General features: G+C 52.4%; 9 protein-coding genes across 44 annotated transcripts; 7 read left to right on the plus strand and 2 right to left on the minus strand.

The window, feature by feature from the left end:
* Positions 1–15,089: 15,089 nt before the first annotated feature.
* ATXN2L (ataxin 2 like) lies at positions 15,090–26,978 on the plus strand. Of its 15 annotated transcripts, none has more exons than XM_057748766.1 (24): positions 15,099–15,888; positions 17,436–17,472; positions 17,694–17,750; positions 17,838–17,909; positions 18,107–18,257; positions 18,658–18,782; positions 19,578–19,669; positions 20,116–20,316; positions 20,987–21,162; positions 21,325–21,435; positions 21,981–22,175; positions 22,264–22,335; positions 22,603–22,673; positions 22,861–23,156; positions 23,236–23,305; positions 23,839–23,985; positions 24,114–24,186; positions 24,280–24,467; positions 24,804–24,933; positions 25,024–25,145; positions 25,310–25,522; positions 25,669–25,858; positions 26,062–26,221; positions 26,488–26,978. In XM_057748766.1, the coding sequence occupies exons 1-23, from the start codon at positions 15,587–15,589 to the stop codon at positions 26,214–26,216; spliced, it is 3,246 nt and encodes a 1,081-aa protein (XP_057604749.1). In that variant the 5' UTR covers positions 15,099–15,586; the 3' UTR covers positions 26,217–26,221; positions 26,488–26,978. The 15 variants fall into 15 exon arrangements, with proteins under 15 accessions (XP_057604761.1, XP_057604749.1, XP_057604760.1 ...); XM_057748765.1 differs by having other exon boundaries at positions 15,100–15,888; positions 26,465–26,978; XM_057748777.1 differs by having other exon boundaries at positions 25,669–25,912; positions 26,062–26,978.
* A 2,244-nt stretch (positions 26,979–29,222) lies between these two features.
* Positions 29,223–32,665, minus strand: TUFM (Tu translation elongation factor, mitochondrial). Its single transcript, XM_057749890.1, has 10 exons — positions 32,509–32,665; positions 32,211–32,405; positions 31,600–31,766; positions 31,256–31,360; positions 31,003–31,167; positions 30,722–30,854; positions 30,533–30,637; positions 30,273–30,424; positions 30,062–30,181; positions 29,223–29,583 (listed from the first exon to the last, which is right to left on the minus strand). Exons 1-10 carry the CDS (start codon positions 32,549–32,551, stop codon positions 29,410–29,412), a joined length of 1,359 nt encoding a protein of 452 aa, XP_057605873.1. The 5' UTR covers positions 32,552–32,665; the 3' UTR covers positions 29,223–29,409.
* A 9,896-nt stretch (positions 32,666–42,561) lies between these two features.
* On the plus strand, positions 42,562–54,655 carry SH2B1 (SH2B adaptor protein 1). Of its 12 annotated transcripts, none has more exons than XM_057749887.1 (10): positions 42,562–42,681; positions 44,677–45,704; positions 45,971–46,072; positions 46,318–46,409; positions 46,518–46,693; positions 48,322–48,525; positions 48,735–48,946; positions 49,081–49,252; positions 49,719–49,818; positions 49,999–50,789. In XM_057749887.1, exons 2-10 carry the CDS (start codon positions 44,766–44,768, stop codon positions 50,015–50,017), a joined length of 2,016 nt encoding a protein of 671 aa, XP_057605870.1. In that variant the 5' UTR covers positions 42,562–42,681; positions 44,677–44,765; the 3' UTR covers positions 50,018–50,789. The 12 variants fall into 12 exon arrangements, 11 of the variants coding, with proteins under 11 accessions (XP_057605870.1, XP_057605864.1, XP_057605866.1 ...); XR_009055551.1 differs by lacking the exon at positions 42,562–42,681 and adding an exon at positions 52,424–54,655 and having other exon boundaries at positions 42,689–45,704; positions 49,999–50,131; XM_057749881.1 differs by lacking the exon at positions 49,719–49,818.
* Positions 54,656–54,819: 164 nt separating this feature from the next.
* On the plus strand, positions 54,820–70,370 carry ATP2A1 (ATPase sarcoplasmic/endoplasmic reticulum Ca2+ transporting 1). The gene is made up of 23 exons (XM_057749875.1): positions 54,820–55,112; positions 55,439–55,456; positions 55,833–55,915; positions 57,315–57,419; positions 58,131–58,269; positions 60,185–60,265; positions 61,164–61,249; positions 61,401–61,698; positions 61,890–62,056; positions 63,996–64,084; positions 64,393–64,495; positions 64,744–64,875; positions 66,155–66,277; positions 66,402–66,620; positions 67,278–67,613; positions 67,828–68,048; positions 68,150–68,352; positions 68,545–68,630; positions 68,718–68,851; positions 68,964–69,081; positions 69,215–69,332; positions 69,615–69,657; positions 70,070–70,370. Exons 1-22 carry the CDS (start codon positions 54,995–54,997, stop codon positions 69,617–69,619), a joined length of 2,982 nt encoding a protein of 993 aa, XP_057605858.1. The 5' UTR covers positions 54,820–54,994; the 3' UTR covers positions 69,620–69,657; positions 70,070–70,370.
* RABEP2 (rabaptin, RAB GTPase binding effector protein 2) lies at positions 70,328–81,867 on the minus strand. Of its 2 annotated transcripts, XM_057749888.1 has the most exons (14): positions 81,148–81,864; positions 80,449–80,658; positions 78,250–78,407; positions 75,813–75,923; positions 75,379–75,726; positions 74,386–74,481; positions 74,197–74,295; positions 73,084–73,239; positions 72,089–72,266; positions 71,922–71,933; positions 71,774–71,829; positions 71,620–71,673; positions 71,411–71,527; positions 70,328–70,980 (listed from the first exon to the last, which is right to left on the minus strand). In XM_057749888.1, the coding sequence occupies exons 1-14, from the start codon at positions 81,206–81,208 to the stop codon at positions 70,879–70,881; spliced, it is 1,758 nt and encodes a 585-aa protein (XP_057605871.1). In that variant the 5' UTR covers positions 81,209–81,864; the 3' UTR covers positions 70,328–70,878. The 2 variants fall into 2 exon arrangements, with proteins under 2 accessions (XP_057605871.1, XP_057605872.1); XM_057749889.1 differs by lacking the exon at positions 71,411–71,527 and having other exon boundaries at positions 81,148–81,867.
* Positions 81,868–86,294: 4,427 nt separating this feature from the next.
* CD19 (CD19 molecule) lies at positions 86,295–93,425 on the plus strand. The gene is made up of 15 exons (XM_057749892.1): positions 86,295–86,405; positions 86,654–86,938; positions 87,259–87,462; positions 87,568–87,861; positions 88,897–89,004; positions 89,585–89,633; positions 89,932–90,020; positions 90,407–90,520; positions 90,643–90,747; positions 90,834–90,902; positions 91,010–91,066; positions 91,161–91,217; positions 91,792–91,884; positions 91,986–92,087; positions 92,198–93,425. Exons 1-14 carry the CDS (start codon positions 86,318–86,320, stop codon positions 92,075–92,077), a joined length of 1,704 nt encoding a protein of 567 aa, XP_057605875.1. The 5' UTR covers positions 86,295–86,317; the 3' UTR covers positions 92,078–92,087; positions 92,198–93,425.
* Positions 93,426–99,013: 5,588 nt separating this feature from the next.
* On the plus strand, positions 99,014–110,123 carry NFATC2IP (nuclear factor of activated T cells 2 interacting protein). The gene is made up of 8 exons (XM_057695316.1): positions 99,014–99,523; positions 100,583–100,655; positions 103,098–103,212; positions 104,569–104,649; positions 104,739–104,925; positions 106,136–106,280; positions 106,396–106,505; positions 107,856–110,123. Exons 1-8 carry the CDS (start codon positions 99,137–99,139, stop codon positions 108,012–108,014), a joined length of 1,257 nt encoding a protein of 418 aa, XP_057551299.1. The 5' UTR covers positions 99,014–99,136; the 3' UTR covers positions 108,015–110,123.
* A 6,719-nt stretch (positions 110,124–116,842) lies between these two features.
* SPNS1 (SPNS lysolipid transporter 1, lysophospholipid) lies at positions 116,843–124,719 on the plus strand. Of its 7 annotated transcripts, none has more exons than XM_057750144.1 (13): positions 116,843–116,924; positions 117,170–117,461; positions 117,560–117,625; positions 119,408–119,544; positions 120,700–120,851; positions 120,948–121,014; positions 121,786–121,931; positions 122,206–122,361; positions 122,665–122,854; positions 123,217–123,282; positions 123,531–123,629; positions 123,925–124,096; positions 124,382–124,719. In XM_057750144.1, exons 2-13 carry the CDS (start codon positions 117,221–117,223, stop codon positions 124,474–124,476), a joined length of 1,587 nt encoding a protein of 528 aa, XP_057606127.1. In that variant the 5' UTR covers positions 116,843–116,924; positions 117,170–117,220; the 3' UTR covers positions 124,477–124,719. The 7 variants fall into 7 exon arrangements, with proteins under 7 accessions (XP_057606127.1, XP_057606129.1, XP_057606130.1 ...); XM_057750146.1 differs by having other exon boundaries at positions 116,844–116,907; XM_057750147.1 differs by having other exon boundaries at positions 116,850–117,169; positions 117,253–117,461.
* Positions 124,720–124,969: 250 nt separating this feature from the next.
* LAT (linker for activation of T cells) lies at positions 124,970–130,803 on the plus strand. Of its 4 annotated transcripts, XM_057750154.1 has the most exons (12): positions 124,970–125,721; positions 125,908–125,935; positions 126,061–126,095; positions 126,359–126,443; positions 126,578–126,642; positions 126,735–126,764; positions 126,849–126,912; positions 126,992–127,086; positions 128,672–128,734; positions 128,931–128,993; positions 129,110–129,184; positions 129,346–130,801. In XM_057750154.1, exons 1-11 carry the CDS (start codon positions 125,619–125,621, stop codon positions 129,175–129,177), a joined length of 699 nt encoding a protein of 232 aa, XP_057606137.1. In that variant the 5' UTR covers positions 124,970–125,618; the 3' UTR covers positions 129,178–129,184; positions 129,346–130,801. The 4 variants fall into 4 exon arrangements, with proteins under 4 accessions (XP_057606137.1, XP_057606135.1, XP_057606136.1 ...); XM_057750152.1 differs by having other exon boundaries at positions 126,735–126,912; positions 129,346–130,803; XM_057750153.1 differs by having other exon boundaries at positions 126,735–126,912; positions 130,151–130,802.
* Positions 130,804–135,376: the final 4,573 nt, after the last annotated feature.

A 135,376-nucleotide genomic window follows, 5' to 3' on the forward strand; every position in this document is an offset into this window, starting at 1 on the left:
ACGCAGGGCTTTGTGGAAGGCATGGGGGTGAGATTCAGTGAATGTCATTCATTTAAACAGTCAGTTTTGGTGCACCTTTTCTGTGCTAGCCCCTGATCTGAGCCTCGTTGTTACATATGAACAAGGCTTTACTCTCAAGAGACCAGGGGAAGGAAGTGCCACCCCTGTGCTCTGGAGAACAGATCTGCAGTCAGAAGAGATGAGAAACTGATTAATTGTCAGGACAGTCCAGACAGTTGTCACAAAGCGAGCCTTTGGTCCGCTCTTCAGGATCCAGGATGCTCTCAGATCCAACCACCAAGACCCTAGATTGCTCAAGTTTGAGTGTAGAAGTGTCTAGTATTTTGTGGCCTTTCAGTCCTGCCTGTGACATCCTTGACCTAGTGTCTGTCTTCACCCTCTGTACCACCTTTATTTCCCCAGGGGGCACTATTTCCTCACAAAACACAGCCCAAGGCCCACTCTGTATATCATAGAAGATACAATGCAAAAGAAAGCTTGTGTTTATACTAATGGCAGCCAAAATAAACTTCAAGAAAAAATGTTTTCAGAGACAAAGAAAAACATTTTGTAATGATAAAAGGATACCATTGTGAAGATACAAATATAACATATAAGTACCTAATATTAGAGCCCTGTGAAGCAAAAACTGACAGAATTGAAGAGAGATAGACAGTTCAACAATAATAGTTGATGACTTCAATACCTCACTTTCAATAATGCATACAATAACTAAAGAGAAGATTGAGAGAAATAGAAGACTTGAACAATGCATAACCAACTAGACCTAACAGGCATCTATAGAACACTACCCAACAACAGCCCAATAAACATTCTTTTCAAGTATACTTGGAACATTCTTCTTGATGGAACATATATTAGACCCTGAAACAAACTTCAATACAGTTAAAAAGACTGAAATTACACAAGTGTGTTCTCCACCCATAAAGGGATTAAATTAGAGATCAAGAACAGAAGGAAATTTGGGAAATTCACAAGTATGTGGAAATTAAAGACCACACTTCTAAAAAGATCGATGAGGGACTTCCCTGGTGGCACAGTGGTTAAGAATCAGCCCGCCAATGCAGGGGACATGGGTTTGAGCCCTGGTCCAGGAAGATCCCACATGGCACGGAGCAACTAAGCCCATGCACCACAACTACTGAGCCCATGTGCCACAACTACTGAAGCCCACATGCCTAGAGCCCACGCTTAGCAACAAGGGAAGCCACGGGCACCACAATGAAGAGTAGCCCCCGCTTGCCACAACTAGAGAAAGCCCGTGCACAGCAACAAAGACCCAACACAGCCTAAAAATAAATATAATTAATTTAAAAAGTCAATGAGTCAAAGAAGAAATTACAAAGGAAATTTAAAAGTACTTTGAGATGAATGAAAAATACAACATACCAAAACTTAGGGAAATCATCTAAGTCAGTACTTGGAAAGTTATAGCTGTAAATATCTATATTAAAAAAAGAAAGATCTTAAAGATTTAAGAAAGATATTAAATCAACAACCTAAACTTCTACCTTAAGAAACTAGAGGAAAAAAAGAAACTAGAGAGAATTCCCTGGCGGTCTAATGGTTAGGACTCTGTGCCTTCACTGCTGAGGGCACAGGTTCAACCCCTGGTTGGGGAACTAAGATCCCACAAGCCACATCATTGCAAAAACAAAAACAAAAAAAACCTAGAAAAAGAAGAGCAACCTAGATCCAAGGCAAGCAGAGGAAGAAAATGATAAAGAAAAGAAATAAATGAAGCAAAATAGAAAAACACTAGAGAAGAATCAATGAAACTGAAATTTGATTCTTTGAAAAGTCCACAAAATTGAAAAATCTTTAGATGGATTCACCAAGAAAAAAAAAAAAAGAGGACTCAAATTATAAAACAAGAACAAAAGAAGAGACCACTACCAACAGATGGGAATAAAAGTATTATAAGGGAATGTTATAAACAGTTGTATGCCAACAAGTTTAGGTAGCTTTAGACGAAATGGACAGATTCATAGAAGAACACAAACTACCAAAACTAACTGAAGAAGAAATATAAAATCTAAGTAGATCTATAACACTTAAAGACATTGAATTAGTAATCAAACTTCCCACAAGGAAGAGCGCAGGCCAAATGACATCACTATGAATTCTACCAAACATTTAAAGAAGAATTGATATGAATCCTTCACAAGCTCTTCCAAAAATTAAAAGAGGAGAGAGGAAGATGGTGAAATAGGAAACACCAGGAATCCATCTCCCCCCAACCTAGATAGCAATTGTACTGGCAGAATCTGTCTAATGTAACTATTTTGCAACTCTGGAGTCTGTAGAAGGCTTGCAATTCCAGGGGAAGGCTTGGAGGGTAAATTGCATTTAATTGTGTTGAATTTCAGCTCTTAGTGTGACAACTACTACCCATCCCCCACTATCCAGCCCTTTGGCAGGCAGCAGTGCTCACGTTCCTGGAGCAACTTGCATGCAGCTTGGGAGCGAGGTTGGGCAATAAGGACCCTGTCCTTCAAATATAGGGGCCTGTGTTCTCATCACTGATTGCTGTTTCTGATAATGGAGGTGCACACACAGAGACAGGCAGCCTTTGGTGTGTGTGTGTGTGCATGTGTGCGTGTGCACACCAGCCCCCTCCCTCTGACTGAAGTGACTTCAAGGGATTTCAGTGTCGGGTACCTTTTTTTTTCCCTTTTCCTTTTTTTATTTTCCTCTTTTGGGAGCCAGACATTAAAGACTAGGACATTTGAAATCAATCACATATACAGGGGAAATCATCAGAGAGCCATCATGCATGTCCAGAGAGGATGCAGGCTTAGAAAAGACCTGAAGAGACCTTAAGTTTACACCTCAGTCTGATCCTTAGCACAGAAACATCCTATAGCAATAAAAAAAACAAAAACAAAACCAGCCAATTCTAGGAAAGGAGGAGAATCTGATTTCCAGTTACCACATTATTAGATTCAAATTCAAAGGCCCAATTTTCAACAACAACCACAAATCACCAGGCATATGAAGAAATAGGATAGTATGGCCCATTCATAGTGGAAAAGAAACCAGTAGAAACTGTCCCTGAGAAAAACCAGATGGAAGACCTACTAGACAAAAACTTTAAAACAACTGTCTTAAAAATGCTCAGAAAACTAAAAAAAAGGACATGGAGAAAGTAAAGAAAATGATGTATGAACAAAATGGAAATGTCAATAAAGAGATAAATCTAAAAAGAAACCAAAAAGAAATTCTGGAGCTGAGAAGTACATAACTGAGATTTACAGACACTGTATAAGAATGTAATTTTGTGACATCTATAACAGAGGGGTGAGGATAGAAATAAAGGAGGAGAGTTTTGCACTTTATTAAAGTTAAGCTGGTATAGGTCAGAATGAGTGTTTTAACTTCAGAATTTTAAACATGATCACCATGGTAAGCACAAAGAATGGCTATAGAATGTACACAAAAGGAAATGAGAGGATATTAAAATTACACAAAATCAACTAAACACAGAAGAAGACAGTAATGCGGAAAATGAGGGACCAAAAAATGCTAGAAGATATAAAAAAACAAATAACAAAATGATAGGAACAAGTCCCTCCTTATCAGTAATTACTTTAAGTTTAAATGGATTAAACTCTCTAATCAGAAGACAGAGATTGGCAGAATAGATAGGAAAAATGATCTTACAATATGTGGTCTACAAAAGACTCACTTTGGATTCAAAGACACAACTAGATTAAAATGATTGAAAAAGATATTCCATGCAAATAGTAATTAAAAGAAAGCAGGGATGGCTATACTAATATCAGATGAAATAGACTTTATATCACAAATGGATAAAAGAGACAAGGAAGGATATTATATATTAATAAAAGTTTTAATACAGAAAAATAAGTGAATTATAAACATTTACACACCTAATAACAGATCATCAAAATATATGAAGCAAAATCTGATAGAATTGAAGGAAAAATAGATAATTCTACAATAATAGTTGGATACTTCAATACCCCACTCTCAATAATGGATAAAGAAGCAGACAAAATATAAGTAAGGATGCAGGGGGTTTGAACAACGCAATAATCCAACTAGATCACACACACACAACATTCTGCTCAGAAACAGGATATACATTCTTCTCAAGTGCACATGGCACATTCTCCAGGACAGACCAATGTTATGCCACAAATTAAATCTCAATAGATTTTTTATTAATTATTATTATTTTTTGGCTGTGGTGGGTCTTTGTTGCTGCACACAAGCTTTCTCTAGTTGTGGTGAGCGGGGCCTACTCTGTTGCAGCACTCGGGCTTCTCACTGCAGTGACTTCTCTTGTTGCAAAGCACAGGCTCTAGGTGCGCGGGCTTCAGTAGTTGCAGTGCGTGGGCTCAGTAGTTGTGGCGCACAGGCTTAGTTGCTCCATGGCATGTGGAATCTTCTGGGACCAGGGATTCAACCCATGACCCCTGCATTGGCAGGCGGATTCCTAACCACTGCGCCATCAGGGAAGTCCCTAAGCCTTTGCATTTATGTTCAAAAGGTTTTTGACTCTTGTTCGAAGACGATTCAAAGGGATAAAGGCTGTCTTTTAAATAAATGACGCTGGGGAAAATGGATATCCATATGCAAAATAATGAAATTGCATTCTTACCTTGTACCATATAAAAAGTTAACTCAAAATAATTCAAAGGGAACTTGCTTGAAAACTCTGCGATAAGCTCGCCTGGGCCAGATTCCTTGGAAGGGGCTATTCATCCTCCTTAAAAGCACCACAACGTTACCTGTTGCCATTAGATCCATAACAAGGCCTCCAGAGGATTTAGGTGCACATGATTACCCAGGAGGAAATAATTTACACAGCAAAAGAATTGCAAGACTTTGCTAATACATATTAGCAGAAACCTGGGTATTTGTGTAGAATTACACAAACGGTGTTAGACCAAGTAGAGCAAAGTATAACACTGGGTTGGGTTGAACTCATTGATATGGGTACACTTGCCAGGGACTCTGCATTTACTGTGTTGGTTCATATAGCTGCAGGTGGCTCTAACAGTTTACCTATTAAGTTGACTGAAACGTGACCTTAACAGTGGCCTACCTTCAGTGAAACTGAGCTGCCAGAACTTTCCTGCCATGATGTAGAGTAGGGAATCCAAAGGCTTAGAGAGAGAGGAATTTTGAAGTAGATTTATCAAATGCAATTAAAATATTCACCGCCTAACTACAGTTCACGCGAAGGCCTGGAAGATATTTCCTTCACGAAGGCATTGAAAAATACATTAGTGAGGAAAACACCTGCATTTTTTTTTTTTTTTTTTTGGCTGTGCTGCGTGGCATGTGGGATCTTAGTTCCCCAACCAGGGATGGAACCCACACACCCTTCAGTGGAAGCACAGAGTCTTAACCACTGTACTGCCAGGAAAGTCCCAACACCTGCATTATTGAAAAGCTCCATTTTGCTCTGTGTTTGTGTAAGCCAGGTATTACCGTGGAGGATGCCACCATTGAGATGGGGTCCCTGATTTCAGTGGGGATAATGGGAACCTGAAGGAGCAGAGGCCAAATGACAGGATATTACCACCAGAGACAAGACGGATGCACTTGCTGTCAACAGCAGCAGGATATACCATTCATTGGAATGCCTTGGCCCTCAGCAATCTTTGGCAGTGGCTAATTGGTTACCATGTTCCTAAGAACAAATACATGAGAAGCCTAGTAAAACTTTGCTTGGTCTGTATAATAGGGGGAAAAAATCCTGCTCTGGTAGCCAAAAACCTAACTTGAGTCACCACAGTGGAGAGCCCTGGTTTCTCTCCCAGTTTCCAGACCTAAGTCAGCATAGATCCAGAACCCTTTGATTGAAGGGGAGGTTGGGTGTCCTCGAGAAAGGAACTGTGGCCCATTTACTAGAGCGACTGGAGAAGAAAATACCCAGACCTTTTGAGGATTACTAGATACTGGCTATGTCATTTTTTTTAAGAACTTTTATTGAGATACAGTTAACATACAATAAACTGCATATATTTAGAGTGTACAATTTGGTATCCCAGGTTTCCAATTCATTCCCCCCCCCAACCCTCCCCGCTTTCCCCACTTGGTGTCCATATGCTTGTTCTCTACATCTGTGTCTCTATTTCTGCCTTGCAAACTGGTTGATTTGTACCATTTTTCTATAGTCCACATATATGTGTTAATATACGATATTTGTTTTTCTCTTTCTGACTCATTTCACTCTGTATGACAATCTCTAGGTCCATCCATGTCTCTGCAAGTGTCCCAGTTTCATTGCTTTTTATAGCTGAGTAATATTCCATTGATACTGGCTATGTATTGCTGCTAATTCCTGGGGATCCAAATGCCACTGTGAGTCACCAATCAAAGTGGGGGCTTAAGGTGGGCAGGCAATAGATTGAGTCTTAGCTCAAGCCCAGCTCACAGAGGGCTCAGCTGATCCACAGTCCCACCCTGCAGGTATTTCTAAGTCCCTGAGAGTATAACTGGAATAGACATTGACAGCAACAGGAAGGATCCCCACAATGGCTCCCCAACTGTGGAGTGAGAATATTATGGCCAGAAGGGCTAAGTGGACTTCCCCAGCGGTCCAGTGGTTAAGATTCCAATGCATCGTTTGCGGGTTCGATCCCCGGTGGGGGAACTAAGATCCTACACACCATGAGGTGAAGAGGAAAAAAAAAAAACACACATTATAAAATTAAAAAAAAAAAGAAGAAGAAGAGTTAAGTATGAGGGCCAAGGGCTAATTATGGTATCACTTGAGAGACCACACCCTGAAAGGATGGGGTTCTGTTTTATAAGGTGGAGCATATACTTTTAATCAGAGACCATTACATGGTCCTTTTCGCCTACAGCCGGAATGCATGGGCCTGAGAATCAAGGGGTGGAAATGAATCTTGTTCTTCTCACTGTTATAGTTGATTACCCACTTGTAGAAGTGTTGCTTCTCGTCTTGGCAATTTTGAGTTCTGCTGATTTGGAGGTCTTAGTCCTTAAGGGAGGCATTTTTCCACTAGTGCACACAAAGATGATTCCACTGAATTGGAAGATGAGACTTCCACTGGGCTATTTTGGACTTTTATGCCACTGAACCAATTGGCAGAAAAAGGGGGTTACTCTACTGACTGGAGTAATTGACACTTATGACCAAGGGCAACTGGGTTGCTGATACACAGCAGGGGTGAGAATGGTGTGTCTGAAACCCAAGGGTTCTCTGGGGTACCTCTTACTACTTCCATGCCCAATAATAAAGGTTAATGGAAAGCTACCACAACTGAAAGAAGGCAGGACAGTTGAGGACCCTTAAGGAATGAAGCTTTGCATCACTCCACCAGGTAAAAATCCCAGCTATCTGAGATGCTGGCTGAGTGCTGGGGAAAGATGGCTTGGGTCCTTAAGCAAGGAACCATAGTTATCAATTACAGCCTCATGACCCATTACAGAAATGACAATGGTAGAAGCTTGCTTTATTTTCTCTTCCCTTAATATATTCATGTGTTTATTTGTATAGACTAGCCATTTTTTTTTCTCTCTCCTCATTTTTATTTTTTATACAAGTTGTTGGGGGTTAACTATACAATTAATGTTTAGGTAGTAGAATATTCTGGAGGATCGTGACTGAATTTGGTGAGTAATTCATAAAACCAGCCATTTATACAATGATGGTTCCCTCCCTTTAGGGAACAGGAAAGAACTTCACTTGTATGAAGGATAGCTGTATCTTATAAGGTGGAAACATTGTGGTATGGGTGTTCTAATGTGTAAAAAAAAAAAAAAAAAAAAAACGGTGCATACAAAAGCTGAGTAGCCAAAGAGATGGCTGTTATGACAGTTATCAATTTATTGCCTCTCAGCTTCAGATCCACCCTTCATTGCCCTGGTTGTGCTGGGCACATAATAGATACTCCATTAGTGCCGATGAATAAGTGAATGAATGAGAGAGCGGAATGGATCAGAAGGTTACTGCTGAAGGAACTTCCCTGGCGGTTCAGTGGTTAGGACTCTACACTTCCACTTCAGGGGGCCCAGGTTCAATCCCTGGTCAGGGAACTAAGATCCTGCAAGCTGCATAGCATGGCTAAAAGCAAAAACAAAAACAAACAAAAAAGTACTGCTGGAAATAAGAACTCTAAGTCAGGGGCTTCCCTGGTAGCACAATGGTTAAGAATCTACCTGCCAGGGCTTCCTAGGTGGCGCAGTGGTTGAGAATCCGCCTGCTGATGCAGGGGACATGGGTTTGATCCCTGCTCCAGGAAGATCCCACATGCCGCGGAGCAACTAAGCCCATGCGCCACAACTACTGAGCCTGAGCTTTAGAGCCCGTGAGCCACAACTATTGAGCCCACGTACTGCAACTACTGAAGCCCATGCACCTAGAGCCCTTGCTCCGCCACAAGAGAAGCCACGGCAATGAGGAGCCCGCGCAGCACAACGAAGAGTAGCCCCCACTCACCGCAACTAAAAAGAAAGCCCGCACACAGCAAAAAAGACCCAACACAGCCAATAAAATAAATTAATTAATTAAAAAAAAAAAAGAATTGACCTGCCAATGCAGGGGACATGGGGTCGATCCCTGCTCCGGGAAGATCCGACATGCCGCGGAGCAACTAAGTCTGTGCTCCGCAACTACTGAAGCCCATGAGCCTAGAGCCCATGCTCCACAACAAGAGAAGCCACAGCAATGAGAAGCCCGTGCAACGCAACAAAGAGTAGCCCCCACTCTCCACAACTAGAGAGAGCCCATGCGCAGCAATGAAGACCCAACAAAGCCAATAAATTAAAATTAATTAATTGATTTTAAAAAGGAAGACCTCTGAGTCAGTGTGTGGCATTTTAGGTGTGAGAAACAGGTGGGCACTGGGGAAACAAATACAGGTCTGAGAGGCAGAAGAGCGTGTTCATGGAAAAATGTCTGGGCTTGGCTCAGGGTTGGACAAGGAAGGTTCCTAAATGTGGACTCATCCATCCAACATCAAGAAGAGGCTGGATGGTCAGATTTGGAGGATACTCGGGAGAGGGGTCGTTTCTAAAGGATTTGAATACTGAGCTATGGGAAGGTCTTTCTCCTTGGAACAAGTGAGAAAGTTTCCAGGGAGAAAAGTCTGCTCCAGAGGTTTCAGGAAACTGACTCCATTTTCTCCTTCCGCCATGGTCAGGAGACTGGCAGTGGCGACCGGGTTTCAGTGTGATGATGAGCCAGAGGCATGTCACCCTGACCATTGTGATGGCATCACTGCACTGGCTGTGTGATTTTCTACATCTAAGAAGCACAGAGGTATCTGGGGTAGAGAAGAAGCAAGGTGAAGAGCCCAGAGTGAGACAAGAAATGAAAGTTGGGGGCCTGGTGACATGGACTGGGAGAGGCAGGACAACTTGAGAGGGGCAGGAAACTTGCTACCTTTCTTGTTGAAATCCTGGAATTTTGGACAGGGAGAGGAGAAAATTAGGCAATCGTTTCTCTTGAAGGAGAAACTACTCTAGCATCCTTATGCATTCCTGGTCTCCAAGATCTGAAAAGCAACAGATGGAATGGACAGGGAAGAGGTGCCACAGAGAACTGGGTTCCTGTCCTTGAGGTAGACTTGGAAGCATAGTTCCTATGATCACGTGGGCTGGAGCTCCCAGGAGACAGGAGTGCTGGACCCCACTGTTCTCTGGACTACTGGAAGGTGGGGGAGAGATGAAAACATGATATGTAAATACTGAAAGCCCAGGAAAGTACAAACGGATGGGGACCAGACTAGCAGGAGAGAAAGATGGTTTTTGAAGAATGAAGAGGTTCCTGAAGGAGATGGAAGGAGTGAGCTTGAATTTGTGGGAGAAAAGGAGCTCAACCTTTGAGGATAGAGATAAACACGAGAGACTGGTCAGGGGAGACAAAAGCCAGGTCCTAGAAGCAGAAAGTGAAAATATGTCTGAGGAACAGGTGCCAGAAGGTGGTGGAACTTTTTTTTTTTTTAGTTAAAAAATATATTTATATATTTGGTTATCCTGGGTGTTAGTTGCGGCACACGGGATCTTCATAGCCGCGTGCAGGATCTTTAGTTGAAGCATTCAAACTCTTAGTTGCAGCTTGTGGGATCTAGTTCCCTGACCAGGGATCAAACCTGCAGTGGGAGCAGAGTCTTAGCTGCTGGACCACCAGGGAAATCCTGGTGATGGAACTTCTGAGAGACTTAAAGAAGATAAACAGTGAATCAAGTGGAAAAGGGTGGGCAGAGCATCTGCTAATGTGTCATCTGCTCTCTCCCCTACTTTCCTCCTGAAGGATGCAATTATGACGATCTGTGCCTAGGGGGTCTATTGGGAGGGAAATGAGAAATCCAGAGTCTTTTTTTGGAAAGGAGGTGCAAGATATGCTCAGAAAGGGAGCTTATTCTCCACACTGATTGCAAAGGCATAGCTAAGGTGTGCCTACCTTCTGATGAAGGCTGAAGCAGGTCCTTATACCATATTTGGATAGCATGAGCCACATTGGAAAAACGGTTGCAGGGTTACGCTCTAATTGGTGAAGGAGGACAGCAGACATTGGGGTTCATCCAACCCAATGGCTGCACACTGGTGGCTTGCACACACGTTTGGCACACAAAATATTTCCCGCAAGAAAGAAAATTGGGAGATTTCAATTTTTAAATATCCAAATTTCTGGCTTTTTTTTAACTCAACATCTTTGGCAACACTGGGACACATCCCTGCCTGGCATTAGTTGGTTGGAGCAGGAACCCCTTTTAGATAGGGCACATGCTCTCCAGTTTCACGGTGCCTCTTTGTTTCACCTTCTCTTATTACCCATGCAGGAATTTGAGTTTGGGATCCTTCCTCTAATGCAGCCTCTCCTTTTACAGATTGAAACTGGGGCCCCAGAAGTCCAATCACTTGCCCTAGTCAGTAGAGCTAATAAGAGACAAAGGCAGAGCTAGAGTTCTTGTTTCTGGGACATACACTGTATTCTTTCTGCTACTAGATGCTGCCTCTTCTTGGGAACCGTTCAGGCCTTTGTGAAGGAAAACTGCCGCTGTAGGATATGTGTCGAGGAGATGCAGTTGAGTTGGACTTCGTCATAATGAATGTCTCGCTGCCGCAGGCACTCTCTCGACATGTCTTAAGTGAGAAATATGGCCTTTTTGTTTTGTATCAATGGAGTCTGGTAACACTTGAACCTCAAACTGGAATTACTTCCCAGATACACTTGAATAAAATGCAGTGAACTCTGGGGTACTAAGGGTACTCTCAAGAGCTAAAAACTCCTCACCTAATTTTATAAATGAATTTATGAGTGTTTAGTATATATAATTATGTGGTTTACTCTCATTCTTTTCCCTAACTTTAGGGGAAGCAAATAATTTTTACTTATTTAATTACATATAAATTCCTTTAAAAAAAATAATTTCAGGTAATTCCCTGGTGGTTCAGTGGTTAGGACTCCACACTCTCAGTGCCAAGGGCCCAGGTTCAATCCCTGGTTGGGGAACTAAGATCCCACAAGATGCATGTCAAAAAAAAACAAGAAAAAATTTAATTTAAAATTAAAAAAAAATTTCAAACTTACAGGGAAGTTGAAAGACTACTACAAAGAACTACAGTATAAAGTTTACTCAGATTCACAAACTACTACTATTTTGCCAATTCATTTCATTATTTTCTTTGTGTGTATAAAAAACATATATAACTCAAACTGTTTAATAGTAGGTTGCATATATTATGTTCCTTTGCCCCATAATACTTTAGTGTATAATTACTAAGAATATAGTCTTACACATCTACAGAGTTAGCACATTCAGGGAATTTATCATGGATATACTACTTCATAGTCTATATTCCAAATTCATCAATTTCCCCCACAATGTCTTTCATAGCAATTTTGTTCTGGATTTAGGCCAGATCAAGTATTTCATCGAGTTGCGAGTCACTTTAGCCTCCTTTAATCTGTAACAGTTCCTCAACCTTTCTTTGTTTTTCATGCCATGGACATTTTTGAAAAATAGTCATTTCCACGTTTCTTCTTTTTAGCTGTGTATGCATGTATGTTTCTATCTGTTAACAGCACAGATGCATGGAGTCCTCTTGTATTCAATGATCTATAATCACTTAATATGCTTATTTGTTTCAATGCTGAAACTGTGCCAGATTTGGCCTCTTCAAGATGGCTCCTGTGGCTCTTTGATGCCCTTATAAATGTTTTTAATACTTATTTTTCTGGCACAACAAAATGTTCCAAGCTCATCTGGTACCTTCCTTGCTCCTGTCCAGGCTGAATCAGACCTTTCTTCAAGGATCCCTGGTTTCTTTCTGTGGAATATTTAGAAAACGAGATCTTGGAACTTATATAAATATCAGTCTATCTATCTGTCTGCCTATCAATCAATTTTTTCCCATAAATTTTATACTGATGCTCCCCATTCCAATTCGACAACTTTTGCTCACTTCCCTCATTCCACAATTGCTTCTCCCCACTTCCTCAGTGAGAACCCTGGCTCCCAACCTGTCTGCATATTTATTCATGTCTCAATCCTACAATATACCCAAAACAGTTTCAGAATTACCATGCCCTTACCACTACAGCAAACCGACTTAAGAATTCAAGGTTTGCAGATATTATTTCTTTAGCAGACGGTGCTTGAAAGTTACTTGAATTAGTTCTATTTTTTTTGGTTTCTTTGCCCTTCAGGGTGTTATTTTTACTCATCTAAAATAGTGTTGGTTTCATTTATTTACGTCTGTATTCAGATTTTAGGTACTCTTTCTGTTGATTTAATTTTAATATGCTGACCATTAGCATTATTTGAAAAGTCAAAACTATATGAAAAGGTTCAAACAAGTGTCTCCCTCTCCCCGTTCAGAGCTCTGTTGTTTCCCTCAACAAAAGGGATGTAACCCAACAAACAAGGAATCCTCATTTTTTCCTACCCCTCATGGGTCCCTGATTTTATCAGTTTTTGGTTTACCCTCCCTGTGTTTTTCTTTGCAAGTATTTGCAGATACATTTCTGTTTGCTTATTTCCCCTTCTCCCTTGCACACAAGGAAGCACAGTTTATACTCTTTGCTTTCTTCACTTAACAATATATCTTGGAAATCACTCTAGAGCAAATCACAGTGATATAATTTCTAAACTGCATATAAGACATTTCATTCACTTATCAATTCATTGAATGACTGTGTGCCAGCCACTGAGCTAGACAGGAAGGACAGAGAAATGAGTAAAATACAGTCCCCGACCTTAATGACCTTAGGCTCCAAAGGAAAGGGGAGCCATACAAAAAAAAACAAAACAAAACAAATAAAAAGAAACAACCAAAGGAACCAAAGAACCATCACAGTGCTCTGGGAGTCTGGAGGAGGGAGGCAATAACAAGATGTTCCAAAGGACTGACACCTGAGCTTGAAGAATAAGTTGGTGAAGAAACAGCACGTGTGAAGGCAGAATTGAATAAGGGCAAGGCATGTTGCGGAAATCAGAGTTTAACGGGCTGAAACAGAGTGTGGGAGGAGGATGTGGGTGAGGAGACAGGAGTGCCCATAACGAGGCGGGAGAGGTGGCATGGCACCAGGTGGTGCAGGTGATGCCAGGAAAAAGCTGGAACAGTTATTCAGACATCCAGGAGACATGGTCGTCAAAATACTGCTTGCATTCATTCACTTCACAGTTATTTAACTGACTGCCTGTATTGTGCCAGGTATAGGGAGCTGATACCAGCAGGAAAACTGAAAGGAGCTCACAGAATAAAGTGGGGAAAATTGCTGACCAAGCATACAGGGAGGGGAACCTAACACTCTCAAAGCTAGGAGTGAGGCAGGGTGAAGGAATACTTCTCAAGGAGTGAGGCAGACTTTTAGCTAAGTGTGTGCGTGTTCAGGGGGGAGTTAAGAGCTGGAAGAGTTCCAATGCTAACACCTGGAGCCAAGAGAGATTGAGATGTTTAAAGTTTCGCCGGGATTATGACCACAGACCCATAACTCCTCCATTCCGTTCTCCACCTTGCAAATAAAGAGTAATCCTTTAAAAACGCAAATCTGTTCTCTTCACTTTCTGTAAATGGGTCCCACTGCTTTGAGGAGGATGTGCACGTCTTTTTTTTTTTTTTTAATATTTATTTATTTGGCTGTGCTGGGTGTTGCGCACTGCAGGATCTTCGTTGCCGCGTGCGGGATCTTTAGTTGCAGCATACGGGATCTAGTTCCCTGACCAGGGATCGAACCTTGGCCCCCTGCATTTGGAGCGCTGAGTCTTAGCCACTGGACCATCAGGGAAGTCCCTCCACGTCTCTTTAAACTGGTCCCAGGTTACTCACCTTTCCAGTTTTTTGGGTTTTTTTAAAAACTTCTTCCCTCTTATACTCCAGACATGCTTGTTTCCTTACCTTGTCATATCCTATTTCCCTGCCTAGAAATCCATCACCCAAAGCTGAATTAGATGTCATTCCTATCTACTCTCATAGTGCCCTGTGCTTCACCTAATAGATGTCATCTAATTGTCTGAATCTACCACTAGTTTGAACTCCTTGAGGGCAGGAAGTGGTTTAATTAGGTATATCCAAGGTACCTAATGTCCTAATGCCCAACTAATTTGAGTGAATGAAGGCTGCCTTTATTGCAGAGTTGGGTGGAGGATTTTGAACTAGACCCTAGGAACTATGGCCTTCAGTCTTTTTGTTCCTACAGTTTAAGGGTTCATCCTAGGCCATGGAGAAACCATTAGGTTGGGGAAAATTATTAAAACCATTTAGAATTAGGCATAGATTTATCTCTAAAGACCAGCATGCTCAAACTAATAACTTTAATGCCTGTCAGTCGTTTATGTAAAGCAGATAAGGTCCATGAAACCTGCCACAAGCCATAAGCCCCTGGTTTAGTCCCGGGATTTTTTTTTTTTTTTTTTTTTGCATTCAAGACTCCGCCCATGGGCCTCCAAATGGCGGAAGAACTGCACGCTACGTCGCGACTTCTCACACGACTGCGGAGGCATCCCGACGCTACGCCGGCGGCGTAGGCGGGGCGGCCGGCTCTTCCTTCCTCTCTGCTTCGGCTCCACCCCCAGCGCTTCACACGCTCATTGTGAAGCGACAGCGGCCGGCAGCCTTCAGGGCTGCTTGAGACCTAGAGACTAAGTCCTTGGCGCGCGTGAGCGCCCGCGCTGCTCCTTACCCACTCCAAAGGAGAGGGGCGCGAGACTCACCTCTCCTTATTCCCCTCTCTCCCGCCCGGAGCTAACCGCCCCGGTGCGCCCGGGCAGCTCGTGCCGCCGCTCCCTCCTCCCCGCCCCTCCCCCGTCGGGCGCTCCTGCCCGCGCGCTCCTCCCCCCTCTCTTTCCCCAGCGACGCGCACGCGCGCCAAGCCGGCTCGCGCCCTCTCGCTTTCCTCTGGCCCGCGAGACCCCCTCCCCTTCCGCCTCGCGGCGCTTCCTCGCGCCGCCGTCTTCTCTATCCACCCCCGACACCGCGGGGCTCGCCCCCGCCCGCCAACGGCGGGTCCCCAGCTTCTCAGTCCCCCTCGCTTCCCGCGCTCTCCGGCGGGGGCCCAGCCCCGGCCTCCTCGCTCCTTCCCTTCCCCCTGATTCCCCTTCCGGACGCTGCCATCATGTTGAAGCCTCAGCCGCCACAACAGACCTCCCAGCCCCAGCAGCCGCCCCCCACGCAACAGGCCGTGGCCCGCCGGCCTCCCGGGGGCACCAGCCCTCCCAACGGCGGCCTCCCGGGGCCCTTGGCCTCCACCTCGGCTCCCCCAGGGCCTCCCGCGGCCGCCTCTCCCTGCCTGGGGCCTGCAGCCGCTGCCGGGAGCGGACTCCGCCGGGGAGCTGAGGGCGTTTTGGCGCCTCAGCCGCCGCCGCCTCAGCAGCAACATCAGGAGAGGCCAGGGGCACCGGCTATCGGCAGCGCCAGGTGAGGATGGGTGGGTTTCTGGGCGCTGGAGCCGAGGTGGTTGAGCCCTGTACATCGCGCGAGGCGGACTTCTAGGCTGGTCACCTTTGAGGGGCGTTAGGGGGAGTGGGGAAACCCCTAGAAGCTGGGGGTGGGCCCCTCAGGTCCTAAGGAGGTCGGCGGAGAAGCGTCCCCGTGGCCACCGGGGCATTTAGGGGCCGTGCTCGGCTCAGCGAGCTTAGTCAGGGCTTGGAGCCTGGGCCTTAAGGGCAGGCAGGGCGCATCCCGCCAGCGGCATCGGAACGAGGAGTTGGCGGGGTGGGGGGGGGGGGGGGCGGTGAAGAGGTGATCGGGGTCCCCGGCTCCATTACCACGAAGGGTCTCGCGGTCCCCGGCTTCAGCCAATGGGGAGTCGGCGGCTGGAAGGGGTCCCTGGCCGTAGCCAATGGAGGGGGGCGCGCGGCCCACAGTTTGGCCAATGGGGAGGGAGGGACTTGAGAGCGAGTTGCTACCTCCCCCTTCCCAGTCCGCCCAGTAGGAAGGGAGCAGGGTGGGCGGGGGGACGGAAGGAGGGACGAAGCTGGGAGGACTGCGGGCCGGGAACCTCCAGCGCGCGCGCTCTTCCTCTACGTGCGCGCGGATGCTCTGTCTTATGACCCGGCCATTCTCCAGCCCCGGGTAACACACAGGGCAGCGGCTGGGAGTGCGCGTTTACGGGTTCGCCTGGTGTTCTTGGCTGAGTGGTGGACACCTCACTCCGTGTCTTCTGTATGTGGGTTTCTGGAATTGAGAGTGGAGGTACACGCAGGCGCAGTGGGTTCTGATCGCGGGAGGGGGATTTTGAAGAGGCCCGTGGGCTTTAATGCGCAGGCGCAGACCGGGCGAGGCTTCCCGGTGGATAGGTTTTGCGGCTGCGCTGTCCTCCAGCCCCGCCAGCGGCCCCCTAATCGCCCTCTTTAACCGCTGGTTACATCAGCCAGCGAGGAGCAGGGTTACTGGACGACTGGTGACACCTCCTAGAGTGGGTAACAACCTGAATGAGTAAAGAGGGTCGAGAAGGGTGGATTGTAGAGGGAGAAACACCCCCGCATCCCTCCCCCCGCAGGGTTTGGGGCGTAAGGCTGCGGGAAATGATGGTCTTTTCTGTTTGGGAGGTAATATGTCTGAGCTAGGTAATTCCAAATCTGCACTCTCTGAGCTTCCACCTTTACATCTGGGGTGAGTTATTTGTTGTAGAATGTGGTAGATTTGTCTTTTGGAAACATGCAGCCCTCGCCCTCTTGCAGAAAGTGAAATGGTTGTGTTGAGTTGGCTTTTACAGCAATTGACAACCTTTGGTTATTTGAGGTCTAGTTTACTGGTATTTGGAGGAAATGGGTTTTTATGCCTGTTTTTCTTTCTCTATATAAAGTGAGAATTTGAAAATCTTGTTGATTAATTGGTTTGTAACCTAAATGATCATCTTCACATATTATGTGGTTCTAGCATACCAAGTCCTTTGAAATCAGTTTTATAAGAGGCATTGAACATAATCTAAATAACTACTTTCTCATTTCCTTTTTTTATAGGGGACAAAGCACAGGAAAGGGACCCCCACAGTCACCGGTGAGTGCCTTTTCCCCCCCTGCCTAGGGCCCAGAGACCTTAAAGATATACGTATGTGTGGCGATATAGGGCAGATTAGTGCAGAAATAGTCAGGTGGGTTCAGAAGCGCAAGGGGTTCAGCACATACAAGGTGGGTGTACGTGCAACGTGGACATTTTGAAGGAAGATGAGATGGTGACTGGCCGTTCCTTTATTTGTCTCTCTCCTGTGTTACTGACAGGTGTTTGAGGGTGTCTACAACAATTCCAGAATGCTGCATTTCCTTACAGCTGTTGTGGTAAGTGTGTACCTAACCCCTAGGTTGAGGAATGTAATGCATCAGTTTGCTAGAGGCACTCTTCTTTTCTTCCCCCCACTCTTTCAGGGCTCCACTTGTGATGTAAAGGTAAAGAATGGTACTACCTATGAAGGTATCTTCAAGACGCTGAGCTCAAAGGTTAGTGTATTCAAATTACCTTAGTTTTGGAGTTACATAGGAGGAAGAGGGGGGAGATGAAATAGGCTCATTGAAGATGGTAAATTGAGTGGTGTTGGACAACATTGTGGCTGTACTCATTTATAAAAGTACTTATGTTTTTGTCTTTACATTTCTTGATACTGACCCTTGGGTGTTGGGAAATGGGACTTTTTTAGTTTGAACTGGCAGTGGATGCTGTGCACCGGAAAGCATCGGAGCCAGCAGGTGGTCCTCGTCGGGAAGACATTGTGGACACCATGGTGTTTAAGCCAAGTGATGTCATGCTTGTCCACTTCCGCAATGTTGACTTCAATTATGCCACTAAAGGTATTTATTGAGCCACGCTTTTATGTCAGACCTGCTTCTTGAGTAGAGGGCAGAGAACGTGATGGCTTGATTCTCCTCTTCCCTCCCCCTCTTTACCATCTTCATTTATGTCTGAGGAAGAAGGCTAGAGTTTTCTTCTTGAGGATATGTCTTAAAGTCTAAGATAGAGTGGAGTGAATTCCAGCCTGTATTGTGGTTCTTCATACATTCCTTGCTTTGTTTTCAACTTCTTGCTTCTTTTGCACTCTTAGAACGAGACTTTTTATTCTGCACTCCACCCCTTGCCCCCACCCCCCTATGTCTGACACACAGAAACCTCTTTGCTTCTGTGGTGGGAGGGGTGTTAGAAAGAAGGCTGTGAAATGTCACCTGACTCCTGATCCTCAATCTGCCCTCACAGACAAGTTCACTGATTCAGCCATTGCCATGAACTCGAAGGTGAATGGGGAGCACAAAGAGAAGGTGCTTCAGCGCTGGGAGGGGGGTGACAGCAACAGCGACGACTACGACCTCGAGTCGGACATGGTACAGTCTCCTTCCCTGAGAACCGGGGAGCTGGGGGGCTCTGCTGCCGGAGGGCGGGGTGTTGATATGATGACGTTCTTGGAACCAAGAGTTGCTGGGATGGGCAGGGGGGAATTCTTTTACTATTGCTTATCGATGGCAGTCAGATTCTAATGGAAAGGTACAGAAAATAATGAAAATACCTGTTTTTCCATCATCTGTGATTGACAGCTGTTAACATTTGCTTCAAGTTAACATAGATCAGATTGAGTACTTGTGTAGGCTCATTTCCCTTCCTCAAAACAACTACCTTGAGCATTTAAAATTTCTCATTAGTGAGTGCATTGTTATTTCACTGTATTAATTTGTCTAAAATTTACTCTTTTTGCCTATTTTTGAATTTTTACCATTGGTACGTAGATCTCGTCATTGCTCTTAACTATTGTGTACTGTTCTACAAAACAAATTGTGTTTATCCCTTTCCTTACTGATGGGTGGAGGGTTTCTGCTATTATTTTGACATGAAAAATGGCACCTTATTGAATTTTTAGAACGTGTATCCCTATGTGTATATGCCAGAATTTCTCTGGGGTTTAAACCTGGAAATGGATGTTAGGTTTTGAAGGCTTCTCTTTTACTGGATGTTGCTGATTTGTACTGCAATCAGTAGAACTAGTTGACAGTCCCACTAGCCATGTTACTTTTTTTCCACTTGTGGTTTGGCTAGATTTTTAGAATTTCAACCTGCTGGAGGAGAAAGACAGGTTATTGTTGCTTTCCTTGCTGGGTTTTAAAACATTCTCCCTCTTCCTTTAGTCCAATGGATGGGACCCCAATGAAATGTTCAAGTTCAATGAGGAGAACTACGGTGTAAAAACCACTTATGACAGCAGTCTCTCTTCTTATACGTGAGTGTCTTGGTGCTTCTCACGTGGTGCAGTTTGAGGTGTGGGGTCATGAACAGAAGGCGGGTCTCCAGGTGGAGCAGAGCTTTTGTATGTGCTTTTCTGGGTGTCCAGATTGCCCTCTCCCCACTCCCAATCTGCCCTGTGCACTGCTCCCACAAAGGTTTTCTCCTCTTCTTAACCTTGATTCCATGGGTAGAATTAACTTTTCTTGTCCATACTTTCCCTCTAAAACCTGAACAAATTTGTATACGTGTGTAAGTGTCCCTCAGATTCAGAGATAGGCCTTGTTGCTCCGCCTGGGGCCCTACTGGATGCCAGTTCAGTATATGCTGAGTTGTTGAAGGGTTTAAACACTCACATATCTGAGCTGGTGATAGGACTGATAGAAATGTCTTCCCTTTTCCCCCTCTTGTCCTGTGGCACTGGGATGGTGGTGGTTCTCTCAGGGTGCCCTTAGAGAAGGACAACTCAGAAGAATTTCGTCAGCGGGAGCTGCGTGCAGCCCAATTGGCTCGAGAGATTGAATCAAGCCCCCAGTACCGCCTGCGGATCGCCATGGAGAACGATGACGGGCGCACCGAAGAGGAGAAGCACAGTGCAGTTCAGCGACAGGGTTCAGGGCGAGAGAGCCCCAGCTTGGCATCTAGGTGATTGCTGGGGTGGCTGGTCGGTGGGGGGCTCACTGCTCAGGCCAAGAGCCTGGTATACTCTTGTTGAAGCCTCACAACCATTTAGGTTAATACATAGTTATTTCCAGTTTTTAAGTTTAGGAGACCGAAGTCTAGAACCGTTAAGTGATTTGCCCAAGGTAACAAAGCTGAAGCTTATGGACTAAAGACAGGTTTTGTTGAGCTTTTTGATACATATTCTTTTTTTCTGTGAATATTTATTCATACGTTTTACTTTTCCCTTTGTGAAAATGAAACTGAAGTGTGCGGTATCTTATAAACGCTCCACCTTAAACCACAACATGACACTATCTTTATTGTGGGTCAGGAGGGTTAGAATGGTGGAGCACTGGTTGCTTTGTTCTGGTCAGATTTTGATGCAACATAGGGTCATCCTCCTGGAGTCACAGAACATATGACTAAGATAGCTCTTCAAGTGAAACAGTTCAGAAAACCAAAGCCAGGCGTGTGTGTGTGTGTGTGTGTGTGTGTGTGTGTGTGTGTGTGTGTGTGTGTGTGTGTGTGTGTGTGTGTGTGTGTGTGTGTGTGTGTGTGTGTGTGTAAGGCAGGAAGTGGACTTTAGAAGGAGGGGTTCATCTTTGTAAAATGTGTTTGTGGCTACTTGATGTTATTTGAACTCTCTCCCCAGGGAGGGAAAGTATATCCCTCTACCCCAACGAGTTCGGGAAGGTCCCCGGGGAGGAGTTCGATGCAGTAGTTCTCGGGGCGGCCGGCCTGGCCTTAGCTCTTTGCCACCTCGTGGCCCTCACCATCTTGACAATAGCAGCCCTGGCCCAGGTTCTGAGACACGTGGTATCAATGGAGGTGAGTTACGAAGCAGACTTGTAAGGGGCAGGGAGGGGGATGGTAAGGAGGTGGGAAAGACAAAAGAATTTAGATGGGTTGGAAGGAAGATGTGTTGATAGTAATGTAATAGAAGGAACTCTGCCTCTTTTTTCCCATCTTTAAAAAAAAAAAAAAATATAGGCCCTTCCCGCATGTCCCCTAAGGCACAGCGGCCTCTGAGAGGTGCCAAGACTCTGTCTTCCCCCAGCAGCAGGCCTTCTGGAGAAGCTTCTGTTCCACCTCCTCCTGCAGGTAAGATTCCAGTGGTGTTTACATGAAGAAATAGATAGAAATTTGTGAAGGGATATAAATGTCAGTTGTTACAGTGCTGGGATGGGAGACAGTTTCAAGATATGAAAGGTGTTTTGGAGACTTGGATTTATGCTTTTTAGAAAATAAGTTTTCAGTTTCCCTTGTGCGGAAAGTCCAGCTTGGCCATTGTGTCTGGCCAGCAGATGTCTTTTGTTTAAGTTAGTCACCAACGTTTTAAGACAGGAGAAATCATAGAAAATTTCTGATTTCTTTTGAAATACAGAAAGTTCTGCCAACACTGAACCTGTCTTGCTGCATAGTTCTGGTTGGTTGGAACTGAGTCATTACCGCCCCTTTCAGCATTCCAGTCTTTCATGGTACCCATGAGGCCATTTTAACTGCTTAAACTTAACCTGCCTTGCCGTTCTAAGCATTTAGGTTTGTGACCTTGTGGATAAACTTTTCTTGGTGTTTCTCGTGAGTCCTTGGTACCCATTGCTCATTGACCAGCAGTGACTATCACATGGCTCTCCCTTCTCTTCCAGTTGGCCGGATGTACCCCCCACGTTCTCCGAAGTCTGCTGCCCCTGCCCCAGTCTCAGCTTCCTGCCCTGAGCCTCCCATTGGCTCAGCGGTACCGACTTCTTCAGCTTCCATCCCCGTGACATCATCAGTTGGGGATCCTGGAGTAGGCTCCATTTCCCCTGCTTCTCCAAAGATCTCACTGGCCCCCACAGATGGTAAGAACCACCTGATTGAGGGCTGTGGACAGTGGGAAGTGTGGTTCTGGACAGAAGGGCCTTCATGCATCTCTCCTTTCTTGCTCAGTAAAAGAACTCCCAACCAAGGAACCTGGGAGAACGCTGGAGTCCCAGGAGCTGTCCCGGATAGCTGGGAAAGGTAAGGATTGTTTTGTTTTGTTTTGTTTTGTTTTTCCTGCCAGAGTCTAATACCCCTTTGATTAGGAGAGCATTTCAGTTAGGGAACTTGTTGGAATTCAGAAACAGACAATGTGTACCAGCCCTTTGATCCTAACTTAAAGGGTTCTAAAGAGTTTGGTTTTTTCCTTGGTTTTTTTGTTTTTTTTTTTTTGTCTTTTGAGATGCCATGTAGCCACCTTCAAGAAAAGAAATATGCATTTTTCTCCTTTTTTGCTATTTCTCATAGTCCCTGGCCTTCAGAACGAGCAGAAACGCTTTCAACTGGAAGAACTGAGAAAATTTGGGGCCCAGTTTAAGGTGAGAAAAGTGTGGGAATGCACTAGGATGTTCACAGGATAGAGATGGCGGGAAGGGGTTGGGGGAGGTTTATGAAATAGGCACCGTTGTGGCATCAAGAGATGTGAGCAGGTGAAGGAAGCAAGGTGGGCCTGGGGTCTGGCCTGGACAGTCCTCTGTATGTTGTATATATGTTCTCTCCTTCCAGCTTCAGCCCAGTAGCTCCCCTGAGACCAGCCTGGATCCTTTTCCTCCCCGGATCCTAAAGGAGGAGGCCAAAGGGAAGGAGAAGGAGGTCGATGGTCTTTTGGCTTCAGAGCCCATGGGGTCCCCTGTTTCCTCCAAGACAGAATCCGTATCGGATAAGGAGGACAAACCACCCCTGCCACCAGCAGGAGGCACCGAGGGGTCAGATCAGCCCCCCCCACCTTGCCCGAGCCAAACCGGCAGCCCCCCAATGGGCCTCATCAAGGGAGATGACAAGGACGAGGGCCCTGTTGCTGAGTGAGTGGGGTTTGGAGCTGGGTGGGTGTTGCGTGATGAGGGCCAGACTGTGAGGATTTACTTAATTTTTCTCTCATAGGCAAGTGAAGAAGTCAACATTGAACCCTAATGCCAAGGAGTTCAATCCCACTAAGCCCCTGCTGTCTGTGGTGAGATGGGATGGGGGAATGTGGGCTTTGGTTTCCATGAGGGAGACTTGGGAGCAGGGTGTTAGAGCAGTGGAGGGGGAGCACCTGACTGTCAGGCAGCGAGAGGAGACATTGTCAAAGTGTGTAGGGACCACAACAGTTGGGGAAACAGGTCTCAGAGCTGGGTGGCAAGGGATCGTGATGCGTCTGACAAACAGATATTTGTGGGTTTCTCCCTGGGACTTAGCATTTGGTTCAGGGGGGATCTGAGTGGTAATTAGGAGCATAGACTTCATTTGGACCCACTGACTTGGCTTGATCCTTTGTGCTTGTGAGCTTTGTGGTCTTGGATAAGCCACTTAACCTCTCTGCCTCAGTTTCCTCACCTATATTTGAGAAAGCCCGTCTCGTAGGGTTTGATGTAAGGCTTACCCAAGATGAGGTGTAGGGTGTGTTTGGCGCACAGCACTCTGTGGATGCTATTGAATGGGGAGGGGGTGGGTTACAGAAGTCATTAAGGTAATCTTATACATGTCCTCCTTTGTCTCTTACAGAATAAATCCACCAGTACTCCAACTTCTCCTGGGCCCCGGACTCATTCAACTCCCTCCATCCCGGTGCTGACAGCAGGCCAGAGTGGGCTCTATAGCCCCCAGTACATTTCCTACATACCTCAGATCCACATGGGGCCAGCTGTTCAGGTGAGAGAAGAGACTGGGTGGGCCCAGGGGGGTTAGAGGTTTGGCTGCACTGCCTGAGGGACCGAGTCAAGCCTGTTCTGAGCATTTGTAAGCGAGTCGTTCAGCCTCACCTGTGCTCTTGCCCCTAGGCACCTCAGATGTATCCATATCCTGTGTCCAACTCAGTGCCTGGACAGCAGGGCAAGTACCGGGGAGCAAAAGGTGAGCAGGGTCAGGAGGGGCAGTCGGTGGCACTGCCCAGGGCCTGCTGGCAGATGGAGCTTGAGTTCTGCACTGTTTCCCCCCCGCCTGCAGGCTCCCTGCCCCCCCAGCGCTCGGACCAACACCAGCCAGCCTCGGCCCCGCCGATGATGCAGGCCGCCGCCGCCGCGGGCCCACCTCTGGTGGCTGCCACACCTTATTCTTCCTACATCCCTTACAATCCACAGCAGTTCCCAGGCCAGCCCGCCATGATGCAGCCCATGGCCCACTACCCCTCGCAGGTGACTGAGGCATGGGAAGAAGGTGGGCTGCAGAACCCCTACTTAGAAAGCCCGTCTTCTCCACCTCCCAGACTCCGAGGAGCTGGTGAGGGAGGCAGGCAGAGTTGTGGGTGGTGGTGTCCAACTTGGGCTTTAGTCCTGGCTCTGGTAGGGCCTGTGCAAGGCAGTGGATCCCTGGCGTTGGTTTCTTCCCTGTGAAGTGCGGCATCTCCTTGGGAGGGCTGTCGTGAGTGTGTAGCTGGCTGGTCATGACAAGGCCGCAGTGGCTCTGTGCCCGAGTTGCTGGGCAGCAGGATGTGCCTGCTGAGCAGACCGCTTCTCTCCTCGCCCTTCCAGCCGGTGTTTGCCCCCATGCTTCAGAGCAACCCACGCATGCTGACGTCGGGGAGCCATCCCCAGGCCATTGTGTCATCCTCCACCCCTCAGTACCCTTCTGCAGAGCAGCCCACCCCCCAAGCCCTTTATGGTGAGTTCTGTACTCTCCCCCCTCCAGGCTGTGCTCCTCAGCCCCCTCTGGTGTGCTCAGCACTCTTTCTCTCCCCCTTTCCTGCTGTAGCCACTGTTCACCAGTCCTATCCACACCATGCTACGCAGCTCCATGCCCACCAGCCGCAGCCAGCCACCACGCCTACTGGGAGCCAGCCGCAGTCCCAGCATGCGGCCCCCAGTCCCGTCCAGGTGCCTGCCGTGGGGGATCCCAGTGGGCAGGGCAGGAGTGGACGGCTGGGAGAGAGGGGTAGGGCTAGGGGTCGTTCCCCAGCAGGGAGAACCAGGGGTCAGCGGGCGGTAGGCCTGGGTACAGGAGGAGAAAGTGGCACTCACCCTTCACCTCCCCCTGACAGCACCAGGCGGGGCAGGCCCCACACCTGGGCAGTGGACAGCCACAGCAGAACCTGTACCACCCGGGGGCCCTGACAGGCACACCGCCTTCTCTGCCACCGGGACCTTCTGCCCAGTCCCCTCAGAGCAGCTTCCCCCAACCAGCCGCTGTGTATGCCATCCATGCCCACCAGCAGCTGCCCCACGGCTTCACCAACATGGCCCATGTTACCCAGGTAAGAGGCCACGCGACCTGCTTTGTCACGAGGACTTGAACGATGGGGCCACCCCATCCCTGAATCCTTTGTACTCTTGACACTGGGATTCTCAGAGCCCGTGTTGAGCTCCTGTGGTGCTCCCAGCTCCTTTTTGTTCTCTGCAGGCCCATGTCCAAACTGGAATCACAGCAGCCCCGCCCCCTCACCCTGGGGCTCCCCACCCGCCCCAGGTGATGCTGCTGCACCCACCCCAGAGCCATGGGGGCCCCCCCCAAGGCGCAGTGCCCCAGAGTGGGGTGCCTGCACTCTCAGCTTCCACACCCTCACCCTACCCCTACATCGGACACCCCCAAGGTGAGCAGCCTGGCCAGGCGCCTGGATTTCCAGGAGGAGCCGATGACAGGATTCGTGAGTTCTCGTTAGCCGGGGGAATTTGGCATGGAAGATCTGATGGGCTGCAGGTGGGGCAGGATGCACGGGTTCTGGGCGGGGAGTGAGGGGTCTTGGAGGCAGGGCCGTCCCACAGGGCGCCTGCCGACCTGCACCTGTCTGTGAAGTGTGTAGGGTGGGCAGAAGCCACAGTCGCCGCCGCCAGGGGCTTGCTCCTGGCTCTGTCCTTTGCTTCCCTCCGTCCTCGCTCAGTTGTGATCCAGCAGCCCCCCTCCCCACTGCCTCCCCAGCTCTCAGTGACCCCGACTGTCTCCTGACTTAGCCGAGGTAAGGTCAGCGCAGCAGACAGGGCCAGGCTGGGGTGTGGGGGGCTGAGCTGGGCACATGAGGAAGGGCTCTGGCTCACTGGGAAACGGCGATTGATCTGTGCTTCTGACAGCCCCATGAGACACCTTGAGGAGGCCGCTCCTACCAACACTCCCCCCACACCCCACACTGGATGGCATTGGATGAAGGGACAGCTGCTTGGGTTCTAATGCTCCTGCTCTCTTCTCTTTCCCCTCCAACCAGTTCAATCTCATCCCTCCCAGCAGCTCCCCTTCCACCCCCCGGGGAACTGAAGATTGTCCTGGCCGCGACCTGAGACCTCCATGAGTGGAGGGAAGAGTGATCTATGTCTCTTCCCCCAGCAGCTCGGACCAGTCCCAGCCCCCCAGCCCCCTTTCCCCCACCGGGGGGGGGGGGGAGCTGGGGAGTTCCTGCCAAGCACCTTGAATGGGAAGGGCCTCAAAGTGGGCAGGGCCAGGGTCCAGCGGGGGTGGGGGGTTCCTGCTCTGCCCCTGCCCATCCCCACCCCATCTTGCCCTCCCATCCTCTCATCTGTCCCCCCGCTGGAGATGGAAGATCTTTTATTTTCTATTATTTATAACCTCAGACTTGGGCGCCCTGTTCTTTCTTCCCCATTAACTTGAGTGACCCGCGTGAGAGAAACAGATGCCCCACAAGGATGGTTGGACAAGGACTTTTACTTTTTATTACATAAAAATATTTAAAAAAAATTAAAAAAAATAAAATTTTAAACTAACTTAACCTGCTTAGTTTCCTCTTTGGAGAATAGTGAGATGGTGGCTGTGAGTTTTATGTGGTTCCCGAGGTGGGGCAGAGTAGCAGTATAGCCCAAATATGCCTTTCTGGCTCTGTAACTGCTGCTCTGGTCACCAGTCACTCGGCTGTTTTCTCTCCTCAAAATTGGCCTCATTGTGAGGTGTGGTTTGAAGTTTTCATTTCTAATGTAAGTACTTCATGAGTTACGCCTGCCTCTTTACACTAAAAAGTACAGTAGTATCTTGGACCGCTGGAAATAAGGGCCTGACTGGAGCACAGCCGGGAGGTCTTGGGTGTGGGTGAGAGCTGTGAGATGAAGCTGCTAGTGGAAGTGGGGAGGAGGCTGGGTTGAGCCAGGTTGAGGGGAAGCAGGAGCTAAATTAGGAAGAGAGGAGCAAAGTATGGGTTGGAGAAATAACAGGGCTCAGGAGGTGGTTTTGTTCTGATTTTTTTTTTTTTTCCAGACAGTTTGGAATTCTTACTGTTATGTCCTGGCCTTGGTTTCTTATTGTAAAGTGAAGATTTCACACTTACAGGATAAAGAATGGGACTGGTGTTCAGTGAGAGAGAAAATTGGCTGAGACCAGGGCAGGAAGAATGAAGTTAGATATCGGGGGAGAATTCCCAGGGTATGAGTATCTGAATGAAACCTAGTGGTTTGGCAGGCATGGGGTTGGGGAAGGCAGGCAAGGTGTTCAGAGAGGTGAGTGGGAAAAGGCATTATCTGTAGCAGCTAATTGGCTGTTAAAAATGGGCAGGTTTGGGGTCCCAAGTGACGGAGCTGTTTTAGGGACCATCCGTTGGAGTTGGGAGACAGTGATGAAAAAAGCAGGAGCAGGAAAGCCTTCACTTGGGCTCTGGATGTTTGTGGTGCAGGTGGAGACAGGTTTCTAGGAGAGATGTAATTGCAGGCAGTCCTGAGTAGCCCTTTTGATAATTTATTCCTAAGAGCAGAAATCTTGAAGTTGGAAGGGAACTTAGCCTCCACCCAGTCAGGAAACCTCCTGTGAAACCTTTCAGCCTCACCTTGGACACCGAAGAGGAAAGCTCTATTGGTGGATAGTACTTTTCGTGAAGTTCCTCTGTCCTCTCGAGATTGCTTCTTGTTTGCCTTGTTCTGGAGTCACAGATCAGGCCGTTTCTCAAAACAGCTCTCAGGGACTTAACCTGGTTGCGCAGTGGTTAAGACTCCAAGCTCCCAATGCAGGGGGCCTGGGTTCAATTCCTGGCCAAAAAACTAGATCCCACATGCATGCCACAATTAAGGAGCCTGCCTGCTGCAACTAAGACCTGGTGCAACCAAGTAAATATTTAAAAGAAACAGAACAGGCTCACAGGTTGGGCTTAAGACCCTCCCCTCTGAGCTGCTTGTGAGTAGGTTGTCTGTCCTGGACACATCCATTTGTCAGGATCCAGGTTTGAAAGGGTGCCCGTTAATGCCTGCTGAAAGTCACCTTTTCTGTGGGGGGTCAGCATCCTGACCAGGAATTTCAAGTTTTTAAAAATCTCAGCATGTTTTTGTTTTGTTTTGGGCCATGCCTTGCGGCATGTGAATTGTTTCCTGGCCAGGGACTGAACCCTGGCCCTCATCAGTGAAAGCACGGAGTCCTTACCACCGGACCACTGGGGAATTCCCCCAGATCTCAGCATTTTACTCCCTGTGCATTTGAATAAACAGACCTTGTTAATTTTAAATCTCAGTAAATGTTGAAAACTTTCATGCTACAGCAGAACCCATGACACGGTGGTGATAGCCCACCAAGCAAACAAATCGTGTATTTACCAAATACCTTGTATGTCCTGGGGAAGACAGGCAGGATACAGTCCCCAGTATCAACAGCCTAATAACTACTCAGAGAGGAAACCAGGTGGGTCTGGCACCTGAACTGGGCCCAAGCTATAAGCACTCTCCCAGTATCTCCCAGTAGGATATCCAAGATACAGCCTCTTTTATGTATGTAGCACTTTGGTAGGCAGTCACACAAAGCTCACTCGAACAGCTTTCGATCCTTCAGCTTCTCTGCCTTTCTCAAATTGTCATAGCGGTGCTGACAGCTTTGACAGCTCTTCCACCCTGTACCACAGATGAACTCTTGAGGCTAGAGAGGTGAACTTGGTTCAGATGGCTTGGGGATGTCTCCCAAGCTTGTGTCCTGGGCTTCGGCTCTGTTTTTATATTCCCCATCCTCTCCAATGTATACAAAGGACACGACACCCAGACTAGCTTTCTATTCACAGAACAGTTTATTGACCTACCTCACCTGGCCGGCCACGTGGCCCTCTGGCCAGGGGAAGTGTCATTCTACCTGCAGCTTGGCTGGGCTGCAGCCTCTGCCCTGGGAAGGGGGCACCAGAGGCAGAACACTGGCCAGCGCAGCCCTGAACAAGAAAGCCCCAGCAGAGGTCCAGATTCAACTCCATTTGATGTTCTTGTCCTCCTCAGTCATGGCCGGCGTGTCAGTGACAAGGCCAGTGCCGATGGTCCGGTTGCCATCTCGCAGGGTGAAACGCTGGCCTTTTTCTAAGATCATTGGCTGCCGCAAGATTAGGGTGAGCTTCAGGTCTTCCCCGGGCATGGCAAGCTCCTGGAAGGCAGAGACAAGGACCACACGTATTCTTCGGGGTGCCTCCATTCCCTAGTTGTTTGCTACCAAGGAGGTTGAAGATTATGGGAAAATGCAGCAGGGTGACAATTCTTTCTGGGGAATACCTTCATCCCAGCTATTAGGCACATGCAAACAGCACATGCAAATACAGGAAAGGACTGGTGACTAGTGTTCCTAACATTGAGAAAAAAATGTTTAAGGAATTTGGGTTATACAGGTTTCTTAGTCACAGGGCTTCTCTGAGCCCTTCTGTAAAATAAACTGGAAGCTTCAACTACAGGAACTCTTTTCTGGGAAATCTTCATGGGGAAATGCTAGCACAGCTAAGGAATATGGGATGAGGACTCATTCCCCCTAAATCCACTGATTCGGACCCTTCCGCCATCAGTTCCACCTGCACCATCAGCTAGACTCTTTACCAGGGAAAAGTCCCCCCAATGTCATATACATCGTATACCTTCCCTGGAGGCAAGACGATCCGACAGGCCATGTCCCAAGTCAGGGAGAACATGACAGGCATGAAGTGGGATACAAAGGGCTTGTGGCGGCCACCCTCCTCCTTAGTGAGGATGTACACCTGTGAGAGAGAAGCCGAAGGTGGAACTGGGCTTGGCTGGAGACACCCAGACTCTCCACGGTACCTGCCCACCATCCCCTGGAGCCCTCACCTGTGCCTCCACCTTCTGGTGGGGCTGCATGGAACCTGGCTTAGCCATGACCAAGCCACGCCTCAGGTCCTCCCGCTTCAAGCCACGGACCAGGGCCCCAAGATTGTCGCCTGCCTCTGCCCTCTCCAGGCTCTTGTGGAACATCTCAATGCCTAGGAGAGAAGAGAGAAGAGAGATGAGGGAGGAGGGCGTAGGGCAGAGGGAAGGCACAAGGGGAGAGGTCATCCTGGAGCCCCTGGGTCCCAAGTCTTCCCCCGTACCTGTCACCACACTGCGAATATTCTTGCTATGTCCCAGGAATTCACAATCATCTCCCTTCTTCAAAATGCCACGCTCCAGTGTGCCTGTCACCACCGTACCACGGCCTGGGAAGAACAGGACAGGCTATCAGGGACCCCCGGGTGAAGCTTCTGTGACGGGGAGGGAGTGCAAATGAGCAGGGTCCTCACCGGGGATAGAGTACACTGACTCTACAGGCAGCAGGAAAGGCTTCTCCAGGTCCCGGATGGGCACCGGGATGTAAGTGTCCACAGCATCCAGCAGCTTCTCCACAGACTTCAGGCCTAGCTCAGGGTCACGTTGCTATGAGTGGGAGGTGACAGGACTCTGAAACTTCCATTCTGCTTCTCTCACTTGCCAAGGGCCAGCCCCTAGACTCAGAGCAGCGCTCTGGATGCCCATCCAGCCCCACCCCCAGCCAGCAGCAGCCCCTGCCTGACCCTGCCTTCACCTCAAGGGCACAGAGGGCAGAGCCTACGATGATGGGAGTCTCTTCCCCTTTGTAGCCAAACTCCGTGAGCAGTTCCCTGATCTCCAGCTCAACCAGCTCCACCATCTCAGCGTCCTGGACGGCATCTGCCTTGTTCACGTACACCACCACATGCTCTACTCCAATCTGTAGTTGGGAAAGAGATATGGGTGGTGTCCAGAGTGGCCCAACGCCGCCCCCTTCCTCCTTCCACCCGTACCCAGGCTCTGAATACCTGTCTGGCCAGTAATAAGTGTTCTCGGGTCTGGGGCATGGGGCCATCGTTGGCTGCCACCACCAGGATGCAGCCGTCGAGGGGGGCAGTGCCTGTGATCATATTCTGGGGAGGGAGAGGAGAGGAAACACTCATTGTAGCTCAATGACCTCCTCAGCTCCCCAGCCACCAAGCACAGCCACCTCCTTACCACTCACGGTGACTGGCCAGGCCCACAAATCCATGATCTCAAACCCACACACCTCAAATATCTTAACCTCCTCCCCACAAGCCTAACATTTTTCGAGGCGGGGGGGGGGGCCGCGCGGGACAGTTCCAGGCCCTGTCCCCAGCAGCTCTCCCACCTTAACATAATCTGCGTGACCAGGGCAGTCGGTGTGGGCATAGTGGCGCGCAGCGGTGCTGTACTCCACGTGGGCCGCGTTGATTGTGATACCTCGGGCTCGCTCCTCGGGGGCGTTGTCAATCTCCTCGTACTTCTTAAACTTGGCCCCACCTCCCTCGGCTAAAACTAACGAAGGAAGGGAATTCACTTTTCAGCTAAAGTTCCAGAGGTAAAGGCCTGGCTCAGGCCACACTCCTGGGCCCCTCCCACCTAAGCAAACCACAGTCTAGGAGAAGCAAGCTTCCAAGATGCCCTCCTTCAACTCCTGGAGCAGAGACAACTTCAGGCCAAAAAGAAAGGTTATAGGGCCTCAAGGCCCAGCCCTGTGACTTCTCGAGGGTAACACCCCGGGGGGGAGGCCATTCGGGGTCCCCCAATTTATGCATCACTAACTCCATATTCACGGGAAACCTGTCTCCTCTATCCTGCAATCTACTGTCCGCCCAAGTTCTGGCGCCTGGAGCCACACTAAACACCTCCAGCAGCCTCTCCGCGGGCCCCACCTGCCTGGCTCCAGGTCCCGCCAGCAGAGCGAGAGCTGCCTGAAGCCCCCACCCCAACCCCGCTTACTTTTCGTGATGGCCGCTGTCAGTGTGGTCTTGCCGTGGTCTACGTGGCCGATGGTACCCACGTTCACATGGGGCTTGTCACGCACATAGGTCTTCTTGGCCTCCACAGCCAGGCCGCGGCACAAGAGGGGCAGTGCCGGGGCCTTCCGCGGCCGCAAAAGACCCTGCAGCAGCGCGGTCGGGCCGGCGCCGAGACCTGCCGCGGCAGAGGCTCGGAGTCAGGGCGCGGGCCTGAGCCCGGCCGCTCCCGACGACCCCCACGTGAACCCGGGCCACCTTCGCCCTCCCCGCCCCCTCACCACTGAAGAGGGGCGTCGCGCGCAGCAGGGCTGCGGCCGCCATTGTTGTCTTCCTGGCGCCCAGAGTAGTGAGTACCGGGGGCGAGCGCGGGCGCCGGCGCGTGCAGTAGGGGAAGGGCAACTGCGGATGGAAGTCGCTTCCGGCGGAAGTGAGGGCCGAGAGGGCACGTTTGGGAGCCTCTAGCCCCCAATCTCTATGGCCCTGTCAACTTCCGGGCGCGGGAAGGAAGGCGTCCAGAAAGGCGCTGGTGGCTCTCGGGTGGTGAGGGTGAAGGTTTCCAAGGCGCCCTCTCCTGTCGCGGGCTGAGGGCCCACGCAGTTCTCTCTGGCGGCGCCAGGGGGCGATGTGGAGCGTCCCACAGCGCACCTACGCCCCGGAGGCTCCTGGGCGTTGTAGTTCCTGCGGAGGCGGGCTGTGCTGGCGCTTAGCGTGGGAGGGCGAGGCCAGATCCAGAGGGACGGTCCCGTCCTCCTTGAGGTAGAGGCGGCGGCCCCGGCGTGGATGACTCCGGAACGTCCTGGCCCGGAAGCCCCTGGAGTCCGACCCACTGCGCGGGTCTCGCGACAGATCTGGCGACCTTGTGTCGCACCCGCAGGTAGGACCAGGCCCTGCGGCCAGGCCGAGAAGGACCGTCCTGGGAACCTTTCGGGGGTGGGGCTCTAGTGTGACCCATCTCTCCGCTGAACCTGTTTTCTTGTCTGTAAAATGGGAATGGTAGTACCTACTTCATAGGGAGATGCTGACGTCTGGCTCTGAGAGGAAATGAGCTGGGCAAGAGTCAGAAAAGGGGTCCAGAAGCCTCCAAGTCCCACAGTCTTTGACCCTCAAACACCCTCCCTCCTGGCTCACAGCCTTCGGGGACAAAGTTTGCCGTCCACCCCTGTAGCCCCTCAGCAGCCCAGAGAGTAATTCCCTTGATCTGGTTCCACCCACCCAGTTTTTACAGATGACCAGGTGAGAGACCAACTTCTTGTGCCTTTAAGGGCAGCCTGAGCCTTTCTTGTTCCCGCTGTGTCCCTGGCACCTACCACGGGGCGGAGCACTCAGTGAGTGCTCAATAAATGTCTGTTGACTGAATGAATGAGTGCAAGGATGACCTTTAACTTTCACATCCATCATCTCATCGCCCTGGGATGATAATAGCAGCTGCTTAACCTTGATTAATGTTTCCGAAACTCATCAGAGCCTAAGACTCAATTGACGGTGTCTGTTTCAAATAGATTCCTTAATTCCTCCCTTGGAGGTTATGATTCAGTAGTGTCTGGGCATAGACAAGGAAACTATATTTATTTTTAACACACACAAACACCCTTCTTAAGCTCAGAGGAGTTTGGGAAACTCAGAAATAGAGCTTTTTATAGATCGGACATTGTGCGAATGCTTCATATTGGTTCACATTCAATGCTCCCAATGTTATCCCCTGTGATAGGAGCCATTATTTCCCTCATTTTACCATGAGAAAACAGCATCAGTGTGATTAAGGAACCTAACACAGCTAAGCTCCAAAAAAGTGTGCCCTTAGCCACTGCACTGTACTATAATTTAACTGTCGTTTACAATGAGAAACTTGAGAAGACTTCTGTCCTTCTGGCCCTCCAAACCCATCAGCTCTGATTAGGAAGGGTTGGTACAGTATAAAAGGCTTCTCTTTGTCCCCAGCCTGTATGTACCTCAGTCACTCCATACCTGGAAATTTATCCTAAGACACTCTTGATCACCACCAGCATGTAAGATATTGGGGGTTGGTACTTAAACTGATGCTTTCTAATTTAGTGGTGCTATATTTATTTTAATGTGTATTAGTTTGAAAGAAAGACTGGCATTGTAAATACTGAGTTTAAAAAATGAATCAGTGGGCTTCCTAGGTGGCGCAGTGGTTAAGAGTCCGCCTGCCAATGCAGAGGTCACGGGTTTGATCCTAGCTCTAGGAAGATTCCACATGCCGCGGAGCAACTAAGCCCGTGTGCCAAAAAAAAAAAAAAAAAAAAAAATGAATCAGTTTAAAAGACAATACTTGGGGACTTCTCTGGTGGCGCAGTGGTTAAGAATCCTCCTGCCAATGCAGGGGACACGGGTTCAAGCCCTGGTCTGGGATGATTCCACATGCCGCGGAGCAACTAAGCTCCTGCACCACAACTACTGAGCCTGCGCTCTAGAGCGCAGGAGCCACAACTACTGAAGCCCACACACCTAGAGCCCATGCTCCGCAACAAGAGAAGCTACTGCACTGAGAAGCCCACACACCGCAACTGAGAGTAGTGCCTGCTTGCTGCAACTAGAGAAAGCCCTCGCACAGCAACGAAGACCCAATGCAACTGAAAATATATAAAATTAATTTATTAAAAACACAATACTTGGTAGATAAAATGGCAAATTTGGGGAGAGGTGTACAGGAATGACTGAAATTTGCAAAACGCAGTGCTCAGAAAAGAGTCCAAAGGGAGAGTATTTTTTGTAGAGCCGTTGACTGTAGCATCCTCTGTAGTTGTCAGGAGCCTTGATTTACAGATAACAGAATTTACATTGGCTGGTTTGAGAAGAGAGGGATTTGTTTAAGGGTGGTAGGCAACTTACAGAATTGTGAGGCAGGCTGGAGAAATGACTCCTAAGCCACAGAACTGATCTGACCTGATAAGAAAACTGCTGCTACCTCCACTGCCACTGAACACTAAATGCCAGGACTTGGACTTGTCTGTAACAGTGACTGCTTATGGCACCAAAGCCACTTCTGCATCAAGAAAGTGACCTTCTCTCCCCTCCACTCCCAAAGCCAGGCAAATTCAAAGCCTCACATGGATGTAGCTGACTGGAGAAGCTTAGATCATCACTTTTTGGTGTTATTGTATCAGAGGAGGCTGAGGGATGTATTTTCTAACTTTGATGTAAGAACAAGACTGATAGCAGCGAATTTCCCCAGATGTCCAGCCATGTCTATGACCAATATCACAGGGAAAGAGTGGAATGAATACAAATGCCCCGTGTGTGGGTACGGTAGCATGAGTTTTGGCAAAGCCACTAGATGAAACATTAATGGAGTGGGCTCAGGGTTGCAGAGACAAGAGCCAACCACCTGTGAAAATGCTTGTGAGCCGTGTTAAATGAAGTAAGTTTGGCCACTAGGAAAAAACTGCAAGTGTACAAGGTGGAAGTGGGGACAAAGTCAAAAGCAATTGTGACTTTAAGAAGCTGTAATTTGCTTGGAGAAGGAGAGATTTTTCTCTCAAACATTTCTTTTATGTGATTACAGTTAAAGAAGTTTTTCGGTGCAGAATCTTGAACTCTTTAGAAAAGATACTCTTGAAGTCAAACGACCTTCTTGGTCTACGCAGCAGTGCGTTCATTCTGCTCCATGGCAGACACTTTGAGCTCCCGCTTAACAGCCATTTTTCCATCTTCCTGCAGTCAAGGCCCTGATTTTGTTCAGGTGGCCCTTTCCCCAGTGCCAGGAATAAATCCTGCCAGAGCTAGTCCACATCTGCTAGTCCTGTTCTCCTTACCAGGGGATTTGTTTAAGGTTAAGTGTGTGATTCCCTTGGGGCTAATGATTGGTAAGAGGAGACCTACTTGGGGGAGGGCTTCCAGGAGAGGATCCCTCACTTTTAAGAAGGAGACACTGATGAGGTGAACCTCCTTCAGACTCTGGAAGTTGTTGGGTCTGGATGGGAAGCCTGGAACTACCGTGCCCATCATGCTCCCAGGCCATGATGAAGCCAAAATCCAGAAGAGGGCAAAGCGAAGAGGATCTTAGAAGCCTGGAACTCCTCGTGGTGTGAGATGACAAATGTTTTTATTGTTTAAGCCAGACGGGGTCAGAGGTGTCTGTTACTTGCAGCCAGATACACCCTAACAGATAAGTCTGCCTTACGGCACTTGGTACCCTGAGACATATTTCTTGGTTTCACTTGCCTGAGTGACCTGAGTAGGGCGAGGACTGGGCTTTCTTTATCTCTGTATACTCTGTGCCTGGCCACAGTAGGCCTCTGTGCATGTTTACACTTGAACTATATTAATAAGCCTTCCAAACCGAAGGATACGACCACCGTGAAGCTACGAACCTAATATATCCCAAACAGGACTCTGTTTCTCCCACACTCTCCTTACATATCTGAGTGAATGGTACCACCTTTCTCCTTTCCCCTCACCCTGGCACGTATCCATTACCCAGTCCCACTGGTTCTCTCTCCAAAATAAATCTCATTGTGGCCACTTCTGTCTCGAGTGTCAACACTGTGATTCAAACCGGGATCAGCTGTCCCCTAGGTTACCTCATGACCTCTCCAATGGGTCCCCTGGCTTCTGTCCTGATTCTCCATACCTGTCAAATCTATCCTCCATACAACAGCCAGATTAGTCTTTAAATGTGATTCAGAAATGAATTGTCCCTCAGTGACTCCTTATTACACTTAGAATAAAATCCAAACTCCTACTTTAAATGCGTGAACTGTATGGCAGGTGAATTGTATCTCAATAAACCTATTATTTAAAAAAAAAAAAAAAAATCCTCCCTGCGGCCCACAAGATGCATGATCTGGCCCCTGCCCACCTCTCTGACCCCCATCTAGTACTGTTTTCCTCTCACTCTCTCCCAGCCACACTGGCCATCCTTTTGTTCCAGAAACATCCCATGATTGCTTCTACCTCAGGGTCTTTGCACATGTTCTTCCCTCTCCCTGGAATGCTCTGCCCTGGAGCTTTCCCTACAGCTTGTTCCTTCTCATCTTTCCACCTCAGGTGTCACCTCTTCTGTCATCCTCTTATCAACGGTCCTCTTTGATTTTCTTCATAGCATCTAAATATCCAAAATTATCTTAGTAGGTTGCTTGTTTGTTGGGGTTTGTTTTTTGTTTTTATATTTTTTCTGTCTCACCAGCTCATGACAGTGAGAACTTATTTTTTACTATAGGAACGGGTGCCTAACAGTTAGGTGAAGAAATATTTGTTGAAGGAAGCATGTGTTGAATCATTTCAGCTGAGCATTCAGTCAAGCACTGTGCTGGGTTTGTTTCTCAGTGTTTTCAATGGAAAGCAAATTCTGTATTCACATTCATTTGAAAAATAAAGGTGAGTCACTGTAACTTTTGAGGCCTCTGCTTTATTACCTATAAAACGGGGATGGACGAAGAGGTTAAACTTTATGATCTCCAAGATTTTTTAATTTCTAAAAGGAGGTGGGGTCTGCTGTAATTGAGATGGGTTCTGGTCTGACCTGCAACTTAGTGGCAAATTGGGGACTAGGACCCAGAGCCTTGTCATCGGTGGTACTCAACAGACTTACTGGAAGCTCAAGGGCAGCCTTCACTCTTCCCCACCTGTCAGCCTGGCAGTGTCTCCTCAGAAATCTCTGGACATTCTCCTGGGAACTAACCCCACTGCCCTGTCAGCATCAGCCCTCTCCTGGACCACTACACCCATCTCCTCTCTGCGTCCAGTCCCAGCCCTCCCATACTGGCCCTGGATGCCCTTCCAAACACAGAACTCTGATCACACTCATGTCACTCAGATGTGACTGGAGACATTCCAATTGGAAACACTTTGTGAATGTCACACAAAAGCTGCTAAGTAAAAGGCACTAGAGAGGCAGCCTAAGTGCCCTGGCCACGCATGGCTTCCTAGAGGAAGCTACATGTTGAAGCCTGAAACCAAAGGAAGGAAGATTGGCAGAAGTGGGGGCAATGGTGTGTGTAGTGTCAGAGGCAGAACCTAAGTGAAGGTGGAGTACGTTAGCTGTCAAAATATTCTGACTGAGCAAAGCATGATTTGCTTAGAGGGGCGGGAGGTTCTGGCCAAAGCACCAAGGTTGAATTTGACATCCCAGAAAATAGGACAAAATAAGAGAAATCTCCCTCTTCGGGTGGGGGAAAGTCAAGATGACCTCCAGAAGAAGCCAAGCAACCACTTCCCCTTCAGTCAGAGACTCTGATTTCCCTATGAAGAGCCACCCTCTGCCGTGCTCAGCCCATGGAGTTTGACTGGAGCTAAGCCCACCCCAACCTCGACTGATAGGTCCACGACCTAGTGTTTACCAGTCAGCATAATCCATTCCTCACAGTCACAACTGTCCGGTCATTGTTAGTACCCTGTTTCAACCCCGACTGGTGTACTGAAGTTCAGTTCTGGCACTAACAGCCCAGAGTTACCACAGATCCCACGAGTTAAGGGCTCACTGCACAAGACTGCCCCCACTTCAGATGCCAGCTGCAAGTGGGGTACCACAGACATCTCTACTTCCAGTCAACTGCCTACAGATATGGGAGTTCCCCATGACGCCCCTTAAGGTTTAATAAGCTGCTAGAACAACTACAGAATGCAAGAAAGCACTATACTTACGGTTACATTTTACAATAAAGGATACAAGTCAGAAACAGCTAAATGAAGAGTTACAGAAGGAGAGGTCTGGGAGGGTCCACACAGAATAGGCACATCAGCCTCCTGACACATCAGTGTATTCACCAACCAGGAAGCCCCACTGAGCTTCAGCGTCCAAAGTTTTTCTTAGGGGTTTCATTACTTAGGCATGATTGATTAAGTCGTTGTCATGTGACTGAACTCAATCTCCAACTCCCCTCCCCTCCCTGGAGGTCAAACTGGCTCAAAATCCCAACCCTCGAATCACAAAGTTGGTCTTTCTGGTGACCAGCCCCCATTCTGAGGCTACGTGTGGGCTTGTCATTAGTTACCTCATCAGCAAAAACTCGGGTGTGCTCTAAGGGGCTCACAAATAACAGGCACATCTGTCATTCAGGAAATTCCAAGTATTGTAAGAGCTCTGTGCCAGGAACCTGGGACGAAGACCAGACAAATTCTTTATTATACAACAGATAGACATTGGGTGACCCAGGCTGAGCTAATAAGACACAATCCCGTTGCTCTTGCTGGAATTATTAGGAAAGCTATGATCTTTTCTAGCTAGGATTATGAAGCTGGTAGAATGTAAGCTTAGAACTCTGGTGACTATCTTGCTACCGATGAGGGGACCACCTGCCTGAGAAGGAACACAAGCCAGAGGGAAGCAGAGCTAACAGAGAGCAAGTTCAGATGGACACTGTTTGAGCCTCTGGTTCCAGCTATGCCTAACGTCATTCTACCTCTGATTTTTAAATTGTGTGAACCAATAAACTCTCCCTTTTCATGTTTAAACTACCTGAAATGGGGAAGGGGTGTTCCTATTACTTGTAACTGAAAGCATCCTGAGTATTACATCCTCTGTTCATAAGGAAGGAAGTGTTTTCCCTCTGATATTAATAGCTTGGCTTAACCTGGGCCCTGGATCCCATCCTTCCCACTTTCCCCAAACTTCACTCCTTCAATTACCATCCTTTCCACTGGCTCCTTTCCCCTAAGATTTAAGACATAATCAGGTTTCCCTCAGAATATAAATAAACAAGCAAACCTCTCCACCCTCTAAAACTACAACCCTCCGTATCTCTCTCCTTCCCTTTTTGGCCAAACTGTGTAGGACTGCTTTCAGCATTCCTTCTCCCACTTGTTCACCTTCCATTCCTTCCTCAGTCCACTACTATTGGCTTCTGCTTCCTTTTCAGTTTCCTAAAAATACTCTCAACAAAGTTAGTAAGCAATCTAAGTCAATGTTTTCTATAGGAGACAACGGCAGTGCCCAGTACCATGGATCCCTTTTTATCATTTGTATGTGAAGTGTTTCCCCAACCTCTATTCCCACAACCCTTGGTCTTTGGTGCGTGATTTTTATTTCAAACCATTAGACCCTCCAGATTTTTTTTTTTTTTAGGACTGTCCTCAGGCTACTAAAGGCTTTGCCTTGATGAAGTGCCTGAGAATTGACATCTCCCAGGGGATGTCCTAGTCTACAGCTGAGGGATGTTGGTATATGAAAGGCCCAACTCTCTTGTTCCTGGATAAATCTGAGGCACAACTTACATCCAGAGCTCCTCTGAGGAATCAAACTGAACTACTCTCTTCCTGGAATCACGTTTGCTTGGTTTCCTCTCCTGCTTCTCCCACTCCTTTACTAGTTTCTCCTGGTAGCACTTTTTAAATAAATCACTTGCACACAAATTCTCATCTTGGGTGTTCTTCTGGAAAACCTGACCCAAGACACCATCTCAGTACTTTCTAATCCTCTTTCTGTGCCCGCCCATTAAATGTGGCTTGTTCCCCAAAATTAGGGTCTAGGCTCTCTTCTCTCTACTTGTTTTCCGGGACAACCTCATTCATGTCCATGGCTTTAACCACTACTCATGTCTGATCACGACCACACTACTTCGTGCAGCTGAAACTATAGACCCATCTCTGCTGGACAGCTCCACCTAGTTGTCCACAGACACCTCTTACACCAACACAGTAGTCGTTAGGTACGTGTGGCCATTTTAATTTTAATTAATTAAAATGAAAACTTCAGTTCCGGGAATTCCCTGGCAGTCCAGTTGCTAGGACTTAGCGCTTTCACTGCCATGGCCCAGGTTCAATCCCTGGTTGGGGAAGTAAGATCCTGCAAGCTGCACAAGCCAAAAGAAAAAAGAGAAACCTTCAGTTCCTTAGTCACACTAGCCACATTTCAAGTGCTCAAAAGCTACATGTGGCCAGTGGCTACCATCCTAGGCAGTTCTGATTTAGAACGTTTCAGTCATTGCACAAAATTTTATTGGACAGTTTGGACACATTTCCAAACCTAACCCATCATCACCAGCCCCTTACCTTTCTGTATTCCTCAACTTATCTCATTCCTGGACAGGAATGGGCCAACTACAGAGAAAGGGTGCAGAAGGGTATGGGCGGGGGGCGGGTCACAGAACTACAGTCCTTTCCACTGACATCTTCCTCTAAACTGGGAAGATGGACAAAGATGGTGATGAAGACCTCCTTTGCAAAGGCCATCTGGGAGCTGATGTTAATTTGGTTAGAGCTGGGGACAAAGGCTGGCTAGGCCAAAACGTGCCCTTCCACAATGATTTTTTTCCAACTCCATCCAGCAGCCTCAGCCTTGAACAAACACCCTTGTGTGAGTCAGGGCATTTATCACATCTCCAATCTCCTGGATCACGTGCCTTTGTGTTTCAGGACAAGCACATGATCCAAGCCAATCAAATAAAGTCAGTTCTGAAAATTTTACTGCAAATCTCAGAAAAAAAGACACGCTCCTAATAGCTTAGAGTAGTTTGGAGCTATGGAAATCTATTTTGCCACTAAGAGAGGCATGGGGAGAGCTCAGCCTAGAGGTGTACCAAAGGTTCCTGATATCTTTTGGCCCTTGTATTCAGCTGTTCCTGAAGAAGCTTGATCCATTCTTTTCAATGGCTTAAGCCAAGATTCCCTTATTGCTTAAGCCAATTGGAGCTGGGTCAATGAGAAACCTGACTGATTAGGATCTCATCCTGCTCATGATTTCAAATGGCCTCTACTACACCTTAATGAGTCTCAATTTCTATATCTGGCCTTGATGTCTTTCCTGAGCTCCAGACTGTATGTCCACCTGCCTCCTGACGTCCCAGAAACATGCCCCAAACTGATCTCATTATTCCCCCTCCCCCCCCCATTTATTTCCCAGCTCAGAGATGGAACCTCCTAGAACCTCCAGTACTTTCCTTAGAGAAGCCAAGGTCGTAAGTTCAGGCTCCGCCTCCTCGCAAGGCCTCACCAAGGTCACCCGCAGCTTCCCTCCCCCAGCTCCTTGGGGGCGGTGTCCTCGAACCCTTCTCCAGCCCGGCTAGGCGCTCTAGGCTGCAGCGGGCCCTTCAAAAACCCTTCTCAACTCGCTGGTTTCCGGTACCGGTGGCTCCTCTAGCCTCCATTAAGGCTTCGGGGCTCTATTCCCCTAAGGTGCCTTCTCTATGGTTGACTGCTCCCCTTTGTCCCGACTTTCTTCCAGGAGGACGGTGTGGTGGGACCCAACCCCTTCCTACGGCGGCTTCTCCGGTCCCTTTCAGGCGCAACTGGAGAAGTCACTGAGGCCTCCGAAAGTCACACCCTCTCAGCTCTGGAAGGGTTGCGCCGAGTGGGAGGATGGCGGAAGTGGGTGTGAAGGTGCCCTTCCTTCTCCTCGCTCTTCTCTATGGTCGCTTCCTTCGGTGACGGGAAAAAAGGGGTCCTGGCGCCTGCGCAGAACCGGGTTGGGAGCTAGTCGCGGAGGGGGGGGGTGGGGCAGGGAGCGGGAGCTGCCGCCGCCGCCGGAGCTAAGCGCGGGGACCGAGATGCAGGTGGGACCGGAACCGGAACCCCCCTCTTCAAGTCCCTTTCCCTCTCCGCGACCCGGCCCCGGCGCCTACGAGGAGCCCTGGGTGGGGGCGGGCGTGGGGGGCCAGAGGCAGGAGGGGCGCCCGGCCCTGGAGAGAGCGACAGACAGGGCTGCTTCCCTGGAGGCTGCGGCCCCGGGGGATCGGCGGGTAGAGGGTGTCCGGGGAGGAGGGTCGGGTCGGAGTGGATTGACCACCGGGTCCGGAGGGTCCGAGCCAGGAGCGGAGCCTGCACCCTCTACCACCTGCCCTTCGGGAAATATCAGAACTGAGCCAAGAGGCAGGTGCACTGGGAAAATGTGTCTGAGTCCCGCTTGGCAGAAGAGAAACTGAGTCACCAGCTCAGGAGCCGCAGGGTCAGCGGGCCTGAAGGGGGCTGGATCTGCTTGTGGTGCAGAGGGTGTGGGTGGGCCGGTGTGAGCTGAGGTGGCCTCTGCCTGGATATTGGTCTCTCTGCTGTGTCTGCACCTCTTGGCTCGGTTCCCCCGTGCTCCATGACTCTTTCATCTCCTGGCGTCTTCTCGTTGGTTTGGAGTCGTCCCTGTGGTTGGAGCCACCTGAGGGTGTAGGGTCTAGGCCAAGGAGGAAGGGGAGGGGGAGCTGACCGTGGGTCTGAGCAGGAGTCTGGGGTTTGGGGAGATTTGTCTGAACTGCCTTCACCCCATTCTTGGTGCCAGTCATCTTCCAGTATAATATGGGGGAGCAACACTAACAGAAGAGCCATGGGTTGTAAATTCCATGCCCAGCTCTGCCACTTGCTAGTTGTAAGACCTTGGGAAAGCTCTTCCTTTTGCTGATTTCTCTTTGAGAAAATTGGAACCCATGAAGATAGTGATAACGGCAGTCATTTATGGTGTGCTTACTTTGTGTCAAGCAGGGACGTGTTCTGCTTAGTTCTCCCAGCAATTCTAGGGGTTAGGGATCATTTAACTCTGTTTTATAGATATGAAAACTGAAGCTCAGAGAGGACATGTAATTTGTTGGAGATCACACAGCTAATAGGTTGCAGAGTTGGAATTTCATCCTAAGTCTAACTCAGAACCTATGGCCTTAACCACCAGCCTAACCAGCCTTTAGGGCACACTCCCCTGTGACAGAAGAGGGAGGTGAGAAATCCAAGGCCCCAGCTCCCTGTTATGTTTTATTTACTTTGTGGCCAGCAAAGACTTGCCTGGACCCAAGCCACAGCCTGTCCTCACCTGGTGCTGCTGCCTCTGGCCCCAGACTAGAGGGGCACCAAAGAAGTGGGCTCTGGCCATTCCAAGCCTCTTTCACACAGTGCTTGGGTGCTGGGCCTTAGGGTCGGCTTTCAAGACAGTTGTTTGAATACATCAACCAGCCATCCTCCTTAATGAGCAACCTCCCTCCTCAGAGATGGACCTCGGGATGCATGAGGCGGGGTCTCTAAGCTCTGCAGGCCTAGCTCCCCTGAGAGCTGGGGCAGTGAGGGCCGGTGACAGGCTGGTGCAGTCAGTCCCTGGGGACAAGGACTGTGCGGTGGGAAAAACAGTAGACTTGGAGTTCTGAAAGTTTTTCTGAGCTTCGGGTTCCTCATCTGTTACAGAGGTTGTTAAAACCTCTCACAGGGAAAGGTAAGAACGGCACATGGGAGGCATGTAATAAATATTGAAGGATGGTTTTAGAGAAGGGAGGTGGTGCAGAAAAGTTTCCCTTTTAGAGGAAGTTGCTGCACAGCTGTCCATCACACCTGGAGCCGCGGCTGGGAACAGTGATTGGGGAGACAGCAGGATGGGTGCAGGCTAGACGTCGGGGGGCCGTATGATTGGCTGGGGCTTGTAGGGCACGAGGATCTGGGGAAGTGAAGGGAGGCAGCGTGGTGTTCGTCCCTGTTGCTCTCTGGGGAATCTAGACCAGAGGAGGGAGTCTGGCTCGGGGTGGAGCTCTGGCCCCGGTCCCACCTCAGCAGTGACTCGATGTATGTGCCTCTTCCTTCTGCAGCTGCTGCCGCTCACCCCGTGTCTTCTGGCCGCTTCCCTCTTTGCTGCCCCTCCCCACAGTCTCCCCCTCTCCACCTCCTGGGGGCCATCATGAATGGTGCCCCTTCCCCGGAGGATGGGGCCTCGCCCTCCCCTCCCCCTTTGCCCCCACCCCCTCCCCCGAGTTGGCGGGAGTTCTGCGAGTCCCATGCCCGGGCAGCTGCGCTGGATTTTGCCCGTCGTTTTCGCCTCTACCTGGCCTCCCACCCCCAGTACGCAGGGCCCGGGGCCGAGGCTGCCTTCTCCCGCCGTTTTGCTGAGCTCTTCCTGCAGCACTTTGAAGCTGAGGTGGCCCGGGCCTCCGGCTCCCTCTCGCCACCCATCCTGGCTCCTCTGAGTCCTGGTGTGGAGATCCCGCCACAGGACCTGTCCCTTGAGAGCTGCAGGGTGGGCGGGCCCCTGGCTGTGCTGGGCCCTTCTCGATCATCTGAGGACCTGGCCGGCCCCCTCCCTTCCTCGGTCTCTTCCTCTTCTACAACCTCCTCGAAGCCGAAGCTAAAGAAACGCTTCTCCCTCCGCTCAGTGGGTCGCTCTGTCCGCGGTTCAGTCCGTGGCATCCTGCAGTGGCGGGGGACCGTTGACCCTCCCTCCCCAGCGGGGCCCCTGGAGACCTCATCGGGCCCCCCAGTGTTAGGTGGAAACAGCAACTCCAACTCCTCTGGCGGGGCTGGGACCATTGGTAGGGGACTGGCTAGCGACGGAACATCCCCTGGGGACAGATGGACTCACCGTTTTGAGAGGCTGAGACTCAGTCGGGGTGGGGGGACCTTGAAGGATGGAGCAGGTGTGGTGCAGAGGGAAGAGCTGCTGAGTTTCATGGGGGCTGAAGAGGCAGCCCCTGACCCAGCTGGTGTGGGCCGGGGAGGAGGGGCAGTGGGGCCTACCTCAGGGGGAGGAGGGCAACCTCAGTGGCAGAAGTGTCGCTTGCTGCTTCGAAGTGAAGGAGAAGGAGGAGGAGGAAGTCGTCTGGAGTTCTTTGTACCACCCAAGGTGAGGACCAGAGGAGGAGGGTGGGTGACTGGGTGTGAGGGATTGAGCAGCCAGGGTGGTGACGCGGCCCACATACCTAGCTTTGCTTATTTGGATTTTTAAAGGTAGCTCCTGACTCTGGGTCAGCAGCTGTGGGCAGGACAGAGAAAGTAGTGTTATTTGTCTAACTCCCTCAGGGTACGGAAGGAAAGAGGAATCTCCGGAGGGAAGGGAAGGTTGGTCTCTGCACACCAAAAATCTGGATCTTGATCTCTCTCCCGACTTAGGCGTCTCGGCCTCGGCTCAGCATTCCCTGCTGCACCATCACCGATGTGCGGACAACCACAGCCCTGGAGATGCCTGACCGGGAGAACACGTTTGTGGTTAAGGTAGGAGCCCTGGGCTCCCCTGGCCGCTGGGAGCACTCATGTTGGGGAGAAAGCTCTCGGCACGTTGAAGCAAGGGATACTGTTGCAAGGAGGGGCACGTACGCCAGGTACCTTGACGGTGTGTCCCTGGGGTGGCAGCTTTTCTAGGAGGAGGGGTAAGAGGGAGGATGTTCTTGTTCCTGTTAGGAGTGAATTAAGGCCTCGAGACCTGGAAGTGGCCTGTGGGCCTCCTCTTCTCCCCATAGGTGGAAGGCCCCTCGGAGTATATCCTGGAGACAACTGACGCTCTACACGTGAAGGCCTGGGTGTCTGACATCCAAGAATGCCTGAGCCCGGGGTGAGGAGCCTGACTCCTGTCACTGAGGGCACCGGGGGTGAGGGTGGGGAGCCTTCTGCCTCTCCCCTGGTGCCTTTCCTCCCAGCACCCTTCTCCCTGTCTCTGCAGACCCTGCCCTGCTGCCAGCCCCCGCCCCATGACCCTGCCCCTGGCCCCTGGGACCTCATTCCTGACCAGGGAGAACACAGACAGCCTGGAGCTGCCCTGCCTGAACCACTCGGAGAGTCTGCCCAGCCAGGGGCTGCTCCTGGGGCCCAGCGAGAGCACTGACCACCTGTCGCAGGGTAAGGGTGGAGCCTTAGAGAGCTGTGAACCTCAGGACCCGCCACGCAAGACCCCTGCCCGTCAGGCCCAGGCCCTCTCTCCAGGCTCTGCTCTGTGTCCCATGCCCGCCCCTCAGCTGCCACCCGCCGAGTGTTTGACTGTTGTCCCTGGACATGCCCGACCACAGTTCACCACTTAGCAACATCACCATCACCGCCCCCACACGAGCCAGCTTCTCTCTGGCCTTCTGTGCCTGGCCCTGTCACCTTTTACTTAAGCCTTGTGCTGGCCACCACTCTGGCTGGAGATAACAGCTCTTCTCCGAGCTTCCAGAACACTTTGTGCACATCTTTGTTTTGTTCTTACTCTGCATCTCTGTGCGTGTGTTGACAGTACTAGATTTTCTTTTGACTCCCTACTTTCAAACACACGTGTACGTTACCCATACCCATAAACATACAAAGATGTGTCTAACTGGCCCCAGCTCACCTTTCTAGGCTCCACTACACTCTTCTTCTGATCCTCTGTTCCGAGCTTCAGTTTCACTGTGCCTAGCACACAGGCTGTATGCAGTGAGTAAACAAATGAATTAAAGACTCTTAGAGCCAGAATGGGCCTTACAGGTCATCCATTCCAATCTCCTCGTTCCTCAGGCAGCTAAGAGCAGAGAGGAGAAATGGCTTTTCTGAGGTCACCTGAGAGTCACTGACAGACAGCAGCGGTGCCAGCTTGTTGCCTGAGCCGCGGCCCTCTGCACTCTGCGTATTCCCGTCCTCTGAGCACTGACGATGTACGACGTGCCTATAGGCTCACTCCTGCCGCTCAGCAGACGTTCGGGAAGCCCTAGTACATCCTGGACCCTATGCTAGGCTCTGGGACAGGATCAGGAGCTCAGAGCTGCCTCGTGGGCTCACAGTCTAGCTGAGTTGACAAGACATCACTCCCTCTAAAAAGCAGGACTCCCAAATGGAGAGCCTGTGCTTAATGTCCTCTGAGCGGCACCAGCAGGAAGCCTTGGGAACTCAGAGGAGGAAGAGAGTCAGGGGAGGTGGGATAGATGGGGAATTCTACACAGGGGAGGTGAGAAAAGAACGTGGCTTGGAGAAGCTTGGAGAGCAGAGACCTGAGATGGGGAGAGCCCTGGGGAGCTGGAAAAATTAGATGGGATAATTGGGCTAAAGCAGAGGACACAAGAGCATACAAATTAACCTGAAGATCAGGTTGGTTAGGTTGGGGGGATTCACAGAAGGAGAATCTTTGATGCCTCCGAGAGCTGGGGGCTTTGTCCTGTAGGCAAAAAAAAGGATTCCTTTTTAATGTGAAAATATTTGAGGGATTCAACCCCACCCCCCTCTGCAACTGTAGCTCTAATTTCAGCTGTTGATTCAGAAGAGATGTAGGCACAGTAGGATTCTAGGACCTCGTTGGGATAACGGCAGTCCTTCAGCAGTGCGTGAAATGTAAGTTAGGAGTCACAGATAAAACCATCAGGGCCCAGTGCCTGAGGAAAGATCCAGCATTTCAGCCAGCTGACTGCCAGTGCCCCCTGGGCAGCCTGGCTGGTGGGGAAGTGGACCCAGGCAGACCAAGCCTCCCAAAGAGTAGTTTCTCGAGCTCTCAATTTTGCCCTCCTTTTTTTTTTTTCCAGGGGCATATGGAGGCCTCTCAGACCGCCCCTCGGCGTCCATCTCCCCTAGTTCCGCCTCCATTGCCGCCTCCCATTTTGACTCAATGGAATTGCTTCCCCCAGAGTTGCCCCCGCGTATCCCCATTGAAGAGGGAACCCCAGCAGGGACAGTTCATCCCCTTTCGGCCCCCTACCCACCCCTGGACACTCCGGAAACAGCCACAGGTACCAGAGGTGTGAGTGTGTGTCTGCCTCCAAGCCTGGTTGCCCACCGGCCTGAAGCTCTTGTTTTGGGATCCTGAGGGATCGACCTGGGGGTCAGGGGTTGGGGGACATATGGGGAGTGACATGAGATTGGGAAAGCAGGGCTTTTCTCCGAGGATGGGGGCGGCTTCCCTGACACCCCGGTTTCCTTCCCTCTCTCTTTCCTGAAGGGTCATTACTGTTCCAGGGGGAGCCAGAGGGAGGTGAGGGGGACCAGCCCCTCTCAGGGTATCCTTGGTTCCATGGGATGCTCTCTCGACTCAAGGCCGCCCAGCTAGTGCTGGCTGGAGGCACTGGCTCCCATGGCGTTTTCCTGGTACGTCAGAGTGAGACGAGGCGGGGTGAATATGTTCTCACTTTCAACTTCCAGGGCAAGGCCAAGGTGAGTGAGTGAGGAGAAGACTGTTTCAGGCAGCGGGCGTGCGGGTAGCGTGGGGAACACTGCCATCTAGGGAGAAGGGTTCCGTGACTGGTGGGACTCAGGCTCCTGCTTTACCCCACTCATCCTGCCCTCAGCACCTGCGTCTCTCGCTGAATGAGGAAGGTCAGTGCCGGGTCCAGCACCTGTGGTTCCAGTCCATTTTCGATATGCTTGAGCATTTCCGGATGCACCCCATCCCTCTGGAGTCTGGAGGCTCCAGTGACGTTGTCCTTGTCAGCTATGTCGTGTCCTCCCAGCGACAGCAGGGTGAGCAGAGCAGGTCTGCAGGGGAGGAGGTGCCCGTGCACCCAAGAAGTGAGGAGGTGTGTGTGCCAGAAAGACGGGGCGGGGGGGCTTGAGGAGGAGAGGCTTTGTGAGGGAGAGCGGGGTAGAGAAGGTTCCTGTGCGTTGGGTTTCTCGGGGAAAGGAGTACGCGGGGAGGTAGGAAGGCAGAGGGCTCCGTGCTGGAGCCGGGAGGAAGTGGAGAGCCGGGTTGGCGCATTCCCATTCCATCGGCCCCTCTGTTCCATCGTTTGTCTGTCTCCTAGATCCATCCTCCCCGGCCTTGTCTTTGCCCTTCATCACAACCTTGCCTTGGGCCTGCCCTTCTTGGGGATGCTCGGTCTGATCCCCCTCCCTTCTCCCTTGATGTCTGATGTCCCTGTCTGATCTTTCCCTTTTCCCCACCCCCAACGTCCCATCTGTCCCCACGTTGCCCCCTCCCCCCCCCCAGGCCGGGAGCAGGCTGGGAGCCATGCAGGGGTGTGCGAGGGAGATCGATGCTACCCCGATGCCTCCTCCACCCTCATGCCCTTCGGAGCGAGTGACTGTGTGTAAGTGTGGTCCTCCTCTCACCACCGCCCATGATCCATCTTCCACGGATGGGGGGTTGCTCAGGAGACGGGATACGGGGGAGATAGCGCATGGCTCCTGGAGGGATGAGTGAAGGGAAGGCTGCTACAAGAGCTTGCCTCCCTCCACAATCAGTCTGTCTTCTTACCATTCCTCTCCAGAACCGAGCACCTCCCATGACCCACCCCAGCCCCCTGAACCCCCTTCATGGACAGATCCCCCACATCCTGGGGCAGAAGAGGCGTCGGGGGCGCCAGAAGTGGCGGCAGCAACAGCCACAGCAGCCAAAGAGAGGCAAGAGAAAGAGAAAGCGGGCAGTGGAGGGGTCCAGGAAGAGCTGGTCCCCATGGTTGAGCTGGTCCCCGTGGTTGAAATGGAAGAGGCCATAGCACCAGGCACGGAGGCCCAGGGAGGCGCTGGATCTGGTGGGGCCCCTGGGGTGACCCTGATGGTGCAGCTCCAGCAGTTACCACTAGGGGGCGATGGAGAAGAAGGGGGCCATCCCAGAGCCATAAATAACCAGTACTCCTTCGTGTGAGACACCCTACCCCACCCTTTCTCCACTCTTCTTGCTCCCCAGCCCTCAGTTCGTGAGACCAGGGCTGGGTGGGGACATAGAGGAGCGGTGGGAATCCCCTCCCCATATGCTTCCTGACCCTTGATGGCCAAGGGCATATATGTTGGTACAAAAAGGTTCAAGAGCCCTGTTAACTCCCCAGTTCATACACTACAGGTGCCCCATCCCCTGGGCAGGGGATTCAGGCTCCATTACCTCCCCAAGGGGCTCTTATGGTCAGCCCCATCCCTGGGGGCCATTTCCCCATTAACCACCCCTCAGCCCAAGGAAGGGTGAGGGGGAAGGGCTGTCAGTTATATTAAGGTGGTTGTTCTTGTTGTTTTAAACAAAATGGCGACGCATAAATAAATAAAAGGGTTTATCTCAGTTCCATCATGATGGCTGTGGCCAGTGTTTGCACTGGGGGCTGGGACAGACAGATCAGGAAGGCAGCCTACTCAGTGTTGTGAGCTCCAGAGCTGAGAGGCCGGAGGGCTGGGTCAGGTTGAGTCCCTGCTGCTCTCCAGACCTGTGCTTTTGGCCCATCGCTCCTCTGGGGGCTGTCCTGTGTCTTGAGTGGTAAGTGCAGAGCCAAACGGTGCTTCTCGGGGTCTCCAGCCAAGCTCTCTTAATGGGACAGGACAGTGAACGGCAGGATTGATGACATCCAAGGACCCTTCCTGCTCTGAATTCTTCAGTTAAGGCTTCCAATCCTAGGGAGAAAGCAGGCTGAGAGAGACTGTAGGGGGCTGGACTGGGGACACGGTGGCTGTGTTGGGAGAGATTTAATGTGGCAGCCATAGGCTGGCTGTCCCCCTTTTCAGAGCCAAGCTGGGAAGCTGGAGGATAGATGATAAAGAGTGCTGGCTTTCACTCCTGCCTTTGCTTCTCATTTGCTCTGTGGCCTGGGCAAGGTGTAGCCTCTCCAGGCCTCAGTATGCTCATCTGTAAAACAGGAAGTTTTGTCTAGGTTGGCGCAGCTGACGTGATTTGCTTGGCCTGGACAATGTTTCCATTGGAATTGCACTTAAAAGTTCAGATTACTGGTTTCTCTTGAAAATCAGAAGATCCAGCCTCACATGGTACCCATCTTCCACATCTGCTCCATCCCCACCAGCCCACTTGACTCACATGATGTGCCTAGCTAGGCCTGTGAGCATTTGAGTTTCCAACATCTCCCCCTCGCTGCACTGCCCCACATTAAACCCAGGCTCTGCTCTCTGGACTGAATTGCGGCTGTACCCTCCTCTGACCGAGGGCACCCCTGGGCTTCCCAGCTCTGTAGGTGCCAACAAGGAAGAGCCAGGTTCTGAAGAATCCCACCTGTTGTGTTGGCCCCCTCCCTTCCCCACCTCCATGCAGCCCTACCTCTTACCACTCTGCCTCTCACTTTCCCTCCAGGGCAGTGTGAAGTCTATACTCTCATGCCCCTCAGCCTCTGCCCCCACCTTCAGGAGGCCCTACCCATGCTTATGACCTTGCTATTCTGGGCCTTGCGTCCTGTTGGGAGATGGACAGGAGACAGCTGGGCTCACAGGCCACCCAGCCTGGGGGCTAGCCGGGGAAAGCCTGCTGTCTCTCCTGGTTTTGTCTAATCCCTGGGGCTCCCCCAAACCTTGGCCTCAGGAGACTGGGGCTAGAATTGGCCTTGCAAAGGGAGGGGGATGGTTTGGGGATCTGGATGCTGTGTTCTCAAAGTGAGATGGCGCGTGAAGGCTGTGGCGCCCCAGGGTAAGCAGGACCTGATCCTCTCCTAATCTAGCAGCAACTGGTGCTGCGAGGCTCCCCCCTCCCCCTAAACCCTGCCAGCCTTCAGGGACTTGCCTTCTGAAGATGGGTGGGGGAAGGGTGCAAGGACCCCCTGTCCCCTGCCCCAAGATTTGCATGTCTTGGCTGGAGGAGCCTAAGACACTATTTCCCTCTGAGCCTGTCTTTACGGATGGTTCGACTGAAGTTCGGAACTGGTCGGGATTGGCTAGGCTCTATCTCCGCGTCCTTCAGAACTACGTCTCTCCTGTTCTCCGTTTCAGGGCTCAGGCGGGGATGAACACCTTCCAGCTCTGGGCCTGGAGACCCTAGGTGGGGACTCCAAGAGAGCACGCGCCTCCAGCCCAGTTCACACCCAGTCTCCCTGACGGTGATCCTTCGTAGCTCTTGGCTGGTGGCTTCCCCTCTCTGGCTTCAGTTTCCCCTCTGGGAAGTTGGGAGAGACAGAAACGAATAACCTTAAAGGGCCCCATTGGCAGCAGTGCCCTGTAAAGCCTGCCTTCTTCCCTCGGCCTCATGCTCTCAGGTCCCTTGAAGCTGCAATCTGTCCAGTCTTCTCTACCTTCTCCATGTTTGGGCATTCCTGCTCCTTTAAGACAGTGCCCCTGTCACTCCTCCAGGTGGTGGCAGGGAGAAGCCAGCCAGCACCGTAGGGCTTGGCAGATGCTGAGCCTGACTCTGGCCTCAGAAGATGGGTGCCAGGCCAGGTGGAGGTGCCTGTCGATGTGACCCCCAACACTCGTACACCATTGTCTGAGTCCCCACACCCCAGGTCACAGCAGGATTGCGCTTCAGGGAGGGGTTTGTTGGACCCATGAAAAGGGGGAGGGAGGGAGCACTGTGTCCTCAACTCCCCCAGGTCCAGGCAGAAGAGAGGATGAGTACGGGGAGCTAAGTCCTTCAGTGCCATCCACCCCTGCTGGCCTACCCATCCCCCAAAAGCGGGACTTCCCTTTCCTTTGCCCCTCTGTCTCCTATGCCATTGTCTGCTTAGGAACTTGAGTGCCAGATGGGGAAGCAACCTTGAGAACCCTTTCAGCGGCCCGTGCTCCTCACTGTTCATTTCAGGAAACTGAGGCCTAGACAGAGGAAGGACTTGAGGCCAGGGACACGAGGCTGCTTCCCCTCAGACTTCTCACCATCCTCTCATTCAACTTTTCTCTTCTCTGCCCTCCTTTCCTCCCTGCCCACACCCCACGCTGCTCTGTCTGCTCCTCCCGCAGCTGGTGGTAACCAAGAGATGCCCCTGTGCCTGAGCAGGGGTGGGGGTGGGGGGTTTGGAGCAGCTGCTTCTCTGAGGAAGCTGATACCGAGGCCAGCCGCTCAGCAACAGCTTGTGGCTTTGCACCCAGTCCGGGGCCCCCACCCACCTGGCTGCCGCATGCCAGCTCCCTGCTGTCCCTTTTCCCCACTGCTCCTCAGGCTTCCCTCTGACCCTGGCAGCCCTGTCTCTATTCCCCCAGCTCTGTCTGTCCTTATTTCCCCTAGACCTGTCCCCATCAATCTGCCCGCCATCCATCCCTTTGGTCTGGAGCCTCTGCTTTATCCAGCTTCCCCGGGCCCCTCCCCTGGATGTCCCTTCCTTCAGGCCTCTGCCGATGCGGATGCGCAGCGCCTGAGCACACAGCTCCGATCCCTGCTCCCCTCGAGGACAGCCACTTCAGGGCCAGGGTGGCGTGCGGACCACACGCCATCTGGGGTCTGCCACGTAGACCCTGTGGTTAAAGAGAGCGCGGTGTGGGATGAGGTGACCCTCCCTCCATGGCTCGGGGTGACCCCTGCCCCCATTCTGAAACATTGATCCCTCTCCCTCTGCCATCAGCACATTCTGTAGGCTCTTGGGTTACTCGGCTCCCTGGGTATCCCATTTTCTTGGGGGTGGGGTGGGAATTCCCTGTCAGGGATGGGGCAGCCCTGAAGGCTCTGTTCCCAGAGGCTGTTAGAGTGATGGGGAGGGGGGGGGTTAGGGGAGAGACAGGCAGTTCTGGCTTTGCTCACCAGGGCCTGGACACTAAATCCCTTGTTGATGGCTGCAGCAACCCCTCCCTAGGGTAGGGTTACCATCTTCTGCCCTGTCCCCTTGACCCTCTCCCCTCCCTACTTCCCCTGGTCCCTCTAGAGCCACTTCCTCTCGCCCCCAAAGGATGTTCTCCCCTTTTTCAATCCCCTGAGGGCTGGAGTGTCTCTGCTGCCCTTTCAACACACTCAGTGAGGAAGGAGGAGACTGTGGCAGTAGAAACAGGTTCAGGGTGAGGGGGTGAGATGGGAAAGGGATGCGAGGGTAGGGAAAAGTGAAGCCCTGAGAGGAGAAGTGGGCTTAAGGGAAGAACTGGAAGGGGTGAGGTTGGAATAGGAAATTCAGTGCAGCTGAAGAAGTCGAGGCAATTGGGGGAGGGCTCAGTAGCAGAAGACAGAAAGTGAAGTCTCTCCCTGCCCCCCCCCTTCCCTGGGGCTACGGCCACCTTAGCGTCCCTCATGAGTGACATCTCAGGCTGCAGCCCCACTGTTCCCCTCTGTCAGCAGAAATATCTCTCTCTTCTGACCCCTCCTGCTAGAGTCTCAGCCAGCCAATCCCTGATCTGGGGGAGGGGGGAGCCTGGCCCCCCCTACTCCCTCATAAGGACCAGCTGGGGGCTGGGGGGGTGGCCGGCTGCTGCAAGTGGAACGGGGGTCAGAGCTTTGTGGAGGGAAGAATAACCTGGGGGGGGGGGGCAGGAGAGAAAAAGGAAGAAACCCAGGCAGGCAGGCAGGTGGACACACTGAGGAAAGCCTCTGACGCGTGAGAGCCCCCCAGAAGGAACACACGGCCCCCTGGCCCCCAGGAAGGGAGCACAATGGAGGCTGCACACTCCAAGACCACAGAAGAATGTTTGGCCTATTTTGGGGTGAGTGAAACTACGGGCCTTACCCCGGACCAAGTTAAGCGGCATCTGGAGAAATACGGCCACAATGGTAAGTGTCCCTTGGAAGAAAGGCTGGTAGTGCCCTTCTGCATCCCACCACACACACAGACAGACTCACACTCACACACACTGGAGCCTCTCCCTCCAGGGTATCTTAGGGAAGAGGCAGGACATGGTCCAATGACTGCAAGGGAGGGGAGGATACTGAGAAACCAGTATCCTGAGTTCTGGGAAGTTTTATGGGATAACCTTGGTGAATCTCAGATGCACTTTTGGTGGCCTGATTCTCTTACCTTAGCCACAAAGTCCTGGGTGTGGGTGGCATTAGACTGAACGCCAAATGAATGTGTCCTTTTCTTCTTTTTCCCTGGGTAGAGCTCCCTGCTGAGGAAGGTAAGTTACTGGAAGCCCTGAGCTCTCACAAATGACACCTCCTCCCCTCTGTGCCCCAATCCCTTCTCCCTGCCCTCTCCTTCCAACTCCTGGCGCAAATGTTCCTCCCCAAAGGTTTGAGTCTGGCTGGGGGCAGAAGTTGCCAGGCACTTTCTCCTTGAGGCATCCAGTCCTTGAACAACTGCCCACCACTTTGAGGAGCCTGTTTTTGGACTCCGGACCAGCTCCCTTAGCCCTTTTCTCAGTACCAAATGGCCTGCCCATCACCGCAGACCTTTCCTGCTCCAGGCTGGACCCCAGCCTGCACCTGGAGTCCCAGCCGTTTGTCCGTTAGACCTTAACCCTGGGGGCCCCCTCCCCTTGCCTCTTCCCCCAGGGAAGTCCCTGTGGGAGCTGGTGATAGAGCAGTTTGAAGACCTGCTGGTGCGGATCCTTCTCCTGGCCGCCTGCATTTCCTTTGTAAGTGTGGGAGGGCATCTGGGGGCTGCCTGGGGGTGTGGGTTGGGGGGATCTGGAGAGTCTGCTCGCGGGCAGCTCCGAATCATCGGCTCCTGTAGTCCAAGCACTCAGCATCCTTTTCTACAGACCAGCACTGAGGGAGGTGGGGTGACGCTGATGTGCGTACTCCTCTGTCCTCCCCCACACCCCGCAGGCAGGTTTTATTTTAAGCTTTAAGGGTGTTCTCAGCCAAAACACCGAAGTTAAGCCGCCCCCGGAGCTTCAAGGGCTCCGAGGGCTCGGGTTACCCGCGGAGCGCCGCGCTCCGCGGCTCAGAGGCGGCTGCTGTTCCCAGGCCACCGCTGCTCCCAGCATGCCCTGGGGGCGCACGCCCTGCTCCACCAATCCCAGGCCTCCCGGCGCCCCTGCCCCGCCCTCCTGACGCTGATTGGTCGAGGCAGAGACACCCTCCTAGAGGCGGGAAAGAGCTGCTCGTGCGAGGGTGACAACAAAGGCGCCCAAATGCCCAGACCCCTTCGCCTGTGTCTGGGCTTCACCTCCCCACTCCCCCGTCAGGGCTGGAATTCCCGGGATCCCGCTCCTCACCCACTTGGCCTGACCCCGCACTTACCCCTCACAGCCGCACGGCCGCCCACCCCCCCCCTCAAGGCCCTGCCGCCTCTCCTGCTCTGGAGCTCCCGTCCGCACCCACCATCCCAGCAGGCCAGCCTGCATTTTGGAGTTTCTTCCTTAACATCTTAGTCCTCCTGGAAGACAAGACTCTGGAGGCAAAACAGCCTCCCTGTCCCCTGGTCTCTTTAGTGGAGGCCCCGTGGGCCCCTGAGTACGAGCTGGCAGAACGTCACTTCTGCCTTCTCAGATTTGCTCCTTGACATTTGCCTGTAGCTGTTGCCTGGCAGTGGCAACAGCTGGGGTGGGGTGTGTACAGGAGGCCCCGTAACACTATCCCCTCCTCCTGCTCCCTCATGAAATCGGAGCTTCCCTGCCTCGGGCTGTGGGGGAGGGCCGCGGGTGGGCTGGGCGCCGGTGAGGACCACAGGGTTTTTCCTATTGAGTTTTGGCTCCCATGGGATGGATGTGGCTGTGGGGGTAGTTGGCCTGGGTGTCCCCTGAGCTTCATTTACAAGCCAACAACTTGGTCAGGGAAACCTGAAAGCATTCCCAGTTAATCCCCGAGCTGTGCATGTCTGTGCCCGCCTGTTCCCGCTGAATAACAGCGCTGGCCTGCTTGTGTGAGTTCCAGCCATGGAGTGTGTAGACGCTTCAAGGGATGTGGGGCTGCAGTGACCCCGTGATGCCCTGCCCCGTTTGCTCCTGCACATGTTCTCACCTCCAGTTCCTCTCCTTACCCACCTGAGGGGCTTTATTACCTGTGATTCTCCCTTCCCTTGTTCCCCAGGTGCTGGCCTGGTTTGAGGAAGGCGAAGAGACCATCACTGCCTTTGTTGAACCCTTTGTCATCCTCTTGATCCTCATTGCCAACGCCATCGTGGGGGTTTGGCAGGTTAGCTTTGACCCCGCCTCATTCCTTCGTATCCTGACACTGGACACGAGGCCAGCCTCCCTCCCTGTCTCCTCCTCCTCCTCCATCACTTCCCCTGGGCTTGCCTTGTTCTCTGGTCCTTTTGCTAGCAAACAGTTCAGAAAAGGGATAGAATGTTGGAAAGAGGCAGGAGACTGGTGTCCCCACTGTCACTTACTGATTGTACAAAGCTGGGCAGGTTCCTTCATCTCTCTGAGTCTCAGTTCCCTCATCGATAAAACAGGGCTTATAATCCTGTCCCCTAGAGTTGTGGTGAAATTTAACAAAACGTGAATGTGAAATGCCCAGCCCTGTGTCTGGCGTATAGGAGGATTTCAGTAAATGCTAGTTTCATATCCTTCTTTCTCTTACCTTATACCACCCACTGTGTTTCCTGTCCCCTGCTTTCTGATTTTCTTTAATTCTCCTTCCTTGTCTTCCCAAAACCCCTGCACTTGTTCTCAGCTGTGGGTGATGGTTTCCTCAACCGTCATGTGGGCTTTGTCTGCTCCCCTGGGCCTGGAGCCAGGACTGCATAACCTGCCTCCTTCTCTGTGATGCCCCTGCTCCCCCCAGGACTCTGGCCTCTGCTGCTCCGTCTCTACACCACCCCATCCTGCCTGACCAGTCCCCTCTCATCCCGCGACCTTCCTCCCTCTGCTGACCCTCCTCTCCTCAACCCTGTCCCCCCAGGAGCGGAATGCAGAGAATGCCATCGAGGCTCTGAAGGAATATGAACCCGAGATGGGGAAGGTCTACCGGGCTGAGCGCAAGGCAGTGCAAAGGATCAAGGCTCGGGACATTGTCCCCGGAGACATCGTGGAGGTGGCTGGTGAGTGATGGGGACAAGTGGTTCAGGATGGGTTCGAGGCCAAGAAGATGTGTATGTGGGGAGCGGGGGCTGGTCCACCCCTGATCCCGGTGTCCAGGAGGTAGCCAGGATGATGGAGTCTCTGCTTCTCCTTCCCAGACTCCTCAGGAGGTCACCCCAGGGCACTGTGGCCACAGCACCCCCTCTGCATCAGAGTCTCAGCAGGAACAGCCAGTCCTGAAGCTGCAGGCAGACCCCTGCTCCCCCTCCTCTCACCCAGCACTTGCAGCGACAGGTGGAACCCAGTCCCTGCCAATGGCCCTGTCTCCACCCCCCTCCTGAGGCCTGGCTTCCCTCTCCTTCCACCCACCCCCAAGCTTGATCAGCTTTAAATCTTGACCTCTCAGTGCCCTTGAGGCCTCTCAAAGGGGAAGGAGCGAGGGTAGAAGGGAGGAGGGGGGCCGGAGGCTCAAGCCCCCGACCATGTAAGGGAAACTCAGGCCCCAGCAGAGAGCACGGGACTGGGAGGAGGGGAGCTCAAGGAGGGCCCCGCCTCTCTGGTGAGGGACACTTAATGCCTGACCAGGGAGGGGTGGGGGCCAGGAGGCTAAGATTACTGGGATTCTGCCCCCTTCAGCGGTTTTTATATTTGCCCTGCTCAGGCCTTTCCATGTCTCCAGGCCCCTGGCATAGGGAGATGTGTCTTTCTAGGCCTACTTCCTTCCACCAGACACCCAAGTCACCACCCTGGGAAGCTGGGCGAGAGGGAAGGTGGGCGGGCTGAAGACCCCGGTGCCCCATCACTGGGCCGTCCTGCCACAGTGACAGTTTGGAGTCAGTGCCATGAATGTCTATAAATATCACTTCAGCTTGGGTGACTGGTGTCCCGCCCAACTCCATTGCTGACCTCCTCCCTCCTCCATCAGCTTCCTCTGGCCTTGGAGGAGGAACCTTGGGGACTGGGAAAGGAACGCAGTCAAACCCCATCCCCAGGACCATCCTTGGGACCAGGTGGGATGAGGCTGGGCGGTGGTTAGCTTCCTCAGAAGTCTCTAAGTCTGGTGGGGCATCCGCTGTGTCCCCAAGGCGGTTTCCTGTGCGGACCCCCTCCTTCTGTGCACATCCCTTGCCCACCCCCACCCCACCCCCTTTTTCTCAGCTCTCTGCTGTGTATGGATGGCTTCCCCTGCCCCCCACCCCCCAGTGCCTTGTTTCCTGCAGACTCCCCTTCTCTCCTACGCATCTCCCCAGCTCACTCGCCGCCGCCTTGGCTTCCTGCCTTCCTCAAATGCTCAGACCAGGGCCCCGGCAGGCTTCTGATGTGTGTCCCATCCCCTGCCGGGCCTGCGCTCTCTGCCTGCACCACTCCTCCCTCTCCTCCTGCGCCTTTCCTTCTCACACTTCCCTCTCCTGCTTCTCTCTCCACCTTTTGTCGGGGTTGACATTGATTTTCTCAGTTGCCGTATTTCCTCCTGGTTCTCTCTGCCTTCTCCGGCTGTTCCACTTGGTTCTCGTCTGTAAATATGTGTCTGTCTGACTCACCCTATTTTCTCCACTTCTTTACTCACCTGTCCCTCCTCACCTCTTCCCCTCGTGTTTCCCTCTCTGTTTTGCTGTCTCCCATCCTCAGTTTTAGTTTCTCGTTAGATGACGGGATTGTCGCCGACTTTCCCTGTGTCATTCAGGGTACATTTATTGAGCACATACTGTGTGCCTAGCCCTCCCCTCGCCAGCCTGGGAGGGAGAAAAACATTTGGGGTGGGGGGCATTGGCGTGAGTTTTACAGGGAGATGCTTGCTGGGGCCTTAGAAGCACAGCCCGGGTGACCTCCCTGAGACCTAAAGGATGAGGTGAGGTCATCAAAGACTGGGTTTTTCTTAGGAAGGAAGAAAACTTGCTTCTCAACAGACTCCCCTCTCCTCTCGTCTTTCCACAGTGGGGGACAAAGTCCCTGCAGACATCCGCATCCTCACCATCAAGTCCACCACCCTCCGGGTCGACCAGTCCATCCTGACAGGTGTGCAGGCTGGGGCAGGGGGGTGCATCATGGGGGCGCAGGGATGAGGATTTGATCAGGGAAGAGCTGTGTGGACAGACAGGGATGAACGGGGACCCCTAGCAGTAGGGCCCCCTCCTGGGCCTGTAGTGGCAGCAACATCGGCCCTGCTCAGCTCTGCGCGCTGCCTAAGCCTGGAACACGCAGGGTCACAGGAGACGGTGGGACATTCGTCCCCATTTCCAGATGGCCGTCAGCCCGTCCCTTCCACATGGACATACGGACACGCTCACCCATAGAACTATCCTGTCTCCTCAAAAGCCCCCAAGTGAGGAAGCAGAGATTCTAGGATAAGATGCAGGGTTCAGATACACTTAAAACCACAGCTGCTTCTGTTTCTGCCCCGGGAGAGGGAGGGTGGAGAGCCAGCGAGCATGCTCCATGCTCCAAGGAGGCAGATTGGACGGGCCCCGTGATGACTGGTGACTGCCTGAGCTCTTGTCATTCGGGTGAGGGAGGCAAGGTCCCAAGAGTGGGGGCCTCTCCCTCCCAGGAATGTGCTCTCCAGGTGACAGCGCACTTCCACATACATCAGCTTGTTTGACTTTCACCAAGACCTCGCGCTGAAGTGTACACATCATTGTCCCCATTTTACAGAAGAGCAAACTGAGGTTAAGTGATCCAAAGCCATGCTGCCTGTGAGTGGTCAGGCTGGGATTGGGGTCAAAGCCTTTTCACTCTAAGTGCAGTGGGTTTCCCATCTGCCTCCAGAGGCTTCTTCCAGAGTCCAGACTTCCTCCAGGATTGTTGTTTGGTCCTTACCAGGCCCCATCCCACCGAGCAGGGAGAGACTTGGGGGCGGGAAGTATGGGAGAAGGACATGATGTCCTCTGAAAACCCCTCTGCTCCTTCTCCACAGGCGAGTCTGTCTCTGTCATCAAGCACACAGAACCTGTCCCCGACCCCCGAGCTGTCAACCAGGATAAGAAGAACATGCTTTTCTCGGTGAGGCTTCCAGGGCCAGCTGTTGTGCGCTCAAGCCGGGGACCCTGGTCTGGGAGAGATGTGGTGGCATGGGCAGAGAGGAGGCCCACAGCTGGGGGGATGTGGCACGAGGGGCATCACCGGACTCCCTGCCTCTTCGTCCCCCTCCCAGGGCACCAACATTGCAGCCGGCAAGGCCATCGGCATCGTGGCCACAACTGGTGTGAGCACTGAGATTGGGAAGATCCGTGACCAAATGGCCGCCACAGAGCAAGACAAGACTCCTCTGCAGCAGAAGCTGGACGAGTTTGGGGAGCAGCTCTCCAAGGTCATCTCCCTCATCTGCGTGGCCGTGTGGCTCATCAACATCGGCCACTTCAATGACCCCGTCCATGGGGGCTCCTGGATCCGTGGTGCCATCTACTACTTTAAGATTGCCGTGGCCCTGGCCGTGGCTGCCATCCCAGAAGGTAGGGCAACCTCCCTTTCTCCTCCCATTGGCTCATCTCCTCTGCAAAGACCCTTCTTCCAAAGAAGGTCACATTTATGAGTTCTAGGGACTGGGACCCAATATCTTTGGGGGCCTCTCTTCGGCCTACCCCGCTAGGTCTCCCTCCTGCCCCCAGTGCCATTCCCTCACCCCTCCTCCTCCTTGCCACAGGTCTCCCTGCAGTTATCACCACCTGCCTGGCCTTGGGCACCCGCCGGATGGCAAAGAAGAACGCCATCGTGAGGAGCTTGCCCTCCGTGGAGACTCTGGGCTGCACCTCTGTCATCTGTTCCGACAAGACGGGCACCCTCACCACCAACCAGATGTCTGTCTGCAAGGTCAGGGAAGGGTGGCAATGCCCACTCAGATGGGAGGTGCAATGAGCCCTCCAAAGATGAGGTTACCCCTTCATCACGGGCAGCTTCTCATTTTGGCCTGAGAAAGCAATGCTCAGAGGGCACAGAGAGGGCTGTCCTGTCAGCTGTGAGAGGGAGCAGAGAAGCTCCCCTGTCCTGGGCAGGCAGCTCCCTGCAGCCTCCGTCCGTGTACCAGACGCGGCCCTGTGTTCTCTCTCATCCACGAGAGCAGCCCTGTCAGCAGAAGGTCCTGTTTACTCAGTTTTCCAGAGGAGGAAACTGAGGTTCTGGGCGATTCAGTGCACAGCCAATAAGGAGCAGAATTGAGTTTCACACCCAAGTCTGTCTGGCCCTAGAGCGCCTGCCTGTGCACCAGACTGTGCTGCAGAGTGGCCATCCGTGATGGGGCTGGGGGAGCTGGGCCGCACGCGTCCCAAACAGCATTTCCTAAACCAGGGCCCTCGATCTTTTCTGTGCCTTGGACCCTTTGGCAGTCTGGACCTCTACATTTAATATTTTCAAAGTATAAAATAAAACACACAGGATTCTGTTTTTAAAATACAGCAGATTGGGAATTCCCTGGTGGTCCAGTGGTTAGGACTTGGTGCTTTCACTGCCACGAGCCTGGGTTCCATCCCTGGTCAGGGAACTAAGATCCCGCAAGCTGAGCAGTGTGGCCAAAAAAAGAAATAAAATACATTGGATTACAGAGGAAACCAATGACTGAAATACAACAATCAAAATATTTTCAAAACGGATCTGTGATTTGGTAACACAGCGCCTTCTTTATTAACGTATTTAGTAGCAAGTCCAGCAGTGGGTCTCATAATTGCCTTCACACTGAAGGAGTGATGGGCGTAAATGCTATTTTCAGAGCCCTGCAACAATGCAACGTGACAGGAGAGCATTTGTGATTCTATTGGTGGCCAAGTCACAGGTTTTGCGAGTATAATATGGTCCATTGCCCAACATTCATAATTAGAAGGAAATGCTAAATGTCAGAGAGAAAATACAACATGTAATTTTTGTCTTGCCATCAAAGTTCACAGATGCTTTGGTCCGGGGGGTCATCCATGGACCCCAGGCAAAGAACCCCTGCCCCAAAACAGAGTTCTCTGGAGTAGCATGTTCATGAAATAGAAATTGCTCTCCTAGGAATCAGGGGCTGTGTGGTCAGCCTAGGCCGAGAAAGGCTGTATCACGTGCCTGTTGGCATTTGAAAGCCTCGGAGAAGGCTGACGGAGAGAGGGTGGATTGTACTCTGTTTAACCCAGAGTTTCCTAGGCTTACCTGGCCACAGAGCCATTTTGTCTTGGAACCTGTCTGAAGCCCCATCCCTTCCTCGTGTGCTCTGGCTCAGGGTGGGCTGCTCCCCTCTGCACTGCGTGATCCACATCCCTCCAAAGCATAGGCTTCAAAGCCAGACCACTGGGCTCCTGTCACGTTTCATAAAAATGAATTCATTGCCCACATGTGAAAAGTCAAGAGATTTCACAGGAAAATAACCTGAATTTCTAGTTCTTCCTGCAAAACTGGAAGATCTGGCCACAAGAGGCTGGAGCTAGAGGTGGGCCACGTGCTGACAGGTGGACTGGTCGCCATGGTCCCCACCACACCTTGTGATGCACGTCTTATTTTACTAACTGATCTGGAGGAACCTCCAGCATAACTTGCAGTAACTTTTGTTTTAAGGCCACAAACATAGAACATCAGGAATGATTTGCAAGGGGGTGGTGGCTCAGGGGAGGATGCAGGGAGGAAAAGGGAAGGACGAGTAGGGGGATGATGGTGGGAAGTGGGGTGCATCTGTGTGGGTGGCCGGGCAGAGGGATGCTCGGGGTACGGGCCTCCCCTGGGTTGCAGACTGCCTGCGGGGACAGGGAGAGTTACACATCTGTATTCACATCCTTCTCCTCTGCAGATGTTCATCATCGACAAGGTGGAGGGGGACATCTGCCTTCTGAACGAGTTCTCTATCACTGGCTCCACTTATGCTCCAGAGGGAGAGGTGTAAGTCCCCCCAGAGTTGTCTTCCCAGTTCTTCGTGCCCCTCCCCAACACACACACACACACACACACACACACACACACACACACACACACACACACACACACACACACACACCCCTCCTCTCTCCCTGGGGCCTCCCTCTAGTTTTGTCTTCCTGTTTCTCTCTTCCCTGACCTCATTCTCTCTCCCACCTGATCTCCAAGTTGGTTGCCGTCTCCTCGCTGCTTTCCCCGTGCTCTCTCTGCATCTCATCCCCTATCTTCTCTACCTGTCTCTTTCCCTTCCTTCCTCCCCACCCGGCCGCCAGCTTGAAGAATGATAAGCCAGTCCGGACAGGGCAGTATGATGGGCTGGTGGAACTGGCCACCATTTGTGCCCTCTGCAATGACTCCTCCTTGGACTTCAATGAGGTAACCTCTCCGCTCCTGAAGCAGCCCCTCCTTCCCCCTCCAGCTGGCTCAGAGTCCAGGCCTCCTCGACAGGCCACACGGAAAGGGTCAGGGGCAGGGGGTCCCTTGTACCAAGCCCTCTCCTGGGGGTAGAGGGAAGAGAGTGGCTTACTCCGTTCCTGTTCTTGGTGGAAGGTGGGCATGATAGAGGGGAGCAAGGGGCCGGGAGCCCAGGGCACCTACTTCCTCTTCCTCCTTTGCCCTCTCAGGCCAAAGGTGTTTATGAGAAGGTGGGCGAGGCCACCGAGACGGCACTCACCACCCTAGTGGAGAAGATGAATGTATTCAGCACTGAAGTGAGAAACCTCTCAAAGGTGGAGAGGGCCAACGCCTGCAACTCGGTGAGTCTGGGCGCTCCCTCCCACGGTCCTTCTCCATCCCACGCTGTACAGGCCAGGACCTAAGGAACCTCAGGAGACAGGCGCCCCTCACCCGGGGCAGGCTGGGCAGGGCCTTGTGCCCCATGCCAGGACCCAGCCGGTACAGGCAGACGGTCTCTCCACAGCTTTCCTTGGAAAGGCTGACTTGGGGTAGGACCCACTAGCCGTGCACTCACACTGCTCTTTCTGGTGCCCGGCTGCAGCATCCCTGGATGAACTTAAGATCACTTTTCCTGTCCTAGTTGAGAGGGATGGAGCTGGACACAGAAACCACAAGTGCCCATTCTGGAACAGCCCCAATTTCCACTATTACCCATTATCTCTAGAAACACGCTTGTTTTTATCAGATCTCAAGACCTGACTTAGAATTTGGGAAATAGGATTACTGCATATGCCTCCTGTGTCCAGATGAACAAGCCCAAATCTATGACTACCGCTCTAAGTTCTTGCTATTTATATTTACTGAATGTCTTTACTGAATTCCTCTGGGTGTCATATTATATTCCCCACACTGCTCATTCTGTTTTTATTTTATTTTATTTTATTTTATTTTTGGATAGGCAAGATGCTCATTGCTGCTTTATTTAATATGACAATATAGTGAAGACAACCTAAATATCTATCAATAAAGGATTCATTTTAAAAATTTACAAATGATAATATAAACATCAACATATTTTTAATTTTATTTATTGTTTTTATTTTTGTCTTGTGGAGAAACATCCCGAGTGCACTTGGCACCTTCACTTTTATGGAGGGTGTAGTACTGCGGGCCCGGCACCAGCTCTCCATCGTCTAGCAACACACGTGTGCAGATGCACACATGTGATTGTATTTACGTTTAAATTATTAAGCAAAAGTAAAAACTCAGTTCTTCCCACATTTCCCGGGCTCAGTGGCCATTGTTCAGTTGCACCACATTGGACCATCCAGATTACTAAACATTCCCATCATCACGGAAGGTGCTATCGGACAGTGCCACACTACACTGTCCTGTTTCTATTCTGCTTTAAACTGGACACAGTAAGACAGTGGCAGCACTAGCCTTGGAATTCTCTCCATTTCTGCTGTAGGTAGCAGACTTAGCTTTATTTCAGTCTCAGCTTGGGGTCTGCTCTGACCTCCAGATCCTTTTTGACTGTATTTTAAAGGATCTGGGACTCTTCCTTTTTAGCACAGAATCATTTTTCCCCCACCTGTCTCATGTCTGGCCTCTCCCTCCCTGTCTCCTCCCTCCCAGGTGATCCGCCAGCTAATGAAGAAGGAATTCACCCTGGAGTTCTCCCGGGACAGAAAGTCCATGTCTGTCTATTGCTCTCCAGCAAAATCCCGGGCTGCTGTGGGCAACAAGATGTTTGTCAAGGTCAGGAATCTGAGTGTGCTTCGGCCCCTCTTCTTCCTGATCCTGAGCCCCTCTCTTTTCCCTGCCCCCTGTCACTGTGCACCGGAAAGAACAGTAGTCTCTGAATACCATTCTGTTCTCCTAGGGTGCCCCTGAGGGGGTCATCGAACGCTGTAACTACGTGCGAGTCGGCACCACCCGGGTGCCCATGTCAGGGCCGGTGAAAGAGAGGATTCTGTCAGTGATCAAGGAATGGGGCACTGGCCGGGACACCCTGCGCTGCCTGGCCCTGGCCACCCGGGACACCCCCCCAAAGCGAGAGGACATGGTCCTGGATGACTCTACCAGGTTCATAGAATATGAGGTGAGCAGACGGAAGTCTCCCATTGTCCCAGAGTCACCCGCCTCACCCCTTCCGCTGCTCTTGTCACTTCCTACTTCATCACGGGACCTAGAATCATAGGACGTTAGAGTTTGAAAGAACTTTAGGAAACATCCAGTCCAGGGCTACTTGGTGTGTGGTCTGTGGCTCCATCTGAGATGAGAGGAGGCGCTTGCTCCAGCACAGAAGCCAGCCAGGCCGCCAAGCACACTCGGGTTCAGCTGACGTATTTCCACAGCAAGGTTTTCTTCGGAGGTGCATCAACCTGCATCCTGGCACCAGCATCTCGTAGTGGACCTACTCTCTGAATAGCACCAAAGTCCCCTCCACTTTATAGAGGGAAGAGCGTGGCCTGGCAGGTAACACGGATTTGCTCAAAGTTGCAGAGCAAGTGAGCAGCCCCGTTGCACGCAGAAACCGCCTCTCTCACTTCCAGCTTGAGTTCTTTCTGTGAAAGACACGATCTGCCACCTATGACGGGCCTGGCACTGCCAGGCCTGCAGGCACACAGGTGAACGTTTCCCGTCCCTGAGCTGCGAGGCCCCACTGAGGTTTGAACATCAGGCCCAGGGACAGCTCTCCCCGCAGGTCCGCCCAAGCTCCCCCCTGATGCTGTTGCTCTCTGCTCTGTCTCTCCAGACGGACCTGACATTCGTTGGCGTGGTGGGCATGCTGGACCCACCCCGCAAGGAGGTCATGGGGTCTATCCAGCTGTGCGGAGATGCTGGCATCCGAGTGATCATGATTACCGGGGACAACAAGGGCACAGCCATTGCCATCTGCCGACGAATTGGCATCTTTGGGGAGAACGAGGATGTGGCCGACCGCGCCTACACGGGCCGGGAGTTCGATGACCTGCCCCTGACGGAGCAGCGGGAGGCCTGCAGACGCGCCTGCTGCTTCGCCCGCGTGGAGCCCTCCCACAAGTCGAAGATCGTGGAGTATCTGCAGTCCTTCGATGAGATCACGGCGATGGTGAGAAGACGGGGGCACGTGTGGGTCTGGCACGGGGCGGTGTGCTTGGCGTCTGTTGAGATGACCGTCTTCAGGAGTTTCGGACCCAGGGAGGACAGGGCTGAGCGGGGCCCCCGGTGAGATGCACAGAGGGGAGGGATTCAGGCCCTAATGGACGCGTCTCAAGGAGGGTACGAGGAAGGGGCCGGCTCCCACCTTCTCTCTCTCCGCGCAGACAGGTGACGGCGTCAATGACGCCCCTGCCCTGAAGAAGGCGGAGATCGGCATCGCCATGGGGTCCGGCACTGCCGTGGCCAAGACGGCCTCTGAGATGGTGCTGGCCGACGACAACTTCTCCACCATCGTGGCGGCCGTGGAGGAGGGCCGCGCCATCTACAACAACATGAAGCAGTTCATCCGCTACCTCATCTCCTCCAACGTGGGCGAGGTGGTCTGGTGAGCAGCCGGGAAGGGCACCCAGGAGGAACCCGGGGCTGGTGGGGGTTGACCACGGGCCTGGGAGGCAGGACAGACGTGTGACTGCCTCCTCCTGGCAGCATCTTCCTGACAGCCGCCCTGGGGCTGCCTGAGGCCCTGATCCCTGTGCAGTTGCTGTGGGTGAACCTGGTGACCGACGGGCTCCCGGCCACAGCCCTGGGCTTCAACCCCCCAGACCTGGACATCATGGACCGGCCCCCCCGGAGCCCCAAGGAGCCCCTCATCAGTGGCTGGCTCTTCTTCCGCTACATGGCAATTGGGGGTGAGCAGGTTGGGATCCCACACTCCTTCCCAGCCCTCGGGACTGAGGCCCTCTCTGGGACATAAGCTTCCCCACAGCAGCCACCCTGGTGGGCCCTCTTCCTCCAACAGCCGTTCATGGCTATGAGAGCTTCTCGACTCCTCCCGTCTCCTCAGCCCTGGTCCCCCAACTCCCGTCTCCTCTCCACCACAGCCTACGTGGGTGCAGCCACCGTGGGAGCAGCGGCCTGGTGGTTCATGTATGCCGAGGACGGGCCTCACGTCACCTACAGCCAGCTGGTAGGGCAGGACGGAAGAGGCGAGGGGAGCAGGAGGGTGGCGTGGAGGCTTCTGTGGGACCCCAGCTTCTCCCCTCTCCCCCTGCAGACTCACTTCATGAAGTGCGCGGAGCACAACCTCGACTTTGAGGGGGTGGATTGTGAGGTCTTCGAGGCCCCTGAGCCCATGACCATGGCCTTGTCTGTGCTGGTTACCATCGAGATGTGCAATGCTCTCAACAGGTGGGGCCCGCACACCCTCCCCCTGCCGCCGTCTGGAGGCCACCCTCCCCGTGCTCACCACGTCTCTCTCCCTGGGCCTCCCCACCGGCTCCCCCCGGCCACGCCCGTGCAGCCTGTCTGAGAACCAGTCCCTCGTGCGGATGCCGCCCTGGGTGAACATATGGCTCGTGGGCTCCATCGGCCTCTCCATGTCCCTCCACTTCCTCATCCTCTACGTGGACCCTCTGCCGGTGAGCCACGTTCCCACCTGGCCCCCACCCACAGGGGGCCTCAGAGGCCTGCCAGCGGGAGGAGGCTGGGGTCAGGCTGGCGCAGGGGTGGCTCCTCCCGTTCCTTCTCACCCCCCTTCCCGCCTCCTCCCAGATGATCTTCAAGCTGCAGGCCCTGGACCTGGCCCATTGGCTCATGGTCCTCAAGATCTCATTACCAGTCATCGGGCTCGACGAAATCCTCAAGTTCGTTGCTCGGAACTACCTGGAGGGTGAGAGCCTGCCCTCCCCGCCTGGCGCCCTGTCAGCCCCTGGGCCCGGGCACAGCCCCTCCCTCCGCGCTGCGAAGGCGCCTGCCCCCTTTCCTTTTCAAGTAGGTGAGTTCCTGCCCCCAGGGGCGCATCTGGCCCTTCCCCCATTCCTGGCTCCACGGAGCCCCCCCGGATGCAGACACGGTCTCCTTGGTGCCCCCTCAACCTCCTCAGCCCTCTTGGCCCCCTGCGCCCGCCTCCCTCCCTCGATAACGGCGGTCTCTCTGTCCTCTCTGGCCACAGGATAACCCGTTCCCCTCCTCCATCTCTTTGAACCGTGTCACAGGTATCACGCCCCCTTCTTGCCCTCGCCCCAGCTGCTGTGCCCCCCGCCTGCCCCCTCTCCCCCTCAGGTGGCACCGAGGTCACGTGCCCTTGCAGCTCCACCTGGAGCCGCTGCCGCCGCTGCCACCTCTGCCGCGCTTCCAAGCGGGGATGGGCTGCCGCCCTGACTCTGCGGGGCCAGCGGGGCCCGCCCCCGGGCACCCCTGTCTGCTGGGCTGCGCTGCGTCGCGCTGGCTGGGCGCTGAGCTGTCTGCCGCTGGGGCTGCAGTGGCTGGGAGGAGTGGGGGCTGGGGACACAGGTGAGCGGGGGGTGGCTGGGGGCCCCTCCAGGTAAGTGTGCTGGGGGACAGGGACAGGGAGCTAGGAGGTGTCCCACCCTGCCACTGGTCTCATCCTTCCCTGTTTCCTTCCAGATCCAGAAGATGAAAGAAGGAAGTAACCAGTCCCTTTGCCCTCCCTCCCCAACCCTGATAGAGATGCATCTTCAGCCAGAGCTGTAGCACAGCTCCACCCCCACATCCCTCACTCCCCCCCGACCCCCGACGTTCTTGTTTATAAACACAGTGTCCCCGTCACGTCTCCTCCCCCCTCAGCAACCCATCCTCCCTTCTGCCCTTGTAAAACCTCCCCTCCCTGACCCCGTGGGGCTTGCAGGGACAAGGCGACCGATGGAGCTGAGCTGCTTATTTATTGAAAATAAATGACAGAAAAATCTGGCCTTGTCTCCGAGCACATCTTGGGGCCTGGTCCAGGCCCCTGGGGACAAGCATTTTAGTGTCATGCAGTCCAGGAAGCAGCCGCCTGTCCCAGGGCGTGTGTGGAGGGACCGGGGACACGACCCAAGGCTCCCAGCCGCCACTCACAGCGCAGCTGGGGCTCGAGGAAGGGGTGGGGAGGTAACAGGCACGGCTGTTAGTCTGGTTGGGGTTTGGGGCAGGAGGGTTGGAACCCTGGAGGCAGCATGGCAGCCAGAAAGCCGCAGGGCTAAGCCTGCCCCTTCGGTTCCCAGAGGGGGTTGGGACCCTCACCCAACTGTCATCTTTGGAAGCAGAAGGCCCAGCCTCCCCGGGAGGAGGCACTGGAGGGACAGAGCAGCGGTAGCCCCCGTCACCGCAACCCCAGGCTTGGGGCAGGTGAAGACTCCATCCTGAGACTCCCAAAGCCTCACGGTTCAGGAGTGGAGAAAGGCAGTCTCCCCCATGGGTGGGCGGGTACTGGCCCCTCAGGTGTCCTTGATGTCCCTGACGTCCCTGAGGGGCGCCTCGTCCATGATGCTTCGCACTTGCTCCAGACTCTCTGCCTGGCGGACGCGTTCCAGGCGCACCTGCGGGGGCCGGCGCGGGAGGCAGAGGGCCCTTGGTGGGAAAATGCAGCCTCCACCCACTGGCCAGGCTCCCAAGGGGCAAGGGCTCAGGATCAGTGTACCCTGGGGCTCCACCTCCAACCAACAGTGAAACTGGGTTTCCGGGAAGAAAGGGTCCTAAGAGAGCAGCCTGAGGAAGGGTGGGTACAGGCAGGGGGCACTGACGTGATGAGCACGTAGCATGTCCTCAAGCCTGGCCCTGGGCCAAGGGCTCTGAGGGACCGATGAAGATGGATGCGTGAGATCGTCAATGTTTTTGAGCAATAGCTCAGAGGAAAGGACCATACCAGCCCCAGAGGAGGAAGAGGACTCCTCTAACTGGGGGGCTGTCCTTGCAAGACCTAGGACAAGGCACCTGGGGTCATGCCAGTGGGGAGGGGACACGCCCTACCTGCAGGGCCTGGGACAGTCGTACGAAATCCCTCTGCACCTGCTCACTGGTCTCCAGCTCAGCCTGCAGCCGGAGCACTTTTGCTCTCTGTTCTGAGAGGAGGTCTGTGAGCTGGGCCTAGGGGCACAGGACATAGAGCTGGGGCCCTGGGCTGAAGAAACAGGATGTCTGGATGGGGTAACCCCTTCAATACCGCCCCTGATCCTGACCTCTTCTGTGCGGCCCGAGCCTGGTGGCTGCCTCAGGACTTCCTGCTGCCTGGCCTGAGGGAGACAAAAAGGGCAGCAGGGGCCGGTGAGGGTCTCCTCCACGCTCCCACCCTCCCCCACACCCCGGCCTGGCCCGTCCCGGGTCCTGCCTCACCTTGCTCTGCTCCTGCTGGACCCGCTCCATCTCCATCCTCAGGCTGCACAGGGAGGCTGGGAAGTCAGGCAGGGCCAAGACGTCAGGCCCACAGCCTCTCTCCTTCCCCGCCCCGCCTGGCCGGGGACAGCCTCCAGCCCATACTCACCCTCTAACACCTCTGTGCAGAAAGGAAAGAGAGAGCGGTCAAGGCTTATCATTCTCTCACTGTGTCCTCTCTCCCCTCGCGCTGCCCAGTCGTCCCCAACCCTGTGGGGGCGGGGAGTCAGCCTCCCGGGGAGCGAGGATGGGGTGGCCGGCCTCCGCCTCCCTCACCTGTCTCCTCCCGCTGCACCCTCAGCTGCCCCTCCAGGCTGGCCCTCGCCGCCGTCTCCTCTTCCAGCGCCTCCCGCAGGGTCACAATCTCAATCCGCAGCCGCTCGGCCTTGTGCTCCTGGGCCTGCTGCTGGGCCCGCGCCTCCTGCTGCGTGCGGCGCACCAGCTGCTGCAGCTCCTGGAAGGATGCAAGTCACTGGCTGGGTGCGGGGCCGGGGGCAGAGGCCTTGGGGGCCACCGGCTGGAGGCGGACTGTGAGGAGGGGAAAGGAAGGGAGGAAGGAAGAAAACATAGACAGGGGAAACCACCCAGACACCCATCACGCGGAGAGCGCACAAATACCCTGGGCTGGCAGCGGACCTCTTCCCGCAGCAACACCCCGGCGTGCCGAGCGCAAGTCCCAGATGACCCAGAGCAAGATTCTGAGCCCTTGTAATGCTCAAAAACAGCTAAACGTAGCGCTCCACGGTTTAGGCAGACGTGTAGACGTAATAAAAATGATGCCAAAGAAGGGCAAGGGAGAGAGAAAGCTCAGGATGGCAGAAACAGAGCCGAGGCACATGGGGCGGGGCAGGGAGGCACACGTAAGGCGATGTCATTCGCAGTTCTCAAGGTGGGCAGGGGTTCCGGCTGATGTTCATAGTTTTAATAAATTCAACCAGCAGAGGCCACGTACAGATCAACGATGACAGCTTGTTATGAACCAAACACTACAATGAATTCAATTCTGTGGCTCTCGTGTCACTTAAAAATAACACGCTAAAGTACCGCTTCCTTTGCGTCAAGCGCTCTGTTAATGCGTTTGCTCTCTGTGCCGACACTGGGAGGGGGTGTGGTCCCATTTTGCAGAGGAGGAACCCGAGTCTTAGAAAAGTCGAGTGAGCTGGCCACGGTGATGCAGCGAACACACGGCAGCCTGGGTCCGTCCCCGAGTCCCGCGGCCCCAGGCCAATGCTCTGCTGCGCGTGGAGAGGAAGGGCCTGCACCCCGCTTACCGGCAGCGCGCTGGGCAGCGACTCCTCCTGGCCCTCATCCTGCTCCAGGCCCCGGGGGGCGGAAGATGGCGGCTGCTCAGCCCGGAGCCCTTGGTTTTCCTCAGTCAGTCGCTTTACCTCATGGCTCAGGCACTTGTGGGAGGTGGCCAGCTCTGCCTGGGGACGGACAGTTAGGATGAGGTGATGAGGGGACAGGGGGTCTCCAGTCTCCTGTGAGGCCAAAGCTTGAGCGCTCCTCCCAGACACTGGAAGGAGAGCCAGGAAGCCCACGCCCTCCTTCTTGGCTGAGAAAGGAAGAAACACCCTTTAATAAGCGTCTTTGGCTCCCAAGGCTCTTTTCTTTTTTTTTGGCCGCACCACGCGGCTTGTGGGATCTTAGTTCCCCACCAGGGATCGGACCCAGGGCCCCTGCAGTGGAAGCGTGGAGTCTTAACCACTGGACTGCCAGGGAAGTCCCCCAAGCTCTTTCTATACCCTCCTTGATGACTTGGAGGTCACACTGTGGCAGCCACAGGCCACACTGGGTATTTTATTTGGTCCTTACAGGTGTTTTTGAACCTTAAACAAGTGCAACTTTAAAAACTGGGAGATTACACAAGAATATCCAGATCTCTGGCTTCTCTTGACAAGTGAAACCACCGGGCAGCATCGAGCCTGCACTCCTACGTGCCACGGCCAGCGGAGTCGAGGGGCACGAGCCCACTTCACAGGGTCTCAGTTTGCCCTGCTGCTAGATCCTGCCTCACACCTGGTCCAGTTCAATCATCTGCTTCTCCCGTCTCATCTTGGGAAGTATCCGATTTTGCAATCCCTGCTTTTAATCCTCACAACTCTGCACACTTAGGACCCATTATCTCAATTTCAAGGCGGCAAGGCGGAGGCTCTGGGCTTGTGGGATTAGCTTGAGATCACAGAACGAGTGCCTGGTGGGCTCTGTCTGAATACAGTACTGGGTGCCCTTGAAACCCTTTTACCCACCTGGCACCAACTTCAGGGCAAAGCCAGAGCGGCTGGTGGGGGTGGGGGGGTGGGGTGGGCAGGACAGGTGCCTCAACCTTCCACGGGGCCCCCTCAGCCAACTCCCGTCCCACTCCTCTCCCGCCCGCCCCTTACCATCTGCAGCTGAACCCGCTCCTGGGCCTGGCTCACGGTCCCTTGCAGCGTCCGCAGCAGCTGCTCCGAGTTCTGGACCTGGGCCAGGAGCACCTGCATCTGCGGGTGGAAGCGGGGTGAGGGTGAGGCTGGGCCAGGAGCAGGCAGGGAGCGGGGGCCCTGCGCGGCTGCAGCAGAGGCTGAACCCACCTGCTTGGCGCAATCCTCGTTGCTCTGTCTCAGGCCCTCTTGCAGTTCGTCCCGCTCCCGGCTGATGCTCTCCAGGTCCTTCTGCAGCTGCCGCCCCTGCCACAGACCCCGGCCTCAGCCTTGACCGCCAAGGGGAGGCCTTGCCTCCTCACGCTGCCTCTCCCGCCCTGCCTCCCGCGCCTCGGTGGGCGGCGCCACCATCTGCCCAGTCGTTCAAGCCAGAAGCCCAGAAATGGATGCTGCCTCTTCTCTGTCCTCCGCTCCCCAGGTCCGACCCACCAGCAAGCCCTGCTCGGAGGCCTCCCAAGTGGATTCCAAATCCACCCACTTCTCTCCACCTCTGCCACCACTTCCTGGTCCCAGTCGCTACCTTCGCCCTCCCAACAGGTCACCCTGATCCTCCTGTTGCCCCTCCCCCAACTGCAGTCCATTCCCACCCAGTGGCCCCAGAGACCTGGTAAAAGCCTAAAGCAGAGCAGGCTCTCCCCGCCTTAAACCCAGACTTCCCGCAGCTCCTCATCTAAAATGCAGACGCCTCGGCCGGCCCAAGGCTGAGGCCGACCTCCTGTGACCCCTGGCTGCCTTTCTGACCTCATCGTTCTTCCCCTTCTCGGCAGCCTTCCTGCTCCTCAGACACACCATGGTCTGTCTGTCCTCTGGGCCTTGGAACCTGCAGTTCCTCTGGTTCCTGATCATCAAAAAGCACCTCTTTTTCTAGCCGGGATGGTCTCCTGTACTGCCAGTCTCTCCCCCATGAGCCTACTGAGTTTTGTTCTGGGCGTCTTCACCCTGTGACACTGTCTTCCTCATGTGCCCAAGTGCATGTGTGGGCCTGGCTCCCTCACTAGAGGAAGCTCCAAGAGGGCGGGAGTGTTCTTCACTGCGGGACCCCCAGCTCTAGCTCAGGGCCTGGACATAGTAGGTGCTCAGTAAGTACTTGAAGGGAGCGATGGATGTGTGCGTGTCGGCAGCCCACCCGGCCGCTCCACTCACCTCCATCTGCAGCTGCTCCCACTGGTTGTCTGGGACGAGCTGGTAACCAGGAGGGGGCAGGTAGATGCCCTCAGGGACCAGGGTGCCTGTGGACACCAGAGAGGCTGTCTCCTCCTGCTCGGGGCTCAGGGCCTGGCGGCTGCGGGGCAGGGAGGCACTACCGCTGGCCCCACCGCCGAGGGAGAAGGAGGAGATGGAGGCGCTGTCGTCACAGTTGTGGGCGAAGGCCTCGGCTGCCGGGCCGCCATCTCCACTCAGCTCCTCGAGAGGCTCCAGTGGCGGAGATGGGTCCCGGGATAGGAGCAATTCCGTGGAGCCGTGCAGAGAAGGGGGATGCCGGGGACGTCTCTAGGGAGAGGGGGCAGGGAAGAGGCTGGGAGGCCAGGGTCCTGCGGCGCCCCTTCCTCCCTCAGCACCCCCGGCCACCCCCTCACCTGGATCTCTTGGATCAGCTCCTCTGCCCTCAGCAGCTTCGCCTTCAGCTCCTCAATCTCCTGCTCCATGGGCAGCACGATCTCCCGCAGCTTCTCTGAGTCCTCGTGGGCCTAAGGAAGGGAGATTGGGCGGTGACAGTCCCCTCTCCTGACTGCAGGACCCTCAGGACTGTTCAGAGCTTTCCCTCCAAGCATATCAGCTCTTCTAATCCTCCCAAGAAGGCGCTGTTCAGCCCCATTTTAGAGAGAGGAACACAGAGGCTCTGAGAGCTTACATGACTTGCCCCAGGTCACATGGTACAGAGCCAAAGTTACAACTACCTTCCAGCTGCCCACTTGTAGAGTGACATAGTTTTCTTCCCCAACATCATGTGTCCTTTTTTATCATAGAACCTCACATTTTCAGTTGGGCTCATGACCTAAATTCTAGAATACCATCTACATTTCTCAGCTTCCCTATAACTAAGCATGGCCGTATGACTAAGTTCCAGCTATGAGATGCAGGCAGATGTGTCAGGTGCAACTTCCAGGACAACTCCTCAAAGGGAGAAGGTGTGCTTTTCTTTACTCCTCCTCGTCCTTCTTGCTGGCTGGAATGTGGAGGTGATGGCTGGTGTTCAAGCAGTCATCTTGGACCATGAGGCAGTAAGCTATGTGTGGCAAAACAGCAACATAGGAGGAGCCTGAATTCCTAATGACTCGTTGAGCTGCCACATCAGTCCTGGAATATCTACCTCTGGACTCTAAGAAAAATAAACTTCTATCTTTTGTTTGTTGGGTTTTTTTGGCCGCACAGCACGGCTTGCGGGATCTTAGTTCCCCAACCCAGGCCCGTGGCAGTGAAAGTGCCGAGTCCAAACCACTGGACAGCCAGGGAATTCCCAACTTCTATCTTTTTTAAGCCACTACTGATTTGGATTTTCAAACTTTGTCCTAACCAAAATATCTTCCCACACTCCCATCACCACCATATCGCTGACCACTTCTTTTTGGTCTCTTTTCAGGTTTGGGATCCTGTTGAACTTGCAGAGCCAACAGCCTCTGGATACCTCCACTTGGATGTTGCACAGGCTCCTCTGTCCTAGTACAGCCAAATCTAAATCAACTTATGGTGCCATTTCTCCTTCCATAAGCTCCAGGTTGGCGAGAATGACCTGCTATCTATCCAGCTGTACAAGGCAGAAATCTGCCAGGCATTCATCCTCTTCCAATTCATGCCATTTCTACCTCCTGAATCACACAAAAACCCGTCTCAGACAAGTTCAGTTTAACCTCCAAATCTCTTACGTGCACAGTGGCAACAGGTAGGGTAAGCCTATGTGGTCCAAACAAAATACCTCTGATCGCATCTGAAGCCCTGAAGTACATGCTCTTCAGGTGCCCACGTAGTGGATGGATGATGGCTGGACGCAGGGCCTGGACTAGAACTTCCTGACGCTGGGCCTGTGGCTCCTTCCGCCGTACCAGGTGGCTTTAATTTAGCAGAGCCCTCTCCTTCCCCACCCAGTGCAGCTGCTCCCTGAGGAACACTCTGGATGCAAGTAAGTAGCAGCCTCTGCTGGCAAACTGTGGGTTGGGAGCCTTCCTTTCTCGGGCTCCTGTTTTGATCTTTGTCCTTCTAACCAGGTGATTTACTCCATCTCCCTGAGCCTCAGTTTCCTCACACATAATGTGAGGTTAAGTACCTCCCTCACAGGGCAGCTGTGAGGATCAAATGAGCGAAGATGTGAACTTGCTCTGAAAGATGTTTGGTAAAATGTGCTTCCCACAATTGTTCATGACAAGAATAAAAGAGGCGATGTACCACAGAGATGAGAACAGAGCTTTAGAACTGGACTGTCTAGATCTTTAAAATCCCAGATCTGCTCCTTTTTATATGCATCACCTGGGGAGAATTACTAAACTTCTCTGAGCCTCACCTTACTCATCTGTTAAATGGATCTAATGCACCTGTCTTTCAGGGGAAAGACTGGGGAGACTGAGTCTGTCAAGCAGGTATCACCATGCCTAGTGCATGAGAGGTATCCTTAAATGTTAGCTCCCTCCTCCCTACATGTCTTAATTTTGTTCTGTTTGGGGTTTTTTTTTTTTTGGCCACGCTGCATGGCATGCGGGATCTTAGCTCCCCGACCAGGGTTACACCTGTGCCCCCTGCAGTGGAAGCACGTAATCCTTAACCACTGGACTGCCAGGGAAGTCCCAACTTTTCTTAATTTTGGAGGTAAATGTACCTGGCCATCCCACTAGCAAGTGGCAAGCCAGGACCGTGCTGAGTACAGGGCCAGTATGTGCTATACCTAGAATTATTCCTGGGTGCCTTGCTACCAGTGATGTGGCAGTGGGACACCGACAATCCCTCTGCCCCACGGTCACCTTTGGCGGCCTCAACATCTTTCCAAGTCCCCGGGGGTGAGGGGTAAGCTATCCCAACCCCAACCTTTTCCATCTGCTTCTCCAAGGAGTCCAGGGGATGAGCCCGGGACAGCAGCTGCTTTAGGTGCCCCAGTTCCCGCTCCTTCTCCTCACAGTCCTGCTGCTGCTGCTGCCGCTCCTGCTTCAGAGACGTGATCTGGGCTTCATAGCTGCTGATGGAGTCTGGCGGGGCAGGAAGAGGCAGAGGAGAGGGAGGGTCAGTGCAATGGCCCTACCGGCTGCGAGCACGAGACTCTCTGTCACTGCCGCCGGCTGCAAGGCAATTTACCACAGCCAGTGACGACAGTGAGCTTTGTGGGCTGGTCCCGGGCAACCAGTTAGCCTCTCTGCATGATGTCCTCGGCTAATGATTATTCCACTGACTTGTTACAGGATCAAATGACACGATATCTGGAAGGGGTTCAGCCCTCTTCCTGGTACATAATAAATGCTAACAATAGGCTATCTTCCGCTATTAATACACACCAATAACAATCAACATTAGATTATTAGATAAGAGTCACAAATATTCACTCTGTACCAGACTCGGAGCTGGGCTCTGGAAATAGAGAAATTAATCAAACACAAACCCTGACACCATGAGCCCACAGTCCAATGAGGACACAGCCGTGGAATGAATTACGAAGCAGTGTGAGAAGAGCTTGTGAGAGGACCACTTCTGGGCTTGCAAATCCCAGAGGAAGGAGTCCCTCATGCTGCCTGCCTGGCCAGGAGAAATACCAGCAAGTGATGAAGGAGGGAAAGGACACATTAATTAAGTAACAGGAGCAAAGGCTCACAGGTGGGAAAGTGGATGGTGTGGCTGGGGCATGGTAGGCACACTGGAAAAACGAGTGAAGATGCAGGAGGAGATGCTGGGAAGGGTGGAGAGGGTGGCCTTGAATGGTTGCCAAGGCCTTGAATGTCACGCCAAGGAGTTTGGGATTTATCCTACTGGTCAGTGTGAGGTAAAGGGATGTTGAGTAGAACATGGTCATTTTTCATTTGCATAACTATCTACTTTAACATATACTAACATTAGAAGTAAAGGTTCTGTTGCCAGACTGCCTGGGTTCAAATCTTCTCCTTTCTATGACCTTAGGCAAGTTATCTAACCTCTCTGGGCCTCAGAGCTTCCTCTGTAAAATGGAGAGGAATAATAGTTCCTAACTCGTAGAAATTGTTATGAAGATTAAATACTCATAAAGCATTTAGTTCAGTGCCTGGCACTCAATAAATGTTAGTTATTATTACTATTATTATTATTTAGGACACAGTTTCTTATAGGGACAGGAAGTTCCCTTTAAAATAAATGTACGTAAGTTTTTTTAAAAGTGCATCTGTTTAAAGAACAAATATTAAGTAGATATCAGGATAAGTCAAACAAGGAGACAATTACATTGCACAGACGTTATCTGGAAGCCTGAAATGTGGGAAATGTGGCCTCAGAGAAGTCTGGAGCCAGGAGCAGGTGTTAGAAAGGGAAATGACATGGTGGGATGGGACCTGTAGGAAGTTTACCCTGGAAGTCAATGTCAAGGCCAGATTATAGAGGGAGGCTTGTAAGAAGGCTCGGACAACAGTCCTGGGGAGTTGAGGAGAGCTTTGCTACGGCAGTGGCAGTGGAAGCAGAGGGGTGGGACACGACTGGAAGCTATTGCAGAGGCTCTGGCCTCTGATAAGAGGAGAAAGGTGAAAGAGGAAAAGAGGCTGGGGGATCTGGGGCAAGGGGAGCTGATGCATCCCAAGTACAGAGGCTGTGAGGGAGGGAAGTCAGTGCCTGTGTGTGTGGGATAGGGGAGATGGTGTGAGGATGTAGGGGTGCTCAGGGAAGAAAAGAAACCAGATGATGAGACTTACAGAGACTAGGCCCAGGGCTGAGTCTGAAGGCCAGAGGCTGAAACGAGTTCTCAGGGAACTGAGAAGATGCTCACTTTCAGGGTTGATTAGTCATCCGTGAGGGACAAGAAATGACATGGAGCCAGGGAACAGGTAGCAGCTCGGAGCTAAACTGAGCTGGAACTGACAGAGCTGCTGCTAACCCAGGCCGTGCCTCTGTGCAACTTAGAAAAGGGTGTGTCCTCCTCTGAACCCCTGGGCCTCCCCGGTGCTAGGCAGCCCTGCTAACCTACCCCACAGGTGTAAGTTATGCCCCCTGACCCCTTTCTTGTCATGCACTCCCCCTTATGGGGCTGAGGGAGTCTGGGAGAAGTGTCTGCCTCACCTTTCAGGATGGCCTGCAGCGAGGCCACCTCCTCTTGGCACTGCCGCTGTACTGCAGCCACAGCCTCGGCCTTCGTGCTCTCGCTCACCTCGGCCACAGCCTTCATGGTTTCCATTTCTGCCAGGGCTCCTGCCAGCTCTGCCCGAAGCCGTTCAAGTTCCCCTGACTCGGCCTCAACTTTTGCCCCCTCCGGGGGCTGGGAGTCCAGCGCTGTGGAGGGCAGGGATCAGCCTCTTTTCTCATCACTCTCGGATTCCCAATATTCCCAGGGCATCAGAAACTCAAGTTCTGCCACTTGGTACCGCAGCCAAGGTCCCAGCACCTTTACCTAGCCCCGCCCCGCTCACCTGGCCCCGCCCCTTCCCCGCCTCCTCACCTAGTTCTGCCTCATGTTGCCTAGAGTCCCGCCTCTTCCTCCCTCGGTTCACCCAATCCCCTCTTTCCTCCGACACGACCCCTCCCTTCCAGTGGCCCCGCCCCTCGCCACCTGGCTCCTCCCCTCCCACACTTGGCCCCACCTCTAACCTGCCACTGGCCCTCCCCCTTGAATCGCTAGACCACGCCCCCCGCCTTTTTCCCGGAGGTGTGGTCCCGCCCCTTTCTCCAGGCTCCCCCCACCACCCCCCACCCACCGACGCTGAGCTCGGCCCCGCCTCCGGCCTCGCGGCCCCTCGCGTGCATGGACGCGTCCTCACGTACCGGCCCCCGGTTGCCGCCGCCGGCCATCCTCGCCCGCGGCCGCCGGCGCAGCTGCCGCCATCGCCTCAACACAAACGGCGGGTTCCCGCACTCCCTGGTGACGGCGCTCACCGCTTCCGGGTCCTCTCGGCTGTTTCCGGATCCGCTCGGCTGTTTCCGGATCGGCCCTAGGCTCGAGGCTGAGGCCGGAGTTGGGGAGGGGTGGCCGAGCCTCGGCCGAAGGTTTCCGAGTGGACGCCCGGCCGCGGCCCCGGGTCCCGCCCCTCCCCGCCCCGCCCCGCCTTCTTTCTTGGGCAGTGGTGTTCCAGAAGGACGCCAGCCCTTCAAACCCCGAAGTAGTTCTTTCATCAAAGGCCTTCAGGCGTCTCCGCGTGACCTTGGAAGCTCTGCTCAAATTACACTTCCTCCGGGAGGCCAGCTGGTGACCTCAGCCTAAGGAGGGCGAAGCTCTCGCGGGCTCTCCTAAGCCCTGGAGCTGACTCCTGTGATCGGTCCCTGGCCGTCCTTCTGCCGGAGCTTGGCTCACGTTACAGCGAATTGTGGTCCAGCGTCCCTCAGGGGAGGGCTGCTGAGTCGTCCTCACTTCTCTGGGCGCGTGGGACCCCGCGTAGTCAGTCGTAGAAGTCAGAAACTTCCATGTCCCCACCCCCACTTTGATATTCAGCCAGTCATCGCTTCCTACTAATCCTTCCTCCCCCTCCCAGTGCCTCTCAAATCCCTCCTTTCCTCTGTCGGCCACTGCCCTAGGTCAAGCTCACATTATCTGTGACCTCGCCCTTCCAACAGCCAACCTGACTTCTCCCATTGGACGGTGACAGGCAACTCGAACTTCAATCTAGAGCCTTGATTCCCCTTCTCGCAAACCCGTTTCCCCTTCTGTAAAGTACATTCCAGGAGCCTGCAAGTCCTTGGTTCTTCGTGTCCTCCTGTAAGCTCTACCTCCAAAAGACTAAATATTCCAGAATGGGTCCTTTTTTCTTCATCTTCAGCGCTGACACTTAGCCCCAGTGCTCCTCATCTCTCTCCTGAACTTCCACGCTGCCTCCTGCTCCCCCTGTGTCGCCAGTTGGCCCCTATAGTTAATTCTCAAAGCAATTAGAGTGGATCTTTGTAAAACAGATGTCTCATCCTGGCTTAAAATCTGATTCAATCCAATTTGAAAATGGGCAAAGGACAGAAATAGACATTTCATTGATGTCACAGATGGCAAATATGTGCATGAAAAAAAGATATTTGACATCATTAGCCATTAGGGGAGTGCAGATTTCCTATTTGTGCACCTACCAGGACAGCTAAAATTGAAAAAGAGTGATAATACCAAATGCTGGTGAATAGATGGAGTAACTGAGTTTTTCATGTATTCCTGATGGAAATGTAAAACAGTATAGCCACTGTGGAAAAGGATATGACAGTTTCTTGCAAAACTAAACGACCTTACTTGAACACACCAAGCTTTTCCCCACCCCAGGTCTTGACTCAGAAGTCACCTCCTCAGTGAAGACTTCCTTGACCACCCTGTCTAAAGGAGTCACCTCTATCACCTGTCCACCATTAGATCACGTTAGAGACTTCACCATCTGAAATTGTTTATTGGTTAATTTGTTTATCTCCTGTCCCCCTTTAGCCTTCTGTGGCCCCAAGACTTGAATCAGAGCTCCATGAGATTAGGAACTTGTCTTTCTTGTCCCCTGTTATTTTCCCAGCACCTAGCACAGTGCCCAGCAAATGAACAGTTAGTAAATAAATATTTGGTGAATGAATGAATGGACATTTCCCTTACTGATCTCTCTGGCCTCTCTCCAACCCCGTCCCCTCCCCCACCCCACTGCAGCCTGGGGAAGATTTAGAAAATGCAAATCTGACCAGGTTAACTCCTGGATTATAAATCCCCAAGAGCTTCTTGCCCTCAGAATAAAGTCTAGGGCTTCCCATGTGGCACAGTGGTTGACAATCCACCTGCCAATGCAGGGGACATGGGTTCGATCCCTGGCTGGGAAGATCTCACATGCCAAGGAACAACTAAGTCTGTGTGCCACAACTGCTGAGTCTGTGCTCTAGAGTCCGCGAGCCACAACTACTGAAGCTCGTGTGCCTAGAGTCCGTGCTCCACAACAAGAGAAGCCACCACACTGAGAAGCCCACGCACCGCAATGAAGAGTAGCCCCCGCTTGCCACAACTAGAGAAAACCTGTGTGCAGCAAAGAAGATCCAACGCAGCCAAAAAATAAATAAATAAATAAATAAATAAAATCTAAAAAGAATCCTCCTGCCAATGCAGGAGACACAGGTTGGATCCCTGGCCCAGGAAGATCCCACATGCCATGGAGCATCTAAACCCGTGTGCCACTACTGAGCCTGTGCTCTAGAACCCACAAGCCACAACTATTGAGCCTATGTGCCACAACTACTGAAGCATGCTCATCTAGAGCCTGTGCTCTGCAACAAGAGAAGCCACAATAATGAGAAGCCTGTGCATCGCACCGAAGCGTAGGCCCTGCTCTCCGCAACTAGAGCAAGCCCACGGGCAGCAACGAAGACCAAATGCAGCAAATTAATTAATTAATTTTTTAAAAAAAGAATAAAGTCTAGACTCCCTGTATATGTGGCAGGGTTTCTTGGGAAGGGCATGATATGATGCCTGTAAATAAGGCTCCAGTCAACTATCAGGCTTGGATTTTAATATGAGACCCTGGGAGTCACTGAAGGCTGTTGAGCAGGGGAAGGACATGGCTAATTCCAAGGAAACTCTGTGAGAAATGTGGATGGGAAGTAAAAGAGATAGAGGACAGAGAGCCCACAAAAGAAGCTGTTGAAATGGTTCTGGTTGAGAAGAGAAGAGTCCAAAATAGGAGAAGATTGATTCTAGACGTATTGAGGATAGGAAGTGGACTAGCTTTGGTGACTGAGTACATGGGGGAGAGAGAAAAGAAAGTTTTGTGTCACTCTTCCTAACTTCCTTCCCTTTTTATGTTTTTTTTTTTTTATAGTTGATTTACAATATTGTGTTAGTTTCAGGTGTACGACAAAGTGATTCAGTTATATATATATATGTGTACATATACATATATATGTATATATTTCAGATATAAATATGTATATATATATTTCAGATTCTTTCCCCTTATAGCTTATTACAAGATTATTGAATTTAGTTTCCTGTGTTATACAGTAAGTCCTTGTTGCTTATCTATTTTATGTCTAGTAGTTTGTGTCTGTTAATCACATACTCCTAATTTATCCCCCCCTTCCTTTCCCCTTTGGTAACCATAACTAACTTCCTTCCTTTGTACAGTAAACATTTATGAGCACCTACTGGATGCCAGTGAACCAGGCAGAAAAGACCCCTGTTGTAGCGGAGTGAATAATTTAGGTCAGGAGGCCAGTGAGAAGACTAAAAAATAAACAAGCAGACTTTGGGATTGGGGCAAATGCTGGGAAGGAAATAAAACAGGTGTGTGAGATTAAAAGTACCTGGGGTGTCGGGGAAGGCCTCTCTGAGGAAGTAACGTTTGAACTGAGACTTGAGCGATGGAAAGGAGCCAATGGAGCGAAGAGACGAGTGTAGATCCAGGAAGAAGAGCAGTAAGTGCAAAGGCCCTGAGTCAGGGGCAGAGTGGCGGAGGGCTGAGGTAGGAAATGCAGTCACGGGCAGCCTCACTCAGGCCTTTGGAGGCCATGGTTTGGAATGTCTATTTTAGGCAGATAGTCGCTGGAATGTTCTAAGCAGGGGGCTGACGTGCTCTAGCAAGAAGATTCTGCCTCTGAGGCAGCTGGGAAGCTAGTGAAGGGATTAGAGAGATTCTGTTGAATGAAAGGCAGATGGGGTCCTGTCCCCTCACCTGCTCCATTCTCTCACCCCCCGCCCAGCCACCCCAACCTGACCAAAGGGAAGTGGGGGCCCTACCAGCTGGAGGGTCCCCTGGGGTTTGCCTAAGGCAAACAGGAAGCCACAGCCCAATGAGACGGGCCTGGGAACCAGCGACTGAGAAAGCAGGTCTCCTGGGTCCCTAGCCCTTTTCCCTATGTGACTGCTGCAGTGACAGACACAAAGATTCACATGCAGTGGGTGGGGCGGGGTGGGGTGGGAAGAGAGAGCGAGAGAGAGAGAGAGAGAGAGAGAGAGATGGAGGGGTGTGTGGCAAAAGGTTTAAGAGTCAGGACTCCTGGGTTCTAGTGTCCAATTGTACCACCAGCCCAATGTGTGATCTCAGGCAACACCCTGCCCTTGGTGGCCGGGGTCGGGGGGTGCTCAATTTTCCCACTTCTAAATGGGTTCCTTCCATAACTGAAGCAGTGACTTCCTGGGGAAGAACTGGGAGACAAAGGGGCATTAGCCATCAGTCATTTCTCAGGACTGCTGCAAAGGAGCCCCCGTGGCAGAATGGCTTGAACCCTTAGCTATTAATGGACCCTGTCTCTCACGAACGGAGAGGGCTTGCTATGTGCTGTGCTGGGCTATAACTGCCTTATGTATATCATCCCGTTTAATCTCCACAAACAATATTTTGAGAGTAGTATTATTATCCCCAGTTTACGGAGCAAGAAACTAAGGCTTAGAAAGATGATGACGTTTAGCCAAGTGGCAGAGGTGAAGGATTCAAACTCAGATCTGCCAGTTCCCATCGTGTGTGTGATGGGCGGGTTGTATGGAGGTGGAAGAAGGCCCAAGAGATGTTGGTTGAATGAATGAAGGGGGTGTGTGTGAAGGGAAATGAACTGAGAGCCTGAGGTTGAAAGAGGGAGGAGAGGAAGCAGGAGGGAGCCAGGACCCACTCACTTGACAAATATTCCTTGGGCGCCTCCACTACAAGCTGCCAAGCCTTGTTCCGGGCACTATGTGTACAGTCATGAACAGGACAAAGTCTCTGCCACAAGGGGCTTTCTAACTGGGGAAACAGAAAGCGATCAAGAAAGGAGACACGCAAATAAGATCATTTCACATGGTGGTAAGCGCTGGGATGAAAATAAAATAGGGTAGCAGGGAGGAGGTGAGTTTTGCGGTTCTGGAGGGGTACATGGAGAAAGGGCCTGAGGCGTGACCACCCCTTCCTCTCCAGGGGGACTGCCCGCCCGCCCCCACAGACGCTCATGGTTCAGTGCCCACCAGGTCCCCGCCTGCCCCAGCATCCCCCGCGCGGCCAAGCTGGGTGCCCCGAGGAGTCTGGCCACCATGCCACCTCCTCTCCTCCTCTTTTTCCTCTTCTTCCTTACCCCCGAGGGAGGCAGACCCCAAGAACCACACCTAGTGGAGGCTAAAGGTATGTCCGGAGGGCAGAGATGGATGGAAGGGCTGGAAACTTGGGTTCCGGCTGGGTGCCCTTGGCCGAGTCACTTACCCTCTCTGAGCCTCCATTTTGTTATTTGTAAAATTCAGGGGAGGATTGGAAGGACTCTGAGGCCTTATCCACTCCCAGCTGGTGGGGTCACTGGGTTTATAACCCAGTGTGAGGAGTGAAGGGGGCTAGGGGCTCCTCTCTCCCCACCCCATCCCTCTCTCTCTCCACAGAGGGAGGCAACGCTGTGCTGCCGTGCCTCGGTCCCTCAGATGGTCCCTCTGAGAAACTGACCTGGTTTCGGGACTCCCAACCGACACCCTTCTTAGAGCTGAGCCTAGGGTTACCAGGCCTGGGCATCCATGTAGGGCCCCTGGGCACCCTGAAGGAGCCCCAGGGAACCCTGCTGTTCATCTTCAATGTCTCCGACCAGATGGGAGGCTTCTACCTGTGCCACCCAGGCCCCCCTTCTGAGCAAGCCTGGCAGTCTGGCTGGTCGGTCAGCGTGAAGGGCAGCGGTGAGGTCCGGGCTGGGGCAGGGAGGGCTGGATGAGAAGAGGGAGGCCCACCGTAGATGGAGGGGGTCCAGCAGCTGAAACGGATCTGGAGGGAGGGGCTGGAGGGTCCAAGGGGCAAGCTGGGAGCCAGTTTTAGGTGGCCTCTAAAAACTGTGGCTTCATGACGTCAGCGCTGTGCTACTCTGTATCTGTCTTTCACTCTTCTCTCTGAGTTGCCATTTCTGTCTCTTTCTCTGGGTCTTTGCCTCTGCCTTTCTGGGTCTCTGTATTTCTCTGCCTCTCCTAGATGTCTCTGTATCTGGTTCTGGGTATCTTCCCAGGAGAACTGTTCCGGTGGAATGCTTCAGACCTAAATGACCCAAGCTGTGGCCTGGGGAACAAGTCCTCAGAGGGCCATAAGCCCTCTTCTGGTCACCCCATGAGGTCCAAGCTCTATGTGTGGGGCAAGAACCGCCCTGAGATCTTACACAAAGACCTTGCCTGTGCCCCACCTAACGGCACTTTGAACCAGAGCAACAACCACGGTAAGGTGCTGGGGACATGCCAGGAAGTGGGAGGATGGGAACTGGGAACTGGATGGTCTGCGGGGGAGGAGACCCCAAGGATTACACTGGTTCTCCCTGCCCCAGACCTCACTGTGGCCCCTGGCTCCACACTCTCGCTGTCCTGTGGGGCATCCCGTACCTCATTGGTCAGAAGCCCCATCTCCTGGATCCATGTGCATCCCAAGAAGCCTGCCATCAAATTGATGAGCCTAAACCTAAGTGAGGATGCCCAGCTCAGAGAGATGTGGGTCATGGGCACCCTCGGGGGAAAGGCTGTTCTGTTGCTGCCTGAGACCACAGCTCAAGATGCTGGCATCTATCATTGTAACCATGGCAACATGACCACCCAGATGCAGCTGAAGGTCACCGCCCAGTCAGGTAGAGTTTCTCCCAACTGTGGGGCATCTGAGTGGGGCTACTGGGAAGAACTGGAAGCCAGGCAACCTTGGTTCCCCGGCCTGAGGGCTAGTTCTAGCCTCATCCCAAACCCCAACCTCTACACTGAACACGGACCCCAACTTTTTCCTCCCTTGCTTCCAAGGCACTACTTTTCTGGGTCTCTTACCACTGGTTGTTCCTTCCCATCAACTTTGGAAGAGGCTTCCTTCTTCCCTCATTCCACACTGTTGGAGCCCTGAACCCTCTTCTTATCCCCGTCTACACTCTCTCATCCTTGTCTACACACTCTTCCTGTTTGACCTCTTTACTCCCATGACTCCTTAGGTGACCATGCTCTGGTTTCTCAATTCCATACACCCCACACCCAGCCAACTCCTGGAATTGCCATTTCATGTCCCATGGACACTGCAGGCTCAACACATACAAAATCTAACTTGACATCTTTCCCAAGCATAGTCTTCTAGGTGGCCCTGTGTAAGTAAAGGATAATACCAGCTGCCCAGGTGCCCAAGCCTGGAACCTGGGCATCCTTCCCTTTCCTCATCCATCCATCAAATTGGTCATAATGTTCTGCCCATTCTGTCTCCCTTCATTCAATCCTACCATGCTACTGCAACCAGAGTTCTCAAATTCCACCTGAACTTTCCCTCCAAACTTGACCTCGGCACATCACCTCATCTCACCTCTAACCTTGTGAACTCGACTCTGCCCTTCACGTGGACCATGGCTGTCCTTAACTGCAGCAGGAAGCTGATCGTTATGCTCCCCTTAATCCTAACATTGCGTCTGACTGTATCATAGTTTGTTCATGTTTGCTTAATAGATGCCGCTCCAGGCCCTGTGCCAGGCTCCGGGGCCTCAGAGGGAGGGAGGAGAGCCCTCCTCGTAGCTTGGGACGTTGGGGATCTGTGTCTTGCCCCGGCCCCCCCAGACTTATGGCCCTTTGAGGTCTTGAGGCTGGAAAGCAAGATGCCAGCCCGAGGTCTTCATCTCATAGCTCCTTCCCCCTAGCAGTACAGCACTGGCTGCTGGAGACTGGTGGCTGGAAAGTCCCTGTTGTGACTTTAGTTTACATGATCTTCTGCCTGGGTTCCCTGGTGGGCTTTCTTCATCTCCGAAGAGGTGAGTCACGTCCCCCAGCTGGTCTTCCCAAACTTACCCTTCCTTCCTCAGGCGAGCCCACACTGGCCAGTCTGACAATCATCTTTTTCTCCTTGCACACCTCCCCCACAGACCTCAGAATCCTGTCCCCACTCCGTTTCTACCCCCTCCCCCGCAAACTACCCGAGCTTTCTGTGTTTTTAATTAATTAATTAACTTATTAATTAATTAATTTATTGGCTGCGTTGGGTCTTTGTTGCTGCACGGGCTTTCTCTAGTCTCCGCGAGCGGGCCTACTCTTTTGTGGTGGTGGCTTCTCATGTTGTGGAGCATGGGCTCTAAGTGCGTGGGCTTCAGTAGTTGTGGCTCACAAGCTCTAGAGTGCAGGCTCAGTAGTTGTGGTGCACAGGCTTAGTGGGATCTTCCCGGACCAGGGATCAAACCCGCGTCTCCTGCATTGGCAGGCGGATTCTTAATCACTGAGCCACCAGGGAAGTCCCCCAAGCTCTTTGGAATCTGAACTCCCATCTCCTCCAAGTGACCTCCCCCAAATCCTCATTCTTGAATCCCTTCTCTGATCGTTCCCCTTAACTCCCACCAGCCCTGATCCTAAGGAGGAAAAGAAAGCGAATGACAGATCCCACGAGAAGGTAATGATGCCAGAGCCCTCCAGGCTCGCCCTCCTGCACTTTTACATTATGCTTTGCACTTACTGTTTCCTCTGCTCAGGGGGTCTTTTCTCCATCTCTATGGTTGAAATACTGCCCAACTTTCAAAGCCCAGCACGAAAGCTACCTCCTCTGTGAAGTGATCGCAGACCCCTCTGTAGGTTGTGCCAGGACAGAGGTGCTAATAAGCGACCATATTTTCACCTCTGAGGGTCTAGCCTGAATCTTGAGTGTCCCCTCCAGTCCCGGCCTCACCGTGCAACTCCCCTTCTTCCGCCAGGTTCTTCAAAGTGACGCCTCCCCCGGGAAACGGGGCCCAGAACCAATACGGGAACGTGCTCTCCCTCTCCATGCCCCACTCTGGCACGGGTAGGAGGCACCTGCCACGTCCCTGACCCAGAGCTAGAGCCCCACCCATCTTCCTCATCCCACCAGACCCCTGAGCTCCAAGCTTCCCGAGCTCGGAGCTCCGCCTTCAGAAAAGATCCCGCCCCCTGGTGCGGAGTCCCGCCCAGACTTGAGCCCCACCCCCAGGACCAAGGCCCGCAGCCCCACTCATATCCCCGCCCCCAGGACTCGGGACCTGCAGTCCGGTTCTGACTGTAGAACCTCACCCGAGACTTGAGGCCACGCCTCTACATTTAGATCCCGCCCCGCTGGCTCAAGGCTGGGTACCGAGACCCGGAGTCCTCCAGTAGGGCCTGAAGCATCTCTGCCCGTAGCCCTGACGGCCCCCATCTCCTCTCACCCGCCAGGACGCGCGCTGCGGTGGGCTGCGGGCCTGGGAGCCTCCTTGCCTTCCTACGGAAACCCGCGCAGCGATGTCCAGGAGGCAAGAGCCGCGGGGTCCCGGAAACCGCCAGGAACTGGTGATTGAGGGGGGTGGTTACTCACGTGGGAGGTGTTGGAGTGGTCTGCGGCAGGACTAGTGGCCTGGGGCCTGGAGGAGGGGGCCCCTGACCCGGTTCCCGCCCCCATCTCCAAACCCCAGGCCCAGAAGAAGAGGAAGGGGAGGCCTATGAGGAGCCGGACAGTGAGGAGGGCTCCGAGTTCTACGAGAATGACTCCAGCCTTGGGCGGGACCACGTCTCCCAGGGTGAGACTGCCCTCCCCCATCCTCACCTTCTCGGTGGCGGGCGGTGGGTGGTGGGCCCTCACTGGGTCCCCCTCCTTCTCCACCAGATGGCAGCGGCTATGAGAACCCTGAGGAAGGGGTCTTGGGTCCTGAGGATGAAGACTCCTTCTCTAATGGTAATCTGGGGTCCTCGTGGGGCCTCATAGACTTGGGAGAACCCACAGGGCTGTGGATTCCCTACAGGGCAGGAGTGGTCCCTGGAGTTCTCTGTTTTCTGCAGCAGCTGAGTCTTACGAGAATGAGGATGAAGAACTGGCCCAGCCGGTTGCCCGGACAACAGGTGTGTGTCAAGGTGGTCCCATTCCTGTGGGGGGTGGGGGAGGATGGTGTGTGTGACCCCAAGACCAGGAGTGACTTCCCTCTTCCTTCTGCAGACTTCCTGAGCCCCCATGGGTCAGCCTGGGACCCCAGCAGGGAGGCAGCCTCCCTCGGTGAGAAGTGCTTGGGACCTGGCTTGCCGAGATTGGGTTGATGTGGACTCGGCTCTGATGTCAAGCCCAGCCTTGACCTTGGCTCTGACCCCAAACCCAAGCCCAATCCTGACCTTAGATCTGACTCCTAACTTCAACCTCAACACTGACCCCGGTGCCCACCCTGACCCCCAGTGTTCACCGCATCCCTCACCATCAACATCAGCCCCAACCTCAATCCAGTTCCGGCCTGGTCTTTGACCTCCAGCTCACCTCAGCTCCATTTCAGACCTCAGCTTGGACCTGAGCTCTCTCTACAACCTCCTCACAACTCTGACTTTGACTCCTTCCAATTCTGTTCTTGACTTCTTCTCTGACTGTGACCGTGATCTGACCCACACGCGATCAAACCCTATGACGAACAAGGGCCGAGAACCTGATGTTAAGCCTGGCACTGCTTCCCAGCACGATACTGCTCAAGCCTTCCACCTTCCTCTGCCCCCAAGACTCCCTCCATATCTTAGGCTGCACTTCCCTTCCCTAAGCCCCCAGCATGGCTCCCAGGCCTCCAACTCTCCGTCCCCTGCCCAAGCAGGGTCCCAGTCCTATGAGGATATGAGAGGGATCCTGTATGCAGCCCCCCAGCTCCGCTTCGTTCGAACCCAGTCTGGTCCCAATCATGAGGAAGGTGGGTGCTTCTCCTGCGGTTTCCTGTTGTTCTCTGAGACTTCCTTCCTCCCAGCCGACTTCCAGCTCTACTTATTCTTACTCCTTCCCGGTCCTGAGCAGATGCAGACTCTTATGAGAACATGGATAATCCCGATGGACCAGAACCAGCGTGGGGAGGAGGGGGCCACATGGGCAGCTGGAGCACTAGGTGATTTCCTTCAGGTGAGCTGGGAACTGCCCTCCAAGGATGGGAAAGAAGGAGGGAGATGAGTACGGTTGGAAGTGGGGTACTGGCTCCTGGACCCCTCCCCATCACCATTTCTTCTGCATAGCCTGGGCCTCCTCAGGCCCCTGAGATCCACACCCGACTCTGAAATCTGGGCCCCATCAGCATCAGCCTCTGGAGCGATGTTCCTCGGGATGCCTGTGTCTGTGTGTATGTGTGTACAAGTGAAACTTCGGCCCCCTTTGCACTCCCCAAATAAACTCAGTGAGCTCTTCCAATCCTGTGACATAGTGCCCTTGTGTGGGAGGGGAAGGGAAGGTGAGGATGGGTGTACTCCCGTCCCCTCTTGAATCCAGCAGAGGATGGAGAGCTGCATCTTGGGGACCACAGGGTCTTTTCCCACCTGTGGCTTGGCCTGCACTCCTCTCCCTCACTTGCCTGCCATTCCCACCATACAGTCCTCCAGTCATTGTTCACTCAGCAGTTGTATGCTGGGCGCCCAGTGAAGAGGAAGCAAGCCAGGAATTGGCAGTCATCACTGCCATTTATTGAGCATCTACTATGTTCTAATATTAATGCAGGCACTTAATCTTTCCAGTCACCTCTTATGTGCCAGGATTGTATCCAAGTATTTTATGTATGTTTTAAGTGTATGTATGTTTGTATACATTAGCTCATTTTATCGTCACAAACGACTCTACTTCATCGATGAGGAGACTGTGGCAGAGACCCTAAATTCCATGCCCAAGCCTTGCCTGGTTAGTAAATGTTGGGGCCAGGACTTGAACTCTGGCAGTCTGGTTCCAGAGCCTATATCATCCTTGACACTCTCCCTTCCTAGGTGCAGTTTTGTAGATCGAAAACCAAGGGTTAGAGAGGCCAGGTCACACAACTAGCACTTCAGAGAGATGAATCCAGAAATCTGGCTGCTGTTCTAGCCACTGTGTCTACTACCTGATAAACTGCTTATGATGTAAACCACAAACACAAAGACTTCAGAGCTAAAAGTCTCCAGGCCCTGAAACCATTATGTAGCAAGCTCTACCACACCCGAATTCCCGCCTGTCTCAGGCAAAGGTGGACTCAGTCACTGACAGTCTTGGTGTCTTCTGCCTGGCCTCCCCAGCTCCAGTGCTCTTCTGAAACCCAGGACTGGCATCTGAAACCTAGTCCCTCTCCTACCCCAGAAGTGTCAGTGTTCTCTCTGTAAGACTGCCTAGACTTTTCCAGTACCTACGTCTTTATTTCTAGAATTCCTTTCCTTAATGCTCCAGTTTTTTCTTCATAACGTCCTGTGTTTTTGAGACTCTATTCCTTCTTTATCTCTAAACCTTTAAAACTTACTTTAACTGTATTAACGCTATTATGATGTGCCAGGTATTGTTCTAATAAATGCTTTCCAAGCAGCATCCCATTTTATCTTTATGACAATCCTATGAGGAAGGTACGCCAAAATTATTATCACCTTAGAGCTGAGAAGACTGAGGCACAGAGAATTTAAATACTTCAATTGCTAATTGACTTTAGGCCACTTCAAGCTCAATGACCCTCAGTGTTCCCAGTTATAAAGTAGGGAGGAGGTGATTATCACCATCTGTACAGTGGGGTGAATGCTCCCATGGCGGGTGTCACCATGGAAGAGTTCTTTTGACTTCTTTGTGTTTCACCTGCAGGAGTCCCCTGAGTTCCCTGGGCCCCACTCACATCTCCTGGAGCCAGCTTGCTTTGGCTTCCGTCGCAGTCTTACAGGCTACACAGGTTTCTGATCATTTTATTCAGAGCAAGCTTTTGCCCTAGAGGTTTGGTCTGAATCCAAGCCCATACTCTGGTGACTCTGGGGATTCTGATTTCCTGCGGTGACTTTTTCCAAACTGTATCCCAAGGACGGTGGATGGCTTTTTTTCCCCCTCTGTCTTCTGTGCCCAGAAGAGACAGTTCTTTCTCAGCTCCCAGCTTTGCGCAGGGGGCTTAGCTTCAGTGCTCTGCTGTTCCTGGGGCCTCAGCCTTGACCTCTGTCCCCATGGGGGCGTTAAAACTCTAATCCCAGGGATCACAGCATTCCCATGCGCTGCCCTCTCAATGATTTCCTTCATTATTTCTAGCACCAGGGAAGATTCTATCCTGCTTTGGAGCTCAGGTATCTATTCAGAAAAAGAAAGCGATCCTTCTTGTTAAATTTGCATAGTGTATGTTTGGAGTGTGGGGGGTGAGAAATGAACTTTCAGCATTTCCTTGAGCTTCCATCTTGGTCACAGTCCATGTGGCAAAAATAAAATAAAATAAAATAAAAAATATCTCAGATCTAGCTCAGGTTTCACACCCCGACCTTATCCTTCAGTTAACATAAATTTTCCATATTGCCAAAGTCCCCACGATTCCCTATTGCCTTTTACCCAATCTGCTTCATTCATGTAGATTTCCTGCCTGGGCCTGAAGCATTTGAACATGTCACTCCTGGTGAAAACATCCTGCCCTCTTGAGGATGACTCCATGTCTGGGTCTTCTCTGTGCCCCTGGTACCCAGCCAGGGGGTGGCAAAGATCAGGAAACTCAGGGGAAGGAGGAGTGAATGAAGGACCGTGGCAAGTCCTGAGATTCAGGGGCCAGAGGCTGGAGCTATTTCTGTGAGCTCTGCTACCCAGGGAGGTCTTGGGGGAAGATGAGGAACAGAGGTGTACTAACTCCAGCCCCGTGCTCTGGTATCAGACTATCTGTGTTTGAATCCCAGCTCCACCCCTTTCTGGCCGTGTGACTCAAGCTCTCTGTGCTGCAGTTTCTTGGTCTGTAAAATAGGGATGATAATGATAGCTACCTTAATGAGTCTTAAATGAGATGTAAAGCACATGACAGTGGTGCAGCAGGCACGCGAACATTAGCTATTATTATTATTTGGCATTTATTAAGGGCCGACTGTGTCCCAGGAGCCAGAGGGCACCCAGAATATTTGGATTAGGACTTCCTCCAGTGCAGAGACCTGCTCAGAAGAAAGCCACACTCCAAAGCTTCCCAACTTCCCACCCCATGACCTGTTTCTATGGCAGGGGCTGGACCACTTAGAGCTCTTAAACAAGATTTAGTGAGAAGGAGGCTTTAGGGAAGTTTCGGGCCGTCAGGGTCACCCCTAGTTGGCAGGGGCCTCCCAAATAGGGACCAAGGCTGCAGAAGGGTTTTTGGTGCAATCTCTATGCTTCCAGCCTTGCTATAAAAAGTGGATGAAGACTTCCCAGGGCTGGGAGACCCTTGGAGTCCACCCTGCCAGAACCAGAGTCTTTGTTCCTTGGGAAACAGCCCCACCTGCTGGGGTTGTGGGCCTTCAGTTTTGACCTTGGCTGAGTGTACTTGGAGGACTTGCGGTGTGGGCTGAGTTGCGGTGTGTGTAGGCGATATCAGTGTGGCAGAGGAGGAGAATGGGCTGGGATGTGGATGGTCAAGACACTGCACTGGAGACTTCCCTGATGGCACAGTGGTTAAGAATCTGCCTGCCAATGCGGGGGACACGGGTTCAATCCCTGCTCCGGGAAGATCCCACGTGCCGCAGAGCAACTAAGCCCGTGTGCCACAACTGCTGGAGCCCACACGCCTAGAGCCTGTGCTCTGCAACAAAGAAGCCACCGCAATGAGAAACCTGCGCATTGCAATGAAGAGTAGCCCCCACGTGCTGCAACTAGAGAAAGCCCGTGTGCAGCAATGAAGACCCAACACAGCCAGTAAATTAAAAAAATTAAAAAAAAAAAGACACTGTACTGGAAGGATGTGTGCGTACAAGTTATGTGAAAGTTACGTATGTGAGAGACAGGTGGTATTGGGTGTATGTTGTGTGGGTGTTATATGTGAAGTATGGTGTGGCGTGTATAGTGGGAGGTGTCAGGGGTGTGAAAATTAATAAAGGGAAACCTCACTAAAATGGAGTCTGAAGGGGGGGCTTTCATGCAGTACCACTCATCATCAATTACAGGAAGAACTGTCAGTTGAAGATCCCAACAGATGAATCATGGACAGGAGAGAATCATCAATTGTAGGTCCCAACAGGAAGAGATGTACATGCCATCTCCTAGAAGAAAGCCACTACCTCAGCAACTCAGACAATGAGGAACTGTCATCACCCTGAACTCTTACTTTTCTCCGATGGACTTTCCTTCAAAATGACCCCTCCCAACGTCCTCCCTTTTCTCTGTAAAATAATATTCTTCTTTGTTTGTTGGACTTTGCCCATGGCTTTCGCTACAGCTTCCTTGTCCCAAGTTGCAATTCCTCTGCTATTCCTGAACAAACCCATTCTTGCTGGTAAAATAACTGACTTTTACTTCTAAGGTCAGTGGGGGTCATGCAGTTGGAAGCAGTATGGGAGGTGTGAAGTGTAGGGGCGGGTGTGGGTCTGTGTCAGTGCACAAGTTTGTGTGCCCGATGCACAGCGAGGCCAAACCAACCAAAACATTGGCATCTGGAGGAAAGAAAGGTTTCCTACAGGGCCCTGCAAGGAGACAGGGGGCTCATGCCCCCCCCAAAGCCCCGAGCTCCCCAAAGGTTTTTGGCAAAGCATTTTAAAAAGCCAGGTGAGGGAGGAGGGTTGCAGGGCATGTGATCAGCTCGTGCACAAGTCTCTGACTGGCTGATGATGTGGTACCAGGGCAGTGTCACGAGGGTTAACCTTATCAGTCTTAAGGCTCCAGGAGGCCTAGGGCATGTGCTCATGGTCATCAAGTAACATCTTCCATTTGGTGGAGGGTTTTTACACCTGTAAGACAACTCGGGAAGTGTGCATTAAATACTGTCATCTAGAGAGCAATACTTCAGAGAGGAGCCAAAGCAGAGGCTATGGGGGAAGGGCCTGTCCCAGGAAGGGCCCATAGGGTCCTGCTTGGTTACCTCAGTGCTGTGTCGGGGCGCATGGTGTACAGGAGTTGTCAATACAGTAGATGGGTGGAGGATATGTAACCTCTGAGGTGTGCAGTGTCGTTGGTGTGTTGGGGAAATATAATGAAAATTCAAAACCTTCTTCCAACCTGGAAAACCTCTCCACAGAGGTAGTAGAGACAGAAAAGAGTTTTATTATTGAGTAAGTATTAAACAGAATGTGAGGCACATCACAGGCAATTTCCTAAGAGATCGATTGCAAAGACAGAAAGAAATCTCACCATTTTATATAGCCAAGCAGGTACAACCCGTTATCCTGTTTTCAAGATAAATTTTCAAAACCCATATCTTGTTTTCAAGATAAACAATGACTAGGCCTCAAGGTGACTTGACACCACCTTTAGGTAAACGTAGGTCATCCTAACTTTATCATGGTGATTGGCTTTTATCCAAGGGTGAAACAAACTTCTTTTTTAAACAAGATTTAATGTACATTTATTCTTGAAACAAGCTTCTCTTCCATGAGAGGTGGTTTTGTATATTGCAGCAGAGCTTCCAGGAAGTTAGACTGTATTCTCCCGGTGGAGCTGGGGGATGGGGAGATTGGGAGCTATTTTCCCTGATGCTTGCATTTCAAAAAGATGGCTCCAGGGCTTCCTAGGTGGCGCAGTGGTTAAGAATCCGCCTGCCAATGCAGGGGACACGGGTTTGATCCCTGCTCCAGGAAGATTCCCACATTCCGTGGAGCGATTAAGCCTGTGTGCCACAACTATTGAGTCTGCGCTTTAGAGCCCGTGAGCCACAACTGTTAAGCTCGTGTGCCGCAACTACTGAAGCCCACGTGCCGAGCCCATGCTCCACAACAAGAGAAGCCACGGCAATGAGGAGCCCACGCTCTCTGCAACTAGAGAAAGCCCATGTGCAGCCACGAAGACCCAACACAGCCAATAAATAAATACATAAATTTATTAGAAAAAAAGAAAGATGGCTCCAGAACTTATCTACAAAACAGAAACAGACTCAGACATAGAAAACAAACATGGTTACCAAAGGGGAAGTGGGGTGGGGAGGAATAAATTAGCAGTTTGGGATTAGCAGATACAAACTACTAAATATAAAACAGATAAACAACAAGGTCCTACTGTATAGCACAGGGAACTATATTCAATATCTTGTAATAAACTATAATGGAAAAGAACCTGAGAAAGAAAATATATAGAAAACGGAATCACTTTGCTATACACCAGAAACTAACACAACATTGTAAATCAACTATATTTCAATTAAAAAGGAAAAAAAATGTCTCCCAGGTCCTGGAGTTCCTGAGTTATGTGACTGGCAAGAGGCTTAGTTAGCCATTATAAAGATTTACATACATTTTGAAAAGTTCCAAGAAAGAAATTCTGAAAGAAATGGGAGAAGGGGGAGAAGTCACGTCACTTATTTTCAACAGGGAGAATTAAGCCTCTTAATTTTCACTTGTATTTGCCCTTCCAGGTGTTGTTTGTGAGGCGCGTTGTGCTTTGGTGTACGGTGTGGTAGGGTGTTGCAAGGGGGTATGTTGTGTAGACATTGCCATGAGAAGTGTCCTGGGACCTCCAGTTTGAGGGAGGGTATGCATGCTGTTGGAGGAAATTCGCAGAGTTGCGTGGTGTTGAAATGTTGGTCCCGGTGTATGTTGTATGGATTCTGCACGTGAAGAGGGGCGTGTGCGAGGGGTCGGCGTCGAGTTGAATTACTCAGCCCACTCACCGGTTGGGGGAAAGAATAAAGGGGATACCAGCGAAAGCTGGTTTCTAAAAGCAGTTCCAGCCGGATTCTCTCCACTCTAGCCTGCGTTTGCGAACTACAATTCCCAGGATGCCCCGCTCCTCCACCAATTAGGAAAAAGACACTCCTTAGTGGGCGGGGCTTGTAGACGGCTGGTCAGGCCAATGGATGAGCCAGGTCGAATCGAAACCTACGCCGATTGCGCCGAGGCCGATTGGAATCTTTGGCGCCTTGGTTTCAGTGGTGAATGCATGATGGGCGGGTGCATCGACCAGTGAAAAGGTGGAGAGGTGGAGCCAGAGGTTGTGGGCGGGGAGAGGTGCTGACTAGCAGGCGGTTCGCCCAATGAAGGGCGGAAGCCGTGGGAGGGGGCTGGGCCAGTCGACTAGGGGCTGGCGACTGTGGGGACCGGTTGTGTGCCATGGCGGAGCCGGTGAGGAAACGGGGACGGCGGCCTGGCGGCGGCGATGTCGGCCTCGGGCCTCAGGGATCCCCGGGCGGCCGGGGCTGGAGTCCTGGCGCCCAGCAATCGCCATCCCGGGGCACCCTGGACTCGGTCCTTGTGGACTTGGTCAGCGACAGCGATGAGGATGTCTTGGAGGTCGCGGCAGCGCCCGGCGCTGCGGACCCGGCCGAGGTCCCGCTCCCGGAACCCCCCGTGCCGGCCGCGGCCCAGGACGACAGCGACAGTGACAGCGAGGGGGCGGACGCACGGCCGGCTGGAGCCCCTCGGGTCTTGGTCAGGCGGCGGCGGCGGCTGCTGCTGGATCCTGGAGAGGCACCGGCGGTTCCAGTGTACTCCGAGAAGGTGCAGGGCGGGTCCCCGAGAGGGTTAGCGCGGAAGGGCTGGGTTTAGGAGTGTCGAGGGTAGGGTTCTGGGGTTGGTTTTGGGAGACTAGACGAGAGCAGGGGCTAGGGGCCTTGGAGGCAGAAAAATGCAGGCTTCCTGGGATTGCTGCAAATTGGGGAGATGAAGGGGTTCGGAGTGTGCTGGGAGCTTGGGATTCCCAGGAGCTGGAGTGTCGGGGGTATAGAGAGCCTAAGGTTTTGAGATCCCTGACGGTTGAGAGAAGAACTGGGAGGACCTAGGGCTGGGATTTGGGGTTTTAAGGTCGGGGCCTATTAATAAGGATCCAGGAAGCTGGGGGCTGGGGTCCATGGAAGTTCAGAGAGGACTGGGGGCTCCAGGAGGCCGGAGTCCACATGCGGTAGGGTAAGCTAGGGAGCTGAGATTCCCAAGGATTCTAAGATAGTGGAGGGCTAGCACCATCGTAAAACAGGGGAACTAAGCTTGCATCCTTAGAGTGCATTAGGAAAAGAGGTGTCAGAGTCAGAGTACTCCATTTTTTAAAAAATTGAAGTGTAGTTGATTTACAATGTTGTGTTAACTTTTGTACAGTAAAGCGACTCAGTTATACATATATGTATACACATTCTTTTTTATATTCTTTTCCATTATGGTTTATCCCAGGACTTTGAATATAATTCCCTGTGCTATACAATAGGACCTTGTTGTCCATCCATTCTATATCTAATAGTTTGCATCTACTAACCCCAAACTCCCCATCCATTCCCCCCACCCCCACCCCACAACCACAAGTCTGTTCTTTGTTTCTGAGTTTGTCTCTGCTTCCTAGATAGGTTCATTTGTGTCATATTTTAGATTCCACATATAAATGATATCATATGATAGGGTACTCCAATTTTGGATCCTGGGGAAGCTGAGCTCTTGAGTCCCTGTTGAGAGGGCTGCATCCTTCGGGAGGACTTGGAAGCTGGAGGAGGCCTGGGCGTGAGGGAAGACTCGACCCCAGTTTTCTCTTTAAATGGAGGGAGAATTTGGGACTGATCTACTTTTTCTTTGCAGGTGAAAAGCAGCCTCCAGCTCATCCCAGATCACATGTCCCTCCTGAAATTCTGTCCCCCAGAGACTGAGGAAGGTAAGAGAGGGCTTCCAGAGAGAGGTGCCCAGCGCTGGCCTCCCTGAGGAGACTTTCTGGAGTTTACATCCTTGTAGTTAGTTGTTTCCTGAGGCTCAGGGGAAGGACATGGAGAGATGATGCCTGCATCCTAGCCAGAAAAAGCTCCAGTCCTGAAAGGAGCTAAATTGTTAACCAGAGGCACAGAAAATGCTGTCAAAACACCCTTCCCCCAACTCTAATAGGCATAATGAGTGAGCTAATACACAGATTTCCCCAGAGATTCTGATTCTGTAGTCCTGGGAGCAGGGGAGGGGAGGTATTGAGAATCTGTAACATCTTGTTAGATCTGCAACAAGTTCCCACACTGTGGAGCCTGCAGGGTGTTCTCTGAATCTTATCAGGGCTGCCCAGCCTTTGTCTTCCCCCAGTGATGTGATTTTTTGCAAAACACTCAAGGACACTGAGTAGGATCAAGTCTAATAGGGAAGTGATCCAGTGGGCAAATGCAGACCTTGAACTAAGACTTTTGTGCCATGAGGGAGTATGGCAGGGTGATTAAGAGCTGATTTAGGAAGCAGCAGGCCTGGGTTTGAATCCCAGCTCTACCTCTTAGTGGCTGTGTGGCCTTGGGTGAGTTAATCTCTCCAGGCTTCAGTTTCCTCATCAGCAAAATGGGGATGAAAAATGGACCTATGTCAAAGGATTTTGGTGAGACTTAATGAAAGAGAAAATAGAGAAAGCTCCCTCTTGGGCTACGTATATGGTTTATATATATGGTACCTGGAACAGAGAAGTACAAAGGCACCTCTGTCCTTGCCACTCAAAATGTGGACCCAGGAGTGTTGGGTATCTCCCAGGAACTTGTCAGAAATGCAGAATCTCAGGCCTCTGGCAGCTACTGGGGCAGGGTTTCTAAACCACAGTGGTACTGACATTTGGACTGGATAATTCTTTTAATTTTATTTATTTATTTCTTGGCTGTGTTGGGTCTTCATTGCTGCACACGAGCTTTCTCTAGTTGTGGCGAGTAGGGGCTACACTTCATTGCAGTGCACAGGCTTCTCATTGCAGTAGCTTCTCTTGTGGAGCATGGGTTCTAGGCCCGTGGGCTCAATAGTTGTGGCTCGAGGGCTCTAGAGCGCAGGCTTAGCAGTTGTCATGGGCTTAGTTGCTCCACGGCATGTGGGATTTTCCCGGACCAGGGATTGAACCCGTGTCCCCTGCATTGGCAGGTGGATTCTTAACCACTGCACCACCAGGGAAGTCATGGACTGGATAATTCTTTGTGTGGGGCTGTCCGGTGCCCTGTGGGATGTTTAGCAACATCCTGACCTCTACCCACCAGATGCCAATATCACAACCCAACCCCTTCCTTCCCTCACTGTGACCACCAAACCTGTCTCCAGACATTGCCTCATGTCCCCCTGGGAGACAAAATTGCCTCTGGTTGAGAACCACTGATCTAGGGTTTATTATCATTGTTTTGTATTCATGGTATTTATTTTTACGGTTAATGGTGATCTTTTGGCAAGCAAATGGAAAAGAGCTTCTATAGTTTAGAATAATACCTTGGGATCTCCCTAGTTGCCTAATGTTTAGGATTCCGGGCTTTCATGGCTGTGGCCCAGGTTCTATCCCTGGTTGGGGAACTGAGATCCCACAAGCTGCGTGGTGTGGCCAAAAAAGAAAAGAAAAAGAAGGAAAAAAAAAAAAAGAATAAGTAGAAGTAGAATAATACCTCATTTCCTTTTATAAGATATAGAAGTTAAAATGAGTGATTCAAAGAAAGATTAAATAATACAGAGATATGGAAAAATTTGATAATGACACTCACACAGATGAAATTTGAGAAATGTGGGCTTATAGGACCAATACTTACCTCTTTACCTCATTCCCTCCCTGCCCCACACCTCCCCTCCCCTGCCCCAGATTCACATAGTCTCTCCGTGCCCACCAAATTGAGTATGGGAGGAAAATAAGAGAAATATTAGAAAAAAAATCATCCTTTGACATTCGTTTTAATGTATGTTTCATAACATATATAATAATATGTACATGTATAGTGAGTAGTACATGTGTATTAAGTAGATACCTGTTTTCCGGGTTGTGTGCTCAGTGTTTTTCATTTGTGGGGTGCGTGTGATCAAAAGTGAGTAGAGTATGCTTCGGTTGGGGTGAGCCACTTTCTGACTGTCCACACGCGTCACTGTCTCGTGTCTTCGCGTGCGGCTCTGACACTCTCCTGCTCTAATCTGTCAGACTCCAGCTCATCGTTCTTCCTCAGTTGGGTTTTTTTTGGACTCATACCCCTTGAGCCCTTCCCCAGTGGTTGTGTGTGTCTGGGGCCCCCTTAGTCTCCTCCTTTCTCAGAACCTTCTGAGGCCCCTGATGTGTCTCTGCTTGGCCTCCCACTGCCCTCTCTTGGCTAACCCTTTCCACATCCTCGCGCTCTGTCTCCAGAGGCAGAAGTGGCAGATTCCAGCAGTCCCCACGCTGAGGATTCCCCCTGTCCCGATTCTCCCTGGAAGAAGAAACTGAGGAGTAAGGATGGAGAAGAGAAGAAAAAGATGTTACTGTGAGTGAGGCGAGGGCACTGGGGCCGTCGGAGCAGAAAGGGAGTTGAAGGGGAAGGTGGGGGGTGGGGGAGACGGACCCTTGGGTGACTCCTGAAAGGGTCAGGAGAAGGGACAGAAGGAGTCTTGAGGCACAGGTGAGGAATGAGGCTCTTGGGAGAAAAGGTGAGCCCCATCAGAGGATGACAGTGGACCCTCAGGACCAGCCAGGAAGTGGAGATTTCAGCTTTGTGTCTAAGAAAGTTGTGATGCAGTGAAGCCACGGGTGTGGCTCCGGGGCTGTGGTTCAAATCCTGCAGCTGTCTCTTAGCCAGCCTCTCTGTGTTTCAATTTCCTCTTCTGTAAAATGGGGATAATAGAGGTACCTGGGTCAGAATTTTGGGATAAGAGTTAACCCTTGGCATATAGTAAGTGCTTGGTGTCATTTGGATGTTATCAGACGTTTACCTGGGAAGTAACTTATCTTAAAAGTTAGGCATTCTTGGGACTTCCCTGGTGGTCCAGTGGTAAAGAATCCACCTTCCAGTGCAGGGGATGCGGGTTCGATCCCTGGTCAGGGAACTAAGATCCCACATGCCTCGGGGCAACTAAGCCCGCAACCCACAACTACTGAGCTCCCGTGCCTCAACTAGAGAGCCCATGTGCCACAAACTACAGAGCCCACTCACTCTGGAGCCTGCGCACCACACCTGGAGAGGGAAAACCCACACACCACAACTAGAGAGAAGCCTCCACGCCACAACTAGAGAGCCTGCAATAAAAGATCCTACATGCCTCAAAGAAGATCCCATGTGCCAAAACTAAGACCCAACGCAGGGACTTCCCTGGTGGCACAGTGGTTAAGAATCCGCCTGCCAATGCAGGGGACATGGGTTTGAGCCCTGGTCCAGGAAGATCCCACATGCTGGGCAGCTTCTGAGCCTGAGCTCTAGAGCCCGCAAGTCACAACTGCTGAGCCCGTGTACCACAACTACTGAAGCCCATGCACCTAGAGCCTGTGATCCACAACAAGAGAAGCTACCGCAATGAGAAGCCCACGCACCACAACGAAGAGTTGCCCCCGCTCACCGCTACTAGAGAAAGCCCACGCACAGCAATGAAGACCCAGCGCAGCCAAAAATAAATACATAAATAATAAATAAAAATAAAATAAATATTAAAGGTTAGGCATTCTCCTCCCTCCTATTTGGGTCATATAAATATAAAAATGATGACTTGGGTTTTCCCTGCCCTTACCTCCCCCTGTCTTCCCATAAGATGGGTGTCACTGAAAGGTCCTCTCTCTTGATTCTCCAGGTTCTCCTCTGGTCCCCAGGGGTCTCACCTCTTTCCATCCTGTCCTTCTCTTACCTCTGCAGGGTTCAGGATACCTCACCATTGACCCCACCTCTGCCACGGACCAGCAGCAGGAAGCATACTCAGGCACTCCGGAAGTTAAGGTATCAGGGGCAGGGGGCTCTGGGTTGGGGTGAAGAAGGGGCAGTATGGAGGGAGCCCACCCTGACCCACAGTCCTTTCTGCACCCCAGGGAGGTAAACAAGCGCCTCCAAGATCTCCGTTCCTGCCTGAGTCCCAAGCAGCCCCAGGGCCAGGACCAGCTGAGCCAAGAGGATGAGGTGGTCCTAGTGGAGGGGCCTGTGCTCCCAGAGAACCCTCGACTCTTGCCACTCAAAATCCGGTGCCGGGCTGACCTGGTCAGATTGCCCATCAGAGTGGTAAGTGCCTGAAGGGTCTGGGAGAAGGGTCCCAGGAGCGGCCTGTGCAGAGACTCTGGTGTCTGGGCAGCAGGAACCGTGGCTCCCTTTGCCCATCCTGCTGTCTTTCCACCCTCCGCGCCTTTGCGCTCGCTCTTCCCTTTTTTTTCCCTCCCTCTCCCCGCTGTTTCTGGCAAACCTCCCACCCATTTTTCAGGGCTTCAAACAACCTAAGAAGCTTTGCTTGGTAGCCCCGCCTGAGGGTGCATCCCTCCCTCTTTCCTTCCCTCGGACCCTCTGCTTCCCTGTCATGCTTGCTCTTGCTGCCTTGGACACCCAGATGTCACATGGTCACTCTGATCCCCCAGCTTCCTGATGAAGGCTACTCTTTGTAGGGATAACCCCAATTCCAAAACAAGAATGAAAACAGAAATGACCATTTATCAAGCAGTAACCATGTATCGGGCAAGCAACTAAGTCAGGGCTTGCAAACTGGCAGTCCGTGGCCTTATCAACAATGCATCTTCTTCTTTTTTTGATCCCTGCTGTGCAGATGCGAGGTCTTAGCTCCCTGACCAGGGATCGAACCCGTGCCCCCTGCATTGGGAGTGCAGAATCTTAACCACTGGACCACCAGGGAAGTCCCGTGCATCTTCTTTTGTGCTGTACCACGTTTTTGTTTATTTTTTTTTGGCCACACCTCGTGGCATGCGGAACTTCCCTGACCAGGGATTGATCCCACGCCCCCTACAGTGGAAGCGTGGAGTCTTAACCACTGGATTGCCAGGGACGTCCCATGTACGGTGCTTTGAAAACATATGAGTTCATCGCCAACCTTTGCAGTGGGTGATTTTGTACCAAGGTCCAGATTTTTGTTTTCTCTTAAATAGGAAGATGCAGTACTGGCCCATATTTCCACATGGTACCTGTCAGCCGGAGCTGTGGTGCAGCAGGCCTGTTTAGATGGGGCATATCTGGCTCCGGTTTACCGCAGTCCCCACCACTCCTTTTTACCTCCTAACTCACGCTGCTTCATGTCTTGGTGTCGCTTGCCTGAACCCCTTATTGACATGATTTTATTTTATGCCTTGCCAAATAAATATGGTGGAACTCACAGCTGAGGAATTCGGCGAGTAGTTAAGGCCAGAAGCTGGGGTTGCAGGGGGGTGGGGCGGGGCGGGGAAGCACATCAAGGCAGGAAGGCCTCCTTTGCTTCTTGTCCCTCTCCCAGTCGGAGCCCCTCCAGAGTGCGGTGGACCACATGGCCGCCCGTCTTGGGGTGTCCCCAAGCAGGATCCTCTTGCTCTTCGGAGAGACAGAGCTGTCCCCTACCTCCACCCCCAGGACCCTAAAGCTTGGAGTGGCTGACATCATTGGTGAGAGGAAGGCGGGGAGGCTTTTGCCACAGGGAGGGGATATGGGGAGAGGCCCAGAGGGGACCCTGCTTCCAACCCCTGCTTAAGCCTGGCATCCTGATCCTGCCTCCCACAGATTGTGTGGTGCTAGCAAGTTCTCCGGAGGCGGCAGAGACGTCCCAACTGCTCCAGCTGCGGGTGCAGGGGAAGGAGAAGCACCAGATGCTGGACATCTCGCTGCCTCGAGTGAGTGGGGGAGCTGACTCTCCGTGCCCCTTCCCCTGTGCTTCGTGGTCTCTTGTGTCGTGGTGGAGGATGGAGTTACCGCCCTCTGTGGTCTTGGGTCCCCACCCATTGTAGATCATGGGAAAAGCCCCTTCTGCTGGGAGGGACCCTGGCTCTGGTCTAACTCCTCCTGGTTAAAGTGGAAATCATCCTTGGACAGTAACCAATAAAACCCATCGTAATTACAATAGAAGTGACAGTCCCTGTGCTAAGGATAATTACTTCACATTCAGGATGTTATTGAAATTCACAACAGTCTTACATGGGAATGCACTGTGGTTACCCTCATTTAACAAACACGGAAATTGACATCTATAGAGGTGGAATACCTTGCCGTATTAGTTTCTGAGAGCTGCTGTAACAAAATACAACAAACCGGGTGGCTCAAAACAATTGAAATGTATCCTCACAGTGCTGGAGGCTACAGGTTTGAAATCAAGCTGTCGACAGGGTGCTGCTGCCTTGGAGACTCCGGGTAGACTCCTTCCTTGCTTCCCCCTAGCTCCTGGTGGTAGCCGGCAGCCCTTGGCTCCCAGCTGCATCCCTCCAGGCTCTGCCTCTTTCCTCACAGGACGTTCTCCCTGTGTGTCTGTGTGTGTGTCTGTTTTCTCTTCTTATAAGCATACCAGTCCTATTGCCTTAGTGCCTACCCTAATCAAATATGACCTCATTTTTGTAAAAAAACATTATTTGGCTGTGCCAGGTCTTAATTGTGGCACTTGGCACGCAGGATCTTTTAGTTGTGGCATTCAAACCCTTAGTTGTGCCATGTGGGATCTAGTTCCCTGACTAGGGATCGAACCCGGGCCCCCTGCATTGGGAGCAGGGAGTCTTACCCACTGGACCACCAGGGAAGTCCCGGAGTGTGCCCTCCTCTTATCTTGATCACATCTTCCAGATGAGGTCACATGCACATTTACCAGCGGTTAGGACCACAGGGTATCTTTTTGGGGGAATACAGTCAACCCGTAGCACTTGGCTAAGGTTACACATCCATTTCACTGGGAGCGCCTGGCCCCCAGCTTGATCCTGCTCCCTCCAGAGCCCGCTGGCTTCCATCTGTGATTCACGCCTCCATCATAGGTGAGGAGACCAGCTTTGGAGAATCCGCTTGTCGCAGAGCCAACATCCCAGCTCCCTAGAGAGGAAGCAGCTGGCTGCTGGCTTCTTCGTCTACTTGCCTTCCCCTCTGTGAGCTCTGATTTGACTTGTCCCCTTGTCCTCCCTGTCCCAGGTCCTCTGTCTGTCCCTACAAGTTCTCCTCAGCCCCTCTTTTCAAATTCTTACATTTGTTTTTTCCTCTCCATCCAGGATTCTCCTCTCAAGACCCTCATGTCCCGCTACGAAGAGGCCATGGGACTCTCGGGCCACAATCTCTCCTTCTTCTTTGATGGGACAAAGCTTTCTGGCAAGGAGCTGCCGGCTGATCTGGGCATGGAATCCGGGGACCTCATTGAGGTCTGGAGCTGAAACCCCACTCCCTGTTTGGAGGCCCAGCCTGGACTTGGAGAGAACGGCTGCCCCCTTTTGGCCCCATAAAGGCTAGATGAAGCTGAGGTGGAACTTATCCTCAAGCTGAAGCAAAATCAAGGAGTGATCTTTGACCCCCTCTCCCATTGACCCCAGTTTCAAGTCGTCAGCTACCTGGTTAGTTGCGTGGTGACCCTTGCTGCCCTGGTGGACTGTGGCTATATCCACAGGGTGTACTGAGTTTTGCGGCCCCCTGGGACATGGAGAAGGTATCCCTCTCCCTCACCCTTTCCCCTCCACCATCCCTCTTTCCTTCATCGAAATGTCTTGTTTATGAAACTGCTCACATTGAAAGAGTGAGTTGAAATCCATAAGGGTTGGGTATGGGAGTCCAGGCCTGGGGTTTATGCCAGGGATCTAGGACCAGCAGTGGCCTCAGTGTCACTGGGGGATGGTGGTGAAACTGGCTTGGGGCACATACAGGGCTGTGGCTCCTCGGCCTGCAGGAAGCTAGATGGTCAAGCTCACACCTGCGTTAGCTTCAGCACAGGCAGACGACGGGTTATTCTTTTGAAGAATATAGTAGATTCTCAGGCTTGGGTGTCTTCCTCGCCCCAGGACCCTTTCAAGCCACCTTCCTGCTGAACACACATGATGTAAGGGATAATTGAGCACCTTGAGCCTTTTGGTTTTGGATCTCAGGATTCCAGTCCACGCAAGGCTTCTCTGGTTTTACGGCTTTTCCCCTTAATGCTGTGCTCTCCCGTAAACATCCATTCTAATTGTGTTGATTACGTGTCTTTGAATATGAATGTATCCTTGAAAAATGCCACGTTGTATGTGTGAATATAGTTTTTCCATATGTAATATTATGCTGTAGATCTTATGCTGTTGCTTTTCTCACTCAACCTGCGTCGCTTATGCTACATCAGCTTTATTTCTTTGAACTGCTCTGAGGTATTCCACAGTGGGTGTCAACTGCATTTTACTTACACATTTGCTAAGTGGTGAATACCTGTGTGCCTCCAACTCCTCAGCACATATTCAAGGCCACGGTGAACATCTTTTTACGTGTCCCCTTCTGTACTTTGTGGAAAGTTCTCCAGCAGAGGTACCCAGGATGGGATTATGGGTCTGACAGGTTAATTTCTCTATTTTTTAAAATAATGGTCATTGACTCTCCCACTTTAAAGCTTTCTGTTTCTCCTCCTCCTCGCCAGCACCTGTTACTGCCCAACTTTCTAATTTTTGCTGGTCTGTTGGATGTAAAGTGGTGCCCTGTGTTAATGTATATTCATCTGATCACTAGTAATTTGGGGAATTTTGTTATATACCTGTCAGCCTTTCTGGTTTCCCTTCGTGTGAAAGGCTAATTTATATTTGCTCGTTTTCTCATGGGGGCTTCCAACCTATCTTATTTTTGTTTACTCTCAAAAGTTCTTTGTATATTCCTGGGCAGTTGCAAAAAACGCTCAGAATGGCACTTTGTATATCCAGGAGTGTCCTTCATTAAACAGAAATTCTTACTTTTAATATAGAGGAATTAACTATTTGTTATATCATTTGTTGCTTTTTGATTTCTTATTTAAAAGTGGTTAGGATATTTTACATTTTCTTCTGTTAGTTTGTTAGCTTTTCTTTCACATTTAAGCCACTAAATATTGGGCTGAAGTCCAGCCAGTACACACTGGTATGTGTATTGGCTGACATCTGCTCTGCGTGGTGAAATATTTGTTTTCTTTGGTTGATGGCAGGCTGTACTAGCTGCCGAAATGCTGAATATTACTTTTCAACTATTTGAAATTCACCTTTGTCTGTGAGATCTAAGTTTTAGTTTCACTGTATAATGAGCCAGTTTTCTCAGCACTGTCTACTAATAAAGCCATGAATTTTCCACTGATAGGTGATATAATTTTGGCAAAAACATATCACTAAGAGTTTTTTTTTGTTGGAATGTGGCATTCCTTTGAACTTATAATGTGGGAAATATAGAAAGAAAAATTTTTATCATTTAAATAATTCATGATATGGTATAACTCAGTTTTTTCCAGATATTTTACGTCCATGAGTAAGTCTGAACACATTAAAATATGCTCAACCTCAACAGAATAAATGGGAATACATTCAGCTTGTGTATATTTGAGGATTTCTGTCTCTGTGTCCTTCATGTGACACCCTCCTCCCATGACCCCTGTGGCTGAGACCATTAGTTGTCCCCTCACATCTATTCTTCTTCCTCCCAGGGTAACAGAACCCCTGATTTAAGCACGGAGAGTTCAGAATGAAGACAGTGCTTGCCAGCCTCCACTATAGCCAGGTGTGGCCAAATACCAATTCAGGGGAAGGGGTGTGACTTACAGGACACATCCCTAAGTGGGCAGTGCATACCCCTCTCTGGCTTTCTTCCTGCTGCTGACTGGAAGTGGAGCATCCTGACTGACACAAAGTGACCTTGGGGTAGGAAGCCACATGGGGCAGGACAAGGAGAGAAGGCACCTGGGTCTCAGCTTCCATGCAGCGTCTTACCAGCCCTGTACTGCTGACCTCTGGGCTTTGGCCAGAAGGGGAACTTCCTGTTTTGTTTAAATCACTGCTATTGGATGGTAATTCCCTGGTGGTCCAGTAGTTAGGACTCGGCGCTTCCACTGCTGGGGCCTGGGTTCAAAACCTGATCAGGGAGTTAAGATTCTACAAGCTGCACAGCCAAAAAGAAAAAAGAAAAAAAAAAAAATCCCTGCTATTGTAACCAAACCCCGTTCTAGTCCCATGCTGTTGCTATTGCAAGCAATATCGTGGTGACCCCAAGTGGGATTTTCTCAGGTTTATATCCAGGAGTGGAATCACAGATCATTGAATGTGTACCTACCCATTTTCTCGAGTGCAAGAGACTGGACCTCTATAAATCCATTAGCAAGTGCTACAAGGTTCCAGTTTCCTCATCTTCCTGAGCATTTAATCTGGGGAAGATACGGAAAGATTACTCATTGTAAAAGGATTTTCATTTCTTTGATGATGAGAGTGATTATTCATCCTTTTGATCAAAGAGATTGATCACTTGTCAGGAAATTTTTCTGAAACTCCCCTGATTAGAAACTTTTGAAACTTTGAGGGACTTCAATGGTGGCGCAGGGGTTAAGAATCTGCCTTCTAATGCAGGGGACACAGGTTCCATCCCTGGTCTGGAAAGATCCTACATGCCTTGGAGCAAATAAGCCTGTGTGCCACAACTACTGAGCCTGTGTGCCACAACTACTGAAGCCTGCACACCTAGAGCCTGTGCTCCACAAGAGAAGCCACCTCACTGAGAAGCCCGCACACCTCAACGAAGAGTAGCCCCCGCTTGCTGCAACTAGAGAAAGCCGGCAGGCAGCAACAAAGACCCAATGCAGCCAAAATAATAATAATAATGATAATAAATTAATTTTAAAAAAAGCTTTATGGTGCCCTGATCCAGTGCCACATACCAAGCGTGGCACTTTTCCTTAATCTCATGCATCCTCAGAGCAACCCTGGGAGGCAGGTGTTATTATTCCCATTTCTCAGAAGAGAAACAGAAGCTAAGATGAGTTAGCCTGTCCCAGACCACACAGCCACAGAATGCAGAGCCAGACGGAAAACCAGGTGGGCCTGTTGATGAATCAGAATTCTTAACGAGACCAGTGCTTCTCACAACTTTAATGTTCTCACAAATCAGCTGGGGAGCTTGTGATGATGCAGGTGGGGGATCTGCAGTTCTGGGCAGGGCCCGAGATGCTGCGATTCTAACACGCTCCCAAGTGTTGCCACATTGCTGAGTGGCAAGTGCTATTTTCCTTTTTTTCTATAGCTTCACACCTTTAAAGGCTCTCATGTCCCCACCCTTGTTATTCCCTCCATAAACCCCCCCACAGGACTGAACACGTTCTCTCCTGTGTCCCACCTTAGCCTGGACCAAGGGTCTAGCTCAGGACACTCCTGAGCTGTCTTTCTTGGTATATGTCTTTCTTCCCTACTAGACTGTAAGTTCCTTGAAAACGAATACGACATCTTGTTCTTCCCAAAGATCCCTAGCTCTGCATCTGATGCATAGTAATTACCTAACAAAGGTTTGCTGAATAAAAAGTTCATTTCAAAGAATCCCACTGCCATCCATCTCATTGCATGAGCTCAAAGCCAAGGTTTTACTCTTTTTTTTTTTTTTTTTTGGCCACGCCGTGCAGCATGCAGGATCTTAGTTCCCTGACCAGGGATCAAACCCGAGCCCCCTGCAGTGGAAGCGTGGAGTTCTAGGAGTCCTAACCGTTGGACCACCAGGTAAGTCCCTAAGTTTCACTCTTGATACGTTTTTCATGCCCATATCCTCTCCATCACCAAATCAGCTTAACTGACCCAAAGCAGTTCGCTTCCCTCCCTCTGTCCCATCCTGGTAGAAGCCATCACAGGCTGCAGCCTAGTGCCACAGCCACCTGACAGATTGCTCTGCTGCCCCTCTGGACCCCTGCAGCCAGAGTGATCTTCTCAAATGCAAATCTGATTTAAATGAAGGAACTAGGGACTTACCTGGTGGGCCAGTGGTTAAGACTCCACACTCCCAATGCAGGGGGCCTGGGTTCGATTCTTGGTCAGGGAACTAGATCCCACATACATGCCACAACTAAGAGAGCCAGCACAGCCAAATAAAGAAGTGAATAAAAAAAAAAAAAAAAAAAGCAAGGAGAATGGTTTATAACTCCTCACTCAATTACGATCATTTTAAAAAATAAAATACTCGTAAAATGAAGGAAATACTTAAACGTGGCCTCGGCCCTGCCCAGCCTGCTCCCTGCCTGCTCCCCGGCCAGCCTCCCTCTCTCACTGCTCTCCACACTGCCCTTATTTCAGGTTCTTGTTGTTCATCATGCTTCCTTCTGTGGCAGGACCTTTGCACATGCTTTCCGCTGCCTGGACTGCTCTTCTTTCCCTCCTGGAAAGTCAGTGATTGCCCCTCCCCTACATCTGAGATTTTATTCAGGGACTTACTGAGAACTACAGCCTGGGAGACAGCCTCTCAGAGAGCTCTGAAAAACTACTCCAAAGAGGTAGGGGGTGAGGCCAGTTTATATGTAAATTTTTTGGTCAGGGAGTACAAGCCGTCAGTATACATTTTGGTAAAAGATGACTGCCAGTTACAAAGAACAATTTTCTCAAGTTAATGATCATAGTGTTTTTCTATGTATAGGAAGATGCAAGAAGCGGGGTTTATTAAAATTCTTCCCAAAATGCATATTGGCTACCTAACAGCCTGTTTATCCAAAGCACAGAGCATCTTGTTATCCTTAATTTCCTCTGTCTGGAGCACACGGTGCTTCATCCAGTTATCAGCTTAATCTCTTCGTCTGCAGCACCGAGTGCACTGTCGGTCAGCAGCTGCAGCAGGTTAATCTTTGCAGACTTGGATGTGGAACAAAATGCTCTTTGCTCTTCTTTTGTTTGCAGAGTTCAAGGACCATTTCCTCAGAGAGGTTCTCAAACTTCCCTGATTAGGTCAAATGCCCCTGTTATCAGGTCTTTAAAATACCCATGGGCCAGACTTCTTTTTTGTGGCACCTGTTATAGATGAACTTTTTTTCCAAGAAATTCCACAGCTACTTATATTTCACAAACCACTATTTCCAAAGCAAACAGAGCAAAAATTGGGCTCCAGCTGAAACCAATAGACCTCTATGGACATATTTATTTATTCATCTTAAAGGAATTTTAATTGAGGTCCATAAAATTAAAAGGCACCTGATGGTGGGGGGTGGGGGTGGGGAAGGGAGTTCCCTGGTGGTGCAGTGGTTAAGAATCTGCCTGCCAATGCAGGGGACATGGGTTCAGGCCCTGGTCTGGGAAGATCCCACATGCCTTGGAACAGCTAAGCCTATGAGCCACAACTACTGAGCCTGCATGCCACAACTACTGAAGCCTGCAGGCCTGGAGCCTGTGCTCTGCAACAAAAGAAGCCACCGCTTGCCACAACTAGAGAAAGCCCTGGTGCAGCAAGGAAGACCCAATGTAGCCAATAAATAAATAAATAAATAATTTTAAAAAAAGTCACCTGGGGGAATTCCCTGTTGGTCCAGTGGTTAGGACTCCGTGTTCCACTGCAGGGGGCACAGGTTCTATCCCTGGTGGGGAAACTAACATCCTGCAAGCTGCTTGGGTGCAGCCATAAATAAATAAACAAATAGCACCTGTACTTGCGGAAGAAACAAATATTTTTCCCATTTGCCAAAACCAATTAGCATCAAACTATTTGTCTTTACAATCAGAAAGTTTTAAGTTTTATTTTCATGAATGTCCAGCGGTATTGTGTTTGGACTACAGGATTCCTTTTCCCCCCAGCTTAATGGAATTTAATTTACATGCCGAAGCATTCACTCATTTTAAGTCTACAGTTCAATGAGCTCAGTAGATGTCCACAGTCCTGCAAATATTTCCTGGTGTCTGTACCTCCTCTTCCCCCTGGGCCCAGGCAACCACTAATCTGCTCTCTGTCACTTTAGTTTTGCCTTTTCTGGATATTTGTGTGAATGGGATAATACAGAATGTAGTCTTTTGTGCCTGGGGTCTTTCACTTAGCACATTGTTTATGAGATTTGTTCATATCGTGTATATCACTGAGCAGTATTCCATTCTATGAATATACTATTCACCTGTTGATGGATACATGGGGTTTTTTCTTTTCTTTTTTTTTGGCTATGATGAACAATGCTTCTATGGACATTCACAGACAGGTTTTTGTTTGGACATGTTTTCAGTTCTTGCTGATAGATACCTTGTAGTGCACTCACCAGGTGCATGTTTAATGTTTTTAAGTGTCTGTTAAATTTTTAAAGAAACTGCCAAGTTGTTTCCCAAAGTTGCTGTACTCCTTGCATTCCCAGAAGCATTCATATCATTTCCAGTACTTTATCAGGATACTTATTTATTTATTTAGGCCACATCGTGCAGCATGCGTGATCTTAGCTCCTGACCAGGGATTGAACACGGGCCCCCTGCAGTGGAAGTGTGGGGTCTTAACCACTGGACAGCCAGGGAAGTCCCAGGGCATTTTTATTTACTGATTGATTGATTGATTGATTGATTGGCTGTGTTGGGTCTTCGTTGCTGCGTGCAGGCTTTCTCTAGTTGTGGCAGGCGGGGGATACTCTTCGTTGCAGTGCTCAGGCTTCTCTTTGCAGTGGCTTCTCTTGTGGAACACAGGCTCTAGGCGCTCAGGCTTCAGTAGCTGTGGCACGTGGGCAGAACAGTTGTGGCTCACCAGCTCTAGAGCACAGGTTCAGTAGTTGTGGCACACGGGCTTAGTTGCTCCGCCACATGTGGGATCTTCCCAGACCAAGGATCGAAGCTGCATTCCCTGCATTGGCAGGCAGATTCTTAACCACTGTACCACCAGGGAAGCCCCCATGGCATTTTTTTTTTAATAAGCTATTCAAGTACAGTATTATCTTAATGCGGTTTTAATTGTATCTTCCATAATGACCCATGGTGTCATATACTTGTTGGCCATTCATATATCTTCTTTTCTTTTCAAGCTCTTTATTGGAATATAATTGCTTTACACTCTTGTACCAGCTTTTGAGGTACATACATATCTTCTTTTGTGAGATGTATGTTCAAATCTTTTGCCCACTTAGAAAACTGTGTTTTTGTCTTACTGAGTTTTAAGAGTTCTTTATACATCTGGATAGAATTCCTTTGTCAGGTACATTTTGCAGATACTTCCTTCCAATCTATGGCTTGCCTTTTCATTTCACGGGTGCAATTTTGCATGTGTATGAATATTTGTCTCCTTCAGATCGCTCTATGAGGGTAGGTAAATCGACCTTTGCCTGACGCCCAGCACAATGCCAGGAATACAGTAGCTGCTCAATAGTATTGAGGAAATTCACTGACTACAATTTGAAACTCCTCTTCATCTCTTTCCTTTAGACCCTCAAGGGAGACCAGGCTTAAGGTTCTGAAACACGAAGTGCTCCTGGGGCAACGCCAAATAGAGCAGTGACTAAGAGTTTCTGATAAGGCCTCTTGGGGGCCCCAAGATCACGAGACTCTAGAATTTCAACAGAGGGACTTAGAGTTCTGGTTGGAAGAGGGGTATTGAAGCTACATTTACATAGAACTACACTAACTTTACTGAGAGTGTATGTTTATTAACTGTAGCTTGGCCACTGGGGCGGGGAGGCACTAAGGAACAAAGCTGTTTTGGTGCCAGGGCTCCATGGTCTTCGGGCCCCGTCCGCGGCTGCGAGTTTCCTTAGCCCCTGCCTGTTCCAAGTGAGACCATCAGAGGGCGCGAGGGCTTCGGTCCCAGTTGCAGGTGAGGCAACACGGGCTCCAGACGTGGCGGTGGGGTCTGGGGACCCTTTCTTCAACGTCCGCGGGGAATGCTCAGGGGTTTACAGGGAGTTGGGTTAGGGAATCCGAAAGGTAGGGACGGGAGCCGCTGTTCACCATTCATTCATTCATCTGACACTTACTGAGCACGTATGAAGCCCCAACCGGACGCGTCTAGAGATATTTACAGTACTACTGTATTTCCAGAACCTTTTAAGGTTCCGTTATCTCGTTTGACCTCGTTCGATAAGAAGTCTGCTAAGCGGCGCTGCAGATAACGAGGCCGCGATTTAGAGGGGGAGGGACTGCACCAGTTCAGCCAGACCCCTTTAGGTCGGCGGTCGCAGCGAGAACGCGGCCGGCCGAGGACCCGGGCGACGGGACACAGTCACGTGACGCGGGAAAGCCGGCGAAGCCGCAGGGGTGCGCGCGGCCTCCGTAGTCGCGTCAGGGGCGTAGCACCGCCCTCGCCCCTGCTCCAGTGTCACATGACCGGCTCTTGGGCAACATGGCGGTGGCCGTGGTGCCGCTCTGGGGCTGAGCGACCGCGAGTGCGGTGGGCTCCCACCCGGGGTGAGGGGTGGCCTTGACCGGGGGGCGGAGGGTCGAACCCTCCTCAACCCGTTCTTGTCTCTGATCTCACCCGAGTTCCACTCGTCCCTCCGCGCGATGTGTCTGCGGGGCGGGGACGCGTGATAGAGCCCGGGTTCCATCCCCGGTGCTCTGTGCTTCGTGGCAAGCTCCTCTCGGGTGTCCCGGCGCACCTCCCTCGCCTGGGTTCCCTCCATCCTCCTTTCTCCAGCCTCCTCCTCTCGCAGGTGGGATCGTCGGTGGGACCGTAGCGCGGGCGGGCGCGGTCTCCCGGGACCATGTCCGGGTCCGACACCGCGCCCTTCCTCAGCCAGGCGGATGACACGGACGACGGGCCGGCGCCCGGCACCCCGGGGTTGCCGGGGTCCATGGGGAAGCCGAAGTCCGAGGATCCGGAGGTCCCAGACCGGGAGGGACTGCAGCGCATCACGGGCTTGTCTTCGGGCCGTTCGGCTCTCATAGTGGCGGTGCTGTGCTACATCAACCTCCTCAACTACATGGACCGCTTTACCGTGGCTGGTACTGACTTTTGGGGGAAAGTTATAAGAGGGGAAGGGAGCGGGGTCCCAAAGGTGGGGCTGTCTCGGCCAGCCCATCCTGAGTCTTCTCCTTCCCAGGCGTCCTTCCGGACATTGAGCAGTTCTTCGACATCGGAGACAGTAGCTCCGGCCTTATCCAGACCGGTGAGTGGAGGCCTCTCCTGGGCACACAGCATCTCTTCTTTCTGTTCTACGCCAGTTGGGGCCACATGCTGGCTTGCCTGGGGCCTCATTTATGGGAGGTACGGTGGTGGACAGAGTTAGGGGAGGAGATGGCCATGACCCTGAGGCTGTCCTGTTCAATTAGGACACCACATTTAAAGAGATTTAAAGAGGGAGTTACTTTAGTGTAATGGTTAAGACAGACTTGGGTTTATGTGTCAGCTTTTCACTTAATGTGATGGTAGGCAAGGCCCTCAACCTCTCTAAGCCTCACTTTCCTCCTCGGTGAGATGGAACTAGTAATAACCTGGCTCACCTCATAGGGCTGATGGGAGGATTAAATGAGATAATGTCTGTAAAGTGCATAGTACAGTGTTGGGAGATGGTAGGCACCCAGTAAATAATGGCAGAAGAGGGTGTCAAGAAGGGGAAGAGGTGAGTTTTACTTGTTCAGAACTTTGAGATTTATGGGAGAGGCAAAGCCAGGGCCAAGTCCTCTTTTCCTTCCTTCCCTCCTTCATTCATTTCTGAGCACCTACCATGTGTCAGGCCCTGGAGGAAGTACTGATAACATCCAAAGAACTTGGCAAGACCTTTTACACCCATTGTCTTCTAATCCTTTTACCAGCCAAGGAATGGTGTTATTATTCTTATTTTATAGAGGAAGTGGTAGTATTTTCTACGTGTTTATAAAGAAACCGAGGCTTGGAGAAGAGTTAAGACTTGCCTAGGGTCACACAACAAGTTCCAGGCAGAAGAGGAGTTTGAAACCAGGTCTTGCAGTGTTCTTTGCTCCACTCCAGGCCACTAAGGAAGTGGAGGTATTTAAGCGAAAGTTTAATGGAATGAGAATGGGATCATAGGTCCAGGTTTGCAAAGCTCTAAAGAGTTGTTGACTTAGAGAAGAAACAGGTCTGGGACTTCCCTGGCGGTCCAGTAGTTAAGACTTCAGGCTCTCAGTGCAGGGGGTGGGGGTTCAATCCTTGGTTGGGACACTAAGATCCCACATGCCGTGTGGTGCGGCCAAAAGAAAAAAGAAAAAGAAACAGGTCTTTCTCGAAAGCCCTGTTCATGTTTTCATTCAACACATGTTTGTTGAGCACCTGTTTTGTGCTAGGCAGTGTGTTAAGTGATGGAAACACAGTTGTGGCCAATGCAGAGAAGGTCCTTGTCTTCCTGGAGCCACCATGTTGCTATGCATGAAGGGGCAAGAGTCCGTAAAAACCTACACTAATAATGAGATAATTTTTTATAGGAATAACTGTTATGTAAAAGAAGACAGAGTAGATGTGATAGAGAGAGGCTGGATATGTGGTGGTTGGGAAGGTTTCTGAGCTGAGGGTGAAGAAGCTGAGGTCTGTGGAGCTCAGGGGAGAGGGGAGACCATTCCAGATAGAGAGGACAGCAGGTGCCCAGAGCCTTAAGATGGTATTGAACTTGGCAGTTGGGCCATTGGGGTGCAGAGAGGAAAAGTGGATAAGCGTGAAGTTGGAGAGGTAGGGAGGGGCTAGGTCAGATAAGTGCACTGCAGGCCAGGGTATGGAGGAAGGGGTGAGTCCGCTGGGCCGTCCATTCTACAGTGGAAGATTTGAAAGACGTTGCAGATGGGGCTGGATGACTACTTACCCCCGCCCCCGCCACAGGAAGCTCTGATAGTTTCAGGGTTGGGAGTTATTCCTGCCCTGCCTTCACCCTCCCTGCGCTGGGGTGGGGGCGTGGGGTAGGGGTACTGGGGCTGGGCTGTGACTCTTTGCTTCCCCCCAGTGTTCATCTCCAGTTACATGGTGTTGGCACCTGTGTTTGGCTACCTGGGTGACAGGTACAATCGGAAGTATCTCATGTGCGGAGGCATTGCCTTCTGGTCCCTGGTGACGCTGGGGTCGTCCTTCATCCCCAGAGAGGTGAGGTCCCAATGCTGGCTTCTGCTTCTGCTCCCCTGCCCCCGACTCCCCCATCAGTCTTTGCTGCTGCTCTTTGGAGACATTGCAGACTGGGCCTGCGGAACTTGTGCGGTTCCTTTAGTCCATGCTGTCTCCTGTCCCCTGCTTGGCTGAGTTATCTGCCCACCCCCTCATCTCCCCTTTTCTTCCAGAACCTTCTGTCCATCATCCCCTCTCCCCTGACCCTTGACTTCTACCTCTGCACGCCTAAGCCCTCATGTTTCTCTACCATGGGAAAGACCTTCCCAGGACCGCCCTCTCTCCGTCTTCCTCTTCCTAGTCAGACTTCCCAGAAGGCCCCCTTGACCCAGGTCCAGTCTGGGTGAAGGAGCAGCCGGGGAGAGGCTCTCACTTTGCGTGCACTTCCTCTCCTCCCGCTCCTGCCTTGAGCACTGCTGGCTAACCTGCCCCCATCACTCCATTGCGAAAGTCAACAGTGCCCTCCCAAATACTGCCTGTAGCTCCTACTTCCTAGTCCTGTCCTCGCTAGATCTCCCGGGAGCCTCTGGCTCTGTTGACCCACTTCTTCCTTCTGGAAACGCTCTTCTAGCTTCTGTGACACCCTCTCTGGTTTTTGTCCTGCCTCCCTGGCTGTTGCTTCTTTGCTCCTTTGAAATCACCTCTGTCTGTTCTCATTTTCTACCCTGGGACACTGTCTCCTCAGCCCCAGACGCTACATACTCTCCTTGGGTGATCGTGCCTTGTTCTTAGCTTCTGGTGTCTTTGATAGACAAATAAACCCCACCTGAGATCATTATTGATTATTGGGGTGTCTTGGGTGGTTCGGGCAAGATAGAAGTAAAGATTTATTTCACACCCTCTGGGTGCCAAGTAATGAGCAGACCTCTTGTTGTCCAGTTCTCACGACAGTCACGTGAACAAGTTGTCATTATCCCCCTTTTGCAGGTAAGGAAACTGAGGCTCAGAGAGGTTAAGTTGCTTTCTCACAGTCACAGCTAGTAAGTAGTGGAGCCAGGATCCAAGCTCAGGTCTGTTTTACTCTAAAACCCAGGCCTCTCCTGCTATCCCCGCCATCTCGGCAGAGCTGGCTGGTGAGATAGGCTGGGAGGCTGGCTGCAGGGCGGGGTGCCACCTCCCCCGTATCTCGTTTCCCAGCAATTCTGGCTGCTCCTCCTGACCCGGGGCCTGGTGGGGGTTGGGGAGGCCAGTTACTCCACCATCGCGCCTACCCTCATCGCTGACCTCTTCGTGGCAGACCAGCGGAGTCGGATGCTCAGTGTGTTCTACTTTGCCATCCCTGTGGGCAGGTGAGTGGACCTCGGGCCTGGTGGGGAGGCAGAAGGGCCTCGCCTGGGACATGACTAACCAGCTGGTCTCTTCTCCTCCCCCACCCCCTTCCCCAGTGGTCTGGGTTACATTGCAGGCTCCAAAGTGAAGGATGTGGCCGGGGACTGGCACTGGGCTCTGCGGGTAAGTTGGATCACAGCCCAGGGGAAGGTCAGCAACGTGCTCACCGATTCCCCCTTCAGACACCCCCTTTTTAAGGCCGTGCTCGCTCTGCCAAGCCTGCAGGAAGCCTAGCTGCCCTCACCATGAAGCCACATGATAGATAAAACTCTTGGTTGCAGGTGATAGAAGCCTGTTATAAGACTGTAAGCCCCCAGATGGGACTGTATTGGCTCTCATAATGGAAAGTCCCAGGGTGAGCTTCAGGTAAAGCTGGATCCAGGACTCCCACAGTGTCACAGGAATTTGATCATCCTTTTCTCAGCTCTGCTTTCCTCTATGTTATCTTCATTCTCAAGCAAGTGAAAGCTCCACATGTTTATCTTCCCGTTTAGAAACTTCAGCACCCTGGATCCTTGAGCAGTATTCCTGGATGGTGTGATTAGATAAACATGGGTCACATGCCTGGCATTGAGTCAGTCGCTGTGGCCTGGGAGCCACAGTGATTGGCTAAGTCTATTTGAACCACATGGGTTGAGAGAAACAGGGGGAGTGGTTTCTCAAAAGAAAATTAGGGTGCTGTTGCCAAAAGAGGGAGCAGTTAGGCTTGCGGAAACTGGTCAGCGACTCCCTCCCCTCAATCACTGGTTCAGCTTCCTTGAGCAGGCACTCACTGGGCGTCTGAATGCCTTTATTCTTGGGGCCTGAGTTGCCTTTATTCACCCTCACATTCTTTCAGCCCCAGGTTGAGTGTCTCCCAGTCTGCGCTTTTCCTGAAGCCCACTCTTTCCCCAGGTGACACCGGGTCTAGGAGTGGTGGCTGTTGTGCTGCTGTTCCTGGTAGTACGGGAGCCGCCAAGGGGAGCTGTGGAGCGCCACTCAGGCTTACCTCCCCTGAACCCCACCTCGTGGTGGGCAGATCTGAAGGCTCTGGCAAGAAAGTGAGTTCACTTCCATCTTAACCCAACATCTGAGATTTACATGGGTGTGGTCTTTGTTCTGTTTTCTGTTAGCTGGTCTTACCCAACGGCCAGGAATTATGCCACCACTGCCCCCTTGTGGCAGCTGCATGAATTACAGGCCCAGATCCTGAAAGCCGGAACAGCCTCCAGAGCCAGTGCCCTGACTATTAAAATAAGCCAGAGAGGGAGAACAGAGGTGTCTGACCCCGATACCTCAGTGGAGTGTAACTTCTTCCCTCTTAATTGTCTGCAGTCCTAGTTTCATCCTGTCTTCCCTTGGTTTCACTGCTGTGGCATTTGTCACGGGCTCCCTGGCTCTTTGGGCCCCTGCTTTCTTGCTGCGTTCCCGTGTGGTCTTGGGAGAGACCCCACCCTGCCTTCCTGGAGACTCCTGCTCTTCTTCTGACAGGTACCTGGATGGGGACTGGGCTGGGTGGCCCAGCAGGTGGCAGGGGATGAGGTGGACAGAGTCTGTGATTCAGACTCAGGCAAGGAGAGTTTAAATCCTGACTCCACAAGCTACTTCCTCTCCCAGAGTCTCAGTTTCCTGGTCTGGGAATAGGTGCCTTCCTTTTGTGAACCATGGTGTGCTGTGCCTGAACAGACCTGGGTTGTGTGGGTGGCTGGGGTGGATGATCTTTCCCCCTGGGCCATGGGGATGGGGCTGACCCCCTTGCCCTTCCCCTCCCCCCCCCCTTTCTCTTCCCCCCAGCCTTATCTTTGGGCTCATCACCTGCCTCACCGGGGTCCTGGGCGTGGGCCTGGGCGTGGAGATCAGCCGTCGCCTCCGCCGCTCCAACCCCCGGGCTGACCCGCTGGTTTGTGCTGCTGGCCTCCTGGGCTCTGCACCCTTCCTCTTCCTGTCCCTTGCCTGTGCCCGTGGTAGCATCGTGGCCACCTATGTGAGTAGCCAGCAGGTGTCTTAAGGGGGTGTTCTGGGTTCAGGGTGGAGGAATGGTGCTTTGGGGCAGGACTGGGGTCAGAGCCAACCCTGGAGTGGGAATGCCTGGGTTTAAATCTCAGCTCTGGCCATTCTTAGCTGTGTGACATTGGGCAAGTGACTTAAGCTCTCTGTGCTTAGTTTCAGATTCTGTAAAACAGCAGTAATAGTAGCACCTGTCTCCTAGGGGTGTTGTGAGAGTTAAATGTATTACTAGATGGGCCTGGTACCTGGGGAACCCTCCCTGTGTTTGCTCTTCTTGTGATGAGACCAACACCCCCCCATTCTTCCACCTCCTTCACCGCCTACCTCCCATCCCCCCAGATTTTCATTTTTATTGGAGAGACACTGTTGTCCATGAACTGGGCCATTGTGGCTGACATTCTGCTGGTGAGTAGGTGGCCCAGGGTTACCCCAGAGGCTGATGGGAGCAGGGAGTGGGGGCAGGGGACCTCACCCCTTCTTCAAAACCCAGCTCTGGCCTGACTTCAGAGTCCAGCCCCAGGTGGGCCTGTAGCCTGGGCCTGCCCTGCCCTTCTCCCCAGCCACACCTCTAAGCTGGGGTTCACCTGACCTCAGCCTAGGCTGAGCCTTGACCCTGTGCTGGTCCTCTGCCTCCTGCCCCTCTTTCTCCCCAGTACGTGGTGATCCCCACACGACGCTCCACTGCCGAAGCCTTCCAGATCGTGCTGTCCCACCTGCTGGGTGACGCTGGGAGCCCATACCTCATTGGCGTGGTGAGCGTGGCCCCTCGGTCAGGCCTGGGGTGGGACTCAGGGGCCCCTGTATTCCTAGCACCGGCCAGTGGCCAGTGGCCTGAGCACAGGCCGAATTAGAGGGTCTGGCCCTAGTGGGGCATCCTGGTCCTGTGTACCAGGCACCCCTCACCTTGGAGTCTCAGCTAGGGGCAGGATTCTGTCTTGGCAGATTTCCACCAGTGAGGTCCAGGCCTGAGTCATCTTTGTTCTTCTCTTCAGGGGCTTCCTCTCCATGACTCTTTCTCTTGACTTTTCTTTCCTTGTCTCCCCGCAGATCTCTGACCGCCTCCGCCAGGGCTGGCCCCCCTCCTTCTTGTTCGAGTTCCGGGCCCTGCAGCTCTCGCTCATGCTCTGTGCCTTCGTGGGGGCACTGGGCGGCGCAGCCTTCCTGGGCACCGCCATCTTCATTGAGGGCGACCGCCGGCAGGCCCAGCTGCACGTGCAGGGTCGGTCGGGCCTCCCCCTGTCCATCCCCAGCTCCTTGCCTAGCTTCATGGTGCCTCCTGCTTGTCCATCTGTCCGCCCGCCCAGCCCCGTGTGCCTGGCAGCCCTCCGTCTACAGCCCTCCCTCACTCGGCTTCGGGTCCGCCTGTCGCATGAGCTGCTGCCCTGCCGTGTCCACAGCGCTGGTGGCTGTGCTGCCACGTCCATTCGCCCCTGCCTGTTTGTCCCCTCCCTGGCCCTGTGTCTGTGTGTCCATCCAGCCCTGGCTCTCATCCCTCCCTTGGCAGGTCTGTTGCGTGAGGCCGGGCCCGCCGATGACCGTATCGTGGTGCCCCAGCGAGGACGCTCCACCCGGGTTCCTGTGTCCAGTGTGCTCATCTGAGGGGTCGCCGCTTGCTGCCTGCACACCTACCATAGCTGGCCCTGGGCCCAGCCTGGGGGTGCCCGGGCCCAAATCCTCAGCTGGCCCACTTTCTAGGAGGGGCCTCGGGCCATGTTCCGGCTCCCACACACTACACGAGTGGCCAAGGAGGGGACACTGGGGGTCCGGGAGGGGGATCCGCCGCCACTGGAGCAGCCCCGGGGCTCGGTGCTATTAGTAACTGAATAAAATTTGTAGCCAGACCCCACGTGCCTGCTGGAGTCTCTCTGGGTGCAAGTGACCTCTGACCTCCGGATTGCAAGGGATGCCCCCTCTCGAGTCCTAGGTTCCCAGTGGCTGTTGGCTCACTCCTGTGGGCCCTTGGGCAAAACCCTGCCCTTCTGGGCCGGTGAGTGAGGGGGTGGAGTGAGCTGGCTCCGTGTGACCGTGAGTCACGCCCATGTCTCCTCTAGAGCCCGCCCTTCTTGGCAGGCTGGCCGGGGGAGGCCGGGGGTGGGCAGGCCCTGGGCCCCTCCGAATTCCCGGTGTCAGGGTCTCCCTCCTGCTGTCCTGGAGCCCCGGCTGTGGAGGCCACGGCAGCTGGCTGGCCTACGCGTATCTTCCTCCTTCCACTGGTATGAGTTGCCCCTCGTCTGGGAGGCCGGCGGACCCTTCCTGAGGGCCCGGCGGTGGCTCCTGAGGTGGCCTCCCTCCCCTCCCCACTGGCTGGGTGGGGGTGGGAAGGGGGCGGGCGCAGCCGGCTGAGCCCCGATGATTTCCTGCCCTCACCCGGCGCTCACCACAGCTTCCTGCCACAGGCAGGCGGGCGCTGAGGAGAGGCGGGCGCAGAGCCGAGGGGCAGGTAGGGCTGGCGCACAGGGGCTGTGTAGGGGTGGCTGGTGCCCCAGACTCCAGCCCAGGCCCTGGCCCGACCGCCCCGGGATCGCGGGTCTTCCAGAGCCAGCACGGACACCCACTCTGCCCGGAGAGGGGAGGGGACCCAGGGAGCCCCCAGGGAGGGCACCTCTGCCCCCCACCAGCCTCCCAGCCTGGTGCCCGCTCGGCCCCTGTACCCTTGCCGGCCTGGCCCCTGCCCTGCTGCTGCTCTGTCCCAAAGGGGTGTGCAGTGAGCAGCCAGGCCTGGTCCAAGCTCTCTCCTGCAGATGGAGGCGGTCAGCCTGGTGCCCGTCGTGCTGGGCCTCCTGCTGCTGCCTGTCCTGGCTGTGCTGCTGATGGCCTTGTGTGTGCGTTGCCGGGAGCTGCCAGGTGAGTGGGTGCTGCTGGGTGACCAGGTGCTCAGACACACCGCCAGGGCTCCTCACCCCGCTCCCCAACTCCTCACCCCGTCTTTAGCGCTCTCTCTCGCACGCGGAGACGCTCAGAGCCTCAAACTCCATCACCCTCTGCCCTCAGCACCCCCTTCTCCTGCCTCACGGGTCCTCTCTTCCCCAGGCTCATATGACGCTGCTGCCTGCGATAGGTGAGTCTGCCCCGTCGACCGTGTGTGTCTCTCTCAATGCCCCGTGCGGGGCTGGGCCCCGGGGGACTGGGGTGGGGTCTGGGGCCTCTCTCAGCTGCTTACCCAAGCTGTGTCTCCCCTGCTAGTTTGACCCCAAGTAGCATTGTGATCAAACCACCACGTGAGTACACGGAGGGTCCCCTTCCTCGGGTCGGGGGAGAGGGTCCCCTGACGTGGGTGGGAGAGCGTGTGCCTTTGTTCAGCTTCCCCCTGGGTCTGCCCGCATGGCCTTGGCCTGAGCTGGGGATGGGGAGGGAGATGGGTGCCCCCCGGGCCTGTCCAGGGCACAGGGGTGTCAGGGGTTAGTCTGCCCTTCGAGGCCTCGACCAGGGGTAGGGGCGTGAGGTTTGGAGTCATCCCTTCAGCTTGGTCCTGTGTCCTCAGCCACACTCGCCCCCTGGCCACCAGCCACTTCCTACCCGCCTGTGACCTACCCTCTCCAGAGCCAGCCAGACCTGCTTCCCATCCCGTAAGCAGCCCCTTCCCCTCCCAATCCCCCCTTTTCGCCCCCTCACTTCCTTAGACTGGGGGCCTCTTTCCCTGTTGCAATCCCTCTTGCCCCAGAGCCCCACTCCAGCGTGACCTCTGATCTCTGACTCCCAGGAGATCCCCGCAGCCCCCCGGAGGCTCACACCGCATGCCGTCTTCCCGGCAGGACTCAGATGGCGGTAAGCGTGGAGCGGGGCGCACGAGGCTGGGGCCGGGCAGAGGACAGACCCCTCTGAGCCGGCTCAGTCTCCCCCTCGTGCTCTCTCTGCAGCCAACAGTGTGGCCAGCTACGAGAACGAGGGTGCGTCTGGGACCCCCGCAGCCCTGGCTGGGAGGAGGCTGGGGCCTGTCCCGGCCTCTGCTGACCCTGTGTCGTCACCCCCAGAGGCAGCCTGCGAGGATGCGGATGACGACGAGGATGAGGAGGACTACCACAACGGCCGCTACCTGTGAGTGGCCAGGCGGGGGGCGTGGGGTGGGGGGCTCAGGCCGGGACTCCTCACTCACCCGCTCCTTGGCGTCCCTCAGGGTGGTGCTCCCTGACAGTGCCCCGGCCACCGGCGCCGCGGCCCCGCCGGCTCCCGTGTCCGGCAGCCCCGGCCCACGAGACAGCGCCTTCTCCAGTGAGTTGCCCGTCTGACCGCTCCCTGCCCGTCTGGGCTGCGGCCCCTCGGCTCTCTCTTCTCCTCCTGGAAGCTTGCTTCCTTCCATTTTCTCTCTTCTCTCTTTCTAGCACTTCTGTCCTTGAGAGAGGGGACTTCCGGCTCCCATCTGCTGATTTCTTACTTCTTCTCTCCCCTTCCTTCTTTGTCTTTTGCTTTTATTGCCAGCAAGACTTCCTTGACTCTATTCTTCTTTTGACACTAGGCTTTTATTTTGTCTTTCTTGTCCCAAAGCTTATTCTTCATCTCTGCATGTTCCTTTTTCGTAGCCTCCTATCTTGTTTCACGAAGGCGATATTACCTCGTAAATCTCTAAGGATGTTAATGACAGGTCATCTCTTTTGGGTTTCTTTGGGAAGTTTTTTTCTGCTCCCTACATTGTTTCAGTTTCCTTTGGGCTGCTTTTCTCTTTTTGTTTTGGTTTCATCCTGCCTGATGGAAGGTTTTCTCAATGTCTTGCGAGCCTCAGTGTTCCGTTCCTCTCCTTTCTCTCTCTGCTTGCTCTGGGCCATCACTTCCGCACCGTGGCTTCATTTGCCATCCAGATTTCCAACTCACCGCCTCTCTCTTGAGCCCCAGACCATCTGTCCAAGTGCTTATTTTCATTCATCCATCACCTTTACTGGGTGCCCCTGATGTAGTCATAGGTAACGAGGTAGAGTTGTGAGGAAAACAGCTAACACTATTGAGGGCCTACTGCATGCCCTACTAAGAGTTTTATGTGTATTAACTTATTAATGTTAAAGCTCACAATTCCCAGGGGCTTTTGAGCTTGTCCCTTCCCCTCCTGCCCGTCACTTGTCCATCTGTGCAATGATTTGTTTATTTAACAGCAGCACTTACTGTATGACAGGCCTTATTTTAATTCACCGTATTCACAACCACCCCTATGTAGTGGGTACCGTTCCTCACCCTATTTTACAGATGAGAAAACCGAGGCCCAGAGGAGTTGGGTAGCTTGCCTGAGGCTACACAGTTAGTTAAGGCCGAGCTGGACTTGAACCTGGGCAGTCTGGCTCCGAAGCCTGCCTTGTCCACATCCTCAGGGACAAATAAGTCAGCACGTGAAGGAATAAGATGGCGTGGATGGCGCTAGGCACAAGGAAGGGACGGGGACAGGAGAGGGCGTCAGAGCAGACCTGGCTGAGAGGAGGGGCCCGTGGGGCCGATGGTGCCTCTGACTCGGCCCAGCCTCGTGTCTTGTTTCTTTCTCCACACGTGTTGCCCGACCCCGCCACCCCAAGCCGCTCCCGTCCCTGTTGCCCAGCCTGCGGGACACGCTGGGGTCTGCTGTCTCTCCTCCCACAGTTCTGTTTCCTCTAATCACCTCTAGTCGACTTGCCCTACTTCTCTCCGTCACCGCATCACCTGCATCACAGAGCCTCCCTCTGGGGCTGACGGTGGGATGGTCTCTGGGGGTCTGCGTGTAGGCGTCTCGGGCTGGTTCTGTCGAAAGTCTCTGGTGGCTGCGGTTGGGAGCCCCCGGGTGTCTGCCTTGGGGGCCCTGGGTAACGGTGCCCCGGGGGCACGGATGCTTTTCTTGCAGTGGAGTCGGGGGAAGATTATGTGAACGTGCCTGAGAGTGAGGAGAGTGCAGACGCGTCTCTGGGTGAGCGGCTGGGGCCCCCGGCGCCCCCCTGGGGTCTCCCTCCCTCCCCCTCGGCCCCCCACCCCAGGAGGGGCGCCCGCAGCCCCCTCTGTGGCTCCCTCGCCCTCCGCCTGGGTGCCCTCCTGCTCTCTCACCCTCGGTATGACCTGCCCCCCCCCTCGGTGTGGCCGTCCCGCCTTCTGAACTGTCCCCGCAGATGGGAGCCGGGAGTACGTGAACGTGTCTCAGGACCTACAGCCCGTGGCCAGGACCAAGGCTGGTGTGTGGGGGGGGCGGGGGGCAGACACTGGGGGAGCTGCCTGGGAGGCGGGGGGTGGGGGAGGTGTGTGAGCTGAAGACCCGCCTCCCCTTCCCCCCACCCCGGCCCCCCCGCAGCCCCCCGGAGTTCCCAGGAGGCGGAGGAGGAGGAGACTCCAGATTACGAGAATCTGCAGCTAAACTGAAGGCCTGGTGAGAGGCCCTGCCCGTCCCAGCCCTGCCCTGGGCCTGTGGGCCCTGGACCCTCCCCGCCGGCTCAGCCCTCTCCTCTCTGAGTCTGGGGACCCCTCTGACCCCCACCGGCCTCCCGATCTCATCACCCCTCCCCGTCGCCCTGTCCTGTTGTGTTGCAGCGCGAGGCCGTGCCTGTCTGGAGCCAGCCTTGCCCGGGGGTGCGGAGCGGGGCAGCTGGCCGTGGCCCTGTGCAGCCGCACGTGGCGCCCTGCCCCGGCTCTGGCCTGACGACAGCCTGAGAACTTTCCCCCTAACTTATTGTCACTTTGGGGTCTAGTCTGTGTGGCCCCGAACTCTGCACCTTCTGACACAGCCTGAGAATGAACCCCCCTGACCCCAGCCCTACTCTGTAACAGAATAAAGGCTGGTGTGGTCTGTAGTGTTCTTGGCTTTGGGGGCCCAGGGGGTGAGAGTGAGGGTGAGGGTTGGCTGTGTCTGAGGTCCTGAGTGTGTGTGTGTGTTGTGTGTGTGTGTGTGTGTTTCTGGGGGTCTCCATCCTCAGGCCCTCCTGGGGGTCCTGACCAGGTATGTGCGAGTGACTGAACGAAGCCTGGGGCACGTCACCTTCTGAGTGAGGCAGTCCTGACTCTGGCTGGCCCCTCTGGGGCTCAGACGTGTCTCCCCAGGAGACAGTCCTTACAAGAGGCAGACGATGGCCGTGGCAATGGGGGAACAGGACGTGGGGAAGCACTGGGTGGGTGTCCAGAGCAAGACCCTTCCCCGCTGGCCTCTTGCTTCTCCGTTTTTAAAACAAGGGGGTGGACTTGATGACCTCAGAGGGCTTTCTTAATTCTTACTTTTTGTGGTTCTTAATAAGACAGAACTTTAAAAATTGTCTAAGCAACTGAAAAAGTTAACGGGCAGCGCAGTCCTCTTCAGGCTTGACGTACAGATGACTCACCTGGGGGTTTTGTGAAAATGCAGATTCTGATTCAGTCGATCTGGGACATAGCATTTCTAAGGAGCTCCCAAGTGGTTCTACTGCTGCTCCGAGACCCACCCCACCCCCGCCGAGTAGCAGGATCTGGTGGACACCCTGGTGGTTGTGACTGGCTCCCATGCGGGCATGTGACAGTCTGGCCAGAGTGCGGCCCAGCGCTGGACGTGGTCAGGAAGTGTCAGGAAGGAGAAGCTTTTTTGTTCACGGCAGTCGTGGAGCTGGGAGAACGTGGTCCTGGAGCCCCTACTTGGAGAACCTCCCTAGAATGAAGCCAGCGTGGAGGAGAGAAGGCCCAGATGTGGGCAGGGCTGGCTTCCTGGTGGTATCAGAACGCCTGGATCCAGTCACACCTGAGGCAAGGCACCCCCTCAGATTTCCAGTTACGTGGGCCAATAAACGACCAGTTTTCTTCAGCCGGCTTGATTTGGGGTTTCTGTTGCACACAGCCAGGGTAGTCCTGCGTGAGATGCAAAGTCGTTGGCATCCTCTGGTCTGCAAAGGTAACTCCTAGAGGCCACTCCTCTAGGAAGCACCTGCTGCATCTCCATCCTTATTTAATCATCGTTACAGCCCTGTTGTCAGTTACTGTGTGTATATCCCCATTTTTCAGGCGAGGAAGCACAGGCTCAGAGAGGAAAAGTGATTCGCCCAAAGGCACGCAGCCTAAGTGGCAAATCTGGGCTGAGACGTGTGCCTGTTGGCTTCCAGAGTCATTGCCGCCAGCACCCTTGCTCTGGGTGTTGTACTAGGTGCCAGCTGCCCCAGGTGGGGAGGTTGTGAGAGGCCCATTGGAGAGTTGGGGGAGGGAGGTTTTATGTCTGGGCCGAGGGACAGAAACAGTTTACCAACAGGGTTACGTTGGTGCAGCCACCCTGAGAATAACCTAGTGACATCAGTCAAGCTGAAGATGGTGTGTCCCTTTGCCTAGCAAATCCCTGGGGGAAAACCTGGACAAACCGGCACGTGGGCTCGGGGGGCAGGTCCAGGGGGCTCAGGGCAGATTGTAATGGCTGACAGCCGGACACAGCAGACGCCGTCACCGGAAGAGTGGACAGAGGAGTTGCGATCTAGTGACACCGTGGAGACCCGCCAGCAGAGAAAAATGAGTGGACTGGAGCTACATCTGTCAACCCCGGTAAATATCACCAACAGAAGGTGGGGTGAGAAAAGGAAAACAAATTGTTTTATTTATATAAGCTTAAAAACATAAAAAAATCTGTGTGTCCAGGATACACGTGTATGCAAGGATATCAAGATAGACAAAGGAGGGTATTCCCTGGCAGCCGGTGCTCTCACCGCCGTGGGCCCGGGGTTCAATCCCTGGTCGGGGAACTAAGATCCCACAAGCTGTGAGTCACAGCCAAAAAGAGCAAAGAAATGAGGAATACCAAACTCAAGAGAGTGGTTACCGTGGGCTGCAGGAGGAGGATGCCTGGCGAGGTGTTCAGGAAGGCCTCCAGGATATGTGGCATGTCTTGTTCTTAAGCAGGTTTGGATACACAGGTGTATGGTACGTGATTCATATTTGAATGATTTTGTAATAAGAGACACCAAGGCCTAAGGGTGGGGGGGTGGATGGGGGCAGGAAAGTAGGGCTGAGAGGTGCCAGTCTGTCTGTGCCAAGTAGGTGAGTTGCATATGGCGCTCCAGGCCTTAGGAGCAGCGAAGGCAAAAGTCCTGAGGCGGGATTGGTGAGGCAGCTGCTAGAGTACCCCACGTGAGAATGGCAGGCTAGCTGAGGAAGTGGCGGGGGCCATGGAGCTAGGTGGTACATAGACTAGAGGATGTTTGGGAGGCAGAAGCAAGGGGCGTGGTGATGGGTTGGCCATGGGCTGCGAGGCTCGGGGAAGTCCAAGGTGACTCTGGTGCTTGCCTTGGTGGATTGGGGGCGGGGGCATCCCCTGAGGCACTGAGCAGCTTCCCATTGGTGTTTCTCGGATCAGCAAGAGGGTGTGGCTTTGCTTCCACCAGTGGACGAGGCAAGAGGCACAGGCAGTCATGGCACTGAGGTCTGCAGGGCTGGACTGGGCTTCTTAGCACAGTGGGGTGATCGGTAGGTAGAATGCCTGCAGCTGAAAGCTGGGAGCAGAAACCGAATTTTTCTTGAAGTCTGTTGTTGGAGGAAAGGTAGATTTAGATTTGGTGATGACTGAGAGAGAATGATTTCTGGAATTGCTGGGGAGAGAGTTGGGTGCTTTTAAACGCCATCAGAAGGTACTAGCTCTCTTGATTTGGGGTCTCTCAGAAGCAGTCCTTGAGATGGGCCCCAGTGCAAATAGTTTATTTGGGAGTGGGTCCCAAAAACAGTGACATAGGAGTGAAACAGGAAAGAGAAGGCAACAAAGGGTGCATTATAGAGCCCGGTACCCCTGCGGGCAACTGGGGCACAGCCCTGCCAGGGCAGGCTGGGGGCCTTATGGAGTGGGTGGGCGTGAGCCATCCTGCCTGGGGAGGGAGCTGGGGTATTGGTACAGCCTCTCCCATTACTCACCAACTGAGGGCAGCTCTGGGGGAAGGGGGACTGTTAATTCTCCAGAACCTTTGGCCTGCCACTCCTGTGGGCACAGTGGGCTCCAGTGGCCCCAGCAAGCCTGGAGCAGAAGAAGGCAGGGGCCGGCAGCTGTGCGGGCCAGTGTGCCCTGCAGTGGTGAGGAGGGCCATGGACAAGGCATCGACAGTGCCTGCTACAAGAGCTCGGACTGCTTGTGGTGGTTAGTGCCATTTTCCCCAAAATGCGCTGTGTGGCCCACAAATTCCAGGAGAAACTTCTCAAGAAGGCATTCTGCCTTCAGGAGAGTTTGGGAAAAGTGCATTCTCTAAATCCTCCTGGCAGGGACTTCCCTGGTGGTCCAGTGGTAAAGAATCCACCTTCCAATGCAGGGGATGTGGTTTCAATCCCTGGTCAGGGAACTAAGATCCCACATGCCCTGGGGTAACTAAGCCCGTGAGCCACAACTACTGAGCTCGTGTGCTGCAAACTACAGAGCCCACATGCTCTGGAACCCGCGTGCCACAACTTGAGAAGAGAAAACCCACATGCCACAACCAGAGAGAAGCCTGTGTGCCACAATGAAGGATCACGCCTGCCACAACTAAGACCCAGCACAGCCAAAAATAAATAAGTAAATAAATAAATAATAAATAAAATAGATATTAAAAAAATCCTCCTGGCAGAGTCAAATGTGCTTTGATGAGTTCATGTCTCTGAGGGATCCTGTGATAAACCTTTGCTTCTCTTTGCCTAATTTAGTTCTCCCCAAATGGATTTGACTTTAGAACCTTTAAAAAATGTTATTATTAGCATTTTGTCGGCCACCTTTTAACATCTATAGAGGACCTCTTTTATTTTTCCTAATAGTATCCATGCCTTCTTCTCCCAATGACACCACCTGGATTTGAAATGTCTATGTGGCTCAGGTGGGACTGAAGTCTTAGATGTACATGTGACCCAGGATTGGCCAATCATTATATCCCACCCCCTGGCTACAGTCATTGGTTGATAGAAGGGCACATGACCCAATTCAGGCCAATGAGACACATTCCTGAGACTTTTGGTGGAACTAATAGGAAAGAGAAGCTCTTTGTCCCTGGGGTGTCAAGCCCATGAAATGTAGACCTGGAGATTTTGCAGCCTTCCATTTGGAGGGATCCTGCCTGAGAATGAAGGCTCCAGAGAGGAAAGCAGAGTGAACAGAAATGCAAATGGAAAAATTGAGTCCCAATAGCTGTATAAGGACCCAGATCCAATAATCCAATGTGCTTGAAGGCATTATTCCCTGATGGGTCAAGCTCATCAGGCCAATTGGTTAGGCCAGTTTGAGCCAGGCTTTCTTTCACTTGCCACGAAAAGATTCCTAATGGATAACCATGGCACCTATCATTTCCACCAAATCCCAACCACAATCAGACCAACCTGGGCTGGTGATGAGCCCTTGGTGACCAATGTGTGAAACTCACCTTTTCCCTCACCCTCTACCTCTCCTAATTGCCCCTCAGAGACACCTGGGTGCGCACTTTATGGCCAGTAACCCATCTGTCCCAGGCGCATGGGTCTGCCCTCCTACCTAATCCCCTCCCAGTGTCCTACCTTCATTCTCAAACATCCCCTCTCCCACCAACCCCAGGAAATCTTTCTGGTTTTTCCTTACTTTTGCTTTATTTACTTGGTATCATTAGTCTTGGAGCTGATGAGTGATAATTCTACAGAGGGGACTGAGTTTAGTGACAAGAGCACTGGAATGCAAGTGAGGAGACTTGTTTGAGCCCCAACTCTGCCACTAGATTTCTGAACTTTGGGAAACTTTGAGGATGTTGAACTTAAGTTTTACAACTTTCTTATTCTGGGACGTCCCTGGTTTTGCAGTGGTTAAGAATCCACCTGCCAATGCAGGGAACATAAGTTTGATCCCTGGTCTTGGAAGATCCCACACGCCGTGGAGCAGCTAAGCCCAGTCGCCACAACTACGGAAGCCCATGCATCTAGGACCTGCATGCCGCAACTCCTGAGCCTGAGCTTTAGAGCCTGCTGCCACAACTACTGAGCCCGTGCACCTAGAGCCCTTGCTCTGCAGTGAGAAGCCACTGCAATGAGAACCCCACACACTGCAACGAAGAGTAGCCCCCGCTTGCTGCAACTAGAAAAAGCCTGTGTGCAGCAACAAAGAACCTACACATCCAAAAATAAAAATTTAAAAATTAAAAAAAAAAAAAGAAAAACTTTCTCATTCTGAGGTCTGTAGCCCCCAAATGTGTCCCTGGAAGTAAAAGAACAGGATTGGGATCCCTTGTTGCTGAGAAGGTTGGAACTCAGGTATGGGTGGAGTCAGAGGCCTGAGTATCACTACCAACTTCTAGTTTCTCTTCAGCTCTCCTTTCTCCACTGATTCCATTTTCACAGCCTCTCCCCTGTGGTCATGTGATGGTCTGGCAGCAGAAGGATCACGTTCTTCCAGTTCCCATCCTGGGGTGGGGGTGGGGCGAAATGTTCCAGCACCTCCAGCAAAAGTGCTAAACTTACTCTAATTGTTTTAGCTTGTGTCACAAGACTTCTCGAACCAATCACTGGCCAGGAGAATGCTGTGTGCTGGCTGACGTAGGCCTGGGTCATATGCTCTACTCTGAGGGACTGGACATGGGGAAAGCACCTAGAGAAAATTAGGGGCTATTGCTGGTAGAAGGGAGGATGGCTGTTGGGATACATTTATTCCACA

This window comes from Hippopotamus amphibius, chromosome 9 (assembly GCF_030028045.1).
Source record: "Hippopotamus amphibius kiboko isolate mHipAmp2 chromosome 9, mHipAmp2.hap2, whole genome shotgun sequence".
Taxonomy (NCBI): domain Eukaryota; kingdom Metazoa; phylum Chordata; class Mammalia; order Artiodactyla; family Hippopotamidae; genus Hippopotamus; species Hippopotamus amphibius.

Bases quoted from the DNA above. Each gene is read 5' to 3' on its own strand.
- ATXN2L (XM_057748777.1), top strand. From the start codon at position 15,587: ATGTTGAAGCCTCAGCCGCCACAACAGACCTCCCAGCCCCAGCAGCCG. The intron at 17,473-17,693 runs GTGAGTGCCTTT...TGTTACTGACAG, and splicing joins AGGGACCCCCACAGTCACCG to GTGTTTGAGGGTGTCTACAA. The intron at 18,783-19,577 runs GTACAGTCTCCT...CTCTTCCTTTAG, and splicing joins ACGACCTCGAGTCGGACATG to TCCAATGGATGGGACCCCAA.
- TUFM (XM_057749890.1), bottom strand. From the start codon at position 32,551: ATGGCGGCCGCAGCCCTGCTGCGCGCGACGCCCCTCTTCAGTG. The intron at 30,855-31,002 runs GTGAAGGCAGGG...TCCCACTCATAG, and splicing joins CTGCCCTCTGTGCCCTTGAG to CAACGTGACCCTGAGCTAGG. The intron at 30,182-30,272 runs GTGAGGGCTCCA...TCTCTCTCACAG, and splicing joins ACCAGAAGGTGGAGGCACAG to GTGTACATCCTCACTAAGGA.
- SH2B1 (XM_057749876.1), top strand. From the start codon at position 44,652: ATGTATGTGCCTCTTCCTTCTGCAGCTGCTGCCGCTCACCCCGTGTCT. The intron at 46,694-48,321 runs GTAAGGGTGGAG...TTTTTTTTCCAG, and splicing joins CACTGACCACCTGTCGCAGG to GGGCATATGGAGGCCTCTCA. The intron at 49,253-49,998 runs GTGAGCAGAGCA...ATTCCTCTCCAG, and splicing joins GTCCTCCCAGCGACAGCAGG to AACCGAGCACCTCCCATGAC.
- ATP2A1 (XM_057749875.1), top strand. From the start codon at position 54,995: ATGGAGGCTGCACACTCCAAGACCACAGAAGAATGTTTGGCCTATTTT. The intron at 62,057-63,995 runs GTCAGGGAAGGG...TCTCCTCTGCAG, and splicing joins ACCAGATGTCTGTCTGCAAG to ATGTTCATCATCGACAAGGT. The intron at 64,496-64,743 runs GTAACCTCTCCG...TTGCCCTCTCAG, and splicing joins CCTCCTTGGACTTCAATGAG to GCCAAAGGTGTTTATGAGAA.
- RABEP2 (XM_057749888.1), bottom strand. From the start codon at position 81,208: ATGGCGGCAGCTGCGCCGGCGGCCGCGGGCGAGGATGGCCGGCGGCGG. The intron at 73,240-74,196 runs GTAAGGGGCGGG...GTCCGTCCCCAG, and splicing joins AGCGGGTTCAGCTGCAGATG to GCAGAGCTGGCCACCTCCCA. The intron at 72,267-73,083 runs GTAAGCGGGGTG...GCATCCTTCCAG, and splicing joins CGCTGCCCAGCGCGCTGCCG to GAGCTGCAGCAGCTGGTGCG.
- CD19 (XM_057749892.1), top strand. From the start codon at position 86,318: ATGCCACCTCCTCTCCTCCTCTTTTTCCTCTTCTTCCTTACCCCCGAG. The intron at 89,005-89,584 runs GTGAGTCACGTC...AACTCCCACCAG, and splicing joins CTTTCTTCATCTCCGAAGAG to CCCTGATCCTAAGGAGGAAA. The intron at 90,021-90,406 runs GTAGGAGGCACC...CTCACCCGCCAG, and splicing joins CATGCCCCACTCTGGCACGG to GACGCGCGCTGCGGTGGGCT.
- NFATC2IP (XM_057695316.1), top strand. From the start codon at position 99,137: ATGGCGGAGCCGGTGAGGAAACGGGGACGGCGGCCTGGCGGCGGCGAT. The intron at 104,650-104,738 runs GTATCAGGGGCA...TCTGCACCCCAG, and splicing joins CAGGCACTCCGGAAGTTAAG to GGAGGTAAACAAGCGCCTCC. The intron at 104,926-106,135 runs GTAAGTGCCTGA...TCCCTCTCCCAG, and splicing joins TCAGATTGCCCATCAGAGTG to TCGGAGCCCCTCCAGAGTGC.
- SPNS1 (XM_057750144.1), top strand. From the start codon at position 117,221: ATGTCCGGGTCCGACACCGCGCCCTTCCTCAGCCAGGCGGATGACACG. The intron at 117,462-117,559 runs GTACTGACTTTT...TCTCCTTCCCAG, and splicing joins GGACCGCTTTACCGTGGCTG to GCGTCCTTCCGGACATTGAG. The intron at 120,852-120,947 runs GTGAGTGGACCT...CCCCTTCCCCAG, and splicing joins TTTGCCATCCCTGTGGGCAG to TGGTCTGGGTTACATTGCAG.
- LAT (XM_057750152.1), top strand. From the start codon at position 125,619: ATGGAGGCGGTCAGCCTGGTGCCCGTCGTGCTGGGCCTCCTGCTGCTG. The intron at 126,096-126,358 runs GTGAGTACACGG...CTGTGTCCTCAG, and splicing joins CATTGTGATCAAACCACCAC to CCACACTCGCCCCCTGGCCA. The intron at 127,087-128,671 runs GTGAGTTGCCCG...CTTTTCTTGCAG, and splicing joins ACGAGACAGCGCCTTCTCCA to TGGAGTCGGGGGAAGATTAT.